Raw genomic sequence first — 144179 nt, forward strand, 5'->3', positions numbered from 1 at the left:
TTTAAGTGGGACACTAATTTATCCTAATAGTGAATGGATTGTCATGTGTTTGACTCCTTGTTTGTACAAGTGAAATGTTGTTATGGTATTAAAGCTAGAATACAATAGAATACCAAACATCTACTTTGTGGTTTAAAAGGAGTATTGGAAAATGAAAAAATAAAAGTATCTTTATTAAATATTTTTGTCATCTTTTATAAATAGAAAAATATATATATATCATTAGAAATAATATAATATGAATATATATACATAATTCAAAAATACCTTTATTTAATTAAGTAGAATTATCCTTTCAAATAACTATTAAAATTAAATTTAAATAACATTCAATATTTTCAAAACAATTTTAAATTTAAAGAATCTCCTCGAGATAGAATATAAAGGTGAGCTCAAATATCCATCAACTCTTATTCTCCTAAAATTATATTCTACCACATTTTGAAATCGAAGTTTGAAGGAAACAAAAGAACAAAACTGAGAGGAAAAACATCGTATCTTTTTGACCAATATCTTAAGGACGAACAATGGAAAGGTGGAAACAATAAAAGGAATAAAGAGATTTATCTAATTATAGAGAAAAAAGAAAAGATCGGATTCCATTGTAGATATTGTTTTAAAGCGTATAGTATTTGGTGACGTAATTCCAATAACGTAATTCCTATACCTCACAAAAGGTTCCCATTAAAATAAATGCTCGAAGATGATTCCTCTTTTTTAAAACCACTTAAAAAACCAGTGGACGGTGACGATACTTATTCACTTCCAACACAATCCACAATATTTGGTGCTTGAGTCATTTCTGTGGCTTTCAATTTTTTTATTAAATATTTTTCTAAAAGCTTAAAATACTATTGATAAAACTGGAAATGTGCCTGGCAAGTCAGTAGGCCCATGGCCTCTTATCTTCAAGAGAAAAAATTAAGAATCTTCCTTTTTCTCTTCCTATCGCGATGAATGGCAGGAAACACGTCATATGTTTAAGTAATGTACGAATGTCTGTGTAGAGATAAGATTTCATTAGATGGCTAAGGATTCTTTGATTGTAAGTAGATGCATTGTAGATTGACATTTTTGTTGTCTATGTAAGTTACAAGTCGAAAAGAAGTAGATAAGGCAATTGGTCTCAGCATCAGAAGTGTAATGGGTGATTGCAGGGAAGATCCGGTGCACAGGAGATGCATAGCTTCAAGCCTGGTGAATGTTGTATACCTCCTTGAAACCAACGAAAACCAGGCTAAAGAATTTTGGTACTTGCTTCAATTTGAAGTGAAGCAAACTGTAATTGACGACCATGACAACTCTATATATGGGACTGTTTTTCAGTGGCGTGGAAGAATGAAAGCACGTCCAGGTGGGCCTCCTTCTGAAGTAGTTGCGTTCAGAGGTACGCTTCTTCGACCAAGAAATATTTTTCATAACTTGGTCGAAGAGTTTAGGGTAGCCATTGCACACTATGATTGCATATCCAGGGTCGAAAAGGGCTTACAATTCCTAAGAGTGAGCCTTTATGATAATGGGTACAACAATGTTTGGCTTGCAGGGCATTCATTGGGAGCTGCTATTGCATTGGGTATAGCAATGAATCTGCAGAGGGATGCACGTCATATTCTTGAAGCACATCTTTTCAATCCTCCATTTATTTGCCCTACAGTTCCACAGTTGAAAGTAATTGAAAAGAGTAGAAGTTGTTCAGCGTTGAATAAGGTATTGGAAACAATCAGAGATCGCTTGAGTTGTACGCTAAATTCGTTGGTATTAGCGATTGGGTACCCAACATCTATGTGAACCAAAAGGATCCCATTTGTCAGAATTACGTTCACTATTTTGAGGTGTTAATGGGTATATATAGACATAGAAGTCATCTGCTTTATGAGAGTATGAGCCCTTGGCATTTAGTTCCCTCAGCTATGGTGATTGTGGCAACTAAACATTTCTTTCACAACCATCACACTATTCGTCAATGGTGACATAAGGATCTTCGTTTCAATAGTATTGAATATATCCCTCCAGATGAAGTTATTCAAAGTGTTAAATATAACCTTCCAGTTGAAATGATTGAGTAAAAATTCCAACACCTTCACAAAAGACTGCAGCTTCTCATCTTTTATTGACGGAAAAGAAGGGTATAATACAATAGTGATAGCACTACTCTCTTTCACATATGCATTTGTATATTTGAATAGTTAGTGTATCGATATCTTTCTCTTTCACATATTTAATGTTGGTTAACAGATTTGTTTTTTTCTTAATTTTTATATATGTTTTTAAATAATGATTTGTGCATACCTTTTATGAAAAAACAAATAAACTAATAGTTGGGTGAACCGAGTTTAGGTTTACCCTGAGTGCAACTTCTCGTAAGATGTTTTAAAAAATTTTATGCAGATTACTCAAAAACAAACACACTCTTCACCAGAAAGTGAGAAAGGCTTTCACATTCATTTGTCACCACAAAAAGAATGCTACAAGATATTTATTAACAAGTGTAAAGCTCACAACCTTTACTCTTGCACATATCCATACAATATAAAACTTATTCCACCCAAAATACTCAAAGCAGTGTAAATGTTGATCGATTCTCGCTCATGCCTCAAAGGACAAGGGGGATCAGAGCCATTTAAACAACAATAAAGCACCTTTTAAACAAAAGAAAATCAATGAATTCACAGACTAAGAAAGAATTGGTAATAAAATAGCATATTTTGCACATAAGAATACATCCCAACAGAGATTGCTATATATTTCAAACACACAGATTTGAAGATCGTATCAAAATATTATTTCATTCGAGTACCAAAAATGTCTACACTGAAAATCCATAGAAAAATTAGTTTGTTCCTTTCAATCAAAAAATTTTTGGACCTTTAAAAAGACTTTCAGAACCATATAAATAGCCGCCAGGCTATGATAGTCTATTACAAATAAAACAAGAGTTAAATGATTAACTCTATCCCATAGTTAAAGAAGTTTAGTTTCTTAAAACTGAAAAAGCAATAAGTAAACTAGAAAAGCAGCATGAGCCACGAGCAAAAGAGGCACGATCAGACTTCAGCAGATGGCTTCAACCTATTTGCGTTGTGATGTGGAAGTACTTTGAATATTCTGCCATTCCAGGTGAGCTGAAGAGAAGCTCAAAATGAGCTGATAATGTGGGAGGCCTATATGTAAGATTCATTTCTTCCATACCTCTTTCCTTTTTCTTACCTGTAGGACCTTACCCTTATGCATTTCCAAATGATCGAAGCAGACAACCAACATGGATTCAATTCTTGCAACCTTTGAGGAATCTTCAATTGTCAAGGACTTTGCTTCCTAAATCTGTTGTACTTGATCTCTGAAAACTTGGATCATGTCAGATGAATTCTCAAATGTTTGATTAAGGAATTCAAACGGTTCAATCCTGACCGTTGAGCACACTAAATTAAATGCAGCAAATCTTGATCCAAACTCAAGACTTTCTCCATCATCCATTTCCATCGATTTTATGGCGGCTGATAACCTATCACATGTTATCACCATTTTACAGACTTCACACATTCCCGAGGTAGATGGGAACAATCTCCTTCATGCAAGACCCTTCACACACACAAGCTTACGTGGCAACACGATCTGTTCTTCATTACAATGCTAACTCATCACACAATGTCACCAGTTGAGCCATACAGGCTTGAAGCACATCAACCGGAAACCCTGAAGTTGAGACTACCAACCAGTAGTCATACAACACTTCTATGTGTTGGTTCCCATAACCATATGCCGGTTCACCTTGAACAAGCACACCGCTTCACTTTGGCACAAATGTCGGTTCACAGTGTTATACCGGTTCTCGCATATGCCGGTTCACACCTCTTCAACATATTGACATCAATGACAACATATAATGTCATTATGTCCACATACCGGTTCACATAATGCCAACAATCTCCCCCTTTGGCATTGATGGCAATATACAAAGATATCTCTCTGCTTCACATCTTCTCCCCCAATGTCTGCAGATATCTTCTCCGCATCACATCTTCTCCCCCTTTGACAACAATGCCAAAGTGGAGGCACAAGTTTCCCTGTTCCATTATGCTGCTCCCCCTGAGGAGTAGCATCCTTCACACATCAATCCTAAAGAAAGATTTGACTATGCAATACATAACTGATGTGGAGCATATACCTTTAGTTCACCTCCGAAAGGGGCAATACCCCTAATCCACCTCTTAAGTATATGAATGTAGTCTTTGGGAGAGGCTTGGTGAATATGTCTGCTAACTGCTCCTTACTGGAAACATGCCCCAGTGCAATCTCTTTGTTCTGAACCTTTTCCCTCAAGAAATGATACTTAAGCTCAAAGTGTTTGGTTCTAGAATGTAAAACCGGATTCTTGGAGATATTAATTGCACTAGTATTGTCACAAAATATACTTACCGGTTCAGATACAAGAACTTTGAAGCCATTCAATACATGCTTCATCCAAATTGTCTAAGTACAATTCATGAAAGCTGCAACATACTTTGCTTCCACTGTAGACTGAGAGATACAACTCTGCTTCTTACTCATCCATGAGACTAGTCTACCACCGAGGAAGAATGCACCACCCGTTGTGCTCTTCCGGTCATCTACATTACCAGCCCAATCAGCATCTGTGAACACTTTCAAGTTGAAATCCTTGTTGTATGGATACCACAATCCATAGTCAACAGTTCCCTTCAGATACCTAAGAATCCCCTTGACTGCAACCAAGTGGGATTCTCTTGGACTTTTCTGGAACCTTGCAGTAATGCCAATTGCATGTGCAATATCCGGTCTGCTATGCACTACATAATGCAATTTACCAATCATTGATCGGTATTCCTTTTCATCAACCAATGCTGAGTCATCCTCTTTGGATAGTTTACAACTGGTCACCATCGGTGTCCCAACCGGTTTGCTATCTTCCATGCCAAAATTCTTCAACACTTCTTTGACATATTTGGACTGAGTGATAAAGATTCCATCCTTCATCTGTTGGATCTGCAATCTAATGAAGAACTTAATCTCCCCTATGAGTGACATTTCAAACTCTTTCTTCATCTCATCTGCAAATTCATGACTCATCTTGTCATCTCCACCAAAGATAATGTCATCAACAAATACCTCACAGATCAGGATCTGATCTCCTTCAGACTTCAAGTAGATATTGTTATCTTCACTTGTTCTTTCAAATCCAATCTTCACAAGATGGGAATGCAAATGTTCATACCATGCCCTAGGTGCCTGCTTTAGTCCATATAGGGCTTTATGTAGCCTACATACCATGTCACTGTCTTCAGATAGGGCAAACCCATCTAGTTGCTCAATATACACCTCCTCTTCAAGTACACCATTTAGGAATGCAGATTTTACATCCATTTGATATACTTTGAAACCTTTAAAAGCTGCATATGCAAGAAGCATACGGACCCCTTCCAATCTGGCTATAGGAGCAAAGGTTTCTCCATAGTCTTCTCCTTCTTCTTGAGCATATCCGTTGCACACCAATCTGGCTTTGTTTCTAATCACTGTGCCATCCTCATTTAGCTTATTTATGAAGACCCATCTGGTACCAATGACATTTTTATGCTCTGGTCTGGTTACCAAAGACCATGTACCATTTTTCTCTATCTGGTCAAGTTCCTCTTCCATTGCCTTGATCCAGTCTTCATCTTTATGTGTCTCTTTGAATGATTTAGGCTCAAATTCAGAGATCATATATGAGTTTTCTCAGACCTTTCTTCTTGTAAGGATTCCTGCATCCTCATCACCTATGATCTGATTAGGATCATGATTCAACTTGACATACCGAGGAATGGTCTTGATGGATTCCTCTTGCTTTTCTTCTTCATCCTCATCTCCATCAGTATCAGCATCTACATTTGTCGGTGTAGGAATATTGTTAGTGGTACTCGGTTGACTAACAACCAATTCCCAAAAGGTTGCAACCGGTTCGTTTACCACTTGCTCACTGCTAGTTTCCTCAGTTTTCTCAGAGGTTTCATCAACTCTTACATTGATGCTTTCCATAATTCTCTGAGTCCTATTGTTGAAACACTTGAGAGCTTTGCTCTTGGTGGAATATCCTAGGAATATTCCCTCATCACATTTCGCATCAAATTTGCTCTGGTGTTCACTCCTCTTGATGTAACATTTGCTACCAAACACTCTAAAGTAGCTAACCATAGGTGTCTTACCGGTCCAATACTCATAAGGAGTTTTATCCTTACCTTTCTTGATGAGTACCTGGTTCATTGTGTAGACTGCAGTGCTCACCGCTTCTCTCCAAAAGGTGTGAGCTACCTTTCCTTGAATCAACATGGTTCTAGCTGCTTCAACCACAGTCCAATTATTCCTCTCTTCTAGGCCATTCTGTTGTGGAGTCTGGGGGGCAGACAATTGCCTCTTGATGCCATGTTCTTCACAGTACTTGTTGAATTCACCGGAAGTGAATTCCCCTCCTTGATCAGTTCTCAGGCACTTGATCCTTTTATCGCTTTCCTTCTCCACTAATGCTCTGAAAGCTTTGAACTTTACAAAGGCTTCAGACTTGTCTTTCAAGAATGTGACTCACATCATTCTTGAGCAGTCATCAGTGAGAATCATGAAGTACCTATCACCCTGCACACTTCTAGTTTTCATAGGACCACACAAATCAGTATGCACAAGATCAAGCAAGTTGTCAGTAGTAAAAGATTTGCCTTTAAAGGTTGAGGAAGACATTTTCCCCAATTGACACTCTCTGCACAAGGTATTATCTGGTTTGCTTAGCACCCGCAACCCTCTGACTGCCTTGATCTTACTAGCCTTCACAATGTTATCAAAGTTTACATGGCAGAGTCTCCTATGCCATATCTAGCTATCATCAAATTTAGCCATAAGACATGTACTTATATTTGCATTCAGATGAAATAGGTTACCTTTGGTCTACATGTCGGTGGCCACCAAGTCACCACTCTTTTCTTTGATTTTGCAAACTCCATTCTTGAATTTCAGAGTGAGACCACTATCATTTAGCTGGGCAACACTTAGGAGGTTGTGTCTAAGACCATCAACCCAATACACATTGTCAGCACTACTCTTTCCATTCAGAGAGATGGACCCTTTTCCTTTGACCATGCATGGTGCATCATTTCCAAAGCGAACCATAGCACCATCATACTCCTCCAAGTATAGAAACTTGCTCTGGTCACCAGTCATATGGTGAGAATAGCCATTGTCAATGATCCACTCATTGGAATTATCAAACCGGGAGACAAGAGCCTTCTTGTCAGACACATCTTCTTTGACAGCAACAAACACAATATCTTCATTTTCTTCATCCTCTGATTCTTCATCTGTGACACCTTCATCAACTGCCACAAAACAGTTTCTCCGGTTTCCTCCTTTGAATTTCTTGAACCTTTCCGGTTTGTCCTTGTTGTCGCCATTAGGATAGTTTACAGCAATATGTCCTATCCGATTGCAAGAAAAGCATTTCAAAGGTAGCTTACCTTTGTATTTGTCGGTTCCTTTTGGAAGTTTCCTGGAAAGGAGAGCTTTGAATGCCATCAGAATCTCCTCATCATCCATTTCTCTGCTCTGTCTTGGTTCACCACTAGTGCTAGCTTCTTTTCCTTTTCTGGATGGTGCAGCAGAAGCTTTAAAAGTTGATTCAGTCTTTTGAACACTGCTATCAAAACTATTTAGCTCATAGGTTGTCAACTTTGCTATGATGGAGTCTAAGGATACCTTAGTCTTGTCTATTGATCTCAGCTCCTGAATAGCAGCAACCCTTATTGCATAGACCGGCAATAGGGATCTTAGGACTTTGCTTACCACAGTGGAGTCTTCTATTTTACCACCTGCACTCTTGATATCTCCAACAACGGTTTTGATTCTTATTCCATACTATTGAATGGTCTCACCTTCAACCATCCGCATATCTTCAAACTTCCCTCTCAGGATTTCTTCCTTCGCCTGTTTTACATGCTCATCACTGCCATAGATATTTTCAAGGGTATCCCATACCTCTTTGGGATTTACCTTGTCCTAAACATCAATAAACTCAATGTCAGATAAACTACTAATTAGGGCTTCCATGACTTGCCCATTCTCCCGCATCTCTCTCTTTTGGTCATCGGTAAGGGTACCAGTAGGAGCAACATAGGCAGTCTCAACATAGCTCCAATGTTGAGCACCCATGCTTCTGATGAATATTTTCATTCTGTCTTTCCATATACTAAAATTTTCCCTGTTAAACTTTGGACCTTCCCTCTTCATCATTTGATTGGGATCTTTACCTCAAGCGGTTAAGCTTATAACACAGAGGACCTGGAGGATGCTCTGATACCAATTGATAACTCAATGATGAGTGAATAGTACCAAACTGGTACTCAGAGGGGGGGTGAATCAATACAGGCAAAAAATAGTCCTAAACCAGTTTGACAGTAGACACTTCAAATGACTAGCAAACAGTAACACCAGTTTGAAACAGAGTGCAACCAGTAAAGCTAAGAACGTCTGAGACAAGCATTAACCGGTTACTCACTTAGCTTTTCACTCAACTCAAGACTACACTACCATTTCACCCTTATGCATAAATAGGTAATCTATCATCAGATCATAATAACAGCTAGTTCAACATGTTTTATTGACAGGCATAAAATACAGAACCATCATATGCTTGACAGACAATAGCAAAGCATCACACATGACACACATATTTTTCACGTGGAAACCCAAATGGGAAAAACCATGATGGGGATGAATACCCACAAGCTATTTTTGAACTCTTTAGAAGTCCGCTCTGTTAGAAGCCTTGTCCAGTTAGAGACATTACAATAGGTTCTGCTAGGAACCGATCTTGTTAAAGATCACCCGATTAAGGGATGGCTACAATACCCGGTTAAGGGTTAAACCCTGTTAAAGGTTACCTTGTTAGAGGATTTCAAGAACTCGATAGCTAAAGGATTCCAAACTCAGTAGCTTTGAATTACCTTGTTAAAGGATTTTCAGCAAGCCGGTTAAGGCTACCCTGTGAAAGGATTTTCCAACTGTTGAGGTGGTTAGAGATCAACAGGTATTACAATATCTGGTAACAGCACTCAATGCCAATGCAGATCCGCTTAAGCTCCTCTTCACCTTCTGCACTTACACTCTACAGGTATCACTTCTCTCCTTTTGGTCTGGCAAGAATCACGTATCCCTTCTCTTGGATACACACACACAACTTTTTCCAACAACCCCAGAAAGAGACACAACATCGACCTTATAGGAAAACAGATAGGTCGATAGCATAAACCCTAAACCTGTTAGGTTAAGGAATTCAAATGGTTCAATCCTAACCGTTGAGCACACTGCATTAAATGCAGCAGATCTTGATCCAAACTCAAGACTTTCTCCATCGTCCATTTCCACCAATTTTATGGCGGTTGATAACCCATCACATGTTATCACCATTTTACAAACTTTGTACATTCTCGAGGTAGATAGGAACAATCTCCTTCATGCAAGATCCTTCACGCACACAAGCTTACGTGGCAACACGATCTGTTCTTCATTACAATGCTAACTCATCACACAATGTCACTGTTTGAGCCATACAGGCTTGAAGCACATCAACAAGAAACCCTGAAGTTGAGACTACCAACCGGTAGTCATACAACGCTTCCATGTGCCGATTCCCATAACCATATGTCGGTTCACCTTGAACAAGCACACCACTTCACTTTGGCACAAATGTCGGTTCATAGTGTTATACCGGTTCTCACATATGCCGGTTCACACCTCTTCAACATATTGACATCAATGACAACATACAATGTCATTATGTCCACATACCAATTCACATAATGCCAACATCTAACTCTTTCCCAACAGGCACTGCGTTCTCTAACACCTTGACTAAATCAGAAATATAGCTCCTTCCCTGCTGTGCAATTGATTCAAGCCATTCGCTAAAGACATATATAATCATTCGGCTCCTTTTAACCTAATCAAGTAACTTCTGGTTCATGGGTGATTTTGGATCGAATGATAAAGAAACTTGGGAAAGTGGGTGAGGATTTGGATTTTGGATAGCATTGATATATCGAGCCATATGTATTATAATCTGCTTCATCTCATTCTTGTCTTATTCATCCTTCCAAGTTCTTGTGAGGCTCCTTTTGGTTGAAGACTCCAAATGTTTAGCATCAACAGCACAAGAAGTTGCCCCTAGAGTTGCCCCTAAATCAATCTTTTCAATGATAAAATCTTTCTCAGTGATATTCTTAATCTCCTTATCAGTCGGGGTCTAGCCACTTCTGCAACCCAGTGTCTCATTTGCCCATCCACATCGATCATGGTTTTTGTTTTGAGTCTTTTGGACTTTGAAGTCCTTCCTAGGCACTTCCTAACCATATCCTCCATTGGAATTGAAATAGGAATTACATTCCTCTTCTTAGAAAGTGAAGCATGCAGCCACTTAGGAGTGGTGGATGTTTCCCTTGGTGACGATGATTGTTGGTTAATGGTGATAACGGCCATGGTATCCCCGAAATCCTTAGGTTGTTTGATTTCCTTTCCTTTATCTGCAACATCTGTGATGAGTTGATCCTGCATCTAAGTATCCATTACTTCTTGAATTTCTTCCTCAGGATCCAAGTCTAATACCAATGAACTTGCAAGGGTCTTTTGATAGCCTTTCCTACTGAGTGATCTGGTAACACGGGCAGAGGCGGAACCCAAAGAAGACTCTCCTAAATTTGCAATATTGGCCTTTTGCGTCCTTTGTTTTTCATCACCTACAATATCAACAGTAACATTAGAAGAAAGAAGAGATATTTGGGAAGTCGCTTGGGTTCGACCAACTCTCTTATCCTTAGGTGCTAGTATAAGATTTTTTTTTAAATGACGATCTTTCAACCATTTCTCTTTTCTTCTGATCACATTAAAGGTTCTGGCCTGAATGCTACCATCTCCCTTCCTATTCCAATCAATTTATGGGATAGGGTGTCCCTATATCCTTTCATCGAACTCAGGGTCAACTACTTCCTCATCTCCATCTTCTTGCACCCCAGAAACATTCATGGATAAGCCCATTGTTACAATTTGCTAAATTGTGAACCTTGACCACAACCTCCTTCTAACTTCAAACTCATCAGCACAGTTCTCCCAATAATCCTCCAATTGAGGTTCATGCTGAAAACCATTATCAACATCTAAATTATCCATAGCAAATCCATGACTATCAAATTTGTATCTGGCAACATACAACTCCAACTTGAACTTCTTGAGTTCAAGTTCAAGATTCAATTCGTCTTAAATAGATGCACAGCTATAGTGTCCAAGTTCTACAGGAAATACCACTTTGGACTCCCCTCCACTCTTTTTGTCAATATATGCTAGTTGACGACAGACTTCGATTAAAACATAACTATCCTAAACAAACCGAGGTAACCTGAAAGGTTAACCCTAAAAACCGCCAACTTGAATATAAGTGAACTGGGAGAATTGGATAAAGTAACTACCATAAATGTTGACGAATTCCATGGCCTCCGTTGTCAACCTCTTATTTGTGTTTCCCTGCAATTAGTAGACCAATCTCCCTACAAAAATGTCATTCCATCTCATAAAATTCTCTACTATTCCTACAAGTGAGGGTAATATTCATATACCCTTATTCCATCAATCCAAGGTTCATGATACAGGCTATTCCAATCCTGGGTACATGTAAGCATATAAAACAAATATGAAGACATAAAGAAACCACTCATTCCTGCAAACCTGTTCAGACTTTCGTGCAATCTTTCTGCAATTACCTGCCCCCAATCCAGGTAGGCGCTTCCGTTCAGCATGACTTGGACATAAAACTACATCTAGTTTTCCCAGTAGAAGATATGGGAATTCCCTTTTAACTTATTCAACAGAATGACAATGTCTCGCACCTCTGTTATGAATTTTTTTCTAGTAAGCGGCCTTGGCAACCTGGACCCTCCCTTTTGAATCTTCAATAACCAATTCCTGGCAATCACGCTTTTATAAGTACTCTTCTTCTCAAAAAAGAAAGAGTATGATGTGCCAATAGTCTAGTCCTCATATGGCTCCTTATGAGGTATACCCATGGCTTCCATTACGGTCTCCCTATCAATTTTAATAGCACTTTGCCATTGATGCTCCTGATACACCTGTGCTCTGCATCATACCTATTCATACATTTCAATAGTAACTTCGGGCATGGTGCAGCAATGGAAAATGGGACGGCCTCAATCAAACCACTCTTCACTATTCTCTCCATCATTGAATTCTGAATTGTGTTTTTGGCTCTCTCAATAAAATCGGAGAGATCCGCCAGGGCTAATGAAGTATCTCCCATCTCTGGGAGTGAACTAAATAGGCAAGAAGTGTGGCCTAATAATGGCCCCTCTCATTTTAAACAAACAATTATAGGAATGTAATGAAATTTTATACACAACAAAGGGGAATGAACAACAGCTAGCTCGAATTCTTGGAAAACTTTTGCGTGCAGATACAATACCTCCAATTTTCCTCGCTTGCATTGCTACTGAGAAAATTCTAGAAATAATTGTTTTCACAACAAAGATAGACAAAATCACACTTAAGACTTAGTCGGTTGTACTAATTAAGTTCGTGTGAGTTATCACCTGATTTGATGTATACTCAGCATGCATTTAATTTCAGATCACTCCATCACACGACTCATGAATTATCATGATTGCTTGTCATAATTTTAGAAACTAACATTTTGAATCCCCGAAATATTCTCTTTTCCCGCTACCACATTCACTTTATGATGCATGTATCAATTTTAAATAGAACTTCGATCTTTAAGAATTCAAACTTTGAAACTTGAACCAAGAACCAAGAGGTTCAAAGGTTCAATTTCAAAATTGAGAAATAACACAGAGCAATACAAAACACTGACTACGCGACAAAATAAATAACAGTTAACGAGCAAAAAGAGAACCAGCTTTGAACCTTGAACCTTCAACCAAAAAGGTTCTACGGTTCAAGTCCAATATGAATTGCAACAAAGCGCTCGCTTTACCATAAAACAAAGCCGCGAAGAAAAATCTTTAAAGCGCGTTTTGAACTTTGAACCTTGAACTTTGAAAAGGTTCAATGACTCGGGTTCAAAAAGAGGAAATAAATGACTGAAAGAGAAAATAAACACCATTTAGGTGACCTCCGAGTTTGAAATTTGCAAAGAAAATAGGGGAGGCTAACACTTATATTATTGAAATATAGACACAAATTTGAAAGGAGAGATAGAGAAGAGTGTGTGAGTGTAGGGCTTATCATCATAATGTAGCGTATATTATGTGCAAGCATTTATAATTAATAATTCTAGTTTTAATTTTATATTATTGTCTAAAAATAATTATTTAATTCAATATTTGAATATAAATATATCATTTAAAATTTGTATGTTGTTCTTATGTTTCAATAATCAAAGAAGAAAAATGACATCTAAAAATATCTAGCACACGTATTTATGAACCTCTTTCAATTTTGTTTCTTTCTACATAGTTTTGAATATCATATCATTCTAGGAAAAGTCTATGGTTGTGGTGGTAACCATGGGAATGTGAACTTGTCCCCTTCTAACTTAAAATTAAAACTTGAAATTGAACAATATTTTCTTTCTTAATCCTCCTATTTTAATAGAAATTGATTTTTTTTCATATAATAGATGTTACGTAATAGTAGTAAAATATATTCAATCCTCTCAATATCATGATCAAGAACACACATGTCCTCTATCACACCAAAGAATTAGAGAAATTTACAAAATAACATTCCAATTTGATGAAATGTAAGGATTTACAAATAAGTATTCATGGTTCCTTGCCTAGTAATTTTGGTCTTGATCAATTTCTAGGAATTAATTAGGAAGAACTTTTCTTCCTATGATCAATCAATATTGTTTAAGATATTATAAATATTATGAGTCTAATTATTTGAGAAAATTATAGTAGAATGTTATATATCAAGATAAGTTGTAGTAAAAAGCATTTTTGTATGCATGGATAAATAAAACATAGAGCATATATTCAAAACATATCTCCATCTAAGATCCATAAACTTTTCCTGTGATAAATATGAGAGCCAACATGAAGTTCTAGATAGTTCACTAACTAAAAATATTTTTTTCTAGATTTAACATTAGATAATATTTAAAATATTATGTATTTCATATTTATTATTTAATTAGTAAACTAAGTATCATCACTTAGTCCATTTACATTCTAAAAATATATATAAATTTATCAAAAAAATTAATAATTATTTAATTAAATTCAACAATGAAAGAAAATTCATCTTCCTTTAAAATAATGTTAAAGAATAGATAGAAGCACAAAAGAACATCCCAAAATATTACTCTTTATTAAAACCCAAAAAAAAGTAATGCTTATCGTGTTGGAGTCCTCTCATATGTCTAATGCTTACTTTTGTCTAAAAGTAATTGTCCCATATATATATATATATATATATATATATAGAGAGAGAGAGAGAGAGAGAGAGAGAGAGAGTGAGTGAGTAAATTACATTTAGATGTATTTATCTTATATTTTCAAAATATATAATACCTTTTACAAATATTGATTTTTGCCCAACATCTTAGTAAGGTTACTATTCTTAATATTAAAGCATCACATTAATTAAATAAATTGAATATTTTATAATTCTTTCTTTCATAAGTCCTCACTCTTCTATTAACGTTTTTGCCAGTAGATTAAAATAGGAAGCAATACGAGAGTAAAAGTGACATAGTTAAGTAATCTAAACATTAAGTTTATAATATATGTTTAAAACAATTACTTTTCTTAGTTCATTTTTTTATGACAAGGATGTAAGCTAGACACCCACAAAAGAGACCAAGATAGACCTAGACAAGGTTTTTAATAAAGAAGAGGAATATGTAGACCATTTTTCCAATAGATACAAAATATAACATCACAAGGGGAACAAGAATCATTTTCCTCCAAGTTTGTACATGGTAAAGCAATGAGAGAGGAATAATCAAATTATTTCGAATAGAGATGATAAAGGATATTATCATGAACATAGAAAATAAAAAGATAAAATATTCATCAAAATAATAATAATAAAAAAATTCCCAAAAAGGAAGGACAAAGGAATGGACAACAACCCACAAAATTAGTAGAAAAAAAAATGCAACAAATCACAAAAAACCTATAAAGAAAAACAAAATTGATAAAAATAAATAAAAAGGATGTGATTGAAACCACATCAAAATATATAGATGAGTTAATTCGAATAATAATAGCTAAATGGTGCAAGTTTTCCCTATGGCACTACTTATCTATCAAAAAATTAATAGTCATATGGTAAGTAAAGATGGATCATCATCCTCCATGTCACAATCATGGAATGGGGTAGAAACGAAGACAAATAAACAAAAGTGGAAAACAAAATGAAGTATAAAAATCATAAATAAGGAAAAACAATAATCAAAATAAGGATAAAAAGGAACAAAAGAAAAAACACAATAAAGTGGCAAGGAGTTGAAACAAAAAGAAGAGGATAAAAATGGGAAACATAAAGGAAAACAAAAAATTAATCTCTTTTTAATAATAAAAATATTTTTAAGTACATCATTGAGGTGAAAACATATATTAATGGGTTACAATAGTATGATACCAAGCTTATCTATCAATCAAAAAAATGATTTTTACTTCCACCTTTCATATGCAACTTGTAGTGTCAAGTGGAAACTAGTAAAGAGTATCCATCATTGAAATTTGTATGGTATTTTTATTATTTTAAATATTATAAGTGTCAATATGTGAAAGAACAAAAAATGATTTTGTGGTATACGATATTTTTGTCACTTCTTTTAAATGATTTTGTGGTGGAGATCAAATTAAATAAGAAATAAATTCACACTATAAAAACATCAAAAAAATAGGATGATGTTTGCTAGTGCACTTTGGATCTTACTAGCTCAAAGTTTTCTTTTAGGAATCTAGTCAAAATATCTTGATTATACATTATAATCTATTCTCCCTTTATTTTTAGATAAATGTGTTTTAATATTACATAACATATCTATCCTTAATTATATTTCTTTTTTTTATATAAGACTTTATAATTATATTTCTTATAGTCTAATCTTTGTACCACTCATCCAATCCTCTATGTCCTTACCATCTTCTCACTTGAATAATGCATACTAATATTTTATTTAATGTAGACATATGAAAAAAATATTAATACACTTTATTCTCTGAGATTGTTTATTCAAAAATATTTACATATACAAAACAAACACATAGTAAGTTGTCATTGGTACGCCACATTTTAATAACTCGAATGATTAGCATCATCACCATCTTTGTTATGGAGAACTACACTCTTTTGCAAGCGATTGAAATTGCAATGAGTGACTTCATCTGGAGGGATGTATTCAATGCTCTTAACTTGAAGATTCTTAGACCACCATTGACATATGCCATGATGATTACTGAAAAAATGTCTACCTACCCTAAATACCTTTGCAGATGGAACTATATGCCAAGGGGTTTTCTTTGTAGCCACTTCAAAACAAAAGAAGTACTTCATGCTTTCGTGGACCAAATGACTTTTCTGCTCATATATACCCTTCCATACCTCAAAATAGTGAAGGTAAGTAGCACAAATGAGATCCTTTTCATTCACATATAAATTGGGAATCCAATCACTATAATGAAGGAAATCACCATACAACTCAAGTAGTTTGCTCTCATCTTTCAAACCCATCTGAAATGCCAAAGCCTCGGAAGGGCCTTGAATATGTTTGCAAATTTCCTGCGATTGACTGCACTGAAAGGAAGGGGCACATTTACGTGTGCCAACTAAAATCTTCGCAATCCTCTCAAACACTTTCAATTGAGGAAATGTAGGAGATAAAAATGGAGGATTGAAAAGATGTGCTTCAAGTTCACGACGTTCTTTTTGCTCCAATTTTCTTGCTGCAGCCAGTGCAATGGCAGCACCCAATGAATGCCCTGTTATCCAAATATTCTGGCATCCATTCCTATGAAGACTATTTCTTAGGAAGGGTAAGCCCTTATCAATCCTTTCTATGGAATTGAAGTGTGCAATGGCTACCTTGAAATCCAGGATCAAGTCTTCTAAAATATTTCTGGGTCGAAGAAGCGTACCTCTAAATGCAACCACTTCTGAGGGAGGTCCACCTGGACCTGCTTTTTCTTTTCCACGCCACTCAAAAACAGCCCCATATACAGATTTGTCATGCTCGTCGATTGCAGTTTCCTTCACTTCAAATTGAAGCAAGCAACACAATTCCTTAGCCTGATTTGGGTTGGTTTCAAGCACGTACACAATATTCACCAGGCCCGCAGCAATACATCTTCTGTGTATTGGATCTTCCCTGCAAACACTCCATTCATGCCATTATACATAAATTTGTGGGCATTTCTATAAAAATATAGCAGGTCAATCTATACGGTCTAATAAAATTTTGTGTTGTCATATACTATTTAAAATTAAAAAATTGTTATATAGACCATCAAATTTCAGACCCCAGCTTTAAAGATATAATCTGTTGTCATTATTTCTTGATAATTAGTCATCTGTTGAGACCAAAAATTTATGTTTGTAATTCTTCTGGATTCGACTCTGTAGATTTTTACGTTGTCAATATGTCAGATCAAACACCATGATCCAACATCATGATGTTTGATCCGAAACGTTGACAACTTAAAATTCTACACAATCGAATCGAAAAGAATTACAAACATATCAATATATATTGTAGAAACTTCATGAATTCAACCAAAAATTTAATTCACATTTACACACCCAAATTTCGAAAAAAAACAATCATTCCAATTTTTATTGTATTGTAAAAGTATGCTAACAATAACATTTGGAAATAGCAGCTAGAAATATGACAAAGTCTATGGTACACAGCATCTGTAACCAAGAAATATTTTTCAATTGGAGACAAGAACTACACATCATGCATAAAGTAAAGGTTATGTATTGTATTGTAAAAGTATGCTAACAATAACATTTGGAAATACCAGGTAAAACTAACAATTGGAAATAGCAGCTAGAAATATGACAAAGTCTATGGTACACAGCATCTGTAACTATGTGTGTGAAAAGTGGACTAAGAATCTGTGTCTGTAAGACATAATTTAGAGTATTACAGTAACCAAGAAATATTTTTCAATGGAAAACAAGAACTACACATCATACATAAAGTAAAGGTTATGTTTCAACATTTTCTCTCGAATTTAGAATTCCTGCCTCTTTTGATTTATATTAAATGTAAAAGATAAAAAAGTAGTAGGAGATATCTAAGTAGTTTGATAATCCAAATTCAAACAACAGTAAGAATATTGAACGCTTCCCTTCTAAATTTAAACCCAGCTGTATCCATGGCTAAATATCTGTGTTAATGCAAAAGGTAATAAAACTTACAAAATATAAAATAATCAGGTGGTAGTAGTATGATAGACAAGTAAATAAATATAATTTCATAAAACATAAAATAGTCTATCGTTATTCAAAAGTTGAACACCACAAGAACAAAATCACATAGCTGAAAGAGTGAAATTTACCAGTTTGGAAGTGCGAGGTGTAAAAGCTCTGTTACATCTATGCCATTGTTATTAGCCATTGCAATTCTGATACTCACAAAGCTGAGACCAATTGTATTATCTTCGTCCCTCTGACGTATAACTTTAATAGGCAACAAAAGCCTCTATCTACAAAACATGGATTCCTTACCCATCTTATGAAATCTTATCTACACAGATAAAATAATGGCTAACTCAACAAAAGGAACATTTTTTTGTCACATCAGAAAGAGCATATGACGTATTTCCAACTAAGCACAGCAAAAAAAAAGGAGATTCTTAGTTTTTAATATTCTTAATGTTTCATAGGGTATGACGCATTATTAAGATCATTAACTTGAGTTACTGTTATAAAAATTTCTACTAGATGGTTTTACTAGCCAAAGGTGGCTTAATTAATCAATATTGAGGACTCTGTAAATCATCCAGAGAGGTCGAAGTGAATCAGTACGGTCACCGTCCAGACGATTTGGAGGGGCCTTAAAATAAGAAGAATCTTCTTTAAGCATCATTTAAGAACACCTGTCAAGAGAATCCATTGACCGCCGCCCTCCCTGCCTGCCCCACATCTTATATTATCAGTCTTACCTTTGTTCGTAGAGTTGATTCATTGCTTGTAAAAGGTTTTGTGTGTACATGTTTCTGAATCTAAGATCGTAGATAATTAAGTATTATAAATAGGAGGGACGTTAAAGAAAATAAAAGTGATAAATCAAATATGAATTAGTAATTATAGTTTGGGTAAAATAATAATTTAAATTTAATCTTGATATAGTTAAATTATTGGTTTTATAAATTAACGATAAAAGAGTGATGATCATGATGTCTCCAATTAATTCATCATCATTATGAAAACTATGTCTTCGTTTAATGACTATTTAAGAATTCTGAAATATTTTGAAAAACACGTGATTCAATTTTGAACATTGTAGATTTAGTGTCAATTGTCATGAATTTGATTGTTCATGTGGATCTAATATGTGCTTTCTAAGAAAAGTTTGATAGAATATGCACCTTAATGTAATTTCTTGTCTTTGCCTCCAATTTTTTTTAATTTTTCAATGTTGAGCCTCAAGAAATTGTTAAGGAGTTTGTCAACTTGATACATGAATAGGTTCTATTAGCTAAAACTTCTTAGTATCCTATACCAATAGAAAGTGATACTAAAGATAACATATGTAAATATATGCATATACCCTAGATGATGATAATATAGATCTAATTCTTTATTTATATTTTGAAAGTAATATATGGCATGATTGTTCTTCCATATGAAAATATGTGCATGTTGAATGTTTTTAAATGTGGTAATCTAATAATGTTGCATATTTTTTTGTTAAGTCAGCTCATAACAACTTGTAGAAAGGAGTGGGGATGTTAGAATTTGGAACATTTAAATTATATGGCTATTCTTGTGTTGCTTGGGATTGAATAAAGTTAATCTTGCAACACTCAAAAATAAACTAGAGAAATAAATTGATAATCTTGAGGTAAGGAGTGAATATATAAAAACTACATTTCCATAATCTTTGGAGAGTAGAACTAGATCCTAGGCACCAACATGTCAAGCTAAGATAAATGAGTTAAAAATTTTGATTAAATAATTGATAGTTAAGGACCAACTCATAAGCTAGGGTAGCTATTCTTCTTATGTAGGCTTTTCTAAACTAAGGAGGATAATTCTTGAGGTTGATTATGGAATAATTAAAGAGAAATAAATTAGCACATTTTCCCTTTATTAAACCATCCCCTACATATGAGGAGGATAATTCTTGAGGTTGGTTATGGAATAAGTAAAGAGAAATAAATTAGCACATTTTCCCTTTAGTAAACCATACCCTACACATATGAGGATTCTAATAACTTATTTGTTGGAATCCCACTATGTTGGTTTACCCATAGTATGACCTACTTCTTGTAAGAGTAGATAGCATGTATCTATCATGTTTGCAACAAAATGTGAGAAGTGTATATGCTTGATGATATATGAAATCTAATAATGTACTTCGTATATAAATGTGAGGATAAATAATATCTAATCTTATAGTACTTTCTAAATATTGGATTCTATGATGCCATAAAGGAAATATATATATATATATATATATATATATATATATTTTATTTATTCTTTGAATTATACATGCTACATGGAATGGCTACAAGTACTTAGTTTATTGGTCATATCTTGGTGAAAAATTAAAGATTAAAATCCCATGTAACTATAGATGTGTAAACCCTATGCACTTTTTCAACCAACCCTAGGTGAGAAGTTATTTTAGAGCTTCAAGTTTAGTGAATAGCCTATAGAGGAAGGTTTTAAAATTATCAACTTCAGATTTTGATTCGAGTATTTTTCTTGAAAAGTTACTTCCATAATATCTATTTACTATAATTATTCTTAGTATGTGTGGGTTCAAGCTTGGACAAATAGAAGTTGCATTGAGAGGCTTGGTGTTTCAAAAGTATTCATTGTAACTCTGTAAGTGCATGAATCAAATTGTCTATCCAGGTAGCAAAACAATGCCTAACAAGACATTTTTTTATTTATTAAATAAATTAAAAATAAGTCTTGCCAGGGGTTATTTTGCTAGCTACATAGATGTTGCCTGCATGTATTGTTGATTAATAAGATGGAATATGGATGTTTTTAGGGGCTGAGCCTTTCCCTCTTGAGGGTTTTTATAGAGTGTATCTTGTTTTATCTCGTGGCTTGTCTATTTCATCTATGCACTTGGTTATTCTATAAGCTTGTATGCATCCTTTTCTCTTGTGAGGTTTTGTAAGAAAGGGATTAAATGAATTGGATATCGATGCATTATTTCTTAACAAGTGGTATCCGAGTTTTCATGGTTATGGGAGATTTGAGCTCTCGAGCTTTTGTTATAACATAGGTTGAGTAGATCTAGTGCAAAGTTAAATCCATGGTTATGCAAGAAAGATCTGATATTACACCTGGTAAGGAACACATTTGCAAGTTATTAATTTGTAGATCTAGGATTTTTGGGTTTGTTATTTTATTAGGTTGATTTTTCAATTTGGGAATGAATACTTTGAGTTTGATTTCCTTGGTTACAGAGGCTTATATCCATGTTGGTATTACACATGATACATATGTTTTGTTTGATCTAAGAGATTGAACAATTGGGTCTTGTTAAGGCTTTTCACTTGGGGTTATAAGAAGATCCTACTTGACACAACATAGATCTTTGAGGTGTTGGTAGAAGGACATGTTTGATTTATAGGTTTTCTCTCTCCGTTCTTGTGTGTCATCCCAAAGGTTCATGTTTAATGATTTGGGAGGATTGTGGTTACATGTTGGGAGATAGTATGAAGCTATTTGGGTTTTATATACATGGATCATTATGAGTTTCCTTGGTACTTTATTTTTTATCATTTATCACACCTTAATATGAGTGTTGATTAATAGAATTGATATGCCTTGTTCTATTTTTAGATTTGGCATTACTCATGGAGTGGGAGTTCCTAGATTTGTATGTTCTTCATTGATGGGTTTGATACAGGGAGATTGTGATTGCAATTTTTGGGTTGGACGTATTGTTGACATGAGTTACTAATGTTCTTGATACCTAAGAGGTATGGATGCTTGGATGCATTAGCATGTGGATGCTATTTCTAATCATGTGAGTTTTTGTCTTAAATATCAGAATGAAGCTTTTATCACTTGGATTTGATGCATGTGTTCTTGAATTGGTGTGTCTTCATCTTGTCCTATTAATTTTCTTTCTTAGGTGGCATGTTGGAGGATGAGAGGAGTTCTTTCTTGAGATAATGGTCACTTTGGTTTTATTGCACGTATCTTGATGGACCATGAGAGCATGTTGAAGATTCATGTAGTTTCATGTATGACTATGATGATCATGTATTTCATTGATTGGTCATATACAACAACTGGAAGAATGTCAAGATAAGGTGTTGTACACCTTACATAAAATAATTTATTACGATGTAGTTAAATAATTATTTAGTTGTGGTACATATGGTAGATGTGGTTAGCCACATTAGGTAATTATTTGAGGACCACTTGTAAAGTTGTATTTAGCATTGGATTAGTTATTTTTTGTGTGGGAGACATAGAATAATTAATTGGGAAAAAATATTCAATGCTTGTATCAAAAAGTAAATGTTGCGTCAATGATTTTGTGTTATCATGGTTTGATCTTACCACTCAATTGTATTTGTGTGAGTTTGAGTTTATATAAGAAAGCATTTGTTTAGTGGTTAAGGTTGGCTAATTGAGAGGGTTATCATATTATTGAGTCTTTTTTAGTATGTATGTGAAGCGTGGCATGGGACATGTTGATTCAAGATTGAATATATGGAGGATGCATTGGAAAGGCTCGATGTTTTAGAAATATCCATGATGAATGTAAATGCACTTATTGTTTATTATTGATTAATAAGATGGAGTATGGATGCTTTTGGAGGATGAATATTTCCCTCTTAAGGATTTTTCCATGGTATATTTTGTGTTATCATGTGGCTTGTCTGTTTGATATATGCATTTGATTATTCCGGAAGCCTGTGTGCATGTTTTTCTCTTATGGATTTATATAGAAAATGGATTAAATGAACTATGTATTGATGCATTATTTCTAATAGACATGAGTGTCATAATTTCACAACAATAAAAAAACATACAAATTAATTTTAAAATTTGTATCATCGTATGATATGGTAGCTATGCGTGTGATTTTAGGACCATGTTTGACATGTGTTTAGATTCATTATTTAGTCTACTTGAAATCTAGCTTTGTATAATTGAAAAAGTTTTGTAATGGCACTTGAATTATGGGTGGAAAGTGAATGGATGGAGACATTAAGAGGCATTGTATAGAGGCCAAGGCCAAAGAAAAATACATTTTTAGTGTTGTTCGAATAAGCATCAGCACAGTGGTAGATTACTTTGCTTACTATATATCAAGGGAATTGTTGAACCCTAAGTGCATCATATTTGGATGTTAAAACTCTAGTGTCTAGCCAAAATTTTAACAATAAGGACATCATAACAATCTAGGATGCTATAGTGAACATGATTGCAGCTAACCTTGGACAATCTATTGGTTGAGGAAATTTCCAATCACTACCATGTGCAACCATGCCATATCTAGTAGCTAGGGCTTCCATGTTGCAAAAGGATTATAAGAGCCTAGATAATCAATAAAAAGCTATATTTGATTTCTAGCTAAGTGATGCTCTATGTGTTAGGTTCCTAGAAAATGCAAAGGTGTAAGAAGTCTAGTGTTATGAAGATGGGGATCTCGAAATGCTTGAAATTATCATTTAAACACTCTAGTTTGATGATGTGTTTTTCTTTCAATATGTTAAGTTTGAATTATGTTTAATAGTAAGAAATATCATTACTTGGCTTCTTCTCCTTTGTCAAAACTTTTAGTTGGTAGAAAAAATTTAAATGTGGTATGTTATAGGCTACAATGTATACAATATGGAATTGCTACATAAATTTCTTAGATACCATTATAAATGTTTATGTTTTATATTCAAATTATCTTCTGTTTGTATAGAAAATTGATCCAGTGATTTGTTATTTTTGGATAGATCTAATAAACTTATGAAAATCTAAGTTTTAATGTTCTTTTTTGTAACTTCTCAGTGCCCAACCTACATTTATTTACAAAAATATATGATATTATATTATACTATATGCACATTATTATATTTTATAATAATAAATTAGATTATAATATATTATAATATAATATTATTATTTTACACATTTTTTAAATATACCTACATGTATGGAGCAAGTTAGTCAAAATACTGTTTGAGAGGTGCTTCAATCAACTAAGGTGGGATCAAATAGGTTTTGATTGTCTTTATATATGCCAAGAAAATGTTCAAACTACTAAAACTTGATCAAATAACTCATTGTCATGTTCTAGCTAATGATTTTTTTCTAGATTTGACTATGTAGATATTTTTATGTCCAACATTTTGGATCACAGTCTATGTCTAGCATCAGGGAGTGATCCATCTTCATTTTCAAGTGTCGAAGTGAAAATTTTCATTCAATGGGAGTCAATCAAACATTACTTGATTAAATCCTTGCACATTTGTTGTGAATATCATTAATTTTCCATGTGACTTGGCAATGTAATACATCATTAGGCTTTGATCCTATTAGGTATGAACAATTTTTTAATACTATTGAAATTACAATAATATGTTTTTAACATGCTAACATTATGAACCATTCCTAGATATGTTTATGTACAAGTCTTCTCTATAAGAAAATAATTATTTTATTCTTAAGATTTAATTTATGACCCATTCTAAGTGGGGGAATGATGTGAAGAACTTACATTACTAAATGTCTAAAAGCTAGTTTATCAAATTTCCTATGATTTTTAATTTTATCCATTTCAAAATTAATCCAAACTTAACAATATGTATGGTTGTTGATAAGAAAAAAAAACATCACCTAAAAATGGGAATGTGAAATGGTGTCAAAGACCCAAGTTCAACTCTAGGCCCTATGACTCAACTTGGGCTAATGTGACAAACAATGCAAATATGAAAAATCTAATATTCAAAATGCTTTAGGAATCTTGTAGGAACAAAATGCTACCAAGGAAATGGAATAGTCAACCCAAAGAGTTTCCAAATAGCCAATAAGTAAGTGGCCAACCCAATGTGTATGCTAGATTAGTATATTGACAACAACACACTTTAGATGATTAATGGAACAAAGAGACAAGATGAACATGCTAAAACAAAACTTGAACGACTTGCAAATGCAGTTATCCATGATAGATACATCTAAACAAGGGACCTAATTTTGAGGAAACAAATGTACCTATTAGATGTGACACATTGAACCAACACAATCCTCTAATGAGGGGAATGAAGCAATGAGGGATAGAAATGACAAATGAATTGTTTAGTAATCCTATGGAGGTTCTTCCATTAAAAAAGGAACTGGACCAAACAAGAGTATAGAAGCCTAAGAAGTATAGAAAAATACTTCAAGTTAGAAATTAAAGGCACTAGAAAGCCCAATAGCTTACCAAAGATGCAATTTCTTGGTGGTAAAACCAAGAACATGGAATCAAGCATGAGGATGCTATTGCGATATCTTTACATTTCACTTTGACCTTTTGTTGGACCAATTGTTCTACTATCAAAAGATGTCATGTTGTCAAACTCTTAAGTGATGGGACTGTAATGGTTATTCAAAATTAGAAAAAAATTGCATGCTTGCTGAAATATAGTCCAATACCATGACTAGTGGTTTCAAATACACTTTTAGTTTAGGTCTCAATATCCAAATAGGAACAAATGTAGATCTACATAACTTGGCTTCGTTGATAGAGGTGTTGAAGATGTCATTAAAACACAAACGTAAGCTCCAGTTTAAGCCAGTTGAGGGAAAGCAAAAAAGGATTAGCATTCAAGAAACCTAAAACCAACACTGAAAAAAATTGATGAATTTAAAAGGAAAAAAAAAAGATGTTTAAATATGATAAAACCAATCAAATTTAGAAATAAAATAAAATCACATACAAATGGTATCAAAACACCTCATGGAGGAGGATCAAGGAAAAATGTCAAAGTTGTTTGTTTGACAACAAATATTGCAAAAGGACAAACAAACAAGTTAATCCCAATGACAAGTAAAAAGGCAATCTACTCTAAATTAGCCATCGCCTCCCTTACATCACATCCACATAATAGTACTCAATAAGCAAGGCAAACATTGATTTCCACCTATGGAAATGTGAAATAAAGAAACTAATAATAATGACAATGAAACCTCTAAAAGTGCTCAACCATAAAGAAGTGCATCTACATAAAAACATTATTAATCAAATGTAAGTCCCAATATAGCCAATAATCTATAGTGCGAGTTAGGGTACATAAGAGGGGCGAGTTAGAGGGTACATAAGAGAGGGGAAAATGAATGTCTATTGTTTTAATTTTGTTTGGGAAAGTTTATTGGTTATGTTTTAATGGTAATGTTATGATTTGTTGAATTATGTTAGTAATGATTCTTGACCTTGGAAATGCTTTGTTAAAGTATTATTGTCTTGATTTTTACTTACATTTTCCCTTCACGTGGTCCCGTGATGTGAGTTAACTGTGACATTAGTTGTAACACCTCTTATTGGTTATACCCTTGTTAGAGGTTGTATTTAACCAATATTTTTATCAAATGAGCTTGAAATCCTTAATGTTGCCGACCTAAGTTCTTTTTCTTTCCTTGGAGTTCTTTGGAGGTTGTGTAGTTTCATAAGGGAGAGTGGCTTCCAAGTGGGGGCCAGGACCCAAAGTGGTTGGTAGGATAACCCCTCAGAAGTTGGATAACCCCTCAAAAGTTTGATAATTAAGATAACCTAATAATTTACTATGGTTTTGGGTAGCTAAAAGACTAATCAAGATTAATTATGGCCCACTCATGGTTGAGTGCTCGTACAGACTCAGGATGTAGTGGGAAGGCCTGGAATAGCAAAACCAACTACCTTGTCCTCACGAAAGGTTTGTTGGGTCCGCATGAGTGTTTAGATGGGGGTTGGGGGTTCGGGAGAGGATGCCACGATAACCTAGAATGGGGGTCGGGGCCTATGGAGGCCTGCTAGGATAACCCATTCCAGACCATGCAATGACACTCTTCCCTTATGTTCACTAATATATAAACTTGTTGGTAATACCTAGAGCATTCTTATTGGAGTCATATCTATATGTTTATGGCTTATGTGGATACCCAATGAAATGTTTAGACCATGTGTTGTATCCTTTGTGGTTTTCTTGAGGACCTTATTTCTATCTCCTAGCATGGAGGGGTGGTTCCCTTTTGGGCCACATGGTCAAGTGGTAGCGCCTTTTTTTATCAGGTGTTTTGTTCCAGTCTTGCAAGCGGTAGCTTCGCATATGATCCATCTTCCTCTCTTGGATTTTCTCATCTCCGTGTACTAGTTGGATTCTCTTTGTTCCTTTGGATCATTCTTGTATCTCTTGTACCTTAGGTGGTTGAATGTATCCTATGGTTATGTGTGCCTTCATTGACAAGATGTTATTATGATGAAAAAATGAAGTATTATTATGAGGTCTTGTGATGAAAATGCAATTTAATTGTGATGAGACTTAGATGGTAGACTTTTATTTAATTAAATGTAGCTATTGATTCAATGTGATGGAATGTATTGTTATAAATGTGGCTTTAGGAATGTTTATGTTATTAAGTGCAGATGTATGATTCAATCATTTCTTTGTTTGTCTAAGTTCATGAATGTTACTGATATCGTATGTGAATTAATTGACCTTAACTATTTAATAGTGTGATTAAGTAATCCACGCTGGGAAATCCTTTAGGATTTATAGTTTAAGTCTTCCGCTTGTGCAATTAAATGCAATCTTTTATCTTAATGAAATTGTATGTTAATTATTGTTTTCAAAAAAAAAAATCACTATTTTTTGAGTGTTTTAGTTTAATCCTTTAGGGTTTCTTGGCAGGGCATTATATAAGGGGAGATAGATAGAGAAATAGAGATGAAGATATGGAGTAAGAGAGATGGAGGGAGAGATGAAGTTGATGAGAGAGACAAACTGATATAGATAGAAATAGATGGAGATAGATAGAGTGAGGTAGATATACATAGAGAGGTGTGGATAGAAAGAGATAGAGAGGAGTGAGGGAGGGAGAGATATGAGAGAGAACCAAAGATATAAAAAGATGGAGTGATAGTGAGAGAGAGAGGAAAATAAAAGGATATATAGGGATAAAAAAGAGGGAGAGATAGGGATAGAGAGATTGATATAAGTTGGGAGTAAGAAAATAAAAATATTTTTAAAAAAAAAAATTTGACTTAATATTATATTCTATTATATTTATAGATAATACAAATATATATTTCAATATTTGTTGTTTAATTTTATTTAATTATATTATAATTATTTTTATTATCTTATTTTATGTATGACAATTTGTTAAATCTAATTTTAAAATCATTTGAAATTATATATTTAGTTTATACAAAATTTATATTATAGTTAAATTTATTGTTATATATCACTTATAATTATTTATATAATGTAAATATTAGTATATTCTAAAATAAGATAATAATTTATATTTATATTTAATGTTATAATGTAACATATATAAATAATAAATATAATTTATAAATAGTTAATTATACATTGATAAATTTTAAATATTATTTTAGTTTTCACAATTTTAATTGATTTTATATTATGATATATAACAAATTAATTGTTCCTTTATTAAAATTCGAACAAGAATGTCCTCATTAAAAATAAATGTTAGTTTTATTTAACTGATACAATATTATTTTCAAACATTTCAATCACAAAAATCATTTTATAGAACTTAAATTTTTTCTAGAAATTTAAATAATTATAATAGATTTCATTAAGAAATATAAATAAAAAATATTTTAAATTTAATTAATAATATTATATTATCAATTAGTATAATTTGTATAGTAATAAAGACTAATATATACTTAAAAAGTATAATTTAAAATAATTACCAATGAAAAGAATGAATACATTATTATGAAAACATATTTAACTCAATTAGTAATGCATTGTTTTTTAATGGGAACTAAAAATTGAGTTTGGTGACTAGGTAGGTATATGGGATGCTTCATGTTTCACACTTCTATAGTCTTTTCTCCTTAATCTCTTACCCCTTGAATCAAACTTAACTAGCAATTGCGCCTTGGTGTGCAATGGGTACACTGAATAGGTGTGGAAGGCCAGTTCAAAAAAAAAAAGGTCTACTTTTTGCATACATTCAAGTGCAATGCATGATAAAAATTGGTTGGCCATTTTAAAAAAGTCTTAATAGAAAACTAATAAATTTAAATAAATTATACATCCACTTACATGGATCCAAACATGATTGAAACAAAACATTTGAATTGGGAACATAATCAAAATCATAATAGGCTCATGTTACATTTTTAATAAGGAGAGAGGGAGATACGCAGGGGTAACAAGATAGAGATAGAGAGGAGCATAGAGACAGAAATTGAGATTGAGATAAAGGAGATGGATATGGAGAGAATATGGAGAGATAAAGGGAGAGAGGATAGTGATATATATCGAGATGGAAGAGATAAATATATAGAGGGGGAGAGGGAGAGAATAAGAGAGGGAGAGATAGAAAGATAGAGATAGATATAGGAAGTGATGTATATAGAAAGGGGGATATATAGGGGCAAAGAGATATGGAGAGATAATGAGATATAGATAGAAGGAGAGATGGAAGAAATAAATGAAGAGATAGAGATAGAGAAATGAATAGATATGGTGGGATAGGAGGAGAGATAGAAAGAGAGATATTGTGATATAGAGTGATAATGAGTTAGAGAGAGAGAGAGAGAGAGAGAGAGAGATGACATTCAAATCTTGGAAGTATATGAGAACATAATGTCAAGATGCATGGACTGATTTATAACTAAATAATTATAAATATAGGTAATTAAATATATAACAGTTATAAATTTATAATGACAAAATTTTATTATTTGACTCGTCAAAAAAAATCTTAATTTTAATAGTATAAATACACATGATTAAATATATAGTAAATATGTAACTGTAAATTTTTAATGATTAAATATTATTTCTTATAATTTTCATGTTAAAGAAAAGCTAGTTTTAAAATATATTAGACTTTTTAAAATTTAAAATATATCTAAAAAAATATAAATTGATATTATTAACAAATGCAAAATAAATTTTTATCACAATTTAATTACTTATAAAAATTTAAAAAATAAATAATAAATTTTATAAATTAATAAATAATTAAATAAAGAATAAACTATTTTTCAAAATTTAATAAAGATGTTATATATAAATTAACCCTTTAATTTCTTCTTCTATAATAATAGTATTCCTAGAACAAAATGAGATGATTATCTAGCTTAGAATATGTAGCCATTTTTCAATTTTAACATAAGAATATGTGATGCTTTAAAGAGTTATGTGAAGTTCAATTAATCATTGTATAAATCTCTCTCTCTCTCTCTCTCTCTCTCTCTCTCTCTCTCTCTCTCTCTCTCTCTCTCTATATATATATATATATATATATATATATATATTCCTCTCTCTATCTCTCCCTCTATTTATCACTTCCTCCATCTTTACCTTTCTACCTCCTCATCTTCCCCTCGCATTGTCCCCCTCTTTTTATCTCTATTCAACTCCCTCTCCATCTTCATCTCTCCTTCCATCTCTCACTCTTTATATATTTCTCTCTCACACCCCTATATCTTTCCCAAGTTACATCTCTTTCTATCTCTCCTTTTTATCCCCATCTCTCTCTCTCTCTCTCTCTCTCTCTCTCTCTCTCTCTCTCTCTCTCTCTCTCTCTCTCTCCTCCTATCACTCCTTTTTATACCTATCTACTTATTTTTCCTCCCTCTCTATCTATTCTTATATATTTGTCTTCCTCTTTATCCCTCTCGCCACATCTCTTTAACTTTCCCCTCTCTATCTCTCCCTATATACCTCCCTTCATTACTTATCTTTGTAACGTTGATTCTCTCTGACTCCTGTCGAGCCTCTATCTCTATCTCCCTATATCTGCCTCCCTCTCTTTATCTATATCTAATGATATCTACCTTTCTTATTTTAACTCTCTATTTCTCTCCATCTTCACTCTCTTTCTATCTACATCTCTCTACTTCTATATCACTGTCTCCATATCTCTCTTTGTGTTCCTCTATCTATTTGTATCCATATCTCTCTACTTCTATCTCCCTATCTCTTTTTGTGTTCCTCTCTATCTATTTCTATATCACTCCCTCTCTCTTTTACCTCCAACTCCATCTATATATTCCTCTTTATCTCTGCCTCCTTAACACTCTCTCTTCTATCCTATCTCTTACAAACACACACACACACTCCATGTTTTTCCCTCCCTAAGTCTATTTCTATATCTCTCTCACTCTCTCTCACACACACACTTCCTATTTCTCCCTTGCTATCTCTGACTATCTTTCCCCTCTCTATCTCTCTCTTTTCTCTATATGTCTATGTTTCCCCCTCTCTATCTACCTAATCTATCGCTCACACACACACTTTGTGTTTATCCTTCCCTAATTCTACTTTTATAACTCTTTCTCACTCACACCTCTATTTATTTATTTTCGTATATATGCATCCCACTCTCTTCTCTCTCTCTCTCTCTCTCTCTCTCTCTCTCTCTCTCTCTCTCTCTCTCTCTCTCTCTCTCTCTCTCTCTCTCTCATCTCTCCCTCTCCTCTCCATGTACCTCTCCATCTTCATCTTTATCTCAATCTCTATTCCTATCCCTATCTATGTCTCTATCTCTATCTCCTTACCCATTTATCTCACACTCTGCCCCCCTATCTCTATGTATTTTCATCCATATATTTCCCCCTTCCCTATTGAAAACATAATATGAAACTCTTCGTAATGGAGCCTTATTATCTTCCTAATTTAGAGGTTTTTTTAAGTCATGTTTGGATCCTTATAAGTGGATTCATAGTTGGTTTGAATCTATCACTTATTCATTGAGACCTATTTTACACAAACAATTTCATTTGGTAAATGGTCTACCATTTCACCTAATGCACTACAGAAATGTATGCAAACAATAGGCTATAATCGTCCCTCACTCTATCAATCCACATCTCTCCATCTCTCACACCCTTTCCATCTTTATCTATATCTCTTCACCTCTCTATCTCCATCTGTCCATACTTCTTTCATCTCTCTCGTTATGTCTAGCTTGTTATCTCTCTACCTATCTAAACACCAATATCTATCCCTCTCCCTTCATCTCTCTATATATCACTTTCCATCTCTATCTTTATCTTTCTATCTCCCCCTCTCTATATATGTATCTTTGTCTCCATCTCCATTCATATCCTCCTCTCAATCTCTATCTCCTTACTCTCTCTCACTCACTCTTTCCCCCTCCATCTCCCCCTCTTTCTATTCTCTCTCCCTCTCTCTCACTCCCTCTTGCAAATGTAACATGAGTTTGTTGGCAGTGAAGCCTGATTATCTTCCTAATTTAGATGTTTAATTTAAATCATGTTTTGATCCCTCTAAGTGGATACATAGCTGATTTGAAGCTATCACTTCTCAATTGAGACCATTGTTACACAAAAAAAAATATTTTTCAAAGGACCTACCAATGGATCTCATGTATTAGACAAATGTATGCAAAAAATAGACAAAAAAAATTAAATTGACCTTCCACACCTTTTTTGGTGTACCCATTGTACACCAAGGGTCAATTATGAAAAATTTTGTTCTATATTTTGCATGTATTTGTGCAATATGTGAGGTCAATTGGCAGGTCATTTAGAAAATCTGCTATGCACCCACTTGGTGGGATCTAAACACAACAATAATGAAACCTCTAAATGGAGAAGATAATCAAGCTCCATTACCAAAATGCTCATATTATGTTTGTAATAGGGAGAGATAAAGGTTATGAGATACAAATAGAGAGCAAGGCGGAGAGAACATTTAAAAAATATCCTTATATTATAAGTAAATAGCATGGAGAGCACAAAAACATGTAAATTAGGGAGACAAATGACAACAATGTTCAATCTAACATATTGCAAATAGTAATTGTTAATAAGTTTCACAAATAAAATAACTATCCATATAGAGATCATTGATTTATCAATTTGAAATCATTTCTATCAACATTGGTATCACAACCTCCCTTGGGGTGATTTACATTTCAGTATTTCATTTACATGTACTTGCAAGTACTTTCCTTCATTACTTGGTTAATTCCAAAACTGGGGTTTGACATAAAGGGAAAACCCCAATCCCAACTCATTTTCCTCTCTTTTCTATGTGTAGGTTTCAAGTGCACAACTGTACTTTCAGATTTGGGCTCCATTTGCAGAGGCAGAAAAACCCTTTTCATTTCATGGATTTTTCGAAGGATCATGTACATTTCTCCCACAATCCAAGCAAAATTTCCTCAAATTTGCAAGGCAGCTTCGTCTTGACATATTAGTGCAAAATCTAGGAGCACAACCTCATCCCATATTCTAATCTTAAATTATAATCAGTTCTTTGTCACTTTTGCACTACATAATTCAATCAATTCCTTTCCATTTCAAATAGGAAGAGGGGATCAACTTATCATTCCCATTTCACTCAAAATTCTATTTTCTATCTTTGGAGATTGAATCTAGTGGATTTTCCTCTCCTCTTCCAATGTAATTGGGTGAAAAGTGTTTGAAGGGAAATCCGTAGTGAAACTCTCATCTCTCCTTGGAGGGAAAGGGTAGTTTTCCTCTTGATCTTCCATTCACACATTCTTCACCCGCCAATACACATTGGCTCCATTACATTTTGGTGAACCCGACATCTTGCATGCTTTCTTTTTAACAAAATTGTATATTTTTCATTTGCAAGTTTTAATTTTCTATGAACTTAGTGGTTAAATCCCTTAAAAACCCTAGTTTTTAAAATTAAAATTGAACTTGTGATTTATAAAAATTGCTTGTGGTTATCTTAGATCTGAAAATTGTTTTGTTTATAAAATTCAATTTCCTCATTGTCTTGTTCAATTTGCAATTCAAATTTACAAAAAATAAGAGGTTACTTGTTAAAACCCTAATTTTCAAAAATCATCTTGAACTTGTGCAAAATTTGATTTCCATTTAAGTTTTAGATTTTTAATTATTCTCAAACTTATTTTCATTCCTACAATTCACATTTTCAATTTCCCTCCTTTTTCCCAAAATTCAAATTTCAAAATTAAGTGGTTAGGTCATAAAACCCTAATTTTCAAATTTAATTAGATTTTATGCAAATTTCAATTAATTTCATTCAAATTCATATTCTTAAACATTTTCCAAGGTGTACATATCCATTAGGTTTGACCTTTTTCAAAATTGCAATTCAATTCCTCTTTTTCTTCAAAAATCTAATGGGGTCCTATTTTTACATTTGAACCTTCATTTCACCCATCTAGAAATCGTAAAATTCACCAATTTTTTGGGGTTAGCTTTGAAATCATCTTAATATTCATCCTTGAAAATTTTTTAAAAATTTGGTCGGACCATGTGTGTTCTCGTCACGATCCTCGGCTTTTTTCCCAAAATTTCGGGAGACTGTTTTGTATTTACTAGCCTAAATCCAGAAGACTGGCTGATTTTATCGATTTTTTATCCCTCTAGAATTGGAAATACCTCCAAAATTTAACATTTCAAATTTCAAGAAATTTTTTAAAATTAAGACATAAATTATAGTCTACCCTGATTTTAAAATTAAGTGGTATCCCCTTGGCCCTAATTTTGAAATTTCAATTTCCTTTCATTTTTGGAAATTATGTCATCCTCTTCCTCCAACAAAGTTCAAATTGTGTAATCATTATTTTCTTACATTTTGCATTACTTAATTTTGTAATCTTTGTTCCAAAATTTAAAATTCAAATTTTCCCTTTAGTGCATGAGTTTTTCCACTATTAGTTCTACCTATCCTGTCCCCATTAGACGAAACATTAGAACTAAGGCCTCCAAAGGTTTAATTACTGAGTAAATGGAGCCTAATTTGGGTGACTTCTTTAATGAGGGTCATACTAATTCTTCCCATCCTAATCATATGCATATTCACCCCATTGATGAATCCCATGATGAAGAAGAAGCTTTAACTAGAGTCTCTATAGATCAACTTTCCACATTTGACAATCAATTTGATAACTTTCAATAATGGATGTCCCAAGAATACCCTAATAGTGAAGCTCTTCCATTAATTGAAGGCCTTAAGCGCATGATTCAAAGTGATAAGAATGGAATTGATATATTGTGTGGTATTGCACATATTGTTGATTCTAATGTCATGCCTATCAAGAGTTCTGCCAAAACCCTAGGTTATTCACAACCTTCAACACAAGTCAATCCTTCTATTCCTTTGACTACTCTTATGACTAGTATTCCTACTTCTACCCCCAACATCATGGCTACATCAACTCAAAATGTCATTCCTACAACCATTGGTCATGGGGGCAATCCCTCTTCTTCATTTAATCCTTCATCTTTACCTATGTCTTCCATATGTATTCTTATTATTCCTCAGCCAATCAATGTGACACAAGGGGGAAATTCCTTTAACAACTTTGTTCCTCCTTTAAGTGTCCCTTTTCCTACCCAATCATCACCTATGCCTACTTATCATAATGTCCCACCACCTTATTCTCAATCCATTCCTTCCTTCAATAACATCACACCACCTTCTCAATCAACTATGTCTAACATCCATTCTTCTACCGAAGTGACAATTAACAATCTTGCTCAAATCGTGTCTTCCCTACAACAAAAAATTGCCTCTATGAGTCAATCCAAGTTTAGTGTTCCCGCCTTTGATGTTGTGAGCCCACTTTCTCTTGATATTGTTAAATTCATGCCACCTAAACATGTTGAGATCCCTCAATTAGAACTCTATAACTAAAAAGGTGATCCTCTTATGCATGTCAAAACATTTCAAACCTTGTGTACCGATTTTGCTTATGATAAAAGATTACCTGCAAAATTGTTTACAAGAACACTAAGAGATAAGGATTTGCAATGGTATTTCTCTTTGTCTTCTTGTAGCGTCCTAAAATTGTGACACTTGCAATTTTGACTGCATTTCGGTCTTCACGATGGCGATGCAACACTGAACCTGAATGGAGACCCCGAAACTTGTCCACGACACCAAAAACTGCATTTTCTAGCACCCTGGCCTGAACCTCCTTTGCACCCTATTGTCCCGGGAGGTGGGACCAGAGCGCCCAGCGCCCTGGTCCTTCAGGACCAGGGCACCCAGCGCCCTGGTCCCCCAGGACCATGGCGCCCAGCACCCTGGTCCCTGGCCCTATTTTGGGCCCGGTCTCCTATGGGACTTCGGGTCTTTTTGTTTGCAAAATGGAAAATAACATTTCCTAGTCGGCCTAAGGTCGGGAAAATCAGTCTATTAACCCTAATTGGCAAGTATATAAACTACATTTTCCTCTCCCATTTGGGTAGAAAGAAAGAAAAAAAGAAGATGAACATATGTGGAAACGATACTCAAGCATTCAAGCATTCAAGCATTCCTTCAAGCAATTGATCATTCCAAGTCTCCATTCAAGGCTTAGTGTTGCATTCAAGACAAGGATTCAACCATTGAAGAGGAGATCACATACTACTACTACAACATACAACAAACAACAACATCTATACCTTTGCACATAAGGATACAAACATCCTTACAACAAGGTATTAGTACTTGTTTTACATTACAGACATTTACATTTACAGCATTTCTCATTTCTTGGTTAATTCCAAAACCGGGGTTTGACCTAAAGGCAAACCCCTAATCCCTAACCCCCCAATCGTCTTCGCTTTTCTGTGTGTAGGTTGTAGGTACGCGGCTGAAATTGAAGATCTGGAATCCTTGTGCAGAGACGAACAAATCCCCCTTCATTTCGCGGATTTTTCGGAGGACCGTGTGCACGCCGGGGGCCATCGTCCCATCAACTTTCGCTCAAATTTGCAGGACAGCGCTGTATCGACATTTTACTGCTAATTCCAGGTCCGCAGCTTCATCCTATATCCATATCTCAGTTTATAAGCGAATCTTTCTCACTTTCTATGCATTCCTAGCTTAATTCCTCTATCAACATTCTTTACAAAAGAGGGTAGCCTTGCTGTCTTAACCCTTGAAACTCATTTAGCATCCAATCTTGCATTGTGTGGGATTGGATCTTGTGGGTTTCAACCCCTCTTTTGAATGTAAAGTCTCCCTAAGTGAAAACTGTCAACCCTAGCAACCTCCCTTCTCTCTCCTTGGAGTTGGAAGAGGGGAGAGCAACTAGGGTTCGATCATTTTTCCGCTTTACACTTCTTATTATATCACTTCCTTTCAACAACTAGCAATTTTATCCAACAATTTCAAAACAACATTGGTCCTAAAATCACTTTGACTGATTTAATGCATTGTAAACAAGATGTTAAAGAAAAAGTGATTGATTTCATTGGTAGATATAAGCATTTGTGTGCTCAAATTTTTTTTCATGTACCTGATAATGATATTCAAAGAATTTTCATTTTTAATTTACAAAAAGATATCAGGGAAAAGCTTATTTTGTCTGAGTTTAATTACTTTCCACAGTTGTGTGCAACACTCCACAATTATCAATTGGTTGTGAGTCAAATAGAGCAATCCACTCCTATGGCTTCGAGTGATAAGGGGGGGAGTGTTCAACATCCATTTGTGAAGTTCAAACCAACAAAAATCTTCATCAAGTTCAATGATACAATCAACAACCACAATGTGAATGCTACAAAAGGTGTGCCTTCTATTTCTAAATCTTTCCAAAGAGAAAGATAATTTACTTCTTTGAATGAATATTTACATAGTATTATGTCTCAATTATTGCACAAAAATGTTATCAAACTTCCTCCTATAAAACAAGTTGATCCTTCTAAACTTGCATCCCCTTATTTTGATAACAATTCATTTTGTCAATTTCATCGTCAGCCTGGTCATGATACTGAGAAACGTTTCGTATTGAAGAATAAAATTCAAGATTTGATTGATAATAATACTATATCTAGATCCTTGTATTACATTTGACCCTAGCGAGACCATTAGAGCACCTGATGGCCCTTTCTACATAGTTACAAAGGTTAAGGATATCCCTTGTCGTGGTGCCATTATTGATCCCTCTTGCATGGTTAATGTCATAAATGAAGAGTATCTTTTCACTTTACAATTGCATAAACCAATATATGATGCTTATAATGTGATTTTGAAGTTATTTGATGGCTTGTCTTGTCCTACCATTGGCTCTATCACCCTTCATGTTGAAGTTCATACTAAATCCATGGATGTTGACTTTGTTATCATACCCTCTTATGAGAAATTTCATGTGAAGTTGGGCTATCCTTGGCTATCTTCCATGAGGCTATTGCTTCTCCAATCCACAAGTGTCTAAAATTTCCTCACAATGGAGAAATCATAACCGTGAACCATATCTTATTTCCTCCATCCAAAAGAAGCCTCAGTGTTCCTATTGATTTTTTTTGGCCTAAACAATTTTAATCTCTTCCATCAAGAAGCGATGCTATTTTTCAATCTTATCAAAAATGGAAGAAAGATATGATCTTATCCTTAAGTCAACCTAGATCCCCAACAATTGACATTCCTAATATTCTTCAAGATGAGGTTCTTCCCCTCACGGATAGAACTAATCTCCCTCCTAAGAAATATCATCAACCTATTTCTATGGATGTGACTATACCTTCTCCTAAGGAGAACAACAATATTCCTCCTAAGGTTAGATCTATACCTCTTCCTCATGATGGACATGGTCTTCTTCCTACACCTACCATTCCTCCTTTCTATGGTGCAGTTCCACCTCCTTCCTCTTATCGAGAGAAGAGGCCTGCTTCTCCTCTTATTCAACCTAAAAGACCTCAACCTAAAATTTCAACTATCAAGGAGAGAAAGATTCCTACTTTTTTAAGTTTTCCTTCTCCTTCTCAGCCTTCCACTAAGACTCAATGAAATTGTTGTGCAAGAGAACACCGACAAAGACGTTGTGTTTGATCTTGTCAAGCTATCCCTCAAAATACTCAATCTCCTCAAACTCCAACAGTTGACATGATTCCCTTTTCTCTTAAGCAAGATGTTCAACCTACATCTCCAAATCATAAGTTGCACAAAACATGTGATGGTTTTACTCCTATTCACGTTCTTTCTCCTCCTTCTCTAAAATTTGATGAAGAAATGGGTGAAAATGTTATTCATCATGGCAATACAACTCCTAATTCTTCTGATAGTGAGTATGCATATGTTGATGTGGACAAGCATTTATCAACTAAATTTTCACAAACCCTAATCCTAGCTCCTAGAATCGAACAAAGTGACTTACCACATGACCATAGTCCTTGTTTGGATCTTGTGATAGCTACATCTGGTATGCTTGATGTCGTTCCTTTGGCGTGTTTCTTGCCTTACCAAAATAGTGATCAACAAGATCGAGAGGTGGATATCGTTCTAGATTAGCAATATTAGCAGTGTAGATCTTCTCTCTCTCTCTTTCTCTTTTGTGACCATTGTTCTATGTGTATCCTTGTTCTTCTATTGTTCCCTTAATGTCTACTTGGGGATGATGCAAAGCATTGAGATATTTTCTTGGTCTCTTTCACGTTGACTCAAAAGACATCCTCTATTCCCTTTCTTCCAAGCTTGTGTCCTTCTTTGGGGAATGACAATAATTATATGTACATGCATACATGATATATATGAGTTATCATACAACATACTGACACTGAGGAAAGTGAAACTACCTCATGTTTTGTGTTCATTATCCTTGGATTTATTCCTTGATTGGGGGCTAAATCCTTGTGATAATGTGCTCCCTCCCTTCTCTATCTCTTGGGTGTATCCTACCTTAAAGAAATCTCTCCCAATAAGAAGCATGTGATCGCTTTAACATAGGGGCATACACTCCATTCATATTTTCCTTCTTGATACTTAGAATTACTTAGTGAACATTCTTTTGCTTTGTAATCTTTAGTATCCTTGCTTTCATGACTCATAGTGAGGGCAACTTTGCTACTTGCAATCATGGTTATTTCCTTATTGATCTTCCCTTTTACTTTGTCAATTGAAGTCCTAAGATCCTAAGTCCATTTGGGGCTAGGTGCATCTTGCCTCCCTAATGTGGTAAAAGTCTTTCAATCCTGTTTCCTTGTACTTTACCAGCACTATTGGCATACACTCATACTCCTGCTAAAGTGGGGGCTAAATGTAGTATTGTAAAATTGTGAACCTATAAATTTTTCATCACATTAGGGTCCTCACGCACATGAGATTGAATCCTCTAACCTAATCAGAGATCGGAGACTGTTCAACCCTCATAATTAGCTTCTTTCTTGGCCTCCACACCACCCTATCTAAACTTTGCCCTGTAGAAATGGGTAGGATAGGGGTGTGGTGCCCTTGTCCCCCCTAGGATAGGGGTGTGGCGCCCCTATCGATTCCCTATTTTGGGACAGGACCCTTCCTAGGGTTGCATAGAAGGTTGTGCAGTGAGTGGGAAAAACTCTTGATGTCAGCCTATGACGAAAATCAAATTCATTGACATGTATTTAAGGGGTATTTGTCCTCTCATTTTCATAAGTGGAAGTTCAATTTGGTCAAGTTGCATAAGCAATCAAGCATTCAAGAGAATTCAAGAATTCCTTACAATCATTGAGCATCTCAAGTCTCCCTTCAAGGCTAGGTGTTGCATTCAAGTCAAGGACTCAACCATTGAAGAGGCGATTGATTTCAACATTCAATTCCACACAATAATTTCTATCAATGTTGCTATCACAACCTCCCTTGATTGATTTACATTTCAATCTTTCATTTACATCTACTTGCAAGTACTTTGTTTCATTACTTGGTTAATTCCAAAATTGGGGTTTGACCTAAAGGAAAACCCCCAATCCCAAACCCATTTTCCATTCTTTTATGTATGTAGGTTGTAGGTGCACAACTATAATTTCAGATTCAGGCTCCATTTCCAAAGGCAAATAAACCCTTTTTGTTTCATGGATTTTTCGAAGGACCGTGTACATTCCCGCCACGGTCCGGGCAACTTTTCCTCAAATTTGTAGGGCCACTTCGTCTAGACATATTACTACTAGATCCAGGTGCACAACTTCATCCCATATTCTAATCTTAAGTTATAATCACTTCTTTGTCACTTTTGCACTACATAATTCATTAAATTCCTTTCCATTTCAAATAGGAAGAAAGGATCAACTTATCATTCCCATTTCTCTTAGAATTCCATCTTCTAACTTTGGAGATTGAATCTAGTGTATTTTCCTCTCCTCTTCCAATCTAATTGGGTTGAAAGTGTTTGAAGGGAAATCTGTAGTGAAACTCTCATCTCTCCTTGGAGGGAAAGGGTAGTTTTCCTCTTGATCTCTCATTCACACATTCTTCACCCGCCAACACACATTGGTCCTATTACAAGATGCTTTGCCCCACTGGATCCACTCTCAGCACTCACTTCTCTGGGGTAGTCAAGAACCAGTCCCCATGGCGAAATTTGTATCTTTACTAAGAACTATAAGAATGTGAGTCCCTTCAGAGGTTTGACCTCCTGCGCCAACAACTAGAAGGTGTTTGGCTTCTAACACAAAAGGTATCTAGTAAGGGCATCTGTTCGGGTGGCTATAATCAGCAGCATGTTACACTCTATTAAATAAAAGGCCTCCCATCCTATATAGGTTGCACTCTATAGGGTTTATGGGGAGTTATAATGTCACTATAGCAACATGTAACACCAGTTGCTTGAAACTTTCATCACAAAAACTTTTATTTATAGTGGCTTGGAAGATCTTGGCTTTAGCCCATTACCACTTGGGTCGTTCCCTCTCACTTGGCCTTATGGACTACTCAGGAGGAAGGCCCTCTAAAAGGAAAAACACAAAGAGCCTATTGCTCAAGACACAAAAGACCTTGTTGATTTTAAAGCACCAATTGAAGTGTTTGCTAAACTAAAGAAGACAAAGAAATCAATTTCAAAATTAAATCTTTGCCAAAGATCCTGCACCAAACTTGTTAGTAGTTTTGAAATGATACTCCTCCTGCAAGCACACAAGTTTGGTAAATTTAAAGATCCAAAAGACTTTGTGAAATAGGGGCCTTCGAGAAACATCTTTCTCCTTTTTGAACAGCTGCACCACTTTGTTAGTTGGATTAAAAGAGGTTATCCCTAAGAACCAAATATCAAAACCCTAAACAAAAGCCAAAAAATAAAAGTTGAAAACACAGACGCAGATGCAGGAATAGATCACAAATGCAGAAAGACGAGACACAAACGCAATTTTCAAATTTGAGACCTGCAAAACAAACAAAAAAACACAAACGCGACAGAAACTTCCATAGATGTAAGATCTAGACACAGACGTGATAAGAAAATAAAAATGTGATAAGAAGTTTCACAAACACAACTTCAGGGTGACAAATTTGCAAAATCAACAGAAAATAAGAAACGCAAAAATAATAGTCGTAGACGCTAAAACAAAACGCAAACATGATCAGATCTGTCACAGACGCAAAAAAATGTAGAATCGTTGCAATGTCGTAACTTTCAAAAACACAAAATCTACAAACAAGATGTCAAAATAAAAGGGACAAGAGTCCCATCGAGCGTGCCAAAATGTATATGGTGAAAAGTGGATCGTAAAAACAATAATTTTGAAAGACTAACAAGGATCCAACCACAAAACCTTAGCCTAACAATGAAAGCAATCCACCATACACAAATGAAGATACCTAAGACTGTACAAATAAACCAAACAACCAAATATACCATTCACATGTCTAGTAGGGTTTCGTTCTTCATCTCTTCCTATCTCCATTGCTTGTTTGATATATTTTCTCTCATATTTTATGTGTGCACAAGAGCTCAAAAAAGAACGAAAATTTGGTTGATAGCTTGATCGCAAGAAGGCTTGATTGTGTAATTAGTATGCTCATTAGGGTTGATAATGAATAAGAGCATCCTCTTATATAGAAGACATTGTAAAAAATGGAGGGATGAGATTGAGAGGTTTAAAGATAAATGGTTGGCTAGGATTAAAGGGTGGGTAAAGGGAATAATTAAATGATAAAGGGGGTAGGTAAGAGAAGAATTAAGAGGTGAGTGACATGTGTCATGGGTAGAAAAGGATAATGAATTAATTAAATAAATAAAAATTTATTTAATTAATAGATAAAGTGGGATCAATTAAATAAATAAAAAAATTATTTAATTTAGGAAAAGGACAATTTAAATATATAAAAGTATTTATTTAAATGAGGAAAGACTTAGAAGAGGATTAATGAATTAATTAAATAAATAAAGATTTATTTAATTAATAGAAGAATTAGGATAAAATAATTAAATAAATTAAAATATTTATTTAATTAGATAGGACAATTTTAGGTGTCTACACTATCTATGTGGACCTAGATATATATTGCTTATGGAGTGAGGAAATGAATTTTTTTATTTAGATGGACTCCCCTACAAGAATATCCTTGAGGTGAAAATTACCAACTCCCATTTAGCTCCACATTTCATTGACCTCATCGCAAATGAGCTAACTCTAAAAAAATGACTATTTATTAGATGGTGTAGGCATCTTGGGACTTTTAAGAATTTTTAGGAGTGATGGTGGATGGTATTTGGCCAACCACCACATGCTAATTCTAAGCTCCCTCTTTATTTTTTGATAAAATTATATGAAGAGTTTGTGTTGGGTTTGAGAGTCAATTATTTTGACTTTAGATCATTCCAGGGTGTTTTTGGTTGCATACCATAATAGAGGTTAGGGGCATGGGTTGAACTTGATCGATCCATGCCTTCTCATTATCATGTGGATCCTCCTCCTATTTTTATTCATGAACCCATTCAATAATGTGCAATGGATTTAGGATTAGGAGAATTAAAGTGTGCTCTTTGTTAGCCTTGGTGATCATACTACTGAGATAACAGTTGATGTTAGTGGTCATGATCATGGGGGAATATCAACTGGATTCAGTTCTAGTGCCACTCCATGTCTATCAAGATCTAATTTTTGTATGAGTTGTAATCAATTATGTTATGGATTTGATCATGGTGAATCCACTTCAAGTGCATGTGGAGCATCTGATGAGATTGCTTCATATGTATATTATCTATGTGTTGTGATCATGTCGTGGATCATCCTAAATAGGTATATATGTATGTTGAATTTATATAAATTTTATGAATGGTTTTTTAATGAACATAAATAAAAGTCTTTAACTCATATTGTTGATAGTTGTTGTCATTGGTGACTAATTTTTTTCATTGATCTATCAAATCTCATCTTATGTGTTTGCATTGATGATATGCTAACAATGAGCTTGATGGAAGTATCTGTTATTGATGTGTTATGTTGTGTATGTTGGAGAATGATGTCTTGGGTGTTGGTAAGGTGTTGTCATTGACAGATAGTGCAGATGGTTGATGGTTGAAAATATTCTTCATTGTGGACACCTACCTTCTTGGTGTTGATGTATGCACTTAGTATGTTGTGATAATAATTGTATGATGATGCTAATGCATTGAAAAATGGTGATTATGTTGATTCTCATGATTGGATGGTAAAGATACTATTATAATGATATCATATTTATATGAGGATTAAAATCATTAATTTGAGTATTATAATTAAGATGAGGATTAGAAGCATGATGATAAAGCAAATATGTTGATGATGGTGTTGATAGTCTTGTACTTGATATAAGTTATTATGATGTCTCTCCTATATCTCTTTAGTAAGAAATGTTGCTACATAGAGATTATAATCATTTAATATTGATAACGTGTGAAAGTGTAGGAAGTGTGCGGAATTTTGTCTAGAGAATGGTCTAGGTATGTGTAGGATCATGAGGGGCCAAAAAGTGGCGATATCTTGACGAAAGTCCTGATTGGTAGGCCAATTGAAAAATATCTATAAATTTCAAACGATATCACATTTTTTCAATCTGAAACATGTGTCACATTCTATGCTTGGTATACTATAGGATTAAAATAAATATTGAATTTCATAATTTTTTGACCAAGTTATGGTGGTCGAATATAGTAGTTTTTATATTTTTAAAAAGTTGTAGTAAAAAATCATAAATAATTATTTATTTTAAAAAAAAATTAAAAAAAATGTGTCACATATAGACATGAGTCTTCTACTTATATATAAAATCATATAAAAAAAAATATTATGATTTGATTGTGGCTAGGGTGGTCAGACAAACGCTCGCTTCTTATCTTTTTCTTGAAATTTTAGTCACACTGTAATGAAATATAAAATTTTCATCAAATAGAATTTTTTTTCTTCACAAAATAACTAGTAGCATAGAAACTACATTCATTTTTTTACAAATTATATTCTTACATATTTTTGAAATAATGTTGGTAACTTATTAAAAAAAATTACGTCAAGTTGCCTAACTCTATTTTTCTGATTTTCATTGCCACTTAAGGGCCTATTTGGCCCACCATGATCCTACACATACCCATCCATATTCCTCAATATTTAATGATGTGGTATTGTAGTTTGGATCTTAACGTGTATGTTTGTGGATATTCCACTCCTATCTTTTCAAGTCCTTGGTGTTGTAGAAGATGTGTTTGGTAATTATTGTATATTGGTAGGTTGATGTTTTTTAAGGATTGATATAGAAAATGCTTCACGTTTCTCAGCATTGTTATCTTTGTCGATGCATCTTGGGGGGTATTCTTATAGTGTTTGTGTTGTGTTTTACTTTTACTTCCTGGTGATGATGGGTACTGCAATTATGATTTTTGATGTTTTATTTCATGATTATGTTGTCTGGGCATCCGAGTATGAGCAACTCTATATCACTATACTTGTGCTAGCTTGTCTTTAAATGAATGTGGAATAATTATATGGGATTTTTGTTGGATTCTCGATGGATATCTCTATGTGATCATATTTTTGGTGTTGCATATTATCTAGATTATTTGTAGTTATCTTGCTGACAAGGCTTGATCTTTTTCTTATGTTGAGCCTTTAGGGACTTGTACCAACATTTAAGGTCGGTTGAGTTGTATTTGGGTCCTACTATGCCTTGTGGAAATCTTCATTGAGTAGATTCATTTAGAATATTTGTCTACACATTTCATCTACATATTACCTTGTTGCCAAATTGAACAAATATACATTTAAGCCTATGATATATGAGGCTACATAGGCATATGTATCAAGTTTTTTGAGGCTACTCTATGTCTTGGTTTGGACAACTTTCACTGCAATATTTTTTTGTGGAAAACTTTTCGAGATCATTCTTTGCCCTTATTCTAGTCGAGATAATTATAGTTTTGAGATGTTGATGAGGATAAATTTAGAGGATCATTTCATTTGCAAGTAGTATGGAGTGTGGAATATACAAGTAGTTTAGTGTGTGGTTGAAGTTTTGGTGTTGAATTAGCAATTCAAATGGTTGCTTAAGGTAGTGTGTCAAGAGTAGTTGCATTCTAGGGAGATGGATGGATGTAGTGATGTTGAAGGCTTACTCATCATAACTCATATATTGATGTATATTTCTTAGAGATGGTGTACTTCCTTAGTGTGTCCATTGTATCTTTCCTTGAGGTAGTGAACCTCAACTGCAAGTTATTTCTTTGAGAAGTTAGCTTCCTTAGGTAGTGAACCTTAAAAAAATTTATAATATTTTTCATATAGTGTAATTTAAATCTAATTTTAGTTTTTCTCTTCTTGGATTTTCCACATAAATCTAGTGTTTCATTGTGCATGTGTGTTCATTTTTTTTTATTTCATTGGTGTTGATTGAATTTGAATTGTTCCATAAAGTTAAGTTTTGTTCAAGATTGATTCCCTCCCCTCCTCTTAATGTTGGGGCATGTTCAACAATTGGTACATTAGATCCAAATTCTTCTTAAGTAATCTTAACCAGTTGAGGAAGGTCTAGGATGGCACAAGATTGGTCTAGAAGATATCTAACTTTAATGGTTCAAACTACATAATTTGGAAAGTAAGAATCGAAGCATGCTTGTCCTCTTTAGGGTTTGGAGTTTGGAATGTAGTTAGAGATGGTTATACTCCTCCTACTCACCTATTAGATGCATAGAGATTAGACTATATGAAAACAATGGAAAATCAAGGAATACAAATATTGAGTGAATTGGATGACTCTGAATCGGTGAAGGTGATTAATTGGAATGCTACTAAAGATGTTTGGGATAAGCTTTATTAGAATATATGAAGGAGATTATAATGTACAAGGTAGATCAAGATCCATAACTTCAAGTACAAATTTGAGAACTTGAGGATGTCAAAAGATGAAGACATTGCTAGCTATATGTTCTTGATGACTAAAGTTGTAAATGGAATCAAAGGTATTGGTAGAGAATTGAAAGAAGATGAGGTTGTGGAAAAGGTACTTCTATCTCTTCCTAAATATTATATTTGTAAAGTTTCTCCTATTGAAGATAGTAAAGACTTGGATAAATATTCAATGGTTCAACTATATCATGCTCTCACTACTTTTGAGATGAGACAGTTTGACAAAGATGCCCTTAAAAGGGAAGTTGCATTCAAAGCTAGTAAGAAGGTAGAAGATGAAGATGCTAATCATTTTGATGATAAAATTGCAGCAAACTTTGTGAGGAGATTGAAGAAGGACAATGACAAGTACAAAGGTAACGTACCTTGCAAATATTTTAATTATAGAAGAATTGGTCATTTTTCCTCTAAATGTACTTTTAGAGAAGATAACAATAAAAGAGGAGAAGATATAAATAAAAGAGAAAAACTTCAAAAGAATTAATTATTCCAAAGAAATACGCTATTCATCTGAAAATGAGGATTGTGATGATCCAAATAATGAAATACTATTTATCAATGTGAAAGTTGATGACAAAAGGAATAATGTTGAAAATTATAAAAAGTCCAGTACCTTCTAAATAGAGAGAAGTTTAATAAAACATCAACAATTGTATGGAATTCCTTTCATGATAAATAAGATCCAAATGCTTGGGTGATTGATAGTGGTTGCTCCAATCACATGGCTAGTGATAAGAAAGTTCCTCAATCTTAACAAGTGGAATGGAGGATATATCAAGTTTGGTGATGAAGGGTTTGCATAAATTTGTGGAAAAGGCATCGTAACTATTGATGGAAAGAACAAGAAAAAGGATGTTATTTATGTTAAAGGACTAAAACATAATATTCTCAATGTTAATCAAATGTGCAACAAAGGATATAAACTCATATTTCATGAAATATGTTGTGAAATCAGAAAGAAAAACTTTATGAGACTAGTTGCAAAAGAAACAAAAACTTATGGAAATGTTTATCATCTAAATGAGGCTAAAGGAAGAAGTTGTCTGATGGATCACAACAACATCGACAACATGGTGAAGTTAAGCTCTACACATGTAGTATGAGACATGCTAGAGGTCATCAAGACTACAAACACCCTATGCAATGAATTTCAAATGGAAAAGCAAACTAAGACAAGGTTCAAGAATAGGGAGTATTCTACTACAAGACCTTTGAATATTATACATATTGATCTATGTAAGCCTACAAGGATATGTTGATTAGATTGAAAGGACTGGAATACTGAGAGGGGGGGTTGATTTAGTATTCCCATAGATATAAAAACTTTTCTCAGATTTTAGTCTTGCATAGAGATATCAATCTTCATCAAACAAACTTAACAAATATAAAACAATAAATGAAGAATAAACATGAAGAACACAACCACAAGACAAACATCGGATTTTATGTGTGGATAACCCAAATGGGAAAAACCATGGAGAGTGTCAAATCTAAGGAGAATATAACTAGTTATATGGTGTTTACAAAAGGGGTGGATCACTGCCGAGTGACTCACTTCTAGATTACAAAAGTGGCTCACTGCCAGACTACTCAATACAAAGATACAAAGAAATGACTTACTATCGAAATTCTCACTGCAATAGAAAAGGTTCAATTGAAAAGGATTGCATCTCCAAATGCATATATATGATTAGTTCAAAGATTAAGCTCAAATTACAATTTACAAACTCTTATAGTAGATTTTATTAAAGATCTTTGTAGAACTATCATGCAGTAGATCCGGTGAAGGACTACTTTAGTACGCAAAATTGTATGTCTTCGCTATCAACAACTCAAACTTCACACACTACTACCTTCGCTACTAGCTCTCTTTCACATATCTCATGAACTTTCTTAATCTCTTTCTCAAACACATATTCATACCATTCCATGTCATTCCTCATGCTACAATATATATATATATATATATATATATATATATATATATATATATATATATATATATATATATATATATATACTAGAGGGAACATACCAAATAGTTTGTCGGTCAAGCCCAACATGTTAGCAAGACACTCATGTTTGCCTCAACCTTCTCAAAATAGGTCACAATGTCTTCTCCTTCCTCCATCCTCAGATATTGTATCTTCTCTTAGTTGTTAGCCTCTTTGTCAGCTTGAATCTTTCATTCCCTTCATAGATGTCTTTCAACTTTTGTCAAACCTCATAAGTAGTATTCAAAGAGAACTTTAGTTAATTCAGCTTTTGATAATGCATTAAAAAATAGCATACCTTGCCTTTCATTTTCTTCATAATCTTGAATCGCATCCGGAGTGTTGAGACCATTCACTGGTAGAACATACTTAGTTTCCACAACCTTCTAAGTATTGTAACCCAAAGAAACCAAATTACCTCTCATCTTCAATTTCCAAAAACTATAATCAAATCCTTCAAAGATAGGAATGGATAGCTTGTGTGCCATCGGATCAGGATCTACCTCAAGTAGTTAAGCTTTATAACAAGGAACAATAGCTCTGATACCAGTTGTTGAATATACAAGCGACTGAGATGATGGGTGAATCAGTTGACAATAATTTTTTCTTTTAACCTTAATGCATAGATCCAAAATATGTAAATAGATTTAACAGAATTTGAAAATGCATGCAAGAATCTAATCAGACATGAGAAACACCTGAATTTACGTGGAAAACCCAAGAAGGGAAAAACCACATAGAATGGTAATTTTTTATATTTAAACAATAGTTAAGGTGATTTTTACAAAGTGTGGCTCATTGGCAATGTGCTCATTGTTGGTGGGCTCACTACCCTAAAAGGATCACTACCAATATGCTCATTATCGAAGAAGAAAGAAAGACATTTAGAGAATCCATCACAAAAAAATGCAATCTACACTATTGGAACTGCTTCTGGTAGTAATCCACAACATTATACTCACACAATCACTGGATTTTTTTAATCTCACATGTCTTCAACACAAAAATCCATATCCCAAGTCATCAAATCAAACTCCTATATATACTATCTTCGAAAAACATAATTCTCAATGTTGGTTGAGATAGAGATCAAAAATAGGTCTCCACTAAACATTCCAGTGGTGGTAAGAAATGAGAAGTGGACCATATCACACTGTTCATCTTCAAACATATCAACGCGCTACATACATCACCAAAGTTGGACCTAAAATGCATCTGCACGCTATACAACCTCAATAAGTAGTCTAAGGCCTCAAGCTCCAAACCAATCTAGACCCAAAGATAATGCATAGAAACATCTTCCAAGATACCAAAATGCATCTGGTGAAATCGGGAAACCTCCAACCACACAACGTACTTAGATCAAATAATCTTGCTCACTATACCACATCTAGACTTAATCTGGACCAAAGGATTTGACATCAATGACAACACATAATGCAATGCTCACAAATGTTACATCAAAAGAGATGAAGAAGACTTGAGAAAATTTGATTCAAGAAGTGATAAAGGCATCCTCCTTTCGTACTCAACAAGAAGAAAGGCCTATAGACACTACAAAAGGAAACTGAGATATCTTAAGATTTATGAATGATAAATTATCTCTTTATATAGAGTTCTCAAGGTATTTCCTAATTTAAGTCAACTTCCAACTATTAAATAAATATATCAAATTATATCAAAAATAGAAGGAGCTAACACTTGTACACATTCAATTTTGGGCCCCTTTTGGCACCCTAGTCCCCTAGGACTGGGTCACTAGGTGCCTGTAGTCCACTCAAAAAGGGACTATAAAGGGTAGTGGCAAAGTGCTAGGGCCCAAGACATAAAATTTTGTCCCAATTTCGTACATGAAAATAAAAGGATGTGATAATGCCCAAAAAGACTTGAAATGACCCAGGAGGAGACACACTAAAACAAGGACCCAAAATAGAGTGTGAAATTTTACGGGGATACAATTTACAACACTACAACAGTCAAAAAGCCACTAGGGGGAAGGAGTGTAGGGATTGTTGTTGGTTTGTATGACTATAATCCAAAAATCCAAATCAGTCCCAAGGAGAAAGCAATAAGTATTTATTTTCATGTAGTGATCAATGGAAATCAATTATCTATTTTGCCTCTTTCTAAATATGTTCATTGTAACATTGTTAGTATTATCAACTATTTGTTCATGTCTATCTATGCATCTACAACATTTGACAAATCCATTTTTGTGCATATCCTACAATAATGGCATCCAATGCATTTGTGTTTCCACATTTTGCATGAATTCTTATGAGACATAATGAGTTGATTCACCTACCAATTGCATTTGCATGAAAGTTTCTAAAGCCTTATTCAACAAATCTATTTTGATCATATTTATTAATTAATTAAAAATTACAATATAATAATTTTTTTATTTCTAATTAATAAACAAATTTAATAAAAGATGCACTGTACATGCTACATAGACATTTTGATTTATGCCTAACCCAGCATAGCATGATATGAGAAGTTTCTATAACCTTTTATACGAATCCATTTTTGCATGTTCAGTAAAAATTCCATTCCTGAGATGACATCTCTTAGAGGATTTCTGCCACGCATCTGCCTTTTACTTTTACTCGAAGGTTTCTAATACTTATAAATGAATATATATAATTTGTACTTTTGAGACCATATATCAACTAGGCATTCAGTGAAACAGTCCACGAGCCTCATCTTGGTCTTTAGAGTGTAGGACCCAGTATAAGAGCGTAAAGCTATGTAGGATTATGATATGTAGTGTGTTTGTGAGAAAAGATGTACTAAGTTTAACCTTTGCAGATACCTCTGGCTACCATTATCAACTCCCTCAGGCCTTTTTGTCAAGCGAATCGCATACCGTGTCTGAGATTACATAATCTGCATGAATTTTTAATTACATGGAGGGTTGAACTCATCAAGAATATCATACTATTATATTGTGTTTTTTCTCTTTTCGGAGGGGTAATTCACAATCGATCTTAAATCACACATATTAAACGTAAAAAATGTCAATCAATTCTAAATGATTAACATTTTAAATCTAAAAAATCTTCAACCCATTCAGTGATTCCACATATATTAAGTAGTCGGTTCTTTAAATCTGCATGGGGACGAATTCTTTGTTTGTTGATATCCTTCCATATTAGCGTCTCATCATGTGCTTATCTTGGCATCCTCGTTTTGCATGCATTTCATTCTCAGACTCTGCAACCACATTATCTGACAAAGTTTTCTTTTCTTTCCATTTTACTTATGCCATGATGGGTAAAAACTCTTGCATGACCTGATAAATGCATTTCCTGATTTATGCATGTCTATGGCAACTTGTATTTGTATGCTCCTTTCCTCGCTATTTCCTATGTATGCTCGCTTTTTCTTGGAAGAATTTTGTTAGAGCCTATTGCATAGTTCTATTTTAAGAGACCTCATAATTTTTAAATCCCATGCGATTAAATATTTGCTTTGAGGCATTCTATTTAGCAAATTGTGAGCCATTTCTATGGATGTTGACCTGTGTATATGTAATATGATGGAAATGAATGCAGAATATGATTTACACCTAATATTTATTTTACTTGAGATAAATGTTTTATTTGAAGGGAATACTACTGTCACTGAGAGGGGGTTGAATCAGTGATAGAATTAAATAAGAATTTTCAACCTTTCAAAGTTTATGATCAGTCTTTATTTGAATAATATAAGATTTGAATCTTTTAGTTATACAGACTTGAGAAACTATCAAATAATGAATATAATAAGCACCACAAATAACACAAAAGATTTATGAGTGGAAATCCTTCTGGGGTATAAAAACCACTCTCAAAGAATGCCTCACTAGCTTACTCAAAATATCTCACTGTCGGGTACAATGTATCTCACTGATATCACAAGAGTTCAATGCCTCACTAGCAATAGTCAAATTATCTATAAAGTAGAAGAGAATATAAAGAGATGACCCTCTATTTTCTATACAAATCATAGTACATCTATTGCAGAGTAAACCTCTTATAAATCTGCAATTATCTTTGTTCATGACATAGAATTATTCCTCAAAGGCTAGTTTAAAAAGATACTATCTTTGTTTCACCGAGCTTCTGTTATAATCAAATTGTTTATTCACCTTTCAGAGATCAGACATTTAGAAAAAAACAAAAAATTAACCCATATCAATTCCCCTATTCTTCTTATAACAAAATAGACTTGTAACCAAATAACTATCTTCGACCAGTTGTATAGAAGTTCATTAAGCAAAATGAACTATAATGAAAAGCAATTGACTGTTAAGAAAATTAATCATGTGTGTCGACATGAACAATTGCATGAGAAAAATGTCAATCATACTGCCATCAGAATGTCAATCAATCTGCTCAAGAGATGTCGACTACTCTACCATTATAGTTGACTGTATGCTGAAGGAACCAGAACCGACTAATCTTAAAACTGAATTGGGTTACAGGAAAAAGCCAAGAAGATGAACATTCACTAAGTCTGAGAAGATGTTCTTAGCAAAGAGAAAAGACATTCATCCGAATACAAAGAGAGAGCAAATTATATAATCCAAAATACATTGCATATTTGTTCAAAGGAATCATATACAAAGAGTAGATTAACTCCAAATAGCTTCACCATTTTGTTGACTAACTCTGTAGTGTCGACAACAGAAGCATCTTTATCATATCCACATAACACAACACATCCAAACACACAACCAGTTTATATATTCCAAAATACATTGTATATTTGTTCAAAGGAATCATATACAAAGAGCAGATTAGCTCCAACTAGTCTTCACCATTTTGTTGACTAACTCTGTAGTGTCGACAACAGAAGCATCTTTACCATATCCACATAACACAATTATTGGATATTGTCATGCAATGCTGCTGCTAGGATATGTTGTTGTCATTGATGTCAACATACTCCTGTGATTTATTACGATGTGTTTGGGAAGATTTTTTGATCCGGTTTTGCTAATGTTGCTTTGCTAATCACTGTTTTGTTGAGTTTGGTATATCCTCTAGTATATTCTGGTGTGATCAGATCTAGTGCTAATATTTTGGGATATTGTTTGGAATGGTCTTGTGTATCTTCATTTCAAATGGTTCATAATTTGGTGCTTCGCAAGTTATCTTTCTTTGTGACAGTTGTTGAGCTTTCAGACATTGACCTATGAAGATTTGAAAAGTGGTGGTGGTGGTGGAGCTATTTTTGATGATTCTAACGTGCTTGCTAGTGTTTCTTAGTCGTTTCCTATTCACTTTGATGATCTAGTTTTGCTGATGTTGCTTTGCTGATCACTGTTTTGCTAAGTTCGGTAACTACTCTGGTATATTCCAGTGTGATCAGATCTGGTGCTAATATTTTGGGATATTGTTTGGGATGGTCTTATGTATCTTCATTTAAAATGGTTCATGATTTGGTGCTTTGCAAGTTGTCTTTCTTTGTGACAGTCGTTGGTTGGTTGTGTTGTTGAACTTTCAGACATTGACCTGTGAAGATTTGAAAAGTGGTGGTGGTGGTGCAGCTATTTTTTATGATTCTAACATGCTTGTTAGTGTTTCTTAGTCGTTTCCTATTCACTTTGATGATCCACATCAATCGTTGAGTATTTTTTTGGTGGTTTTCATCAACTAGTATTGATCTGTGTGTTATACGGTTTTTCTTGGTGGTGTAGCGTGTTGTGATTGATCTTGGCATGATTTCCAATGGAGTTGTGCATTTAGGGATTTGATTTAGGACCATGTTATGCTATGTAAACCATTATATTGGTCCAGTGGTCGATCTTTGTATCATGTGATGTAATTTTGTAATTGAAGATTGAGGGTTTAGCTGATCTTGTTGTCAAGGTTGATGAATTGTATATATAAGTGATATAGTCATATAATTTGGGTGTCGTTGTTGTGTCTGCACTATCAGAGAGAGGTTTTTGTGCGAACAAGTGATTTATCCTTCGGTGTTGAGTTTAAGGAGAGATTGGTGTTGCAGAGTAGAAATTTGTGCTTAACTAGAACTGTAATCAGGCATTTGGAGATGCTATCTTTTCAGTTCATTTCTTCTAGATTGTAGTCTAAATCTTATTGTAAGTCGGTGAGACTTCCCTGAGGGTTGTAGCCTTCTGAGCCATTATATTTGAGCAATGAGCTCTAGGAAGTATGTCTGAATGCATGTGCATTCCCCATTGTAATATTTTCACATACTACTACAGAGTATCATCTTACTATGGATAGGTTCCCACCGTGGTTTTTCCCTTAATCGGATTTTCCACGTCAAAATCTTGGTGTTGTGTGTTTTTCTTTCAATTTGCCTATCTGTCATATTGCTATAGTTTATTAGATCTATTTTTGGTGGTTAAGTTTTTTATTTCGGTGAAGATTGATTCACCCCCCCTCTCAATCTTCCTTCTTGATTGTTGCTAACAATTGGTATCAGAGCTAGATCCTCCGGTAGAAGCTTAATAACTTGAGGAGATCCAGAATGGTAGCTCAAGGTGTTGTCTTTAAGAAGGACAGTCTGAGGTTTGATGGAAGCAATTATACTATATGGAAGAGCCTAATGGAAGTGCACTTGAAATGTCTTGGTGAAGATTATTGGAAGATTACAAAGAATAGTTATGTTGTTCCTTAGAATGGACCGTATACTCTTGATGAGATCAAGGAAGCAGAACATAATATTAAAATGAAGGAAGCATTGCTTAGTGCCTTGACTGATTCTGAGATGACAAATGTAATGGGACTTCAAATCGCACATGAGATATGGGAGAAGCTTGAGATCCAGTATGAAGGTGATAAACAAGTGAAGGTTGCTAAGTTGCAGAGTTTGAAAGGAAAATATGAGACATTGAAGATGGGAGATGATGAGAACATACACTCTTTTATGGCTAAGGTGAATGATCTTGTCCTAGGTATCAGATGTGTCAGTGGAACCATTGAGGAAGATGAAATTGTTGCTAAGGTGTTGAGATCCTTGCCTCCTTCTTATAAACATAAAGTTGCTACTATTGATGAGATCCAAAGTGCGACTGCAGTGACAAGAGATGTGTTGGTTGGAAAGCTTGCTACATTTGAGCTGAGTGGATTTAGAGAATCACATGGAAAGTCTGAGACGGCATTTAGAGTGTTTGCATCTATATCCAGTAAGCATAAATATGATCCTAATGAGTGCAGAATATCTAGATATGTGAGAGAGAGAGAGAGAGAGAGAGAGAGAAGAGATGGAAGAGCAAGAAAGGGAGCTAGATGAACTTGAAGCATTGATTGCCAAAATATTTCCCAAAGGTGTCGGTAAGTATGATGGAAAGTTGCATTTGAAATGTTTCTCTTGTAATAAGATAGGACATTTTGCTTCTAGATGCCCAAAGAGAATGGCTAAGTATGAAAGGCATGATAAGTTTGATAAGCATGATAGGAATGATAGATATGACAAGCATGAGAATTATGATAAGTCTTACAAGTCTAATCAGAAGTTTAGAAATCAGAAGAAGAGTTATTATGTTGTTGATGAAGGTGTTATAGATGAAAAATCAGAAGGAGATGAAGTTGTGTTTATTGCTATTAAAGAAGATGGACCCTTACCTGTTGATTCCACTGTTGTACTGTTGAGGAGAAGGCTTTAGCTGCTAAGATTGAAGAGAAAGATGAATGGGTAATTGAAAGCAGTTGTTCACATCATATGACCAGTGATAAAAGCAATTTTGTGAGAATGGAAAGATATGATGGTGGAATAGTTATATCTGGAGATGACAAAGCCTGTGTAATTTGTGGGAAAGGTTCTATTTCTTTTGATGGTAAGCATAACACTGATGATGTCTTGTATGTTGAAGGTTTGAAGCATAATTTTTGAGTGTTGGATAGATGGTTGATAAAGGTTATGATCTACAATTCAAGGATGGTAAATGCAAGATCTTGAATGCCTATGGTATAGAGATTGCATCTGGAACTAAGACTGAAGGTAACATTTTTTATTTGAATGCTAGTGAGAAAAGTTGTTTGATTGCTCAAATAGATGAGAGTTGGTTATGGCGTAGGAGAATGTGTCATGTGAATTTTGATTAAATGATTAAGACTAGTTCTGCACATGTTGTTAGATATTAGCCTAAGATTGTTAAGCTTGCTAATCTAGTATGTAAGGAATGTCATTTGGGTAAGCAAACAAGGATTTCTTTCAAAAGAAAATAGTGTACATAAGAAAGATTGCTAGATCTTGTACATACTAACCTGTGTGGACCTACAAATGTTAGAAGTGTGCAGGGTGATAGATATTTTATGCTACTAATTGATGATTATCCTAGGATGATGTGGGTTGTCTTTTTGAAGGAGAGATCAGAAGCATTTGATGAATTCAAGATATTCAAAGCTAACGTGGGGACTGAGTCTGGATTGAAGGTGAATTTTTTGAGATCTGATAGAGGTGGAGAATTATGTTCTGGTGAGTTCAATTCATTCTGTGAGAAGCATGGGATTAGAAAACAATTATCTGCTCCTAGAACCCCTTAGCAGAATGGAGTTGTTGAGAGAAAGAACATAACTATTTTGGATGTTGCAAGAACTATGCAGATTGAAGGAAATGTTTCGAAGATTTACTGGAGAGAAGCTATTAGCACTGTTGTTTATACATTCAACAGAGTTCATATCAAAGGTGATACCGGTAAGACCCCTTATGAGTTATGGTTTTGTCTTTTTCCGACTATGATATATTTCAGAGTATTTGGTAGAAAATGTTATATCAAGAGAGATGAGGACATAGGAAAGTTTGATGCTAGAAGTGATGAGGGAATTTTCTTGGGGTATTCTACAAAGAGAAAAGCCTACAGGTGCTAGAATAAGAGACTGAGAAAGATTGTAGAAAGTGCAAATGTGAAGGTGGATGAGAACCTTGGGAAAGAGATTAGAGCATGTGGTTATGATGATGATCAACATATTATTTTAACGCCTATTCAGCCTGAAGATCCTAAGCAAAATGACCTGGTAGAGACTATTGACCCAGATGTTGATGTTGTTGGTGAAGGATTGTAGGAACCTGATAATCAAAATAATCAGAAGACTCTGAGGTATGTGAGACTAAATCATTCTGAAAATAAAATCATTGGTGATAAGAATAAAGGTGTAATGACTAGAAAAAGGTTAGCTACTGAAGAAGTATGCTTGATTTCTAAAGTTGAACCTAATGATGTTTTTGAAGCTTGTAAAGATGAAATTTGGACGAGAGATATGGAAGAAGAACTAGATCAAATTGAAAATAATAATACATGGGAACTTGTGCCTAGCCATAAGGATAAGAATGTTATTGGTACTAAATGGGTATTCGAGAATAAATTGAATGAAGCTGGTGAAGTTGTTAGAAATAAAGCTAGACTAGTTTGCAAAGGATACTCACAACGGGAAGGAATTGATTATGAGGAGACTTTTGCCCCGGTTTCTAGACTTTAAGCTGTGAGATTGTTGCTTGCTTATACTTCTTATAAAGATTTCAAGGTATATCAAATGGATGTCAAATCTGCCTTTTTGAATGGTGATCTTGAGGAAGAAGTGTACATTAAATGCCTGATTGATTTTCACTGTCAGATGATGGAGACATGGTTTGTAAGTTGATGAAAGCTCTTTATGGATTGAAACAAGCCCCTAGAGCCTGGTATGCTAGACTAGATAAATACTTGTTGAAATTAGGATTTACTAAAGGTGTTGTTGATAGTAATTTGTATGTCAAGATTGAAAATGATAACATCCTAATTGTTGAAGTCTTTGTTGATGATATTATCTTTGGTGGTGATGATAACTTGAGTATGAAGTTTGTCGGTGATATGTAGAAGGAATTTGAGATGTCTATGATTGGTGAGATAAAAAATTTCTTAGGTTTGCAAATTGCACAGACTGGAAAAGGTATATTCATATCTCAAACCAATTATGTGAAGGAATTGTTGAAGAAGTTTGGGTTAGATGACTCCAAACCGGTTGGAATTCCTATGGTGACTGGTTGTAAACTGTCTAAAAATGATGAATCCCTAAAAGCTAATCAGAGTTTGTATATGTCTATGATCGGTGGACTGGTATATCTTACACTGACTAGATTGGACATTATGTATGCTATGTGTATGGCTGCTAGATATCAAGTTGATCTGAAAGAGAGTCATGTCACTGTTATTAAGAGGATATTCAGATACTTAAAGGGAACTATGGAATATGGTATCCGAGGAATGATGATTTCATGATATGTGCTTACACTGATGCTGATTGGGCTGGTGGTGTTGATGACTGGAAGAGCACTACCAGTGGAGCATTCTAGCAAGAAACAAGATTCAGTGTCCTTATGTATTGCTGAAGCTGAGTACATTGTTGTTGCTAGTAATTGCACTTAGGTAGTTTGGATGAAGCAAATGTTGAAAGATATCAAAGTTATTTATGATGAGCTTACTATTATTTACTATGATAATTCAAGTGCTATTAACAGTCAAAGAATCTAGTGCAACATTCAAAGAATAAACATGTGTCAATAAAATATCATTACTTGAGAAAGCAAGTCAGTGAAGAGAAGGTGATGTTGGAGTATGTATCTACAAAGGAACAAATTGCTGATATTTTCACTAAGCCTTTGCCTGCAGATACATTTTTCTATTTGAGAGACAAGTTAGGGGTATCCACCCCTCCAAATGAGAAATATATGCATTAAGTTGCATCAATCCGGTGGAAGTCAAAGCCTTATCTTTTTATCCGGATTTGTGTGTTGGTGTTGCTCCTCTATTGGAGTAGTCTGTGTTCTGGGGAGAGAGATTCATGTTTCTGTTTTGGAGAGTTTTTTTTTCTAATTTGTGAGATTTGGCATTTTTGTCAAAGGGGGAGAGAGATCATGTGAAAAAATTCTTTCTAAGTCCTGATCTTAGGGGGATTTTGCTGGAGTTTGCTGGTGATATCTTCTTTCTTTGCACTGACTATTTTTCACATTCATATGTTGCCATCAATGCCAAAGGGGGAGATTGTTGGATATTGGCATGCATTTTTGCTGCTAGGATATGTTGTTGTCATTTATGTCAACATATTCCTATGATTTATTCTAGTGTGTTTGGTAAGATTTTTTGATTTGGTTTTGCTATTGTTGCTTTGCTGATCACTGTTTTGCTGAGTTCGGTATGTCCTCTGGTATATTCCGGTGTGATCAAATCTGGTGCTGATATTTTGGGATATTGTTTGGGATGGCCTTTTGTATCTTCATTTCAAATGGTTCATGATTTGGTAATCCGCAAGTTATCTTTCTTCGTGACAGTTGTTGATTGGTTGTGTTCTTAAGCTTTCAAATGTTGACTGATGAAGATTTGAAAAGTGGTGTTGGTGCAGTTGTTCCTGATGATTATAATATGCTTTCTGGCGTTTCTTAGTCATTTCCTATTCACTTTGTCAATTTGTAGTGATCATTGTGTGATTTTTTGGCTATTTTTATCAACCAGTAATGATTTGTGTGTTATACAGTTTTTCTTGGTGGTGTAGCGTGTTGCAGTTGATCTTGGCGTGATTTCTGGTGGAGTTGTGCATTTGGGAATTTGATTTAGGACCATGTTATCTTATGTAAACTATTATATTGGTCTGGTGGTCGATCTTTGTATCGTGCGATACAATTTTTTAATTGAGGGTTGAGGGTTTAGTCGACCTTGTTATCAAGGTTGATGAATTGTATATATAGGTGATATAGTTATGTAATTTGGGTGTCATTGTTGTGTCTACATTATCAGAGAGAGTTTTTTCTATGAACAAGTGATTTATCCTTCGGTGTTGAGTTTGAGGAGGGATTAGTGTTGCAAGGTAGACATCTGTGCTTAACCAGAACTGTAATCAAACATTTAGAGATGTTATCCTTTCAATTCATTTCTTATAAATTGTAGTCTGAATCTTATTGTAAGTCGGTGAGACTTCCTTGAGGGTTGTAGCCTTTTGGGTCATTATATTTGAGCAGTGAGCTCTAGGCAGTATGCCTAAATGCATGTGCATTCCCCATTGTAATATTTTCACATACTACTGCAAAGTATCATCTTACTGTGGGTAGGTTCCCACCATGGTTTTCCCCTTAACCGGGTTTTCCACATTAAAATCTTGGTGTTGTGTGTTGTGCTTTCAATTTGCCTATCTGTCTTATTGTTGTAGTTTATTAGATTTGTTTGGTAGTTAATTTTGTTATTTTGGTGAAGACGGATTCACCCCCCCCCCCCCCCCTCTCAGTCTTCCTTCTTGATTGTTGCTAACAACAAACATCCCCATGATTAATATCATTATCATAACATAAGAGAGTCATCTACACTTCATCAAAACAAAACGTGTAGAATGTTGTAGTCATCAAAATCATTTTTGCCATCAAAATGCCCAAAAGTACAACATTTTTTCCTTTGCCATTCTTGTCCATCATTTGGTTCATAGTTAAATAGTTTGTACCCATGTTCTCACAATTTTAATTAGTATTGCTTTCAAATTAATGTTTATTAGTTTAGATAGTTAAAGTTCGATGATTATTCACAAGCAATATATTTTTAATTGCTATTGATATATCTTCTCATTTTAATCAAGATCCTTTCATATGTCATTATACGATGATACTTAACATAAGGTCTCATTAATCCTACATCCAACTAATGAATCTAGGCTTCTTGGTTCACATTAGTTCTCCCATTGAAAACACATCTCTTCTCCATGTTACTACTTATCAAATTGCCATTAGTTTCATATCCAAAGTCATACTATATTCTAGTCGGTTAGTATTACCGAATCATGCAGTCAGTACACACAGAGAAGTCGGTATGAACAGTCTAGTCGTTATAGAAGAAAGCAGTCACAGAACATAGTATTCACTGAACTATTTACCGAGTAAAGTTTCATGGCTACCAAGAGATAAAGTTAACTCATTGAGTTGATATTCACCGAGTGAAACATTTTACCAGATACATTGAACCTGGACATGCACATGAAAATAAGTTACAAGATCGAGGCACATCTAACCGTTTTTGCATTGGAAATTGCACTATGAGATTGTGTATGATTACAAGGTCAATCTAACCTATGAGATATTTTGTTTAGTTATTCATTCGAAGAATCTTTTTGTAAGATCGAAGCAATGAATCAGATCACCGCTGTAAGAGATCTATTTATACAGCATGATTCTAGGGTTAGAAATATGAGATGCAATAAGAGATAATAGTATGTATGCATGAAGGAAGACTGTTACAGAGACACAGAGAGGTCACCGAGAAGTTATCAGTGAACAGTCGAAGAACAGAGTAAACAGAAGGGTTTACCGAGTTTCATTATGGGTTACCAAGGTATGCTACAAGCTAGGTAATCTTATTCAGAGCACATAGAATCTGCTTTAGCATTTCAGATGTAAAGTTGCAGATATTTGTAATGATTTTATTGTAACATTTTGAAGTTGTAATAGAAACCTTTAACAGGGTAAAAGACTCTAACCAAGTCTATAAACTGTAAATCCTTTAACCAGATGCTACACTTATATAGTGTTGTAAAAATCCTTTAGTAAGGTAGATCTAACTGATCTTGATACTCCTAACAGGGTAAGCTATCAGAAATAGCCAAATGTGTCTCTAACCGAGCATTCTTTATTATTGCAGTAGTGAAGTTGTGGGTGCTATCCCCACCGCAGTTTTTCTTTCTAACCAAGAGTTTCTGTGTGACAAAAATATATGTGTTATGGAGTGAATCATGTATGATTGTTATCTGTTGATTATAGTTTTATTTTATGTTACTGCACTATTCTATTTATGCATAACAGTAAGGTTATTATCAAGGAAAAGTTTTGGAGTATTGATTCACCCCTCCCCTCTCAGTACATTAGCTTTCTATATTGGGCCTAACACTCCATGTTAATAGATTTTTATGATGTTCCTTTGTTTCCTTATCTTTTCCTGAGGAATCTTCTAATGCAAATAATTACCTTCACCTAAAGTTACTACTTTTTTTAACCTTTCTTTCATAGCTTATTTAAGCTTTATTCAGTAAAGAACATAGTTGCTAATTGATAGTTATCAAGTAGGTATTCATTACTATATATCTCTTATCCTTAAAATTTATTTATAAGGTGATTTAAATCAATAATAGATTATTTAATTTAACCATAAAAATACCAATTAAACTATCTTTAATATTTACTCAAAACATCAAATTTATATTTACTAATATTGAATAACAAGGAAGAACTTCCTGGTATCTGAAATGAGGTGGCCCTCTTATTCATGAAGTACTTCACCCTAGACAAAAGGAAAAGATGGTTTCATCTGTAGATCTTCCCCATGTTGAATCATCTTGGCCACGGAGTAAGAATGAATTTTCCTTAATGGGTTTTGTCCTCTTTATCCCAATCTTTCTCTAAAGCTATTGTCAAGGATAAACCACCTCTCTATTAGGGCATCATTCATAGGTTGTATAATATCCACTAGGCATTAATCCCCTCTGGTGGGATCCCCTCAGTTGATATCAAGTCCACTTATGACCCCGATTTATATGTTGATCTTATTGTCACTCCCTCTAATTTTGGTGAAGTTTTTCATTCGGGTTCAAAAATGCGCATGAGAAAAAAACCTGCACACATGGCTAAATTTAAGGCCATTGTCACCACTAAAAAAGATTCAAATGTTAATACCTAGCCTAAGTCGCATAAGAATGTGGAGAATGTGAAGATTGTTGAGGACTCGAGCTCTAATTCTTTCTCCTCAGATGAGTCAGAATCTTCAGAAACCACTAGGTCGGATTGGTCCCTTGCTAATACTACCAATGTTGATGCTAACTCGAGCCTCTCCCCCTCAAACCCCCCCTCCCCTGTTGGGTACGGTTGTCATTGCACTAGATGTTTGACCTATCAATGACCGCTACAACCACCAGACACACAGAATCCATGGGAGGCGGTTAAGTCATTTCACAAACCCACTGCTTGTGCTGCACAGAGACCAAGGGCGCACACCTTGCAACAATCCCCCCATCAACACAATCAGGGTTTGAACCCATGACCAAGCTCTGATACCATTTGTTGGGTATGGTTGTCATTGCACCAAAACGTCGATCTGTCAATGCCTGCTACAACCACCAGAAACATAGAATCCATAGGAGGTGGTTAAGCCATGTCGCAAACCCATCACTTTTGTTGCATAGAGACCAAGGGTGCACACCTTGTAGTTCATCACCTCTCCCCCCCCCCCCCCCCTTCTCTGCTAATACCAAGCCCTTGAGTTCTATTTCAGTGCTTACTAAAATTGCGAAGGACCTTTAGTAGAGGTAGAAGCCAAGGCTAACACCTAGGTGGATGATTTAGAAAAGGAAAAAGTGTGGAAAATTGCCAATGACCTTGTTGGCCTTATGGGGCAATGCCAGGATAAGGTGGGAGGGAAGATTGATTATATGGATGCTAAGATTAAAAGGGCAGGGACCAAAATTGAGTCAAATAAAGTAAATAAATCATAAGAGGGCCTCAAAAAGAAAGTGAGGAGGTTACCCTTGCATGCAGGAATGTGGCCAATATGCAAAATGCCTCCCTTCAACCATCTAGGATGAGATGTAAAATAAAAGAGTGAAGAAGAGAAAATGCATGGAGTCTCTGGCTATGGGTTCTATCCCTATTGCATCCCTGGTTAAAGCCACCCCCGATTCGATGTTGGTCTCCTTTGGCTTTGGGATCGAGTCAAGAAAAAAAGTGTCATCTTTTGATAAAGTGTTAATTTTATGCCAAGATTGGCAATAAAAGGTACCCCCATGTAGTAGACCATTTCTTTGTGTCTGTACTGGGTGGTTGTTCTATTTTTTCTAGGTCTCAGTTTGTCTTTGTTTTTTTGGTTTTTTAGTTTAGTTGACGGCTTTCAGGTTACCCTAATAGGTTTTTTCTGTGTTTAGTGGGGTTTTTCTGCTAGTTGTACATCCCTCATGTGCTCTTGGTGTCGCTTTGTGGATATGCAATGGTATAGGCCTTATTAATCAAAACAATGAATAAATGTCTATTAATATTCACAGTCTAATGTTATAAATCAATAATTATTTTACTTATAATATTGGTATTAATAAATTTTCAATTTAGAACTTGATAAAAGATTTTGTATTGATCAAATTCCCTTCATAAAATAAAATATAGATTTCTAGTGATGGTCCTTTAGGAAAAGCATGAGCCATATTATTACGAGGATGTGAATCATTAGCAACATGAGTAGAATTATCAAAAATATCTCTCCCTGTGAGGGATCTCTCCTTGAGAATGTTGTAAATCTTCCAACTAATCCCAGAAACACCTTTGGTCGCCTCAATGATCAGCTTAGAATCTCCTTCAATGACCAATATTTTAGAGTCAATAGTGAGAGCCAATTTAAGACCCTGGAAGAGCATTAAGGCTTCGGCTAGGTTACTCAAGGATGAACCAAAATTGCCAGCATAGGCCAAAACCAAATTACCCAAATTGTCTCTTATAATTTCACCTCCCGCCGCAACCCCATTGCGGGTGGCGCCATCAAAGTTGAGTTTAAACCATGAGGGGGAAGGGGCCGACCATCTAGTGTTGAATCTCTCCAACCTTTTAGTATTGTCATAGTGGAGGAAGTTGTTAGGGAATTCCCATTTCCTAACCCAACTGCAATCCATCTCCAAATGGGCGTTTTGTGGGCTTTTCCATTTGCAGACCAAAGCATTTCATCTTATGTTTGTAATTGATAGGAAGAGAACATTAATTAAATTTATCACTAATAAATTGGATTTGAAATTTTTAATAAGAGGTTTTATGTAAATGTTATATTCTTCAGAGAGAAAATTAAGATGAGTTATTTGAAATGTAAATTGATTGATCATCAAATCGGACATTATTTTAGTGGTAGAGCATCGTAATAGTGAATGAGTGGTCATGTGTTGCTCCTCGTTTGTCCAAGTGAAATATTGTAATGGTATTAGAGCTAGAATATAGTAGCCTCTCAAACATCTACTTTGTGATTTAAAAGAATATTGCAAAATGAATATAACTATTCAAAAAGACAATTATTTAATTAACTAAAATTATTCTTCTATACAACTATTATAGTTAATTTTACTAAAAATAACATTCAAAAATTTTAATCTATTCAAAAAATTCAATTTTTAAAAATATTTTAAATTAAAAAAATCATAAAAATGAAATATAGGATTTAAAGTCTGAAGGAAACAGGGGGGAGGGTGGGGGAAATGAGAGGAAAATCAGCATACCTTTTTCACCAATATCTTAATAAACAATAAAAGGAATAATTATATTTGATTAATTATAGAGAAGAAAAAAAGGATTCCATTATACATATTGTTGTAAAGCGTAGAATATTTGGTGACGTAATTCCAATTACGTAATTCCTATGTAGGTGCTTGCAATTTACGCTGAAAATACCAGTGGACGGTGACGATACTTATTCACTTCCAACAAAGTCCACAATTTTTATTCACTTTCAAATTTTTATTAAAAATATTTCCAAAAACAAAAACTGAACTGTGGCTGGCAAGTCAGTAGGCCCATCGCCTCTTATCTTCAAGGGGAAAAATTAAGAATCTTCTTTTTTCTCCTTTTCGCTATGTTTGGCAGGAAACACGTCATATGTTTAAGGAATGATCCAATCTCTCTGTAGAGATAAGATTTCATTAGATGGCTAAGGAATCTATGTTTTTTGAGTAGATCCATTGTAGATGGACATTTTTGTTGTCTATTTAAGTTACAAGTCGAAAAGAAGTAGATAAGGAAATTGGTCTCAAAATTGTGAGCATCAGAAGTGCAATGGCTAACAAGAATGGCATAGATGTAACAGAGTTTGCCCATTTTGCAAATCCCGACTGCTAAGATTTTTTTCTTTCGTTGAAATTTGATTTTGCTCTTTTTTTTTAACTTGTTTTGAATGGTGTGTTCTCTATCTTATGCTTTTTCAATTATTTTTAATGGAGAAATCTGAAACCTTTTCAACTTAAAAACCTAATCTTCTATTTTGATTGTTATAACTACCTAGAATGTACTCATCTATTAATGTTAATTGTACTGTTATTAGCATTACTTTATGTTTAGAGTAATTCTAAACTTCCCCTAAACAGCACCTGATTTTTAAATTGGAGGATTATATATAAATCCTAATTACTACAAGGTTGTTGTTGTTATGTATATTGATATGATGTAATGGGCGATTGCAGGGAAGATCCGGTGCACAGGAGATGCATCGCTGGAAGCCTAGTGAATGTTTTATACCTCCTTGAAGCCCAGGGCATAGTACGATAGTGATAGCACTACTCTCACTAGAGTGATGCAAGTGCATGTTTCACATATGCATATGTATATTTGAACAGTAATGTATCAATATCTTTTTCTTTCACATACTTATATTATAGAATTATAGGCACGTGTGAACGTGGAGGTGCAGAGTAGTGTGTGATTGGAAGGTTTGTTATCTTATGTGCAAGCATTTATAAGTAAATTGTTAGACACAATGCACCACTGAGAGGGGGAGGGGGTGAATCAATGGTTCTCAAATCTCTTTCTCTTTTGTAGTCTTATGTGAGCATACCGGTTGATAGATTTAACTCAATGTAGACTTACCGGTTAAGAAGGAGACTAACTTAAATGCAAACACACTCACAAGGGGACATCACATAACACCAGTATATACGAGGAAAACCCAAGATGGGAAAAACCTCAGTGAGCAATGTTGCTGGAGTCTACTACTCCAATCCAACCTCACAATAAACACAGTTACAAAGTTTAGGGTACCAACCCAAGGAGCACCAACCCCTACCTGATTTATGGGCTACAACCCAAAGGAGCACCAACCCCTGACTTTAGGGCACCAACCCAAGGAGATACAACCCCTGCACCGAGCTACAACTCGGTGTACGCAATATAAACATCAAATACATAAGTAGTTATCTTGTTACAAGTGAATCTTGCAACCATTATATATATCTTTATCTGTCGGTGAAATACCTTCTTTGCTTCACCGACTCACTTCTCTGTTGCTTCTTTGCTGGTACACCCTACCAGTTTATCTCTCTTCTGAATTGCTCTCACTGCTCTGCTCTTCACCAATCCAACTCTCTGTCGGTTCTTTGTCTATCTTCTCTGCAGTCTTCTTCACCTCTATTCTGTCGGTATGAGTACTACCAATTCTTCTCTCCAACCAATTGAATGCTTCAACCAAGTTCTCTCTCACTCCCACTCTCTTCACAGATGCTCGATGAGCACTTGGCTGATTTGCTCTTACTTGCAGAAGTCTTTTACTTCGCAATCACACCATCTTCTTCTCTTCAGTAGCAGCAACCATTCTCTTCGGCCCCCACACTTATAGCAAGGTTTTCCCTCCATAAACCAATTCAAAATCCAGGCGGTTAGCATTTCCTCACCTTCCTCAAGGAAAACCAAATCCAAGCACAATCTGATCTTTCTGACATCTAATTGCATAGCTCCGCCATTTTCGCATCTCCTAGATCACACCTTTATCTTTGGCGACTTGCTTTTTTACCCTCATAGTTGATCCCTCAATCAATCACAAAATTTTGGTCGTTTTGTTTTCTCCACCGCCTTGATCTTCTGAATCACTCTTAGCTAACTCGTAGTTGTCTTCCATACCTCGAGCCTCAAACCCCTACAATAGCTCTGCAACTTGTCCCGTGATTTGAGTGACATGTCATTAAAGTTGACCAACCCTGCAACAACCCTATCGATGTACATTCCATCTTTATCCAAACACGTGTTCGCCACGTTGACTTCATGTGACATCCATATCGACTAACTGCCAGCTTGGCACTTCATGTTGGTTCAAATGGGATCACCGATCAGCTACTCAACCGGTTCCTTTTTCTTGCCGATTTGTTAACCTCGTCGATGTCACACATTGTACTGGTAACCTTATCATATCTGCATTTTGCACCTTGCTCATATTACAAGTGAGCTTTACATACCAGTCATCACTCTTGATGATATCAGTCATCATCCTTCACTAGACTCCTTCATCGGTCAAACCATTCTTCTAAGACTATATCTTCTCAGCCTGCCTTCTCTGTCGGTCTAGTGCATAACCCTGATCTCATGCACTTAAGGCATTCCCTCAGTTCACCGATGGATCTAGAGTGATCCTTCAAGTACTTTCCTTTACCTATTTACTCTTATCCACCAAACTATAATGTACTTAATGCATATAGGGGATAAGCTTTACTTACTTGGTGGAGGAACACCTTGTCATCTGCTCATGTGGGTTCCCTGTTTGTGCAGCATATTCTCAAACAGACATATGTGAACCAGTGTTAGCACATACACTGTCAGTCATTGCTTCTCATGATGACTCCTGTGGGAGTCCTTGTTGTTCAGCAACCTCACAGCATACCGGTGACCTGTTCAATCTTCTCTTTTGGTATGGATGTGATTCAAATAACATTCTGCCTCTTCATCATAAACAACTGCTCAAACACCTCTCTTATCTCATCACACAAGCCGGGCATTATCTTGTGTGCAGGTGACTCCTGAGGTCATATTTCTTATATTACCGGTGTTCTACAACACAAGGTGATATCCAAGATATCACATCTTGTACTCCTCCATTGCAATGTTGCACGTACATCTCATCTACCAGTGGTCATCCCATACCGGTTGACATCAATGACAACACAATGCCAACATAAATTTTATTTTTAATTTTATATTACTATCTAAAAATAATAATATAATAAATGTTTGGATACATGCATTTCATTTAAAATTTGTATTTGTATTTTTTATGATTTTAAATATTATATGTTTCAATATTTGAAAGAAGAAAAATAGCATATAAAAATATCTTAATATATAAACATAGTTATTAGTGAAAAACAATATAAATTTGTACAAAAACAAATGAACATATTTTATTTTATCACTTTGAGAATGCATATATTTCTATACAATTAGCTCTACATCATTGCTTTTATACCAATTCGTATATGCCTACCTTTCTCCTATTTATCACACCTACTTATGCACCTCTCTCAATTTTGTTTCTTTCTACCTAGATTTGACCATCATATTATTCTTAAATAAGTCTATGTTTACGGTGATAATCGTGTGAGTGTGAACTTGTTCCCTTCCGACTTGAAATTAAAGCTCGAAATTGAACAATATTGACACTCTTAATCCTTCTATTTTAAAAGTAAATTGATATTTATTTTGTTACAATATATATTATGTAGTAGAAGTGAAGTATATTCAATTATGTCATTATCATCATCGAGAATACACATGTCCTCTCTTTCATACTAGAAAATTAGAGAAATTAACAAAAACAAAAATTAAATTTGGTGTAATGTAAAGACTGAAATACATGTATTTATAGTTCCTTGCCTATTATTTTTTAACTTGATCAATTTCAAGGAGTTTATTTGGAAGAAATTTTCTCCCTATGATGAATCATATTGCTTAAAATATTTAGAAATATCATATTAGTCCTAATCATTTGAGAAAATTAGAGTAGAATGTTATATATCACAATAAGTTTTAGTAAAAATTATCATTATTTGCATTGGTGAATACAAACATAGAGCATAGATTCCATAATTGCCTCATATGTTTAGAACATATATACATGCATATTCATTTCATATTTATCTACTCTCTTTAATCATTTACAAAAAAAATCAAATTTTTTATTTAAAAACACTATTAAATATTTGATTAAATCTAGATGTATTTATCTTATACTTAATTCAAAATTTATAATACCTTTTTATATCTAGTGATTTTTACCCAGAATCTTAATAAAATTATTATTATTATTTTGGCTCAGTAAAAGGTCAAGGCTAGATAAAATTAAAGTAAGACCGATTCGAAACATTAGAGTCATGATTTTCAGAGAGACTATAAAAGTCATAACCAAAAAGGACCAAAATTGTCCCATCAACAAGAGATAAAAGCTACTGCAATGAGTATAATAGGTCACAAAATTAAAAACCACAAAACTGAAACTTCTACAGACAAGAAGCTAAACCAACTAAGGGTCTAGATAGTATAAAACATGCTATAAAAACACTATCATAAAGCCTATGAAGAGAGGGATTTGTATCATGTGATTAACAAAAAGAAACAGGGGCACCTTTGAACTTGTTAATCCAATGCATCTTGATGGGAAGAGGAAGGTTGGGCATGTCTAGAGGATGGTCCAAGAGAGAAGGCCATAGAACAATAAAATTACTATTCTTAATAATAAAGCATTATGTTAATAAAATAAATTGAATATTTTATAATTCTATCTTTCATAAATAATTACTCTTATATTAATTTTTTTCTCTAATATATGGGTAGGAGAAGAAATACAAGAGCATAAGTGGCATCCTATATAATATAATTATATTAGTTAAGAAATCAAAACATTAAATCTATAATATGTATATTGAACTATTTTGTTTAGTTTATTTTTTACACTACGAGAAATTTATAGGTATGTAGATTTCTTGCTAATTGGAATTATAATTTATGATTGGATATTAAAAGTATAAGCTTCCACTAGAGCATAACCAAAATTAATTATTCCAAATCACCATAACTTTAACCCCTGAACTTTGTAGCAAGTGACCACTAGAGAAACAATGACAACTGCACCAAGATTTAAGATCTTAAAATATTAATGCCTACTTGAAAATATGCAAGACACAACAAAGTTAGAAAGAGCGTAATACAGACACATGCTCCATGTTCAACATAAAGAGATAACACTTAGGAGCTTAACTTTAAAGAAATCATTACTATTTAATTTAAAATACTCTACAATTCTTGGGAGATTCATAAAACCCTTGACTGACAGTATCTGATCACCTTGATCCAACTCTACCCCCACATTAGCCAAATGATCTCCTATAAAATGTGTTTCTCTATAGCAATGAACCACTACATAATCATCAAATTTGTCAAGATGTTTCAAAATATCCGAGAAAATATATCTAAGCCTCCAATTCAAAACTTGTTTAGAGTTAAGGGTGTTGATTATAACTTGAGAATCCCCTTCAATGTGAGACTTATCAATATGAAAGGACAAAGCTAACTATAAACCTTTATATAAGGCAATAGCTTTTGCAATGTTGTTTGTATCTGGATGCAGTCTTAAAGCCAAAGTTGTGATGAAATACTCTTTTCTATTTCTAATGATGCAACCAGCTCTTGAAGGACCTAGATTTCCTCTAGCTTCCCCATCAAAATTTACCTTTAAAAGCCCTAACTAAGGAGGTTTCAACTTAATATCCTTCCTTACTGATTTGGATGGAGCATTTTGTATAAGGATCCCTTTGAAAGGAAGAGAAATGTGCAACCAAATATTTAAGACATTGGAATCTACAGAAGTGAACACATAACTAAGATTATTTGATCTTGAAGTATATGCTTTAACATATTCTAAAATTGAGGCCTCAATCTAAAGATTAACTTGATGAATTGACTGCTTTTGTTTCCTAAAAATTCTCTTATTACATTCCCAGCATAAATTTCAAACAATAATTGGAGGAGAAACCCTCCAAATTACAAAGAAAGATTCTTTGTGAAGGATGGGCCAACCTTCAAACAAGTCAAGCAAAGTATTAGACATGGGAGATGACCAATTCAATTTTTGACAAAGCCGACTCCAACAAGATTATGCAAATGGGCAATTTAGAAGTAGATGATCTCTACTCTCAAGTTGAGAATTATAAAAGACACAGTTAAATTCTTGTGCAATCCCCAAATCAACTAGTCTAGAACTAGTCAAGATCTTATTATTTAGAGCCAACCATGTGAAAGCTCCTGCTTTGGGAAGAACTATTTCATGTCAGCAAAATGAGAAGGCACGATGATTTTTTCAAATGTCTTGCCACCTTAAGGATAAGTAACCCTATTTAACTAAATATTGGTCGATTTTGTTTTGGGTCCAAACCAAAAAAGCAAAATCATTGCTTAAGAATTGTTGTCTTTCCTTCAAAATAATGGATAGGAGATATTTTTGGGTTTAAGGAAAGTTTAAGTGATTGAAATATTTCTATTTATAGATAACTAGACCATTTGTGAAATACTTTAATAAATAGTTTTGAACATGAGGACCCCAAGACCGTAACAACACTTGGTTGGCTTGAAAAATCTCTTTGTTTTGGTTTAATTTACAGGATCTATTCCAAGAATCATCCCAAAATTTGGCTTTATCACCAGCCTTGATAACCCAAGATAAATATGGTAGAATTACTTGTCTACACTTAACAATAAAACCCCACATATTTGATCCTTTTGGAGGATTTGCAACTGTAAAAAATCTCTCCGGCTGATTTGAATCCAAGTACTTAGTGTAGACACATAAAAAATTTCATTAAAATGTCCTCATAATTAAACTTAATTTTTCCCATTATCAGGTGGATCCTTATTATTATATTGTTGGTTAACGGATTTATCACCTAACTCTATATTCTCACACCCACAAAAGGTGACAAATGTAAAAACAGTTGAACTAGTCTAAACAAACTAATTACGGATTGGTTCTCTACTTATTTTACAAGGTGGCAGCTACCTTCTGATGATATTCAATGAATAGAAATTAACTAAAATTGTTTTAACCAGAAAGAAAATAAGGAAAAGAGCTTTTAACTAGAAAGCTTTGAAAAGGCATGCACAATATATAAATACTTTTTAGATTTTCCGAGATTCTGAAACAACTAGGTCACTACAAAATACCATTCAAAGATAAAATTTTAGCAGCAATGAAAAAACTAAAAACATTCACCACTTCAAATATAGATGCATCCACAAATAACTATTCAAAATAACAAAAGGCATTCACACACCATAATTCAAATATTACGAATATCTGAAGCCTCCAACAAATTTTATATATTCAAAACAAGAAATAGAAATATGTTTAAAGAAGTTTTTGTTCTTAAGAAAAAAACAAAGTTTGCCCAAAAAGATCCTAAAATGAAAATAAGTCCAGCTATTTAAAACATTTAGAAAAAATGGTTTCTTGAAGACAACCGTTATTTTTAAAATAAGTATTTTTGGATTCCAAGCCAATATTCAAGAAAAGCAATTAAAATAGAAAAACTATGAAACTGCCCCTGTCTATTCAACTTCCGATTCATTATCACCAACGATCTCCACCTCCTAGTCAGAACGTGCCACCTCTTGAGCTTTAAACCTTTGTTTGTACTCACAATACCTGTTCACAATCAACTCTAGGTTTGGATCTTCTGGTATTGTTGTGATGCATGATCGTGTTCTCCATTTTGAGGTCAACCAGTCAGTGGTGGCAATGTTTTTGTGCATCTCATCCATCTCAGTTTCAAAGGTTCTGGTGTGCATCTGCAAGTGACACAATCCCTTGAAGGATTTTAAAGAAATATTTTGAGGATCCCTGATGTTATTTTGGTAATTCTCTTTGAACTAGCCCATCATTTCACCAAGTTCCCATACACTCTCCTAAAATCTATCCATAAGATCAACATCCAAAGCACAAAGATTATTTTTTATTTTTAGCATATCATTCAAATACCGCTTTAGGGCATCATCAATGTCACTGATATAGTCATGGTAGATCCTTTATTTCCACTCCAAGGCTTCTCACCAGATAAGATCAATTTCTTTAGGATGTGCTACTAAATTTTTGATCATCAGAATGGCAAGGTTTAATGTGGTGATCTTAGTAACTTCTTTCGAAAGAACAAATATGCTCCCATGTTCTTTTCTAACCTATTGTAGCTCAGCTAACAATTCCTTTCTTTAATTCCAAATATTAACATATAACACCTTGAACTTGTTAATATAACTAACACCAATCCTATACATTTCATCTATCCATTCAATAACAGCATTAGCATATCCTAAATTACCTTTGACTTTTTTTACAATATCTGGATCAAGCCCCTACACATGTGAACTTGAAGCCTCCCCAATTGCATGATTTATAATAGATGAAATGAAATCCTTCAATGACTGCACTTGGGATTGTAGCTCTAGATTCTTCTTCTTCTTCTCTTGAGCCCTTTTAACAATGCATGGATTGAAATAGGATCAGCGATCTCTAAGAGCTGGTGACTAGATACAGGATCAGAAATGATTTCAGACATTATCTTGTCCTTTTCAGGCTTACGAGAACTCTGTAACAGCAGTACAACCGCATCTATCTCACTGGAAACATGAGTGGACACTTTCCTTTTCTTCTCTGCCTCCGTCTTTAGCCATGCTAGAGAGGTTCTTTAAAGTCCTAACTCTTTATTTACAATGTTGGGGGTATCTTGCACAGGAGAGGAGGGCATTTCAACAAAATTTGAAAAAAGAATGATCATCAATTATCTGTTGGTAAATACCTTCAGAATCAACAAGAGGAGAATTCCCTCTAGATAGTGTAGCTTTGTCATCCCACTCACAAGTTGATTTTAGCCTAGCACCAATTTCTTCAGGCTTCTCCTGATCGCCGCCTGACTGAGAACCTCGAGTTGGTAACCTATCTGCAGATTTGGTTGTTGATGTTGTAACAGGGGAAGAGGAAACTACTCTTATCTCCCTATGAGATGATGACCTTTGGCTTTGTGAGGAGATGACATGTTCTTTCCACTTGCCACTTAACCAGTCAGATGTTCTTCTCAATATTGGAGTAGTACAAACCATTAGGTCTGAGACCTCCTCTTTGGACCAATCAACTTTTGTGGGGGCCACATTGACAAGAGTATGATACTCTGGGTCCAAAATGACATCATCTTGTATCATGTCATCAGGGACATTGAAAGAGACACCAAGAGTATGAATTTTCTCCAAAGAAAGTCTCATAAAACTTCTTTTGAACACGTCAACATCATCTAAACAATCTTTCTAGAAATCCTCGAGTTCAGGTTGATGCATATAACCCTTGGCTTCATACAAATTATTCTTCACATATCCCTTGTCATCAAAATTATTTCTAAATGGTAGAGGTTGAAAATGAAACTTCTCTAGAATGCTTTCCACAGCCTTAGGGGCGCCATTTGTTTTGCAAGAGAAATGAGGTGTGGAGAATGGGAAGGAGTGTGTTTTATTTCTCATGTTAAGATACTTAACACTCACCACAACCATCTAGTGGCAAACTTCCAAGAAAACAATATAATCAGATGGTTAACAAGGAAATTTCAACAGGGTCTTTTCAAAACCCCCAATCCTAAGGTATGTGAACCTATCAAATTGGGTGAAGAAACTTCCAAACTACATTACAAAGGTTGTAGAGTCACGATAAATCCATAAACTAGGGTTTCCTTCTATTTTTATAACCATACCCATCAAGAATACATCATTGACATAGGAAAAAGCCTGCATACCCTTATGCATAGTGAGCTGGGGAAATTTCTGATAGACGAGTGTATATGCAAGGAGAGGATGATGCAATTCCAACCCCGACCAAGCAGACTCTTGACTAGCTAGTATGAAAATCAAGTACGAACACATATGAAAGGAAAGGGATTGGTAGAAATTCCACAATTGTTCATGCAAATGAGAGCTAATGATGGAAACCCAGTCAATAAAACTCCCGGGAGCACAAATCACTAGGATAAAATGGCACATCTAGAATTTAAAAGAATCAGTGCAAGCACTCCCTACAACACAATGTAGAAGAACTATAATGTCTGCAACTTCATCCTTAAAATGAATTCTTTTCAATTTGGTGGGCAATTGAAACTTACCTCCTTTTTCAGACTTCAACCATTTTTTAGCAATGTAGTTCATACATCAAAATCCATGCATTCTGAAATACTCTTCACCAACTAGAATGGACATGTCTTTAGAGGCTTTCCTCTCATGTAGGTACAAAGCGTGAGAGATGCTTTCAACATTAATTTGTGCTAAAACCCTACCCCTGTCTTCTCGGATTTCTTGTGTCTCTAGGTTGTATCTTTTGAAGCATGCAATAATTAAATCTACACAAGCCACGATAGTTGGAAAACTAGCTGCAAAAGCCAAGCCACACTGAAGAATTATTTCCTGCAATAGAGCTCCCCTATCTCCTTCAAGCTCTTATAGGAAAGTCTCTAGGTTCAATAGTTCAACCTATGTGTCTCACACACTTGGCCAGTGGTTTTGTATCACACTTTACATGGAAACAAGCTAGATAATGCACTTTTTTAAATTCAAAAATGAGAGTTGGTTCAAAACTTATTTTCCACCTCGTCTTTGTTCTTGAGTGATGTGACATGCCTTAAATGTTCCTTTTACTTCACCATTTAAAACGGTCTTTTATTTCAGCTTGTTCCCACTGAGAAGGAAAACAACATTAGTTTGTACAACAACTTGACGCAAAGGCAATGCCCCAAGACCTAGGTGATACTTACAAGTTGCTCTGTTGGGGAAAATATGAGCTTATGAACCTACGGTCGGGACTTACAAACTTTCCACAACTCCCGCTAGAGTTACTAAAGCACAAGACAATGGGAGATCGGGCGATCGGATACTTTCAGAAATTTCTAACCTCGTGACAAGACTTCAAAAAGAGACACCTCACGCGAAAAGACTTTGAAAAGAGACACATCGCGCGACAAGACTTTGAAAACTCATAAAGCTCGCGAGAAGGAGCTTGAAACATGAAGCGATAAAGAAACACTTAGAAAAATTTAGATGGCGGTTCCAAAAATTAAAAGGGGGGCTAGTTCATATATAATAATATTATTATTAATTATTTCATTCTTCATTATATTATAATATTCATATACATTATTATTCTTCATTCATAATTATTCATCAAATCTATTCAATATTTATTATTCTTCATTATCTCATAATATTTATATTATATTATTCCTCATCTAATCCATTAATATATTATATTATTAAAACCATTTTCCAAACCTCCTACATATCAACTTCATCTTCTATTTATCATCTCCCACTCCTCTCTATTTCACTCACCTATTGAGTATGGAATAAATACTTACACCCCAAAACCAATATGTTTATCCCACATTCATCCTATAGCTTGGATCCACCCTAAGAATATCTATAAAAATGCAGCCCCCTCTCTCATTTGAGGCTATCTAGCAATCTAGCAATTAGTTCACTTTTGCATTCTTCTTATCTTGCATTTTGCTTTCTTTAGCTTTCTTTGCATTCATAATCTCAAATCTCTAATAAACCATAGCTTATTGTGTGTTCTTCTGAGAGACATATTATCTAAATAAGATCTTGATTTAAGGAGTTCAATGGAGTATCCATGTGTGTTTCTAGTTTAGATTTCAATTCGCATGTGTGTTTTGGTAGGAAAAGTTCATTGTTGGATGTTGGAAACAAGTTTGAATCTTTGATTCAAACACCCCATTTCCTCCATCTACACTTAGCTTTAATGACTTGGGCCCATTTCGAAGTAGACTTTGAATATAAACTCCATACTAATGTTTCCCCAAGATAATATTTTTGTCCTCTAAATGATGAATACTTGATCCTCCCTCCCATTTAGATCTACAAATGTTTTGCCAAGAAACCAAAGGTATTTTTGACTTGTTGTCAATATTTCCCTTCCATTAAAAGCTTCTCAAATCTTTTTTAATTGTATGAAGAACTCATTTAGGTCTTGAAGAATTGACAAGATGAGATTGGGGATTGTACTTAACACTGATTTGATCATGAGAAGGCAACCTACTAAAGATAACCATCAATATTTCTAGGAAGAAACTTTATTGAGAATAGTTGACTAAATATGCTTCCAATAACTAGCCTTGTTTGGCCCATGAAAGAAGGGAACTCCTAAATATTTGCATGGAAAAGAATCTTGTTTAAAGCCCAAGAATTTCTGAAGAACTTTGCAAACTTGAGAAGATGTATTGAAAAAGAAAATGTTGGACTTACCAACATTAATTGTCTGTCTTGAGAATAAATAGTACATCTCTAAGGTTGTTTTAATAGTGGAGGCCTCTAACATAGATGCCTCACCAAATAAAAAAAGTGTCATCTACAAAAATAATATGAGTTGTTATCAAATATGTTTCAAGAATCTACACCCATTTCCATCTGTTGATAATGTGTTGATTGTGGATCGACCTACTTAAACCCTCTACTAGGATAATAAATAAGAAAGGAGAAGTAGGATCTCCTTGACGAACTCCCTAGGAGGCGGAGAAGAAACTACAGGGGGAACCATTCATTAGAACCAAAAAAAATTCCCCTGAAAGATAAGAAAGGATCCATTTACACCATTTACCTTTGAAATCTATTTTCAATAGAACTTGAACAAGGAAATCCTAGTTTAACCTATCATATGCCTTCAACATGTCTAGTTTTATAATCATAGAGGATAAACTATGAGTGAAAATAAAATGGAGTATTTAATGAGCTATCAGATATCCTTCCACTGTGTCCCTACCTAGAACAAAACCACCCTTCTCTTGTGAAACAATCTTCGGGATAATAGTGGCTAGTCTTAATGAGATGGCCTTTGTGAAAATTTTATACACAGTATTACATAAAGATGTTGATTTGAAATTAGCAAAAATTTTAGGATTATTTACTTTTGGAATTAGTGCAATGAAATTTGTCTTGGATTGTTTGAGGATGGAAGCACTTCTCCTAGATTCCTCCAAGGCATTCAAAATATCTCCACCTATGAACTCCCAACACTTCTAAAAATAAATTTAGTTGTAAAGCCATTTGGGCTAGGAGCCTTATCCAGAGACAATAAGAAGACTATTTTCTGAAATTCTTGAAGAGAGAAGGACTAGCTTGGAAAAAAAATATCCTAATTTGTGAGCATTCATGGGATTCCATCAAGAATTGTAGATTGAATTTGGCAGTTGAGTTGAGGTCTATTATTAGAAAGAAGATGAGATAAAAAGTTAAATACTTCAATTTGAATAATACTCTCATCAAAAATAGTATTTCCATTGCTATCCTGAATCTGAAAGATTGACTTGTTATGATTTTTCACCTTTGCTAAAATATGAAAAAAAAATTGTGTTACGATCACCCTCCTTAAGCCACATATCTCTAGATCTTAGCCTCCAATAAATTTCTTCTCTTTTTAAAACTTCATCAAGATTGTTTCACAAGTTATTTTGAAGATCATATGTTTGACCTGAGAGACCATAGTGGATGATTGTATCATTAATATCATTCAATTGAACATCAAATTTGCTTTTTCTTAAAAAATATTCTTGAAATAACAACAGTTCTACTCCTTAATTTTTTTTTAGCAAATTTCAATTTTTGTGAAAGCTAATACTTCCTAGTTCCAAGAAAAAAAGGAGATTGACTCCACCAAATTTTAAGGAGAGGAAGAAAATAAGGATCTCTAAGACAAATATGCTCAAATTTAAAGTGAGGCTTTGGTCTTTTAAAATTACCCTGAGAAGGGATGGATAGGTAGACTAGGAAGTGACCTGAGCCTAAAATTTTAAAATCTGGGAAATGAAATGTCCCTTGTCAACAATCCATTTTGGATTAATGAAGAACCTGTCTATTTTTTTTGCTATATGAAGGAAGCCTTTTCTTTTGTTAGTCCAGGGGATAGAACCATTAAAAGGGCGGCAATCATAAAAGACCATTTTGAGATGTACAAACTCTCTGAAGTCATCCATTGTTTTTAAACTAGGGGAAATGGAACCCTTTTCATCATCCAAGGACAGTATGGCATTAAAAACCCTACTACTATGATCACTTCAATCCTCATGGAGTATGGGACTTGAGATAAAGATGTCCAAATATTTTTCTTACTTACAATAGAGCTATGTCCATCAACATTTATTAGCAAAAAGGAGAGATAAAAAAAGGACACTTTCACCAAAAGCTAGTTTGCATTTGAGTTGACTAGAGATACCTACACCCTTGATTTCCTCACCAAGATAGCCATGCCTTCAAAAGCACCAATTGAAGGAGATTGGGCGGCTGACCAAAGATGCTAGTTTTTGAAATAATCATTTGAATGCTTAGATGAAATCTTTGCTTCCTAAATTAAAACCACATTCACCTCACAATTATCGAAATTAATTTTTAAGAGGAATCCTTTGTTAGGGGCATTGATGCCCCTAACATTCTAGGTTAGAAGTTCTATTGTATCCTTAGAGAGAGATATGCCCTCCTAGACCCTGAATACTACTTCATGATGAAGATTGAAGCCACTTAATTTGATTTACTTGGCTTGAAAGTGAAATAAAGCATAGTCTAAATACTAACAACAATTTCATTTTTAGTTTTCTTCCTCTTAGGAGGTTATCCTCTATCTCTTTTGATTTAGAAAGGTGAATCTTTTGGTTTCTCATATTCGCATTCTCATATTTGCACTAGGAAATAGACATTTTTTTAGCAAACAATGAGAGATCATCTTGAGATGTAGTCAAGAAAGAACCTTGGGTATTCTCATTCTCGTGGAATTCCTCAACAACTAATTCTAAAATTTTGTTTTCTATTACTTGCAGCATCCTAAAATTGTACCCCTTGTAATTTTTTATTGCATTTGGGTCTTCGACTTAGTGTTTGCACACCTTGGCCTAATCGGAGACCTAATTATGCTCATACATGTCATAAATACCATCTAGCTCAAAGATGTACCTCATTGCCACCTTGATCCTACCCCAAAATAGGACAAGACCAAGGCATGGTGCCCTAGTCCTCACCAGGACTAGGGCATGGTGCCTTGGTCCTCCCTAATGGGGACCTATTTTGGACCCCCTGTCCTATCTCAAATTTGAGTGAGAAAACATCCCTCCATTTTGGGTCATGTTAGAAAATTAAATCATTTTCCCTTCAAGAAAATATATAAGAGGGATTTTCCCTCTCATTTGATGATCATCAAGAATCCACAAGCACACACAAGAGGTCTTCAAGCATCCAAGAGATCAAGCATTCAAGCACTCAAGAGAAATTGAGAATTTTTGGTCTTCCTTCAAGCATTGGAGTCGCATTAGAGTCAAGATTTCAAGTATTTAAGAGGCGATCACTATCCTAATTCTTGAAGTCCTAATTCCATGTGGAGGCAAGAAAAAATTCACAAGGTATAAGCATTTCATTTTCAGTCAATTCAACACCCCCTCAAAGAGGAGGATTTCTACTTTTAGTCATTTCAATTACATTATTTCAACCACTTGGTTAATTCCAAAATCAAGGTTTGACCTAAAGTCAAGCCCATATCACCAACACATTTCCCTTTCCTTCTATGTGCAAAAAAATAGGTGTGCATCTCTCAGGATAAGCTTCAAACACAAAGACGAAAAAACCCTTTTCGAAGATCGAAAATTTCAAAGGACCAAGAGTGGGCATCCTGGTCCCTACACACGATCCCTGCTACTTTTGGTAGTTTTCATAGAGCAGCTCTGAATCATCTCAGACTTCTCAAATCCAGGTACATGAAAAAATCCTGAATTTACAACTCACCGTTTTCTCATATTTGTCTTCATTTCTTGCACTTAGTCTTAATTCAACTAGTCAACTTACAAAAGAGGTTCAAACACATTCCATCTAAATTAATTTTCTTAATATTCAATCCTAATCTGGTTAGTGACTGAATCTAGTGTATTTTCCCCCTCTCTTGAATGTAAAGGCATCTCCCCATCCAAGCAAAAATAAGTGATTTGGTGATTTCTCCTTCTATCTTGCAAATTGTCAAGTCACCTAATTTTCCCCTTTACACTACTTGAAGAAGGAGCATTCCAACCAAGTTCTCATAGTTATCTTCTTGAGAGAAATTATTGAAATCCTCTCTTGTCATACCGAAAGGAAGTTTCCTTTTGAAACACCAATACTTTAATTTTGAGTCAATAGATCTTCCCACCCCCTAGGAAAATAAAGATGAAGGTGTATGCAAGAAGAGCTTGGAATCTAAAAAGAAACCTATCTTTATGACCAAATGGAAAGAGAGAGGGAGACCTCAAAAAATCACAAGGGAGTGAAAAACCAGAAAGTGTGAGGGATTTTATAATCCATCAACAACGCCAATGAAGAAGGAGAGTCATTTATCCTCGTAGGAAGAAAAACTTCTTAATTTCCAAAACTCCTTATAGGAGTGGAAAAAATTACACAATATTCTATATCTTCCTATCTAATATCGGAAGGGAGAGTGTATTTTGCGCCCCTCATAATTTTAATATCAAGAATTTGATAAGCCTAATTTTGAGATGAGATGCCATGATCACTAGCAAGAGTTGTGTAGTTTATCTCAAGTAAAGAAGGGGTATCTTGAGAAAAAATTTCACCCATTAGAGACTGGAATTGATTCCCATTAAAATAGAAAATCGATCTCTTAAGATGATCTGAAGTGTCTGAATGGTTAATTTCTACTGGTTGGGGATTGTTCCCATCATTCTTTGACAAATCCTGAGAGGTATCCCTTGTCAAATGCATGTTTTCTGAAGACTTCCCAATATCTAAAACCACTTTCTTAGAAGGTTAATTAAGCTAGGTATCAGCAATAACCTTGAGGGCCATTGGTAGTATCATTGTCATAGGAACAGGAGAGGGTATTTTAAGAGCACAAGACTCAGCCTTAGTAGAGGGATCTTTGCAGACTCGAATATATTCTCCAACATAATTGTCATGTAGAAGAAATTAAAACACCCCAAAGAATCCAATCTAGAGGCAACTAAATTAGGGGCATCAATGACCATGCTCTATTCCCATAAGCCATATGGGAAAAAGAACAATGTTGTGTCACACTTTTACGAAGGAAGTGGCCAACACAACTAAAACTATTTAACTTAAACTACATAAAAGTGACATTTCAAAATTAAATTTCAAAATGATGTAAACTAATCAAATATAGAAATATCAGTAAAATTTATGTCTATTATTTTTTAATTTTTTTAGAAAAAAATTGACATTTGTTTTATATATTCAAAGACAGGTTTTTTATTGCTAAAAAATGTTTAAAATTAGGGGTTCTAGTCGACGTCACTAAACAAAATGAAAATAAACTTTTTTTTTCTAATTTTCATTTTCCAAATAGAGGGCATATATATGCAGTTTTAAAAAAAAATAAAAAATTGATATATGTTTTTCTCGTAATAATATTTTAAAGTCCAACATAGCTGAATTTGGTAGTTTTCATTTAACGTCACCTTTTGTATACTAAATTTATGATTATCAAAAAATAAATTATACCCTTTTGGAGAAGATTCTGTCATCTAGTGAAAAATATATTTTTAAAATTTTTTAAATATCATTTAATATTTTTTTAATTTCTAATCAACTTCTTTTTTAACTAAAAAAAACGTACTCACAATGTTTAACTAATAAAAAATTACTAAAATTAATCATAATATTGAAAAAATTATATTTCTAGATTCATGACTTCGAGCTCTACAAAAAGGTATTTTTAGGTTTTTGTAAAAAAATATTCTTCCTGAAGAAAAATTGAGTAGAAGTGAAAATTTTCAAAAATACAAACAAAATAGGTGATTTCACTGACACATCACTTGCCACATAGGTGAGTCCGAGTTCGGTCGAACTGACTTTGACCAAACTAAGTTCAGCTTAACTATTTTGAATTGTTTTAAAAAATTCTAAGCTCAAGCGCTCACAAAAATTGAGATAATGTAGCCATTAGTCTGGTCGAACTAAATTATGTCGAACTCTTGGTGCCATTTAGGCACCACGCCAATGACACGAGATGCCACGTGGCTAGGAGGTATTTTGGGCGGACTCAATCTGACTAAACTTAGTCTAGCCGGACTACCCCCAGTTAGCCCTAAGTGCGACACAGCTTCATCCTTTTGCCCATATTTGGATTGGAAGTGCAAATGAATTGGAAATGGCTTAGAAATATCAAACAAAACATAGAAATAGATAGTGAATCAAGATTTATCAAAAGAGTACAGATCATGCCCTAAAAAAATTCCCATTTGATTGGACATAATATCAATCAAGTCCAACTCACGTTATTCTAATGATATAGAGAGAAGATTGACCCAGAATAGAAAGAATCTAGGGGAGCAAGAGGACAGGAAAAAATTTGGGGTCTAATTCTGAGTGTATACGCCAACACCATCCATAAACCAGGACTTTTTTTCAATAATAGCATCTCTATCGCCATAACAAGAGAAAATGACAATAAAGAAACCATTCCCCTTGTCTATGTTGAAAACTTCATTTAGGCCTTTCCAAATTTTAAAAACCTAATTAGATAATGCATCTTGAGAAGGAGAACTCCTTACCTCAATATTATCAGTTTATTTCTCTACTTCATTTTTTACTATGGCAATATTGACCTAATTCAATCCCAAGACACACAAAAATAGTCATATAATTTAAATGTTTCAAATTCTAACATCTGCACTGATTTCTACAAGTTGTTATCAGTTGACATGATAAAAATTTATTAAATATTATTAGGTTAACACATTTAAAAATATTCAATGCGCACACAATTTTATATAGAAGAACAATCATGTCCTATATTTCTTTTGAAATATAAATATAGGATTAGATCTTTATTATCATCATCTAGGGTATATGCATGTATGTGCATATGTTATCTTCAATATCACTTTCTATTAGTATAAGATGCTTAGTAGTTTGAGCTAATAGAATAGGTATTCATGTATCAAGCTAACAAACTACTAATGAATTTCTTTAGACTCAATCTTGAAAGATTTTTAAAAATTTGGAGGTGAAGGAAAGCAATTCTAAAGGTGAACTTTCACAAAATCATTCTTAGAAGAAACATATTACATCCACATGGTGAATTAAGTTCATGACAATTGAAATTGAACCTACAAAGCTCAAAATTGAACAACATGGTCTTTGAAATATCTCAAATATAATTAAAATAGTCATTAAACCAAGACATCATTTTCTTAATGGTGATGATTTAACTTGAAACATCATCGGACCTTAGATAAGTTATAAATCAAAATAATAATACTATACACATGATAATAGATCAAACTATGTTGTGAGTTTCCCCATGTGCACCTATTTGACAGTTATGTATCAGTAATGGGCCTATCCCATCTTTATTTAATCATAACATAATAGATCAAATTCAAAAATATTTATATTCATTGTGACCATCACTCTTTCATCATTAATTGTAAAACTAATAATTTTACTACATCGATACCCACAGTATGATTAATAATTCATATTTGATTTATTATGTTTTATTTCCATTTAAGCCCTTTTTATATAATTGTTAATTCTCTACAATCTTAGATCCATAAGCAAAGGGAAAGACCAATAATGTAAGATGTTTTTAAAAGAAAAATGGTTAGGAATTGAAGAAAATAAATAGCTTGGATATCAATTGAAGAAAATTTAAAAAACACATAAATTGTTACATAACAATAAACAAGCACAAATTGTTCAATAGCAGGTTTTCTCTTAATTCAAATGAATTACAAAACTTCATCATCATATGATCAATGATCTAATGATGAGAGATAAAGATTTCGTTACAATCTGTTTCTTTATATAAAGGTCTTTGGTACATGAATGTCTCGTAAAAATAGAAAAACAAACATGCATATTCATGCACAAGCATATTTAACTTTTTTATGCAAATTATAATTTTAGAAAAGCATATGCTTAATTGTAGCACATGAGAGAAATTAATAAAATTCTATTTTTATCTTGTATAATAGATCGGAATTCAAACTGTAGTTGATCCATGCATGTGAGAAAATTAACATGCCAATGCGAATAAAGATCGGGGATTGGGGCAGGCAGTGAGGGGGCTGGCAGTGGCATACCTTTGTGAATGAAGAAATTTGTGAACTTCGATAAACATTCCAGGTAAAAAAACAAAGTTCATTCCAAAAGATATTATTTTGAGTGCAAGGATATAAGGTGACATAAATCGAAGGTGATGTATATGCAGATGCTTCCATTTGAGGACGAAACGCTTAAACTTTAGAACATCCTCATGAAAGGCATTCATAAATGATGTTTAAGAAGATTTTACTTGTTTTAAGGCGACTATCAATCATCTTGACGGTGTTCATACTGATTCACTTCAATCTCTCTGGATGATTTACGCAGTCATCAATATTGATGGATCAAGCCACCTTTTACTAATAAAACCTTCTTGTAGAAACTTTTATAACAGAAAAACAAATTAATGACATTAATACACGTCATATGCTCTTTCTGATTTGACCAAGGAAGGTTCCTTCTATTGAGTTAGCCATTATTTATCTGTAAAGATAAAGATTTCATAATATAGGTAAGGAATCCATGTTTTGTAGATGGAAGCTTTTGTTGCCTATTTAAGTTACATGTCAAAAGGACCTAGATATCATAATAAGATTGGTCTCAGCTTTGTGAGCATCAGAAGTGCAGTGGTTAATAAGAATGGCATAGATGTAACAAAGCTTACCCACCTCGCACTTCCAAACTGGTAAAATTCAGTCATTCAGCAATGTGATTTTGTTCTTTTGGTCTTCAACTGTTGAATAACGAAAGACTATTTTATGTTTACTGAAATTATATTATTTAGTTGTCTATCATACTATTACCACCTGATTATTTTGCATTTTGTAAGTTTTATTGTCTTTTGCATTAACATGGATATTTAGCCATGGATCCAGGTGGGTTTAAATTTAGGAGGGAAGCATTCAATATTCTTATTCTTGTTTGAAGTTGGATTATCAAATTACTATTTTTTAACATTTTGCATTTAATATAAATCAAATGAGGATGGAATTCTAAACTATAGAGAAAATGTAGAAATCTAAAATGCAACTCTTGTCTCCAACTGAAAACTATTTCTTGATTATAGATATTGTATACCATAGCCTTAATAAGAGGTTTTAAGTGGGACACTAATTTATCCTAATAGTGAATGGATTGTCATGTGTTTGACTCCTTGTTTGTACAAGTGAAATGTTGTTATGGTATTAAAGCTAGAATACAATAGAATACCAAACATCTACTTTGTGGTTTAAAAGGAGTATTGGAAAATGAAAAAATAAAAGTATCTTTATTAAATATTTTTGTCATCTTTTATAAATAGAAAAATATATATATATCATTAGAAATAATATAATATGAATATATATACATAATTCAAAAATACCTTTATTTAATTAAGTAGAATTATCCTTTCAAATAACTATTAAAATTAAATTTAAATAACATTCAATATTTTCAAAACAATTTTAAATTTAAAGAATCTCCTCGAGATAGAATATAAAGGTGAGCTCAAATATCCATCAACTCTTATTCTCCTAAAATTATATTCTACCACATTTTGAAATCGAAGTTTGAAGGAAACAAAAGAACAAAACTGAGAGGAAAAACATCGTATCTTTTTGACCAATATCTTAAGGACGAACAATGGAAAGGTGGAAACAATAAAAGGAATAAAGAGATTTATCTAATTATAGAGAAAAAAGAAAAGATCGGATTCCATTGTAGATATTGTTTTAAAGCGTATAGTATTTGGTGACGTAATTCCAATAACGTAATTCCTATACCTCACAAAAGGTTCCCATTAAAATAAATGCTCGAAGATGATTCCTCTTTTTTAAAACCACTTAAAAAACCAGTGGACGGTGACGATACTTATTCACTTCCAACACAATCCACAATATTTGGTGCTTGAGTCATTTCTGTGGCTTTCAATTTTTTTATTAAATATTTTTCTAAAAGCTTAAAATACTATTGATAAAACTGGAAATGTGCCTGGCAAGTCAGTAGGCCCATGGCCTCTTATCTTCAAGAGAAAAAATTAAGAATCTTCCTTTTTCTCTTCCTATCGCGATGAATGGCAGGAAACACGTCATATGTTTAAGTAATGTACGAATGTCTGTGTAGAGATAAGATTTCATTAGATGGCTAAGGATTCTTTGATTGTAAGTAGATGCATTGTAGATTGACATTTTTGTTGTCTATGTAAGTTACAAGTCGAAAAGAAGTAGATAAGGCAATTGGTCTCAGCATCAGAAGTGTAATGGGTGATTGCAGGGAAGATCCGGTGCACAGGAGATGCATAGCTTCAAGCCTGGTGAATGTTGTATACCTCCTTGAAACCAACGAAAACCAGGCTAAAGAATTTTGGTACTTGCTTCAATTTGAAGTGAAGCAAACTGTAATTGACGACCATGACAACTCTATATATGGGACTGTTTTTCAGTGGCGTGGAAGAATGAAAGCACGTCCAGGTGGGCCTCCTTCTGAAGTAGTTGCGTTCAGAGGTACGCTTCTTCGACCAAGAAATATTTTTCATAACTTGGTCGAAGAGTTTAGGGTAGCCATTGCACACTATGATTGCATATCCAGGGTCGAAAAGGGCTTACAATTCCTAAGAGTGAGCCTTTATGATAATGGGTACAACAATGTTTGGCTTGCAGGGCATTCATTGGGAGCTGCTATTGCATTGGGTATAGCAATGAATCTGCAGAGGGATGCACGTCATATTCTTGAAGCACATCTTTTCAATCCTCCATTTATTTGCCCTACAGTTCCACAGTTGAAAGTAATTGAAAAGAGTAGAAGTTGTTCAGCGTTGAATAAGGTATTGGAAACAATCAGAGATCGCTTGAGTTGTACGCTAAATTCGTTGGTATTAGCGATTGGGTACCCAACATCTATGTGAACCAAAAGGATCCCATTTGTCAGAATTACGTTCACTATTTTGAGGTGTTAATGGGTATATATAGACATAGAAGTCATCTGCTTTATGAGAGTATGAGCCCTTGGCATTTAGTTCCCTCAGCTATGGTGATTGTGGCAACTAAACATTTCTTTCACAACCATCACACTATTCGTCAATGGTGACATAAGGATCTTCGTTTCAATAGTATTGAATATATCCCTCCAGATGAAGTTATTCAAAGTGTTAAATATAACCTTCCAGTTGAAATGATTGAGTAAAAATTCCAACACCTTCACAAAAGACTGCAGCTTCTCATCTTTTATTGACGGAAAAGAAGGGTATAATACAATAGTGATAGCACTACTCTCTTTCACATATGCATTTGTATATTTGAATAGTTAGTGTATCGATATCTTTCTCTTTCACATATTTAATGTTGGTTAACAGATTTGTTTTTTTCTTAATTTTTATATATGTTTTTAAATAATGATTTGTGCATACCTTTTATGAAAAAACAAATAAACTAATAGTTGGGTGAACCGAGTTTAGGTTTACCCTGAGTGCAACTTCTCGTAAGATGTTTTAAAAAATTTTATGCAGATTACTCAAAAACAAACACACTCTTCACCAGAAAGTGAGAAAGGCTTTCACATTCATTTGTCACCACAAAAAGAATGCTACAAGATATTTATTAACAAGTGTAAAGCTCACAACCTTTACTCTTGCACATATCCATACAATATAAAACTTATTCCACCCAAAATACTCAAAGCAGTGTAAATGTTGATCGATTCTCGCTCATGCCTCAAAGGACAAGGGGGATCAGAGCCATTTAAACAACAATAAAGCACCTTTTAAACAAAAGAAAATCAATGAATTCACAGACTAAGAAAGAATTGGTAATAAAATAGCATATTTTGCACATAAGAATACATCCCAACAGAGATTGCTATATATTTCAAACACACAGATTTGAAGATCGTATCAAAATATTATTTCATTCGAGTACCAAAAATGTCTACACTGAAAATCCATAGAAAAATTAGTTTGTTCCTTTCAATCAAAAAATTTTTGGACCTTTAAAAAGACTTTCAGAACCATATAAATAGCCGCCAGGCTATGATAGTCTATTACAAATAAAACAAGAGTTAAATGATTAACTCTATCCCATAGTTAAAGAAGTTTAGTTTCTTAAAACTGAAAAAGCAATAAGTAAACTAGAAAAGCAGCATGAGCCACGAGCAAAAGAGGCACGATCAGACTTCAGCAGATGGCTTCAACCTATTTGCGTTGTGATGTGGAAGTACTTTGAATATTCTGCCATTCCAGGTGAGCTGAAGAGAAGCTCAAAATGAGCTGATAATGTGGGAGGCCTATATGTAAGATTCATTTCTTCCATACCTCTTTCCTTTTTCTTACCTGTAGGACCTTACCCTTATGCATTTCCAAATGATCGAAGCAGACAACCAACATGGATTCAATTCTTGCAACCTTTGAGGAATCTTCAATTGTCAAGGACTTTGCTTCCTAAATCTGTTGTACTTGATCTCTGAAAACTTGGATCATGTCAGATGAATTCTCAAATGTTTGATTAAGGAATTCAAACGGTTCAATCCTGACCGTTGAGCACACTAAATTAAATGCAGCAAATCTTGATCCAAACTCAAGACTTTCTCCATCATCCATTTCCATCGATTTTATGGCGGCTGATAACCTATCACATGTTATCACCATTTTACAGACTTCACACATTCCCGAGGTAGATGGGAACAATCTCCTTCATGCAAGACCCTTCACACACACAAGCTTACGTGGCAACACGATCTGTTCTTCATTACAATGCTAACTCATCACACAATGTCACCAGTTGAGCCATACAGGCTTGAAGCACATCAACCGGAAACCCTGAAGTTGAGACTACCAACCAGTAGTCATACAACACTTCTATGTGTTGGTTCCCATAACCATATGCCGGTTCACCTTGAACAAGCACACCGCTTCACTTTGGCACAAATGTCGGTTCACAGTGTTATACCGGTTCTCGCATATGCCGGTTCACACCTCTTCAACATATTGACATCAATGACAACATATAATGTCATTATGTCCACATACCGGTTCACATAATGCCAACAATCTCCCCCTTTGGCATTGATGGCAATATACAAAGATATCTCTCTGCTTCACATCTTCTCCCCCAATGTCTGCAGATATCTTCTCCGCATCACATCTTCTCCCCCTTTGACAACAATGCCAAAGTGGAGGCACAAGTTTCCCTGTTCCATTATGCTGCTCCCCCTGAGGAGTAGCATCCTTCACACATCAATCCTAAAGAAAGATTTGACTATGCAATACATGACTGATGTGGAGCATATACCTTTAGTTCACCTTCGAAAGGGGCAATACCCCTAATCCACCTCTTAAGTATATGAATGTAGTCTTTGGGAGAGGCTTGGTGAATATGTCTGCTAACTGCTCCTTACTGGAAACATGCCCCAGTGCAATCTCTTTGTTCTGAACCTTTTCCCTCAAGAAATGATACTTAAGCTCAAAGTGTTTGGTTCTAGAATGTAAAACCGGATTCTTGGAGATATTAATTGCACTAGTATTGTCACAAAATATACTTACCGGTTCAGATACAGGAACTTTGAAGCCATTCAATACATGCTTCATCCAAATTGTCTAAGTACAATTCATGAAAGCTGCAACATACTTTGCTTCCACTGTAGACTGAGAGATACAACTCTGCTTCTTACTCATCCATGAGACTAGTCTACCACCGAGGAAGAATGCACCACCGGTTGTGCTCTTCCGGTCATCTACATTACCAGCCCAATCAGCATCTGTGAACACTTTCAAGTTGAAATCCTTGTTGTATGGATACCACAATCCATAGTCAACAGTTCCCTTCAGATACCTAAGAATCCCCTTGACTGCAACCAAGTGGGATTCTCTTGGACTTTTCTGGAACCTTGCAATAATGCCAATTGCATGTGCAATATCCGGTCTGCTATGCACTACATAATGCAATTTACCAATCATTGATCGGTATTCCTTTTCATCAACCAATGCTGAGTCATCCTCTTTGGATAGTTTACAACTGGTCACCATCGGTGTCCCAACCGGTTTGCTATCTTCCATGCCAAAATTCTTCAACACTTCTTTGACATATTTGGACTGAGTGATAAAGATTCCATCCTTCATCTGTTGGATCTGCAATCTAATGAAGAACTTAATCTCCCCTATGAGTGACATTTCAAACTCTTTCTTCATCTCATCTGCAAATTCATGACTCATCTTGTCATCTCCACCAAAGATAATGTCATCAACAAATACCTCACAGATCAGGATCTGATCTCCTTCAGACTTCAAGTAGATATTGTTATCTTCACTTGTTCTTTCAAATCCAATCTTCACAAGATGGGAATGCAAACGTTCATACCATGCCCTAGGTGCCTGCTTTAGTCCATATAGGGCTTTATGTAGCCTACATACCATGTCACTGTCTTCAGATAGGGCAAACCCATCTAGTTGCTCAATATACACCTCCTCTTCAAGTACACCATTTAGGAATGCAGATTTTACATCCATTTGATATACTTTGAAACCTTTAAAAGCTGCATATGCAAGAAGCATACGGACCCCTTCCAATCTGGCTACAGGAGCAAAGGTTTCTCCATAGTCTTCTCCTTCTTCTTGAGCATATCCGTTGCACACCAATCTGGCTTTGTTTCTAATCACTGTGCCATCCTCATTTAGCTTATTTATGAAGACCCATCTGGTACCAATGACATTTTTATGCTCTGGTCTGGTTACCAAAGACCATGTACCATTTTTCTCTATCTGGTCAAGTTCCTCTTCCATTGCCTTGATCCAGTCTTCATCTTTATGTGTCTCTTTGAATGATTTAGGCTCAAATTCAGAGATCATATATGAGTTTTCTTAGACCTTTCTTCTTGTAAGGATTCCTGCATCCTCATCACCTATGATCTGATTAGGATCATGATTCAACTTGACATACCGAGGAATGGTCTTGATGGATTCCTCTTGCTTTTCTTCTTCATCCTCATCTCCATCAGTATCAGCATCTACATTTGTCGGTGTAGGAATATTGTTAGTGGTACTCGGTTGACTAACAACCAATTCCCAAAAGGTTGCAACCGGTTCGTTTACCACTTGCTCACTGCTAGTTTCCTCAGTTTTCTCAGAGGTTTCATCAACTCTTACATTGATGCTTTCCATAATTCTCTGAGTCCTATTGTTGAAACACTTGAGAGCTTTGCTCTTGGTGGAATATCCTAGGAATATTCCCTCATCACATTTCGCATCAAATTTGCTCTGGTGTTCACTCCTCTTGATGTAACATTTGCTACCAAACACTCTAAAGTAGCTAACCATGGGTGTCTTACTGGTCCAATACTCATAAGGAGTTTTATCCTTACCTTTCTTGATGAGTACCTGGTTCATTGTGTAGACTGCAGTGCTCACCGCTTCTCTCCAAAAGGTGTGAGCTACCTTTCCTTGAATCAACATGGTTCTAGCTGCTTCAACCACAGTCCAATTATTCCTCTCTTCTAGGCCATTCTGTTGTGGAGTCTGGGGGGCAGACAATTGCCTCTTGATGCCATGTTCTTCACAGTACTTGTTGAATTCACCGGAAGTGAATTCCCCTCCTTGATCAGTTCTCAGGCACTTGATCCTTTTATCGCTTTCCTTCTCCACTAATGCTCTGAAAGCTTTGAACTTTACAAAGGCTTCAGACTTGTCTTTCAAGAATGTGACTCACATCATTCTTGAGCAGTCATCAGTGAGAATCATGAAGTACCTATCACCCTGCACACTTCTAGTTTTCATAGGACCACACAAATCAGTATGCACAAGATCAAGCAAGTTGTCAGTAGTAAAAGATTTGCCTTTAAAGGTTGAGGAAGACATTTTCCCTAATTGACACTCTCTGCACAAGGTATTATCTGGTTTGCTTAGCACCCGCAACCCTCTGACTGCCTTGATCTTACTAGCCTTCACAATGTTATCAAAGTTTACATGGCAGAGTCTCCTATGCCATATCTAGCTATCATCAAATTTAGCCATAAGACATGTACTTATATTTGCATTCAGATGAAATAGGTTACCTTTGGTCTACATGTCGGTGGCCACCAAGTCACCACTCTTTTCTTTGATTTTGCAAACTCCATTCTTGAATTTCAGAGTGAGACCACTATCATTTAGCTGGGCAACACTTAGGAGGTTGTGTCTAAGACCATCAACCCAATACACATTGTCAGCACTACTCTTTCCATTCAGAGAGATGGACCCTTTGCCTTTGACCATGCATGGTGCATCATTTCCAAAGCGAACCATAGCACCATCATACTCCTCCAAGTATAGAAACTTGCTCTGGTCACCAGTCATATGGTGAGAATAGCCACTGTCAATGATCCACTCATTGGAATTATCAAACCGGGAGACAAGAGCCTTCTTGTCAGACACATCTTCTTTGACAGCAACAAACACAATATCTTCATTTTCTTCATCCTCTGATTCTTCATCTGTGACACCTTCATCAACTGCCACAAAACAGTTTCTCCGGTTTCCTCCTTTGAATTTCTTGAACGTTTCCGGTTTGTCCTTGTTGTCGCCATTAGGATAGTTTACAGCAATATGTCCTATCCGATTGCAAGAAAAGCATTTCAAAGGTAGCTTACCTTTGTATTTGTCGGTTCCTTTTGGAAGTTTCCTGGAAAGGAGAGCTTTGAATGCCATCAGAATCTCCTCATCATCCATTTCTCTACTCTGTCTTGGTTCACCACTAGTGCTAGCTTCTTTTCCTTTTCTGGATGGTGCAGCAGAAGCTTTAAAAGTTGATTCAGTCTTTTGAACACTGCTATCAAAACTATTTAGCTCATAGGTTGTCAACTTTGCTATGATGGAGTCTAAGGATACCTTAGTCTTGTCTATTGATCTCAGCTCCTGAATAGCAGCAACCCTTATTGCATAGACCGGCAATAGGGATCTTAGGACTTTGCTTACCACAGTGGAGTCTTCTATTTTACCACCTGCACTCTTGATATCTCCAACAACGGTTTTGATTCTTATTCCATACTATTGAATGGTCTCACCTTCAACCATCCGCATATCTTCAAACTTCCCTCTCAGGATTTCTTCCTTCGCCTGTTTTACATGCTCATCACTGCCATAGATATTTTCAAGGGTATCCCATACCTCTTTGGGATTTACCTTGTCCTAAACATCAATAAACTCAATGTCAGATAAACTACTAATTAGGGCTTCCATGACTTGCCCATTCTCCCGCATCTCTCTCTTTTGGTTATCGGTAAGGGTACCAGTAGGAGCAACATAGGCAGTCTCAACATAGCTCCAATGTTGAGCACCCATGCTTCTGATGAATATTTTCATTCTGTCTTTCCATATACTAAAATTTTCCCTGTTAAACTTTGGACCTTCCCTCTTCATCATTTGATTGGGATCTTTACCTCAAGCGGTTAAGCTTATAACACAGAGGACCTGGAGGATGCTCTGATACCAATTGATAACTCAATGATGAGTGAATAGTACCAAACTGGTACTCAGAGGGGGGGTGAATCAATACAGGCAAAAAATAGTCCTAAACCAGTTTGACAGTAGACACTTCAAATGACTAGCAAACAGTAACACCGGTTTGAAACAGAGTGCAACCAGTAAAGCTAAGAACGTCTGAGACAAGCATTAACCGGTTACTCACTTAGCTTTTCACTCAACTCAAGACTACACTACCATTTCACCCTTATGCATAAATAGGTAATCTATCATCAGATCATAATAACAGCTAGTTCAACATGTTTTATTGACAGGCATAAAATACAGAACCATCATATGCTTGACAGACAATAGCAAAGCATCACACATGACACACATATTTTTCACGTGGAAACCCAAATGGGAAAAACCATGATGGGGATGAATACCCACAAGCTATTTTTGAACTCTTTAGAAGTCCGCTCTGTTAGAAGCCTTGTCCAGTTAGAGACATTACAATAGGTTCTGCTAGGAACCGATCTTGTTAAAGATCACCCGATTAAGGGATGGCTACAATACCCGGTTAAGGGTTAAACCCTGTTAAAGGTTACCTTGTTAGAGGATTTCAAGAACTCGATAGCTAAAGGATTCCAAACTCAGTAGCTTTGAATTACCTTGTTAAAGGATTTTCAGCAAGCCGGTTAAGGCTACCCTGTGAAAGGATTTTCCAACTGTTGAGGTGGTTAGAGATCAACAGGTATTACAATATCTGGTAACAGCACTCAATGCCAATGCAGATCCGCTTAAGCTCCTCTTCACCTTCTGCACTTACACTCTACAGGTATCACTTCTCTCCTTTTGGTCTGGCAAGAATCACGTATCCCTTCTCTTGGATACACACACACAACTTTTTCCAACAACCCCAGAAAGAGACACAACATCGACCTTATAGGAAAACAGATAGGTCGATAGCATAAACCCTAAACCTGTTAGGTTAAGGAATTCAAATGGTTCAATCCTAACCGTTGAGCACACTGCATTAAATGCAGCAGATCTTGATCCAAACTCAAGACTTTCTCCATCGTCCATTTCCACCAATTTTATGGCGGTTGATAACCCATCACATGTTATCACCATTTTACAAACTTCGTACATTCTCGAGGTAGATAGGAACAATCTCCTTCATGCAAGATCCTTCACGCACACAAGCTTACGTGGCAACACGATCTGTTCTTCATTACAATGCTAACTCATCACACAATGTCACTGTTTGAGCCATACAGGCTTGAAGCACATCAACAAGAAACCCTGAAGTTGAGACTACCAACCGGTAGTCATACAACGCTTCCATGTGCCGATTCCCATAACCATATGTCGGTTCACCTTGAACAAGCACACCACTTCACTTTGGCACAAATGTCAGTTCATAGTGTTATACCGGTTCTCACATATGCCGGTTCACACCTCTTCAACATATTGACATCAATGACAACATACAATGTCATTATGTCCACATACCAATTCACATAATGCCAACATCTAACTCTTTCCCAACAGGCACTGCGTTCTCTAACACCTTGACTAAATCAGAAATATAGCTCCTTCCCTACTGTGCAATTGATTCAAGCCATTCGCTAAAGACATATATAATCATTCGGCTCCTTTTAACCTAATCAAGTAACTTCTGGTTCATGGGTGATTTTGGATCGAATGATAAAGAAACTTGGGAAAGTGGGTGAGGATTTGGATTTTGGATAGCATTGATATATCGAGCCATATGTATTATAATCTGCTTCATCTCATTCTTTTCTTATTCATCCTTCCAAGTTCTTGTGAGGCTCCTTTTGGTTGAAGACTCCAAATGTTTAGCATCAACAGCACAAGAAGTTGCCCCTAGAGTTGCCCCTAAATCAATCTTTTCAATGATAAAATCTTTCTCAGTGATATTCTTAATCTCCTTATCAGTCGGGGTCTAGCCACTTCTGCAACCCAGTGTCTCATTTGCCCATCCACATCGATCATGGTTTTTGTTTTGAGTCTTTTGGACTTTGAAGTCCTTCCTAGGCACTTCCTAACCATATCCTCCATTGGAATTGAAATAGGAATTACATTCCTCTTCTTAGAAAGTGAAGCACGCAGCCACTTAGGAGTGGTGGATGTTTCCCTTGGTGACGATGATTGTTGGTTAATGGTGATAACGGCCATGGTATCCCCGAAATCCTTAGGTTGTTTGATTTCCTTTCCTTTATCTGCAACATCTGTGATGAGTTGATCCTGCATCTAAGTATCCATTACTTCTTGAATTTCTTCCTCAGGATCCAAGTCTAATACCAATGAACTTGCAAGGGTCTTTTGATAGCCTTTCCTACTGAGTGATCTGGTAACACGGGCAGAGGCGGAACCCAAAGAAGACTCTCCTAAATTTGCAATATTGGCCTTTTGCGTCCTTTGTTTTTCATCACCTACAATATCAACAGTAACATTAGAAGAAAGAAGAGATATTTGGGAAGTCGCTTGGGTTCGACCAACTCTCTTATCCTTAGGTGCTAGTATAAGATTTTTTTTTAAATGACGATCTTTCAACCATTTCTCTTTTCTTCTGATCACATTAAAGGTTCTGGCCTGAATGCTACCATCTCCCTTCCTATTCCAATCAATTTATGGGATAGGGTGTCCCTATATCCTTTCATCGAACTCAGGGTCAACTACTTCCTCATCTCCATCTTCTTGCACCCCAGAAACATTCATGGATAAGCCCATTGTTACAATTTGCTAAATTGTGAACCTTGACCACAACCTCCTTCTAACTTCAAACTCATCAGCACAGTTCTCCCAATAATCCTCCAATTGAGGTTCATGCTGAAAACCATTATCAACATCTAAATTATCCATAGCAAATCCATGACTATCAAATTTGTATCTGGCAACATACAACTCCAACTTGAACTTCTTGAGTTCAAGTTCAAGATTCAATTCGTCTTAAATAGATGCACAGCTATAGTGTCCAAGTTCTACAGGAAATACCACTTTGGACTCCCCTCCACTCTTTTTGTCAATATATGCTAGTTGACGACAGACTTCGATTAAAACATAACTATCCTAAACAAACCGAGGTAACCTGAAAGGTTAACCCTAAAAACCGCCAACTTGAATATAAGTGAACTGGGAGAATTGGATAAAGTAACTACCATAAATGTTGACGAATTCCATGGCCTCCGTTGTCAACCTCTTATTTGTGTTTCCCTGCAATTAGTAGACCAATCTCCCTACAAAAATGTCATTCCATCTCATAAAATTCTCTACTATTCCTACAAGTGAGGGTAATATTCATATACCCTTATTCCATCAATCCAAGGTTCATGATACAGGCTATTCCAATCCTGGGTACATGTAAGCATATAAAACAAATATGAAGACATAAAGAAACCACTCATTCCTGCAAACCTGTTCAGACTCTCGTGCAATCTTTCTGCAATTACCTGCCCCCAATCCAGGTAGGCGCTTCCGTTCAGCATGACTTGGACATAAAACTACATCTAGTTTTCCCAGTAGAAGATATGGGAATTCCCTTTTAACTTATTCAACAGAATGACAATGTCTCGCACCTCTGTTATGAATTTTTTTCTAGTAAGCGGCCTTGGCAACCTGGACCCTCCCTTTTGAATCTTCAATAACCAATTCCTGGCAATCACGCTTTTATAAGTACTCTTCTTCTCAAAAAAGAAAGAGTATGATGTGCCAATAGTCTAGTCCTCATATGGCTCCTTATGAGGTATACCCATGGCTTCCATTACGGTCTCCCTATCAATTTTAATAGCACTTTGCCATTGATGCTCCTGATACACCTGTGCTCTGCATCATACCTATTCATACATTTCAATAGTAACTTCGGGCATGGTGCAGCAATGGAAAATGGGACGGCCTCAATCAAACCACTCTTCACTATTCTCTCCATCATTGAATTCTGAATTGTGTTTTTGGCTCTCTCAATAAAATCGGAGAGATCCGCCAGGGCTAATGAAGTATCTCCCATCTCTGGGAGTGAACTAAATAGGCAAGAAGTGTGGCCTAATAATGGCCCCTCTCATTTTAAACAAACAATTATAGGAATGTAATGAAATTTTATACACAACAAAGGCGAATGAACAACAGCTAGCTCGAATTCTTGGAAAACTTTTGCGTGCAGATACAATACCTCCAATTTTCCTCGCTTGCATTGCTACTGAGAAAATTCTAGAAATAATTGTTTTCACAACAAAGATAGACAAAATCACACTTAAGACTTAGTCGGTTCTACTAATTAAGTTCGTGTGAGTTATCACCTGATTTGATGTATACTCAGCATGCATTTAATTTCAGATCACTCCATCACACGACTCATGAATTATCATGATTGCTTGTCATAATTTTAGAAACTAACATTTTGAATCCCCGAAATATTCTCTTTTCCCGCTACCACATTCACTTTATGATGCATGTATCAATTTTACATAGAACTTCGATCTTTAAGAATTCAAACTTTGAAACTTGAACCAAGAACCAAGAGGTTCAAAGGTTCAATTTCAAAATTGAGAAATAACACAGAGCAATACGAAACACTGACTACGCGACAAAATAAATAACAGTTAACGAGCAAAAAGAGAACCAGCTTTGAACCTTGAACCTTCAACCAAAAAGGTTCTACGGTTCAAGTCCAATATGAATTGCAACAAAGCGCTCGCTTTACCATAAAACAAAGCCGCGAAGAAAAATCTTTAAAGCGCGTTTTGAACTTTGAACCTTGAACTTTGAAAAGGTTCAATGACTCGGGTTCAAAAAGAGGAAATAAATGACTGAAAGAGAAAATAAACACCATTTAGGTGACCTCCGAGTTTGAAATTTGCAAAGAAAATAGGGGAGGCTAACACTTATATTATTGAAATATAGACACAAATTTGAAAGGAGAGATAGAGAAGAGTGTGTGAGTGTAGGGCTTATCATCATAATGTAGCGTATATTATGTGCAAGCATTTATAATTAATAATTCTAGTTTTAATTTTATATTATTGTCTAAAAATAATTATTTAATTCAATATTTGAATATAAATATATCATTTAAAATTTGTATGTTGTTCTTATGTTTCAATAATCAAAGAAGAAAAATGACATCTAAAAATATCTAGCACACGTATTTATGAACCTCTTTCAATTTTGTTTCTTTCTACATAGTTTTGAATATCATATCATTCTAGGAAAAGTCTATGGTTGTGGTGGTAACCATGGGAATGTGAACTTGTCCCCTTCTAACTTAAAATTAAAACTTGAAATTGAACAATATTTTCTTTCTTAATCCTCCTATTTTAATAGAAATTGATTTTTTTTCATATAATAGATGTTACGTAATAGTAGTAAAATATATTCAATCCTCTCAATATCATGATCAAGAACACACATGTCCTCTATCACACCAAAGAATTAGAGAAATTTACAAAATAACATTCCAATTTGATGAAATGTAAGGATTTACAAATAAGTATTCATGGTTCCTTGCCTAGTAATTTTGGTCTTGATCAATTTCTAGGAATTAATTAGGAAGAACTTTTCTTCCTATGATCAATCAATATTGTTTAAGATATTATAAATATTATGAGTCTAATTATTTGAGAAAATTATAGTAGAATGTTATATATCAAGATAAGTTGTAGTAAAAAGCATTTTTGTATGCATGGATAAATAAAACATAGAGCATATATTCAAAACATATCTCCATCTAAGATCCATAAACTTTTCCTGTGATAAATATGAGAGCCAACATGAAGTTCTAGATAGTTCACTAACTAAAAATATTTTTTTCTAGATTTAACATTAGATAATATTTAAAATATTATGTATTTCATATTTATTATTTAATTAGTAAACTAAGTATCATCACTTAGTCCATTTACATTCTAAAAATATATATAAATTTATCAAAAAAATTAATAATTATTTAATTAAATTTAACAATGAAAGAAAATTCATCTTCCTTTAAAATAATGTTAAAGAATAGATAGAAGCACAAAAGAACATCCCAAAATATTACTCTTTATTAAAACCCAAAAAAAAGTAATGCTTATCGTGTTGGAGTCCTCTCATATGTCTAATGCTTACTTTTGTCTAAAAGTAATTGTCCCATATATATATATATATATATATATATATAGAGAGAGAGAGAGAGAGAGAGAGAGAGAGAGTGAGTGAGTAAATTACATTTAGATGTATTTATCTTATATTTTCAAAATATATAATACCTTTTACAAATATTGATTTTTGCCCAACATCTTAGTAAGGTTACTATTCTTAATATTAAAGCATCACATTAATTAAATAAATTGAATATTTTATAATTCTTTCTTTCATAAGTCCTCACTCTTCTATTAACGTTTTTGCCAGTAGATTAAAATAGGAAGCAATACGAGAGTAAAAGTGACATAGTTAAGTAATCTAAACATTAAGTTTATAATATATGTTTAAAACAATTACTTTTCTTAGTTCATTTTTTTATGACAAGGATGTAAGCTAGACACCCACAAAAGAGACCAAGATAGACCTAGACAAGGTTTTTAATAAAGAAGAGGAATATGTAGACCATTTTTCCAATAGATACAAAATATAACATCACAAGGGGAACAAGAATCATTTTCCTCCAAGTTTGTACATGGTAAAGCAATGAGAGAGGAATAATCAAATTATTTCGAATAGAGATGATAAAGGATATTATCATGAACATAGAAAATAAAAAGATAAAATATTCATCAAAATAATAATAATAAAAAAATTCCCAAAAAGGAAGGACAAAGGAATGGACAACAACCCACAAAATTAGTAGAAAAAAAAATGCAACAAATCACAAAAAACCTATAAAGAAAAACAAAATTGATAAAAATAAATAAAAAGGATGTGATTGAAACCACATCAAAATATATAGATGAGTTAATTCGAATAATAATAGCTAAATGGTGCAAGTTTTCCCTATGGCACTACTTATCTATCAAAAAATTAATAGTCATATGGTAAGTAAAGATGGATCATCATCCTCCATGTCACAATCATGGAATGGGGTAGAAACGAAGACAAATAAACAAAAGTGGAAAACAAAATGAAGTATAAAAATCACAAATAAGGAAAAACAATAATCAAAATAAGGATAAAAAGGAACAAAAGAAAAAACACAATAAAGTGGCAAGGAGTTGAAACAAAAAGAAGAGGATAAAAATGGGAAACATAAAGGAAAACAAAAAATTAATCTCTTTTTAATAATAAAAATATTTTTAAGTACATCATTGAGGTGAAAACATATATTAATGGGTTACAATAGTATGATACCAAGCTTATCTATCAATCAAAAAAATGATTTTTACTTCCACCTTTCATATGCAACTTGTAGTGTCAAGTGGAAACTAGTAAAGAGTATCCATCATTGAAATCTGTATGGTATTTTTATTATTTTAAATATTATAAGTGTCAATATGTGAAAGAACAAAAAATGATTTTGTGGTATACGATATTTTTGTCACTTCTTTTAAATGATTTTGTGGTGGAGATCAAATTAAATAAGAAATAAATTCACACTATAAAAACATCAAAAAAATAGAATGATGTTTGCTAGTGCACTTTGGATCTTACTAGCTCAAAGTTTTCTTTTAGGAATCTAGTCAAAATATCTTGATTATACATTATAATCTATTCTCCCTTTATTTTTAGATAAATGTGTTTTAATATTACATAACATATCTATCCTTAATTATATTTCTTTTTTTTATATAAGACTTTATAATTATATTTCTTATAGTCTAATCTTTGTACCACTCATCCAATCCTCTATGTCCTTACCATCTTCTCACTTGAATAATGCATACTAATATTTTATTTAATGTAGACATATGAAAAAAATATTAATACACTTTATTCTCTGAGATTGTTTATTCAAAAATATTTACATATACAAAACAAACACATAGTAAGTTGTCATTGGTACGCCACATTTTAATAACTCGAATGATTAGCATCATCACCATCTTTGTTATGGAGAACTACACTCTTTTGCAAGCGATTGAAATTGCAATGAGTGACTTCATCTGGAGGGATGTATTCAATGCTCTTAACTTGAAGATTCTTAGACCACCATTGACATATGCCATGATGATTACTGAAAAAATGTCTACCTACCCTAAATACCTTTGCAGATGGAACTATATGCCAAGGGGTTTTCTTTGTAGCCACTTCAAAACAAAAGAAGTACTTCATGCTTTCGTGGACCAAATGACTTTTCTGCTCATATATACCCTTCCATACCTCAAAATAGTGAAGGTAAGTAGCACAAATGAGATCCTTTTCATTCACATATAAATTGGGAATCCAATCACTATAACGAAGGAAATCACCATACAACTCAAGTAGTTTGCTCTCATCTTTCAAACCCATCTGAAATGCCAAAGCCTCGGAAGGGCCTTGAATATGTTTGCAAATTTCCTGCGATTGACTGCACTGAAAGGAAGGGGCACATTTACGTGTGCCAACTAAAATCTTCGCAATCCTCTCAAACACTTTCAATTGAGGAAATGTAGGAGATAAAAATGGAGGATTGAAAAGATGTGCTTCAAGTTCACGACGTTCTTTCTGCTCCAATTTTCTTGCTGCAGCCAGTGCAATGGCAGCACCCAATGAATGCCCTGTTATCCAAATATTCTGGCATCCATTCCTATGAAGACTATTTCTTAGGAAGGGTAAGCCCTTATCAATCCTTTCTATGGAATTGAAGTGTGCAATGGCTACCTTGAAATCCAGGATCAAGTCTTCTAAAATATTTCTGGGTCGAAGAAGCGTACCTCTAAATGCAACCACTTCTGAGGGAGGTCCACCTGGACCTGCTTTTTCTTTTCCACGCCACTCAAAAACAGCCCCATATACAGATTTGTCATGCTCGTCGATTGCAGTTTCCTTCACTTCAAATTGAAGCAAGCAACACAATTCCTTAGCCTGATTTGGGTTGGTTTCAAGCACGTACACAATATTCACCAGGCCCGCAGCAATACATCTTCTGTGTATTGGATCTTCCCTGCAAACACTCCATTCATGCCATTATACATAAATTTGTGGGCATTTCTATAAAAATATAGCAGGTCAATCTATACGGTCTAATAAAATTTTGTGTTGTCATATACTATTTAAAATTAAAAAATTGTTATATAGACCATCAAATTTCAGACCCCAGCTTTAAAGATATAATCTGTTGTCATTATTTCTTGATAATTAGTCATCTGTTGAGACCAAAAATTTATGTTTGTAATTCTTCTGGATTCGACTCTGTAGATTTTTACGTTGTCAATATGTCAGATCAAACACCATGATCCAACATCATGATGTTTGATCCGAAACGTTGACAACTTAAAATTCTACACAATCGAATCGAAAAGAATTACAAACATATCAATATATATTGTAGAAACTTCATGAATTCAACCAAAAATTTAATTCACATTTACACACCCAAATTTCGAAAAAAAACAATCATTCCAATTTTTATTGTATTGTAAAAGTATGCTAACAATAACATTTGGAAATAGCAGCTAGAAATATGACAAAGTCTATGGTACACAGCATCTGTAACCAAGAAATATTTTTCAATTGGAGACAAGAACTACACATCATGCATAAAGTAAAGGTTATGTATTGTATTGTAAAAGTATGCTAACAATAACATTTGGAAATACCAGGTAAAACTAACAATTGGAAATAGCAGCTAGAAATATGACAAAGTCTATGGTACACAGCATCTGTAACTATGTGTGTGAAAAGTGGACTAAGAATCTGTGTCTGTAAGACATAATTTAGAGTATTACAGTAACCAAGAAATATTTTTCAATGGAAAACAAGAACTACACATCATACATAAAGTAAAGGTTATGTTTCAACATTTTCTCTCGAATTTAGAATTCCTGCCTCTTTTGATTTATATTAAATGTAAAAGATAAAAAAGTAGTAGGAGATATCTAAGTAGTTTGATAATCCAAATTCAAACAACAGTAAGAATATTGAACGCTTCCCTTCTAAATTTAAACCCAGCTGTATCCATGGCTAAATATCTGTGTTAATGCAAAAGGTAATAAAACTTACAAAATATAAAATAATCAGGTGGTAGTAGTATGATAGACAAGTAAATAAATATAATTTCATAAAACATAAAATAGTCTATCGTTATTCAAAAGTTGAACACCACAAGAACAAAATCACATTGCTGAAAGAGTGAAATTTACCAGTTTGGAAGTGCGAGGTGTAAAAGCTCTGTTACATCTATGCCATTGTTATTAGCCATTGCAATTCTGATACTCACAAAGCTGAGACCAATTGTATTATCTTCGTCCCTCTGACGTATAACTTTAATAGGCAACAAAAGCCTCTATCTACAAAACATGGATTCCTTACCCATCTTATGAAATCTTATCTACACAGATAAAATAATGGCTAACTCAACAAAAGGAACATTTTTTTGTCACATCAGAAAGAGCATATGACGTATTTCCAACTAAGCACAGCAAAAAAAAAGGAGATTCTTAGTTTTTAATATTCTTAATGTTTCATAGGGTATGACGCATTATTAAGATCATTAACTTGAGTTACTGTTATAAAAATTTCTACTAGATGGTTTTACTAGCCAAAGGTGGCTTAATTAATCAATATTGAGGACTCTGTAAATCATCCAGAGAGGTCGAAGTGAATCAGTACGGTCACCGTCCAGACGATTTGGAGGGGCCTTAAAATAAGAAGAATCTTCTTTAAGCATCATTTAAGAACACCTGTCAAGAGAATCCATTGACCGCCGCCCTCGCTGCCTGCCCCACATCTTATATTATCAGTCTTACCTTTGTTCGTAGAGTTGATTCATTGCTTGTAAAAGGTTTTGTGTGTACATGTTTCTGAATCTAAGATCGTAGATAATTAAGTATTATAAATAGGAGGGACGTTAAAGAAAATAAAAGTGATAAATCAAATATGAATTAGTAATTATAGTTTGGGTAAAATAATAATTTAAATTTAATCTTGATATAGTTAAATTATTGGTTTTATAAATTAACGATAAAAGAGTGATGATCATGATGTCTCCAATTAATTCATCATCATTATGAAAACTATGTCTTCGTTTAATGACTATTTAAGAATTCTGAAATATTTTGAAAAACACGTGATTCAATTTTGAACATTGTAGATTTAGTGTCAATTGTCATGAATTTGATTGTTCATGTGGATCTAATATGTGCTTTCTAAGAAAAGTTTGATAGAATATGCACCTTAATGTAATTTCTTGTCTTTGCCTCCAATTTTTTTTAATTTTTCAATGTTGAGCCTCAAGAAATTGTTAAGGAGTTTGTCAACTTGATACATGAATAGGTTCTATTAGCTAAAACTTCTTAGTATCCTATACCAATAGAAAGTGATACTAAAGATAACATATGTAAATATATGCATATACCCTAGATGATGATAATATAGATCTAATTCTTTATTTATATTTTGAAAGTAATATATGGCATGATTGTTCTTCCATATGAAAATATGTGCATGTTGAATGTTTTTAAATGTGGTAATCTAATAATGTTGCATATTTTTTTGTTAAGTCAGCTCATAACAACTTGTAGAAAGGAGTGGGGATGTTAGAATTTGGAACATTTAAATTATATGGCTATTCTTGTGTCGCTTGGGATTGAATAAAGTTAATCTTGCAACACTCAAAAATAAACTAGAGAAATAAATTGATAATCTTGAGGTAAGGAGTGAATATATAAAAACTACATTTCCATAATCTTTGGAGAGTAGAACTAGATCCTAGGCACCAACATGTCAAGCTAAGATAAATGAGTTAAAAATTTTGATTAAATAATTGATAGTTAAGGACCAACTCATAAGCTAGGGTAGCTATTCTTCTTATGTAGGCTTTTCTAAACTAAGGAGGATAATTCTTGAGGTTGATTATGGAATAATTAAAGAGAAATAAATTAGCACATTTTCCCTTTATTAAACCATCCCCTACATATGAGGAGGATAATTCTTGAGGTTGGTTATGGAATAAGTAAAGAGAAATAAATTAGCACATTTTCCCTTTAGTAAACCATACCCTACACATATGAGGATTCTAATAACTTATTTGTTGGAATCCCACTATGTTGGTTTACCCATAGTATGACCTACTTCTTGTAAGAGTAGATAGCATGTATCTATCATGTTTGCAACAAAATGTGAGAAGTGTATATGCTTGATGATATATGAAATCTAATAATGTACTTCGTATATAAATGTGAGGATAAATAATATCTAATCTTATAGTACTTTCTAAATATTGGATTCTATGATGCCATAAAGGAAAAAAAAAAAATATATATATATATATATATATATATATATATATATATATATATATTTTATTTATTCTTTGAATTATACATGCTACATGGAATGGCTACAAGTACTTAGTTTATTGGTCATATCTTGGTGAAAAATTAAAGATTAAAATCCCATGTAACTATAGATGTGTAAACCCTATGCACTTTTTCAACCAACCCTAGGTGAGAAGTTATTTGAGAGCTTCAAGTTTAGTGAATAGCCTATAGAGGAGGGTTTTAAAATTATCAACTTCAGATTTTGATTCGAGTATTTTTCTTGAAAAGTTACTTCCATAATATCTATTTACTATAATTATTCTTAGTATGTGTGGGTTCAAGCTTGGACAAATAGAAGTTGCATTGAGAGGCTTGGTGTTTCAAAAGTATTCATTGTAACTCTGTAAGTGCATGAATCAAATTGTCTATCCAGGTAGCAAAACAATGCCTAACAAGACATTTTTTTATTTATTAAATAAATTAAAAATAAGTCTTGCCAGGGGTTATTTTGCTAGCTACATAGATGTTGCCTGCATGTATTGTTGATTAATAAGATGGAATATGGATGTTTTTAGGGGCTGAGCCTTTCCCTCTTGAGGGTTTTTATAGAGTGTATCTTGTTTTATCTCGTGGCTTGTCTATTTCATCTATGCACTTGGTTATTCTATAAGCTTGTATGCATCCTTTTCTCTTGTGAGGTTTTGTAAGAAAGGGATTAAATGAATTGGATATCGATGCATTATTTCTTAACAAGTGGTATCTGAGTTTTCATGGTTATGGGAGATTTGAGCTCTCGAGCTTTTGTTATAACATAGGTTGAGTAGATCTAGTGCAAAGTTAAATCCATGGTTATGCAAGAAAGATCTGATATTACACCTGGTAAGGAACACATTTGCAAGTTATTAATTTGTAGATCTAGGATTTTTGGGTTTGTTATTTTATTAGGTTGATTTTTCAATTTGGGAATGAATACTTTGAGTTTGATTTCCTTGGTTACAGAGGCTTATATCCATGTTGGTATTACACATGATACATATGTTTTGTTTGATCTAAGAGATTGAACAATTGGGTCTTGTTAAGGCTTTTCACTTGGGGTTATAAGAAGATCCTACTTGACACAACATAGATCTTTGAGGTGTTGGTAGAAGGACATGTTTGATTTATAGGTTTTCTCTCTCCGTTCTTGTGTGTCATCCCAAAGGTTCATGTTTAATGATTTGGGAGGATTGTGGTTACATGTTGGGAGATAGTATGAAGCTATTTGGGTTTTATATACATGGATCATTATGAGTTTCCTTGGTACTTTATTTTTTATCATTTATCACACCTTAATATGAGTGTTGATTAATAGAATTGATATGCCTTGTTCTATTTTTAGATTTGGCATTACTCATGGAGTGGGAGTTCCTAGATTTGTATGTTCTTCATTGATGGGTTCGATACAGGGAGATTGTGATTGCAATTTTTGGGTTGGATATATTGTTGACATGAGTTACTAATGTTCTTGATACCTAAGAGGTATGGATGCTTGGATGCATTAGCATGTGGATGCTATTTCTAATCATGTGAGTTTTTGTCTTAAATATCAGAATGAAGCTTTTATCACTTGGATTTGATGCATGTGTTCTTGAATTGGTGTATCTTCATCTTGTCCTATTAATTTTCTTTCTTAGGTGGCATGTTGGAGGATGAGAGGAGTTCTTTCTTGAGATAATGGTCACTTTGGTTTTATTGCACGTATCTTGATGGACCATGAGAGCATGTTGAAGATTCATGTAGTTTCATGTATGACTATGATGATCATGTATTTCATTGATTGGTCATATACAACAACTGGAAGAATGTCAAGATAAGGTGTTGTACACCTTACATAAAATAATTTATTATGATGTAGTTAAATAATTATTTAGTTGTGGTACATATGGTAGATGTGGTTAGCCACATTAGGTAATTATTTGAGGACCACTTGTAAAGTTGTATTTAGCATTGGATTAGTTATTTTTTGTGTGGGAGACATAGAATAATTAATTGGGAAAAAATATTCAATGCTTGTATCAAAAAGTAAATGTTGCGTCAATGATTTTGTGTTATCATGGTTTGATCTTACCACTCAATTGTATTTGTGTGAGTTTGAGTTTATATAAGAAAGCATTTGTTTAGTGGTTAAGGTTGGCTAATTGAGAGGGTTATCATATTATTGAGTCTTTTTTAGTATGTATGTGAAGCGTGGCATGGGACATGTTGATTCAAGATTGAATATATGGAGGATGCATTGGAAAGGCTCGATGTTTTAGAAATATCCATGATGAATGTAAATGCACTTATTGTTTATTATTGATTAATAAGATGGAGTATGGATGCTTTTGGAGGATGAATATTTCCCTCTTAAGGATTTTTCCATGGTATATTTTGTGTTATCATGTGGCTTGTCTGTTTGATATATGCATTTGATTATTCCGGAAGCCTGTGTGCATGTTTTTCTCTTATGGATTTATATAGAAAATGGATTAAATGAACTATGTATTGATGCATTATTTCTAATAGACATGAGTGTCATAATTTCACAACAATAAAAAAACATACAAATTAATTTTAAAATTTGTATCATCGTATGATATGGTAGCTATGCGTGTGATTTTAGGACCATGTTTGACATGTGTTTAGATTCATTATTTAGTCTACTTGAAATCTAGCTTTGTATAATTGAAAAAGTTTTGTAATGGCACTTGAATTATGGGTGGAAAGTGAATGGATGGAGACATTAAGAGGCATTGTATAGAGGCCAAGGCCAAAGAAAAATACATTTTTAGTGTTGTTCGAATAAGCATCAGCACAGTGGTAGATTACTTTGCTTACTATATATCAAGGGAATTGTTGAACCCTAAGTGCATCATATTTGGATGTTAAAACTCTAGTGTCTAGCCAAAATTTTAACAATAAGGACATCATAACAATCTAGGATGCTATAGTGAACATGATTGCAGCTAACCTTGGACAATCTATTGGTTGAGGAAATTTCCAATCACTACCATGTGCAACCATGCCATATCTAGTAGCTAGGGCTTCCATGTTGCAAAAGGATTATAAGAGCCTAGATAATCAATAAAAAGCTATATTTGATTTCTAGCTAAGTGATGCTCTATGTGTTAGGTTCCTAGAAAATGCAAAGGTGTAAGAAGTCTAGTGTTATGAAGATGGGGATCTCGAAATGCTTGAAATTATCATTTAAACACTCTAGTTTGATGATGTGTTTTTCTTTCAATATGTTAAGTTTGAATTATGTTTAATAGTAAGAAATATCATTACTTGGCTTCTTCTCCTTTGTCAAAACTTTTAGTTGGTAGAAAAAATTTAAATGTGGTATGTTATAGGCTACAATGTATACAATATGGAATTGCTACATAAATTTCTTAGATACCATTATAAATGTTTATGTTTTATATTCAAATTATCTTCTGTTTGTATAGAAAATTGATCCAGTGATTTGTTATTTTTGGATAGATCTAATAAACTTATGAAAATCTAAGTTTTAATGTTCTTTTTTGTAACTTCTCAGTGCCCAACCTACATTTATTTACAAAAATATATGATATTATATTATACTATATGCACATTATTATATTTTATAATAATAAATTAGATTATAATATATTATAATATAATATTATTATTTTACACATTTTTTAAATATACCTACATGTATGGAGCAAGTTAGTCAAAATACTGTTTGAGAGGTACTTCAATCAACTAAGGTGGGATCAAATAGGTTTTGATTGTCTTTATATATGCCAAGAAAATGTTCAAACTACTAAAACTTGATCAAATAACTCATTGTCATGTTCTAGCTAATGATTTTTTTCTAGATTTGACTATGTAGATATTTTTATGTCCAACATTTTGGATCACAGTCTATGTCTAGCATCAGGGAGTGATCCATCTTCATTTTCAAGTGTCGAAGTGAAAATTTTCATTCAATGGGAGTCAATCAAACATTACTTGATTAAATCCTTGCACATTTGTTGTGAATATCATTAATTTTCCATGTGACTTGGCAATGTAATACATCATTAGGCTTTGATCCTATTAGGTATGAACAATTTTTTAATACTATTGAAATTACAATAATATGTTTTTAACATGCTAACATTATGAACCATTCCTAGATATGTTTATGTACAAGTCTTCTCTATAAGAAAATAATTATTTTATTCTTAAGATTTAATTTATGACCCATTCTAAGTGGGGGAATGATGTGAAGAACTTACATTACTAAATGTCTAAAAGCTAGTTTATCAAATTTCCTATGATTTTTAATTTTATCCATTTCAAAATTAATCCAAACTTAACAATATGTATGGTTGTTGATAAGAAAAAAAAACATCACCTAAAAATGGGAATGTGAAATGGTGTCAAAGACCCAAGTTCAACTCTAGGCCCTATGACTCAACTTGGGCTAATGTGACAAACAATGCAAATATGAAAAATCTAATATTCAAAATGCTTTAGGAATCTTGTAGGAACAAAATGCTACCAAGGAAATGGAATAGTCAACCCAAAGAGTTTCCAAATAGCCAATAAGTAAGTGGCCAACCCAATGTGTATGCTAGATTAGTATATTGACAACAACACACTTTAGATGATTAATGGAACAAAGAGACAAGATGAACATGCTAAAACAAAACTTGAACGACTTGCAAATGCAGTTATCCATGATAGATACATCTAAACAAGGGACCTAATTTTGAGGAAACAAATGTACCTATTAGATGTGACACATTGAACCAACACAATCCTCTAATGAGGGGAATGAAGCAATGAGGGATAGAAATGACAAATGAATTGTTTAGTAATCCTATGGAGGTTCTTCCATTAAAAAAGGAACTGGACCAAACAAGAGTATAGAAGCCTAAGAAGTATAGAAAAATACTTCAAGTTAGAAATTAAAGGCACTAGAAAGCCCAATAGCTTACCAAAGATGCAATTTCTTGGTGGTAAAACCAAGAACATGGAATCAAGCATGAGGATGCTATTGCGATATCTTTACATTTCACTTTGACCTTTTGTTGGACCAATTGTTCTACTATCAAAAGATGTCATGTTGTCAAACTCTTAAGTGATGGGACTGTAATGGTTATTCAAAATTAGAAAAAAATTGCATGCTTGCTGAAATATAGTCCAATACCATGACTAGTGGTTTCAAATACACTTTTAGTTTAGGTCTCAATATCCAAATAGGAACAAATGTAGATCTACATAACTTGGCTTCGTTGATAGAGGTGTTGAAGATGTCATTAAAACACAAACGTAAGCTCCAGTTTAAGCCAGTTGAGGGAAAGCAAAAAAGGATTAGCATTCAAGAAACCTAAAACCAACACTGAAAAAAATTGATGAATTTAAAAGGAAAAAAAAAAGATGTTTAAATATGATAAAACCAATCAAATTTAGAAATAAAATAAAATCACATACAAATGGTATCAAAACACCTCATGGAGGAGGATCAAGGAAAAATGTCAAAGTTGTTTGTTTGACAACAAATATTGCAAAAGGACAAACAAACAAGTTAATCCCAATGACAAGTAAAAAGGCAATCTACTCTAAATTAGCCATCGCCTCCCTTACATCACATCCACATAATAGTACTCAATAAGCAAGGCAAACATTGATTTCCACCTATGGAAATGTGAAATAAAGAAACTAATAATAATGACAATGAAACCTCTAAAAGTGCTCAACCATAAAGAAGTGCATCTACATAAAAACATTATTAATCAAATGTAAGTCCCAATATAGCCAATAATCTATAGTGCGAGTTAGGGTACATAAGAGGGGCGAGTTAGAGGGTACATAAGAGAGGGGAAAATGAATGTCTATTGTTTTAATTTTGTTTGGGAAAGTTTATTGGTTATGTTTTAATGGTAATGTTATGATTTGTTGAATTATGTTAGTAATGATTCTTGACCTTGGAAATGCTTTGTTAAAGTATTATTGTCTTGATTTTTACTTACATTTTCCCTTCACGTGGTCCCGTGATGTGAGTTAACTGTGACATTAGTTGTAACACCTCTTATTGGTTATACCCTTGTTAGAGGTTGTATTTAACCAATATTTTTATCAAATGAGCTTGAAATCCTTAATGTTGCCGACCTAAGTTCTTTTTCTTTCCTTGGAGTTCTTTGGAGGTTGTGTAGTTTCATAAGGGAGAGTGGCTTCCAAGTGGGGGCCAGGACCCAAAGTGGTTGGTAGGATAACCCCTCAGAAGTTGGATAACCCCTCAAAAGTTTGATAATTAAGATAACCTAATAATTTACTATGGTTTTGGGTAGCTAAAAGACTAATCAAGATTAATTATGGCCCACTCATGGTTGAGTGCTCGTACAGACTCAGGATGTAGTGGGAAGGCCTGGAATAGCAAAACCAACTACCTTGTCCTCACGAAAGGTTTGTTGGGTCCGCATGAGTGTTTAGATGGGGGTTGGGGGTTCGGGAGAGGATGCCACGATAACCTAGAATGGGGGTCGGGGCCTATGGAGGCCTGCTAGGATAACCCATTCCAGACCATGCAATGACACTCTTCCCTTATGTTCACTAATATATAAACTTGTTGGTAATACCTAGAGCATTCTTATTGGAGTCATATCTATATGTTTATGGCTTATGTGGATACCCAATGAAATGTTTAGACCATGTGTTGTATCCTTTGTGGTTTTCTTGAGGACCTTATTTCTATCTCCTAGCATGGAGGGGTGGTTCCCTTTTGGGCCACATGGTCAAGTGGTAGCGCCTTTTTTTATCAGGTGTTTTGTTCCAGTCTTGCAAGCGGTAGCTTCGCATATGATCCATCTTGCTCTCTTGGATTTTCTCATCTCCGTGTACTAGTTGGATTCTCTTTGTTCCTTTGGATCATTCTTGTATCTCTTGTACCTTAGGTGGTTGAATGTATCCTATGGTTATGTGTGCCTTCATTGACAAGATGTTATTATGATGAAAAAATGAAGTATTATTATGAGGTCTTGTGATGAAAATGCAATTTAATTGTGATGAGACTTAGATGGTAGACTTTTATTTAATTAAATGTAGCTATTGATTCAATGTGATGGAATGTATTGTTATAAATGTGGCTTTAGGAATGTTTATGTTATTAAGTGCAGATGTATGATTCAATCATTTCTTTGTTTGTCTAAGTTCATGAATGTTACTGATATCGTATGTGAATTAATTGACCTTAACTATTTAATAGTGTGATTAAGTAATCCACGCTGGGAAATCCTTTAGGATTTATAGTTTAAGTCTTCCGCTTGTGCAATTAAATGCAATCTTTTATCTTAATGAAATTGTATGTTAATTATTGTTTTCAAAAAAAAAAATCACTATTTTTTGAGTGTTTTAGTTTAATCCTTTAGGGTTTCTTGGCAGGGCATTATATAAGGGGAGATAGATAGAGAAATAGAGATGAAGATATGGAGTAAGAGAGATGGAGGGAGAGATGAAGTTGATGAGAGAGACAAACTGATATAGATAGAAATAGATGGAGATAGATAGAGTGAGGTAGATATACATAGAGAGGTGTGGATAGAAAGAGATAGAGAGGAGTGAGGGAGGGAGAGATATGAGAGAGAACCAAAGATATAAAAAGATGGAGTGATAGTGAGAGAGAGAGGAAAATAAAAGGATATATAGGGATAAAAAAGAGGGAGAGATAGGGATAGAGAGATTGATATAAGTTGGGAGTAAGAAAATAAAAATATTTTTAAAAAAAAAAATTTGACTTAATATTATATTCTATTATATTTATAGATAATACAAATATATATTTCAATATTTGTTGTTTAATTTTATTTAATTATATTATAATTATTTTTATTATCTTATTTTATGTATGACAATTTGTTAAATCTAATTTTAAAATCATTTGAAATTATATATTTAGTTTATACAAAATTTATATTATAGTTAAATTTATTGTTATATATCACTTATAATTATTTATATAATGTAAATATTAGTATATTCTAAAATAAGATAATAATTTATATTTATATTTAATGTTATAATGTAACATATATAAATAATAAATATAATTTATAAATAGTTAATTATACATTGATAAATTTTAAATATTATTTTAGTTTTCACAATTTTAATTGATTTTATATTATGATATATAACAAATTAATTGTTCCTTTATTAAAATACGAACAAGAATGTCCTCATTAAAAATAAATGTTAGTTTTATTTAACTGATACAATATTATTTTCAAACATTTCAATCACAAAAATCATTTTATAGAACTTAAATTTTTTCTAGAAATTTAAATAATTATAATAGATTTCATTAAGAAATATAAATAAAAAATATTTTAAATTTAATTAATAATATTATATTATCAATTAGTATAATTTGTATAGTAATAAAGACTAATATATACTTAAAAAGTATAATTTAAAATAATTACCAATGAAAAGAATGAATACATTATTATGAAAACATATTTAACTCAATTAGTAATGCATTGTTTTTTAATGGGAACTAAAAATTGAGTTTGGTGACTAGGTAGGTATATGGGATGCTTCATGTTTCACACTTCTATAGTCTTTTCTCCTTAATCTCTTACCCCTTGAATCAAACTTAACTAGCAATTGCGCCTTGGTGTGCAATGGGTACACTGAATAGGTGTGGAAGGCCAGTTCAAAAAAAAAAAGGTCTACTTTTTGCATACATTCAAGTGCAATGCATGATAAAAATTGGTTGGCCATTTTAAAAAAGTCTTAATAGAAAACTAATAAATTTAAATAAATTATACATCCACTTACATGGATCCAAACATGATTGAAACAAAACATTTGAATTGGGAACATAATCAAAATCATAATAGGCTCATGTTACATTTTTAATAAGGAGAGAGGGAGATACGCAGGGGTAACAAGATAGAGATAGAGAGGAGCATAGAGACAGAAATTGAGATTGAGATAAAGGAGATGGATATGGAGAGAATATGGAGAGATAAAGGGAGAGAGGATAGTGATATATATCGAGATGGAAGAGATAAATATATAGAGGGGGAGAGGGAGAGAATAAGAGAGGGAGAGATAGAAAGATAGAGATAGATATAGGAAGTGATGTATATAGAAAGGGGGATATATAGGGGCAAAGAGATATGGAGAGATAATGAGATATAGATAGAAGGAGAGATGGAAGAAATAAATGAAGAGATAGAGATAGAGAAATGAATAGATATGGTGGGATAGGAGGAGAGATAGAAAGAGAGATATTGTGATATAGAGTGATAATGAGTTAGAGAGAGAGAGAGAGAGAGAGAGAGAGAGAGAGAGAGATGACATTCAAATCTTGGAAGTATATGAGAACATAATGTCAAGATGCATGGACTGATTTATAACTAAATAATTATAAATATAGGTAATTAAATATATAACAGTTATAAATTTATAATGACAAAATTTTATTATTTGACTCGTCAAAAAAAATCTTAATTTTAATAGTATAAATACACATGATTAAATATATAGTAAATATGTAACTGTAAATTTTTAATGATTAAATATTATTTCTTATAATTTTCATGTTAAAGAAAAGCTAGTTTTAAAATATATTAGACTTTTTAAAATTTAAAATATATCTAAAAAAATATAAATTGATATTATTAACAAATGCAAAATAAATTTTTATCACAATTTAATTACTTATAAAAATTTAAAAAATAAATAATAAATTTTATAAATTAATAAATAATTAAATAAAGAATAAACTATTTTTCAAAATTTAATAAAGATGTTATATATAAATTAACCCTTTAATTTCTTCTTCTATAATAATAGTATTCCTAGAACAAAATGAGATGATTATCTAGCTTAGAATATGTAGCCATTTTTCAATTTTAACATAAGAATATGTGATGCTTTAAAGAGTTATGTGAAGTTCAATTAATCATTGTATAAATCTCTCTCTCTCTCTCTCTCTCTCTCTCTCTCTCTCTCTCTCTCTCTCTCTCTATATATATATATATATATATATATATATATATATATATTCCTCTCTCTATCTCTCCCTCTATTTATCACTTCCTCCATCTTTACCTTTCTACCTCCTCATCTTCCCCTCGCATTGTCCCCCTCTTTTTATCTCTATTCAACTCCCTCTCCATCTTCATCTCTCCTTCCATCTCTCACTCTTTATATATTTCTCTCTCACACCCTTATATCTTTCCCAAGTTACATCTCTTTCTATCTCTCCTTTTTATCCCCATCTCTCTCTCTCTCTCTCTCTCTCTCTCTCTCTCTCTCTCTCTCTCTCTCTCTCTCTCTCTCTCTCTCTCTCTCTCTCTCTCTCTCTCTTCCTATCACTCCTTTTTATACCTATCTACTTATTTTTCCTCCCTCTCTATCTATTCTTATATATTTGTCTTCCTCTTTATCCCTCTCGCCACATCTCTTTAACTTTCCCCTCTCTATCTCTCCCTATATACCTCCCTTCATTACTTATCTTTGTAACGTTGATTCTCTCTGACTCCTGTCGAGCCTCTATCTCTATCTCCCTATATCTGCCTCCCTCTCTTTATCTATATCTAATGATATCTACCTTTCTTATTTTAACTCTCTATTTCTCTCCATCTTCACTCTCTTTCTATCTACATCTCTCTACTTCTATATCACTGTCTCCATATCTCTCTTTGTGTTCCTCTATCTATTTGTATCCATATCTCTCTACTTCTATCTCCCTATCTCTTTTTGTGTTCCTCTCTATCTATTTCTATATCACTCCCTCTCTCTTTTACCTCCAACTCCATCTATATATTCCTCTTTATCTCTGCCTCCTTAACACTCTCTCTTCTATCCTATCTCTTACAAACACACGCACACACTCCATGTTTTTCCCTCCCTAAGTCTATTTCTATATCTCTCTCACTCTCTCTCACACACACACTTCCTATTTCTCCCTTGCTATCTCTAACTATCTTTCCCCTCTCTATCTCTCTCTTTTCTCTATATGTCTATGTTTCCCCCTCTCTATCTACCTAATCTATCGCTCACACACACACTTTGTGTTTATCCTTCCCTAATTCTACTTTTATAACTCTTTCTCACTCACACCTCTATTTATTTATTTTCGTATATATGCATCCCACTCTCTTCTCTCTCTCTCTCTCTCTCTCTCTCTCTCTCTCTCTCTCTCTCTCTCTCTCTCTCTCTCTCTCTCTCTCATCTCTCCCTCTCCTCTCCATGTACCTCTCCATCTTCATCTTTATCTCAATCTCTATTCCTATCCCTATCTATGTCTCTATCTCTATCTCCTTACCCATTTATCTCACACTCTGCCCCCCTATCTCTATGTATTTTCATCCATATATTTCCCCCTTCCCTATTGAAAACATAATATGAAACTCTTCGTAATGGAGCCTTATTATCTTCCTAATTTAGAGGTTTTTTTAAGTCATGTTTGGATCCTTATAAGTGGATTCATAGTTGGTTTGAATCTATCACTTATTCATTGAGACCTATTTTACACAAACAATTTCATTTGGTAAATGGTCTACCATTTCACCTAATGCACTACAGAAATGTATGCAAACAATAGGTTATAATCGTCCCTCACTCTATCAATCCACATCTCTCCATCTCTCACACCCTTTCCATCTTTATCTATATCTCTTCACCTCTCTATCTCCATCTGTCCATACTTCTTTCATCTCTCTCGTTATGTCTAGCTTGTTATCTCTCTACCTATCTAAACACCAATATCTATCCCTCTCCCTTCATCTCTCTATATATCACTTTCCATCTCTATCTTTATCTTTCTATCTCCCCCTCTCTATATATGTATCTTTGTCTCCATCTCCATTCATATCCTCCTCTCAATCTCTATCTCCTTACTCTCTCTCACTCACTCTTTCCCCCTCCATCTCCCCCTCTTTCTATTCTCTCTCCCTCTCTCTCACTCCCTCTTGCAAATGTAACATGAGTTTGTTGGCAGTGAAGCCTGATTATCTTCCTAATTTAGATGTTTAATTTAAATCATGTTTTGATCCCTCTAAGTGGATACATAGCTGATTTGAAGCTATCACTTCTCAATTGAGACCATTGTTACACAAAAAAAAATATTTTTCAAAGGACCTACCAATGGATCTCATGTATTAGACAAATGTATGCAAAAAATAGACAAAAAAAATTAAATTGACCTTCCACACCTTTTTTGGTGTACCCATTGTACACCAAGGGTCAATTATGAAAAATTTTGTTCTATATTTTGCATGTATTTGTGCAATATGTGAGGTCAATTGGCAGGTCATTTAGAAAATCTGCTATGCACCCACTTGGTGGGATCTAAACACAACAATAATGAAACCTCTAAATGGAGAAGATAATCAAGCTCCATTACCAAAATGCTCATATTATGTTTGTAATAGGGAGAGATAAAGGTTATGAGATACAAATAGAGAGCAAGGCGGAGAGAACATTTAAAAAATATCCTTATATTATAAGTAAATAGCATGGAGGGCACAAAAACATGTAAATTAGGGAGACAAATGACAACAATGTTCAATCTAACATATTGCAAATAGTAATTGTTAATAAGTTTCACAAATAAAATAACTATCCATATAGAGATCATTGATTTATCAATTTGAAATCATTTCTATCAACATTGGTATCACAACCTCCCTTGGGGTGATTTACATTTCAGTATTTCATTTACATGTACTTGCAAGTACTTTCCTTCATTACTTGGTTAATTCCAAAACTGGGGTTTGACATAAAGGGAAAACCCCAATCCCAACTCATTTTCCTCTCTTTTCTATGTGTAGGTTTCAAGTGCACAACTGTACTTTCAGATTTGGGCTCCATTTGCAGAGGCAGAAAAACCCTTTTCATTTCATGGATTTTTCGAAGGATCATGTACATTTCTCCCACAATCCAAGCAAAATTTCCTCAAATTTGCAAGGCAGCTTCGTCTTGACATATTAGTGCAAAATCTAGGAGCACAACCTCATCCCATATTCTAATCTTAAATTATAATCAGTTCTTTGTCACTTTTGCACTACATAATTCAATCAATTCCTTTCCATTTCAAATAGGAAGAGGGGATCAACTTATCATTCCCATTTCACTCAAAATTCTATTTTCTATCTTTGGAGATTGAATCTAGTGGATTTTCCTCTCCTCTTCCAATGTAATTGGGTGAAAAGTGTTTGAAGGGAAATCCGTAGTGAAACTCTCATCTCTCCTTGGAGGGAAAGGGTAGTTTTCCTCTTGATCTTCCATTCACACATTCTTCACCCGCCAATACACATTGGCTCCATTACATTTTGGTGAACCCGACATCTTGCATGCTTTCTTTTTAACAAAATTGTATATTTTTCATTTGCAAGTTTTAATTTTCTATGAACTTAGTGGTTAAATCCCTTAAAAACCCTAGTTTTTAAAATTAAAATTGAACTTGTGATTTATAAAAATTGCTTGTGGTTATCTTAGATCTGAAAATTGTTTTGTTTATAAAATTCAATTTCCTCATTGTCTTGTTCAATTTGCAATTCAAATTTACAAAAAATAAGAGGTTACTTGTTAAAACCCTAATTTTCAAAAATCATCTTGAACTTGTGCAAAATTTGATTTCCATTTAAGTTTTAGATTTTTAATTATTCTCAAACTTATTTTCATTCCTACAATTCACATTTTCAATTTCCCTCCTTTTTCCCAAAATTCAAATTTCAAAATTAAGTGGTTAGGTCATAAAACCCTAATTTTCAAATTTAATTAGATTTTATGCAAATTTCAATTAATTTCATTCAAATTCATATTCTTAAACATTTTCCAAGGTGTACATATCCATTAGGTTTGACCTTTTTCAAAATTGCAATTCAATTCCTCTTTTTCTTCAAAAATCTAATGGGGTCCTATTTTTACATTTGAACCTTCATTTCACCCATCTAGAAATCGTAAAATTCACCAATTTTTTGGGGTTAGCTTTGAAATCATCTTAATATTCATCCTTGAAAATTTTTTAAAAATTTGGTCGGACCATGTGTGTTCTCGTCACGATCCTCGGCTTTTTTCCCAAAATTTCGGGAGACTGTTTTGTATTTACTAGCCTAAATCCAGAAGACTGGCTGATTTTATCGATTTTTTATCCCTCTAGAATTGGAAATACCTCCAAAATTTAACATTTCAAATTTCAAGAAATTTTTTAAAATTAAGACATAAATTATAGTCTACCCTGATTTTAAAATTAAGTGGTATCCCCTTGGCCCTAATTTTGAAATTTCAATTTCCTTTCATTTTTGGAAATTATGTCATCCTCTTCCTCCAACAAAGTTCAAATTGTGTAATCATTATTTTCTTACATTTTGCATTACTTAATTTTGTAATCTTTGTTCCAAAATTTAAAATTCAAATTTTCCCTTTAGTGCATGAGTTTTTCCACTATTAGTTCTACCTATCCTGTCCCCATTAGACGAAACATTAGAACTAAGGCCTCCAAAGGTTTAATTACTGAGTAAATGGAGCCTAATTTGGGTGACTTCTTTAATGAGGGTCATACTAATTCTTCCCATCCTAATCATATGCATATTCACCCCATTGATGAATCCCATGATGAAGAAGAAGCTTTAACTAGAGTCTCTATAGATCAACTTTCCACATTTGACAATCAATTTGATAACTTTCAATAATGGATGTCCCAAGAATACCCTAATAGTGAAGCTCTTCCATTAATTGAAGGCCTTAAGCGCATGATTCAAAGTGATAAGAATGGAATTGATATATTGTGTGGTATTGCACATATTGTTGATTCTAATGTCATGCCTATCAAGAGTTCTGCCAAAACCCTAGGTTATTCACAACCTTCAACACAAGTCAATCCTTCTATTCCTTTGACTACTCTTATGACTAGTATTCCTACTTCTACCCCCAACATCATGGCTACATCAACTCAAAATGTCATTCCTACAACCATTGGTCATGGGGGCAATCCCTCTTCTTCATTTAATCCTTCATCTTTACCTATGTCTTCCATATGTATTCTTATTATTCCTCAGCCAATCAATGTGACACAAGGGGGAAATTCCTTTAACAACTTTGTTCCTCCTTTAAGTGTCCCTTTTCCTACCCAATCATCACCTATGCCTACTTATCATAATGTCCCACCACCTTATTCTCAATCCATTCCTTCCTTCAATAACATCACACCACCTTCTCAATCAACTATGTCTAACATCCATTCTTCTACCGAAGTGACAATTAACAATCTTGCTCAAATCGTGTCTTCCCTACAACAAAAAATTGCCTCTATGAGTCAATCCAAGTTTAGTGTTCCCGCCTTTGATGTTGTGAGCCCACTTTCTCTTGATATTGTTAAATTCATGCCACCTAAACATGTTGAGATCCCTCAATTAGAACTCTATAACTAAAAAGGTGATCCTCTTATGCATGTCAAAACATTTCAAACCTTGTGTACCGATTTTGCTTATGATAAAAGATTACCTGCAAAATTGTTTACAAGAACACTAAGAGATAAGGATTTGCAATGGTATTTCTCTTTGTCTTCTTGTAGCGTCCTAAAATTGTGACACTTGCAATTTCGACTGCATTTCGGTCTTCACGATGGCGATGCAACACTGAACCTGAATGGAGACCCCGAAACTTGTCCACGACACCAAAAACTGCATTTTCTAGCACCCTGGCCTGAACCTCCTTTGCACCCTATTGTCCTGGGAGGTGGGACCAGAGCGCCCAGCGCCCTGGTCCCCCAGGACCATGGCGCCCAGCACCCTGGTCCCTGGCCCTATTTTGGGCCCGGTCTCCTATGGGACTTCGGGTCTTTTTGTTTGCAAAATGGAAAATAACATTTCCTAGTCGGCCTAAGGTCGGGAAAATCAGTCTATTAACCCTAATTGGCAAGTATATAAACTACATTTTCCTCTCCCATTTGGGTAGAAAGAAAGAAAAAAAGAAGATGAACATATGTGGAAACGATACTCAAGCATTCAAGCATTCAAGCATTCCTTCAAGCAATTGATCATTCCAAGTCTCCATTCAAGGCTAAGTGTTGCATTCAAGACAAGGATTCAACCATTGAAGAGGAGATCACATACTACTACTACAACATACAACAAACAACAACATCTATACCTTTGCACATAAGGATACAAACATCCTTACAACAAGGTATTAGTACTTGTTTTACATTACAGACATTTACATTTACAGCATTTCTCATTTCTTGGTTAATTCCAAAACCGGGGTTTGACCTAAAGGCAAACCCCTAATCCCTAACCCCCCAATCGTCTTCGCTTTTCTGTGTGTAGGTTGTAGGTACGCGGCTGAAATTGAAGATCTGGAATCCTTGTGCAGAGACGAACAAATCCCCCTTCATTTCGCGGATTTTTCGGAGGACCGTGTGCACGCTGGGGGCCATCGTCCCATCAACTTTCGCTCAAATTTGCAGGACAGCGCTGTATCGACATTTTACTGCTAATTCCAGGTCCGCAGCTTCATCCTATATCCATATCTCAGTTTATAAGCGAATCTTTCTCACTTTCTATGCATTCCTAGCTTAATTCCTCTATCAACATTCTTTACAAAAGAGGGTAGCCTTGCTGTCTTAACCCTTGAAACTCATTTAGCATCCAATCTTGCATTGTGTGGGATTGGATCTTGTGGGTTTCAACCCCTCTTTTGAATGTAAAGTCTCCCTAAGTGAAAACTGTCAACCCTAGCAACCTCCCTTCTCTCTCCTTGGAGTTGGAAGAGGGGAGAGCAACTAGGGTTCGATCATTTTTCCGCTTTACACTTCTTATTATATCACTTCCTTTCAACAACTAGCAATTTTATCCAACAATTTCAAAACAACATTGGTCCTAAAATCACTTTGACTGATTTAATGCATTGTAAACAAGATGTTAAAGAAAAAGTGATTGATTTCATTGGTAGATATAAGCATTTGTGTGCTCAAATTTTTTTTCATGTACCTGATAATGATATTCAAAGAATTTTCATTTTTAATTTACAAAAAGATATCAGGGAAAAGCTTATTTTGTCTGAGTTTAATTACTTTCCACAGTTGTGTGCAACACTCCACAATTATCAATTGGTTGTGAGTCAAATAGAGCAATCCACTCCTATGGCTTCGAGTGATAAGGGGGGGAGTGTTCAACATCCATTTGTGAAGTTCAAACCAACAAAAATCTTCATCAAGTTCAATGATACAATCAACAACCACAATGTGAATGCTACAAAAGGTGTGCCTTCTATTTCTAAATCTTTCCAAAGAGAAAGATAATTTACTTCTTTGAATGAATATTTACATAGTATTATGTCTCAATTATTGCACAAAAATGTTATCAAACTTCCTCCTATAAAACAAGTTGATCCTTCTAAACTTGCATCCCCTTATTTTGATAACAATTCATTTTGTCAATTTCATCGTCAGCCTGGTCATGATACTGAGAAACGTTTCGTATTGAAGAATAAAATTCAAGATTTGATTGATAATAATACTATATCTAGATCCTTGTATTACATTTGACCCTAGCGAGACCATTAGAGCACCTGATGGCCCTTTCTACATAGTTACAAAGGTTAAGGATATCCCTTGTCGTGGTGCCATTATTGATCCCTCTTGCATGGTTAATGTCATAAATGAAGAGTATCTTTTCACTTTACAATTGCATAAACCAATATATGATGCTTATAATGTGATTTTGAAGTTATTTGATGGCTTGTCTTGTCCTACCATTGGCTCTATCACCCTTCATGTTGAAGTTCATACTAAATCCATGGATGTTGACTTTGTTATCATACCCTCTTATGAGAAATTTCATGTGAAGTTGGGCTATCCTTGGCTATCTTCCATGAGGCTATTGCTTCTCCAATCCACAAGTGTCTAAAATTTCCTCACAATGGAGAAATCATAACCGTGAACCATATCTTATTTCCTCCATCCAAAAGAAGCCTCAGTGTTCCTATTGATTTTTTTTGGCCTAAACAATTTTAATCTCTTCCATCAAGAAGCGATGCTATTTTTCAATCTTATCAAAAATGGAAGAAAGATATGATCTTATCCTTAAGTCAACCTAGATCCCCAACAATTGACATTCCTAATATTCTTCAAGATGAGGTTCTTCCCCTCACGGATAGAACTAATCTCCCTCCTAAGAAATATCATCAACCTATTTCTATGGATGTGACTATACCTTCTCCTAAGGAGAACAACAATATTCCTCCTAAGGTTAGATCTATACCTCTTCCTCATGATGGACATGGTCTTCTTCCTACACCTACCATTCCTCCTTTCTATGGTGCAGTTCCACCTCCTTCCTCTTATCGAGAGAAGAGGCCTGCTTCTCCTCTTATTCAACCTAAAAGACCTCAACCTAAAATTTCAACTATCAAGGAGAGAAAGATTCCTACTTTTTTAAGTTTTCCTTCTCCTTCTCAGCCTTCCACTAAGACTCAATGAAATTGTTGTGCAAGAGAACACCGACAAAGACGTTGTGTTTGATCTTGTCAAGCTATCCCTCAAAATACTCAATCTCCTCAAACTCCAACAGTTGACATGATTCCCTTTTCTCTTAAGCAAGATGTTCAACCTACATCTCCAAATCATAAGTTGCACAAAACATGTGATGGTTTTACTCCTATTCACGTTCTTTCTCCTCCTTCTCTAAAATTTGATGAAGAAATGGGTGAAAATGTTATTCATCATGGCAATACAACTCCTAATTCTTCTGATAGTGAGTATGCATATGTTGATGTGGACAAGCATTTATCAACTAAATTTTCACAAACCCTAATCCTAGCTCCTAGAATCGAACAAAGTGACTTACCACATGACCATAGTCCTTGTTTGGATCTTGTGATAGCTACATCTGGTATGCTTGATGTCGTTCCTTTGGCGTGTTTCTTGCCTTACCAAAATAGTGATCAACAAGATCGAGAGGTGGATATCGTTCTAGATTAGCAATATTAGCAGTGTAGATCTTCTCTCTCTCTCTTTCTCTTTTGTGACCATTGTTCTATGTGTATCCTTGTTCTTCTATTGTTCCCTTAATGTCTACTTGGGGATGATGCAAAGCATTGAGATATTTTCTTGGTCTCTTTCACGTTGACTCAAAAGACATCCTCTATTCCCTTTCTTCCAAGCTTGTGTCCTTCTTTGGGGAATGACAATAATTATATGTACATGCATACATGATATATATGAGTTATCATACAACATACTGACACTGAGGAAAGTGAAACTACCTCATGTTTTGTGTTCATTATCCTTGGATTTATTCCTTGATTGGGGGCTAAATCCTTGTGATAATGTGCTCCCTCCCTTCTCTATCTCTTGGGTGTATCCTACCTTAAAGAAATCTCTCCCAATAAGAAGCATGTGATCGCTTTAACATAGGGGCATACACTCCATTCATATTTTCCTTCTTGATACTTAGAATTACTTAGTGAACATTCTTTTGCTTTGTAATCTTTAGTATCCTTGCTTTCATGACTCATAGTGAGGGCAACTTTGCTACTTGCAATCATGGTTATTTCCTTATTGATCTTCCCTTTTACTTTGTCAATTGAAGTCCTAAGATCCTAAGTCCATTTGGGGCTAGGTGCATCTTGCCTCCCTAATGTGGTAAAAGTCTTTCAATCCTGTTTCCTTGTACTTTACCAGCACTATTGGCATACACTCATACTCCTGCTAAAGTGGGGGCTAAATGTAGTATTGTAAAATTGTGAACCTATAAATTTTTCATCACATTAGGGTCCTCACGCACATGAGATTGAATCCTCTAACCTAATCAGAGATCAGAGACTGTTCAACCCTCATAATTAGCTTCTTTCTTGGCCTCCACACCACCCTATCTAAACTTTGCCCTGTAGAAATGGGTAGGATAGGGGTGTGGTGCCCTTGTCCCCCCTAGGATAGGGGTGTGGCGCCCCTATCGATTCCCTATTTTGGGACAGGACCCTTCCTAGGGTTGCATAGAAGGTTGTGCAGTGAGTGGGAAAAACTCTTGATGTCAGCCTATGACGAAAATCAAATTCATTGACATGTATTTAAGGGGTATTTGTCCTCTCATTTTCATAAGTGGAAGTTCAATTTGGTCAAGTTGCATAAGCAATCAAGCATTCAAGAGAATTCAAGAATTCCTTACAATCATTGAGCATCTCAAGTCTCCCTTCAAGGCTAGGTGTTGCATTCAAGTCAAGGACTCAACCATTGAAGAGGCGATTGATTTCAACATTCAATTCCACACAATAATTTCTATCAATGTTGCTATCACAACCTCCCTTGATTGATTTACATTTCAATCTTTCATTTACATCTACTTGCAAGTACTTTCTTTCATTACTTGGTTAATTCCAAAATTGGGGTTTGACCTAAAGGAAAACCCCCAATCCCAAACCCATTTTCCATTCTTTTATGTATGTAGGTTGTAGGTGCACAACTATAATTTCAGATTCAGGCTCCATTTCCAAAGGCAAATAAACCCTTTTTGTTTCATGGATTTTTCGAAGGACCGTGTACATTCCCGCCACGGTCTGGGCAACTTTTCCTCAAATTTGTAGGGCCACTTCGTCTAGACATATTACTACTAGATCCAGGTGCACAACTTCATCCCATATTCTAATCTTAAGTTATAATCACTTCTTTGTCACTTTTGCACTACATAATTCATTAAATTCCTTTCCATTTCAAATAGGAAGAAAGGATCAACTTATCATTCCCATTTCTCTTAGAATTCCATCTTCTAACTTTGGAGATTGAATCTAGTGTATTTTCCTCTCCTCTTCCAATCTAATTGGGTTGAAAGTGTTTGAAGGGAAATCTGTAGTGAAACTCTCATCTCTCCTTGGAGGGAAAGGGTAGTTTTCCTCTTGATCTCTCATTCACACATTCTTCACCCGCCAACACACATTGGTCCTATTACAAGATGCTTTGCCCCACTGGATCCACTCTCAGCACTCACTTCTCTGGGGTAGTCAAGAACCAGTCCCCATGGCGAAATTTGTATCTTTACTAAGAACTATAAGAATGTGAGTCGCTTCAGAGGTTTGACCTCATGCGCCAACAACTAGAAGGTGTTTGGCTTCTAACACAAAAGGTATCTAGTAAGGGCATCTGTTCGGGTGGCTATAATCAGCAGCATGTTACACTCTATTAAATAAAAGGCCTCCCATCCTATATAGGTTGCACTCTATAGGGTTTATGGGGAGTTATAATGTCACTATAGCAACATGTAACACCAGTTGCTTGAAACTTTCATCACAAAAACTTTTATTTATAGTGGCTTGGAAGATCTTGGCTTTAGCCCATTACCACTTGGGTCGTTCCCTCTCACTTGGCCTTATGGACTACTCAGGAGGAAGGCCCTCTAAAAGGAAAAACACAAAGAGCCTATTGCTCAAGACACAAAAGACCTTGTTGATTTTAAAGCACCAATTGAAGTGTTTGCTAAACTAAAGAAGACAAAGAAATCAATTTCAAAATTAAATCTTTGCCAAAGATCCTGCACCAAACTTGTTAGTAGTTTTGAAATGATACTCCTCCTGCAAGCACACAAGTTTGGTAAATTTAAAGATCCAAAAGACTTTGTGAAATAGGGGCCTTCGAGAAACATCTTTCTCCTTTTTGAACAGCTGCACCACTTTGTTAGTTGGATTAAAAGAGGTTATCCCTAAGAACCAAATATCAAAACCCTAAACAAAAGCCAAAAAATAAAAGTTGAAAACACAGACGCAGATGCAGGAATAGATCACAAATGCAGAAAGACGAGACACAAACGCAATTTTCAAATTTGAGACCTGCAAAACAGACAAAAAAAAACAAACGCGACAGAAACTTCCATAGATGTAAGATCTAGACACAGACGTGATAAGAAAATAAAAATGTGATAAGAAGTTTCACAAACACAACTTCAGGGTGACAAATTTGCAAAATCAACAGAAAATAAGAAACGCAAAAATAATAGTCGTAGACGCTAAAACAAAACGCAAACATGATCAAATCTGTCACAGACGCAAAAAAATGTAGAATCGTTGCAATGTCGTAACTTTCAAAAACACAAAATCTACAAACAAGATGTCAAAATAAAAGGGACAAGAGTCCCATCGAGCGTGCCAAAATGTATATGGTGAAAAGTGGATCGTAAAAACAATAATTTTGAAAGACTAACAAGGATCCAACCACAAAACCTTAGCCTAACAATGAAAGCAATCCACCATACACAAATGAAGATACCTAAGACTGTACAAATAAACCAAACAACCAAATATACCATTCACATGTCTAGTAGGGTTTCGTTCTTCATCTCTTCCTATCTCCATTGCTTGTTTGATATATTTTCTCTCATATTTTATGTGTGCACAAGAGCTCAAAAAAGAACGAAAATTTGGTTGATAGCTTGATCGCAAGAAGGCTTGATTGTGTAATTAGTATGCTCATTAGGGTTGATAATGAATAAGAGCATCCTCTTATATAGAAGACATTGTAAAAAATGGAGGGATGAGATTGAGAGGTTTAAAGATAAATGGTTGGCTAGGATTAAAGGGTGGGTAAAGGGAATAATTAAATGATAAAGGGGGTAGGTAAGAGAAGAATTAAGAGGTGAGTGACATGTGTCATGGGTAGAAAAGGATAATGAATTAATTAAATAAATAAAAATTTATTTAATTAATAGATAAAGTGGGATCAATTAAATAAATAAAAAAATTATTTAATTTAGGAAAAGGACAATTTAAATATATAAAAGTATTTATTTAAATGAGGAAAGACTTAGAAGAGGATTAATGAATTAATTAAATAAATAAAGATTTATTTAATTAATAGAAGAATTAGGATAAAATAATTAAATAAATTAAAATATTTATTTAATTAGATAGGACAATTTTAGGTGTCTACACTATCTATGTGGACCTAGATATATATTGCTTATGGAGTGAGGAAATGAATTTTTTTATTTAGATGGACTCCCCTACAAGAATATCCTTGAGGTGAAAATTACCAACTCCCATTTAGCTCCACATTTCATTGACCTCATCGCAAATGAGCTAACTCTAAAAAAATGACTATTTATTAGATGGTGTAGGCATCTTGGGACTTTTAAGAATTTTTAGGAGTGATGGTGGATGGTATTTGGCCAACCACCACATGCTAATTCTAAGCTCCCTCTTTATTTTTTGATAAAATTATATGAAGAGTTTGTGTTGGGTTTGAGAGTCAATTATTTTGACTTTAGATCATTCCAGGGTGTTTTTGGTTGCATACCATAATAGAGGTTAGGGGCATGGGTTGAACTTGATCGATCCATGCCTTCTCATTATCATGTGGATCCTCCTCCTATTTTTATTCATGAACCCATTCAATAATGTGCAATGGATTTAGGATTAGGAGAATTAAAGTGTGCTCTTTGTTAGCCTTGGTGATCATACTACTGAGATAACAGTTGATGTTAGTGGTCATGATCATGGGGGAATATCAACTGGATTCAGTTCTAGTGCCACTCCATGTCTATCAAGATCTAATTTTTGTATGAGTTGTAATCAATTATGTTATGGATTTGATCATGGTGAATCCACTTCAAGTGCATGTGGAGCATCTGATGAGATTGCTTCATATGTATATTATCTATGTGTTGTGATCATGTCGTGGATCATCCTAAATAGGTATATATGTATGTTGAATTTATATAAATTTTATGAATGGTTTTTTAATGAACATAAATAAAAGTCTTTAACTCATATTGTTGATAGTTGTTGTCATTGGTGACTAATTTTTTTCATTGATCTATCAAATCTCATCTTATGTGTTTGCATTGATGATATGCTAACAATGAGCTTGATGGAAGTATCTGTTATTGATGTGTTATGTTGTGTATGTTGGAGAATGATGTCTTGGGTGTTGGTAAGGTGTTGTCATTGACAGATAGTGCAGATGGTTGATGGTTGAAAATATTCTTCATTGTGGACACCTACCTTCTTGGTGTTGATGTATGCACTTAGTATGTTGTGATAATAATTGTATGATGATGCTAATGCATTGAAAAATGGTGATTATGTTGATTCTCATGATTGGATGGTAAAGATACTATTATAATGATATCATATTTATATGAGGATTAAAATCATTAATTTGAGTATTATAATTAAGATGAGGATTAGAAGCATGATGATAAAGCAAATATGTTGATGATGGTGTTGATAGTCTTGTACTTGATATAAGTTATTATGATGTCTCTCCTATATCTCTTTAGTAAGAAATGTTGCTACATAGAGATTATAATCATTTAATATTGATAACGTGTGAAAGTGTAGGAAGTGTGCGGAATTTTGTCTAGAGAATGGTCTAGGTATGTGTAGGATCATGAGGGGCCAAAAAGTGGCGATATCTTGACGAAAGTCCTGATTGGTAGGCCAATTGAAAAATATCTATAAATTTCAAACGATATCACATTTTTTCAATCTGAAACATGTGTCACATTCTATGCTTGGTATACTATAGGATTAAAATAAATATTGAATTTCATAATTTTTTGACCAAGTTATGGTGGTCGAATATAGTAGTTTTTATATTTTTAAAAAGTTGTAGTAAAAAATCATAAATAATTATTTATTTTAAAAAAAAATTAAAAAAAATGTGTCACATATAGACATGAGTCTTCTACTTATATATAAAATCATATAAAAAAAAATATTATGATTTGATTGTGGCTAGGGTGGTCAGACAAACGCTCGCTTCTTATCTTTTTCTTGAAATTTTAGTCACACTGTAATGAAATATAAAATTTTCATCAAATAGAATTTTTTTTCTTCACAAAATAACTAGTAGCATAGAAACTACATTCATTTTTTTACAAATTATATTCTTACATATTTTTGAAATAATGTTGGTAACTTATTAAAAAAAATTACGTCAAGTTGCCTAACTCTATTTTTCTGATTTTCATTGCCACTTAAGGGCCTATTTGGCCCACCATGATCCTACACATACCCATCCATATTCCTCAATATTTAATGATGTGGTATTGTAGTTTGGATCTTAACGTGTATGTTTGTGGATATTCCACTCCTATCTTTTCAAGTCCTTGGTGTTGTAGAAGATGTGTTTGGTAATTATTGTATATTGGTAGGTTGATGTTTTTTAAGGATTGATATAGAAAATGCTTCACGTTTCTCAGCATTGTTATCTTTGTCGATGCATCTTGGGGGGTATTCTTATAGTGTTTGTGTTGTGTTTTACTTTTACTTCCTGGTGATGATGGGTACTGCAATTATGATTTTTGATGTTTTATTTCATGATTATGTTGTCTGGGCATCCGAGTATGAGCAACTCTATATCACTATACTTGTGCTAGCTTGTCTTTAAATGAATGTGGAATAATTATATGGGATTTTTGTTGGATTCTCGATGGATATCTCTATGTGATCATATTTTTGGTGTTGCATATTATCTAGATTATTTGTAGTTATCTTGCTGACAAGGCTTGATCTTTTTCTTATGTTGAGCCTTTAGGGACTTGTACCAACATTTAAGGTCGGTTGAGTTGTATTTGGGTCCTACTATGCCTTGTGGAAATCTTCATTGAGTAGATTCATTTAGAATATTTGTCTACACATTTCATCTACATATTACCTTGTTGCCAAATTGAACAAATATACATTTAAGCCTATGATATATGAGGCTACATAGGCATATGTATCAAGTTTTTTGAGGCTACTCTATGTCTTGGTTTGGACAACTTTCACTGCAATATTTTTTTGTGGAAAACTTTTCGAGATCATTCTTTGCCCTTATTCTAGTCGAGATAATTATAGTTTTGAGATGTTGATGAGGATAAATTTAGAGGATCATTTCATTTGCAAGTAGTATGGAGTGTGGAATATACAAGTAGTTTAGTGTGTGGTTGAAGTTTTGGTGTTGAATTAGCAATTCAAATGGTTGCTTAAGGTAGTGTGTCAAGACTAGTTGCATTCTAGGGAGATGGATGGATGTAGTGATGTTGAAGGCTTACTCATCATAACTCATATATTGATGTATATTTCTTAGAGATGGTGTACTTCCTTAGTGTGTCCATTGTATCTTTCCTTGAGGTAGTGAACCTCAACTGCAAGTTATTTCTTTGAGAAGTTAGCTTCCTTAGGTAGTGAACCTTAAAAAAATTTATAATATTTTTCATATAGTGTAATTTAAATCTAATTTTAGTTTTTCTCTTCTTGGATTTTCCACATAAATCTAGTGTTTCATTGTGCATGTGTGTTCATTTTTTTTTATTTCATTGGTGTTGATTGAATTTGAATTGTTCCATAAAGTTAAGTTTTGTTCAAGATTGATTCCCTCCCCTCCTCTTAATGTTGGGGCATGTTCAACAATTGGTACATTAGATCCAAATTCTTCTTAAGTAATCTTAACCAGTTGAGGAAGGTCTAGGATGGCACAAGATGGGTCTAGAAGATATCTAACTTTAATGGTTCAAACTACATAATTTGGAAAGTAAGAATCGAAGCATGCTTGTCCTCTTTAGGGTTTGGAGTTTGGAATGTAGTTAGAGATGGTTATACTCCTCCTACTCACCTATTAGATGCATAGAGATTAGACTATATGAAAACAATGGAAAATCAAGGAATACAAATATTGAGTGAATTGGATGACTCTGAATCGGTGAAGGTGATTAATTGGAATGCTACTAAAGATGTTTGGGATAAGCTTTATTAGAATATATGAAGGAGATTATAATGTACAAGGTAGATCAAGATCCATAACTTCAAGTACAAATTTGAGAACTTGAGGATGTCAAAAGATGAAGACATTGCTAGCTATATGTTCTTGATGACTAAAGTTGTAAATGGAATCAAAGGTATTGGTAGAGAATTGAAAGAAGATGGGGTTGTGGAAAAGGTACTTCTATCTCTTCCTAAATATTATATTTGTAAAGTTTCTCCTATTGAAGATAGTAAAGACTTGGATAAATATTCAATGGTTCAACTATATCATGCTCTCACTACTTTTGAGATGAGACAGTTTGACAAAGATGCCCTTAAAAGGGAAGTTGCATTCAAAGCTAGTAAGAAGGTAGAAGATGAAGATGCTAATCATTTTGATGATAAAATTGCAGCAAACTTTGTGAGGAGATTGAAGAAGGACAATGACAAGTACAAAGGTAACGTACCTTGCAAATATTTTAATTATAGAAGAATTGGTCATTTTTCCTCTAAATGTACTTTTAGAGAAGATAACAATAAAAGAGGAGAAGATATAAATAAAAGAGAAAAACTTCAAAAGAATTAATTATTCCAAAGAAATACGCTATTCATCTGAAAATGAGGATTGTGATGATCCAAATAATGAAATACTATTTATCAATGTGAAAGTTGATGACAAAAGGAATAATGTTGAAAATTATAAAAAGTCCAGTACCTTCTAAATAGAGAGAAGTTTAATAAAACATCAACAATTGTATGGAATTCCTTTCATGATAAATAAGATCCAAATGCTTGGGTGATTGATAGTGGTTGCTCCAATCACATGGCTAGTGATAAGAAAGTTCCTCAATCTTAACAAGTGGAATGGAGGATATATCAAGTTTGGTGATGAAGGGTTTGCATAAATTTGTGGAAAAGGCATCGTAACTATTGATGGAAAGAACAAGAAAAAGGATGTTATTTATGTTAAAGGACTAAAACATAATATTCTCAATGTTAATCAAATGTGCAACAAAGGATATAAACTCATATTTCATGAAATATGTTGTGAAATCAGAAAGAAAAACTTTATGAGACTAGTTGCAAAAGAAACAAAAACTTATGGAAATGTTTATCATCTAAATGAGGCTAAAGGAAGAAGTTGTCTGATGGATCACAACAACATCGACAACATGGTGAAGTTAAGCTCTACACATGTAGTATGAGACATGCTAGAGGTCATCAAGACTACAAACACCCTATGCAATGAATTTCAAATGGAAAAGCAAACTAAGACAAGGTTCAAGAATAGGGAGTATTCTACTACAAGACCTTTGAATATTATACATATTGATCTATGTAAGCCTACAAGGATATGTTGATTAGATTGAAAGGACTGGAATACTGAGAGGGGGGGTTGATTTAGTATTCCCATAGATATAAAAACTTTTCTCAGATTTTAGTCTTGCATAGAGATATCAATCTTCATCAAACAAACTTAACAAATATAAAACAATAAATGAAGAATAAACATGAAGAACACAACCACAAGACAAACATCGGATTTTATGTGTGGATAACCCAAATGGGAAAAACCATGGAGAGTGTCAAATCTAAGGAGAATATAACTAGTTATATGGTGTTTACAAAAGGGGTGGATCACTGCCGAGTGACTCACTTCTAGATTACAAAAGTGGCTCACTGCCAGACTACTCAATACAAAGATACAAAGAAATGACTTACTATCGAAATTCTCACTGCAATAGAAAAGGTTCAATTGAAAAGGATTGCATCTCCAAATGCATATATATGATTAGTTCAAAGATTAAGCTCAAATTACAATTTACAAACTCTTATAGTAGATTTGATTAAAGATCTTTGTAGAACTATCATGCAGTAGATCCGGTGAAGGACTACTTTAGTACGCAAAATTGTATGTCTTCGCTATCAACAACTCAAACTTCACACACTACTACCTTCGCTACTAGCTCTCTTTCACATATCTCATGAACTTTCTTAATCTCTTTCTCAAACACATATTCATACCATTCCATGTCATTCCTCATGCTACAATATATATATATATATATATATATATATATATATATACTAGAGGGAACATACCAAATAGTTTGTCGGTCAAGCCCAACATGTTAGCAAGACACTCATGTTTGCCTCAACCTTCTCAAAATAGGTCACAATGTCTTCTCCTTCCTCCATCCTCAGATATTGTATCTTCTCTTAGTTGTTAGCCTCTTTGTCAGCTTGAATCTTTCATTCCCTTCATAGATGTCTTTCAACTTTTGTCAAACCTCATAAGTAGTATTCAAAGAGAACTTTAGTTAATTCAGCTTTTGATAATGCATTAAAAAATAGCATACCTTGCCTTTCATTTTCTTCATAATCTTGAATCGCATCCGGAGTGTTGAGACCATTCACTGGTAGAACATACTTAGTTTCCACAACCTTCTAAGTATTGTAACCCAAAGAAACCAAATTACCTCTCATCTTCAATTTCCAAAAACTATAATCAAATCCTTCAAAGATAGGAATGGATAGCTTGTGTGCCATCGGATCAGGATCTACCTCAAGTAGTTAAGCTTTATAACAAGGAACAATAGCTCTGATACCAGTTGTTGAATATACAAGCGACTGAGATGATGGGTGAATCAGTTGACAATAATTTTTTCTTTTAACCTTAATGCATAGATCCAAAATATGTAAATAGATTTAACAGAATTTGAAAATGCATGCAAGAATCTAATCAGACATGAGAAACACCTGAATTTACGTGGAAAACCCAAGAAGGGAAAAACCACATAGAATGGTAATTTTTTATATTTAAACAATAGTTAAGGTGATTTTTACAAAGTGTGGCTCATTGGCAATGTGCTCATTGTTGGTGGGCTCACTACCCTAAAAGGATCACTACCAATATGCTCATTATCGAAGAAGAAAGAAAGACATTTAGAGAATCCATCACAAAAAAATGCAATCTACACTATTGGAACTGCTTCTGGTAGTAATCCACAACATTATACTCACACAATCACTGGATTTTTTTAATCTCACATGTCTTCAACACAAAAATCCATATCCCAAGTCATCAAATCAAACTCCTATATATACTGTCTTCGAAAAACATAATTCTCAATGTTGGTTGAGATAGAGATCAAAAATAGGTCTCCACTAAACATTCCAGTGGTGGTAAGAAATGAGAAGTGGACCATATCACACTGTTCATCTTCCAACATATCAACGCGCTACATACATCACCAAAGTTGGACCTAAAATGCATCTGCACGCTATACAACCTCAATAAGTAGTCTAAGGCCTCAAGCTCCAAACCAATCTAGACCCAAAGATAATGCATAGAAACATCTTCCAAGATACCAAAATGCATCTGGTGAAATCGGGAAACCTCCAACCACACAACGTACTTAGATCAAATAATCTTGCTCACTATACCACATCTAGACTTAATCTGGACCAAAGGATTTGACATCAATGACAACACATAATGCAATGCTCACAAATGTTACATCAAAAGAGATGAAGAAGACTTGAGAAAATTTGATTCAAGAAGTGATAAAGGCATCCTCCTTTCGTACTCAACAAGAAGAAAGGCCTATAGACACTACAAAAGGAAACTGAGATATCTTAAGATTTATGAATGATAAATTATCTCTTTATATAGAGTTCTCAAGGTATTTCCTAATTTAAGTCAACTTCCAACTATTAAATAAATATATCAAATTATATCAAAAATAGAAGGAGCTAACACTTGTACACATTCAATTTTGGGCCCCTTTTGGCACCCTAGTCCCCTAGGACTGGGTCACTAGGTGCCTGTAGTCCACTCAAAAAGGGACTATAAAGGGTAGTGGCAAAGTGCTAGGGCCCAAGACATAAAATTTTGTCCCAATTTCGTACATGAAAATAAAAGGATGTGATAATGCCCAAAAAGACTTGAAATGACCCAGGAGGAGACACACTAAAACAAGGACCCAAAATAGAGTGTGAAATTTTACGGGGATACAATTTACAACACTACAACAGTCAAAAAGCCACTAGGGGGAAGGAGTGTAGGGATTGTTGTTGGTTTGTATGACTATAATCCAAAAATCCAAATCAGTCCCAAGGAGAAAGCAATAAGTATTTATTTTCATGTAGTGATCAATGGAAATCAATTATCTATTTTGCCTCTTTCTAAATATGTTCATTGTAACATTGTTAGTATTATCAACTATTTGTTCATGTCTATCTATGCATCTACAACATTTGACAAATCCATTTTTGTGCATATCCTACAATAATGGCATCCAATGCATTTGTGTTTCCACATTTTGCATGAATTCTTATGAGACATAATGAGTTGATTCACCTACCAATTGCATTTGCATGAAAGTTTCTAAAGCCTTATTCAACAAATCTATTTTGATCATATTTATTAATTAATTAAAAATTACAATATAATAATTTTTTTATTTCTAATTAATAAACAAATTTAATAAAAGATGCACTGTACATGCTACATAGACATTTTGATTTATGCCTAACCCAGCATAGCATGATATGAGAAGTTTCTATAACCTTTTATACGAATCCATTTTTGCATGTTCAGTAAAAATTCCATTCCTGAGATGACATCTCTTAGAGGATTTCTGCCACGCATCTGCCTTTTACTTTTACTCGAAGGTTTCTAATACTTATAAATGAATATATATAATTTGTACTTTTGAGACCATATATCAACTAGGCATTCAGTGAAACAGTCCACGAGCCTCATCTTGGTCTTTAGAGTGTAGGACCCAGTATAAGAGCGTAAAGCTATGTAGGATTATGATATGTAGTGTGTTTGTGAGAAAAGATGTACTAAGTTTAACCTTTGCAGATACCTCTGGCTACCATTATCAACTCCCTCAGGCCTTTTTGTCAAGCGAATCGCATACCGTGTCTGAGATTACATAATCTGCATGAATTTTTAATTACATGGAGGGTTGAACTCATCAAGAATATCATACTATTATATTGTGTTTTTTCTCTTTTCGGAGGGGTAATTCACAATCGATCTTAAATCACACATATTAAACGTAAAAAATGTCAATCAATTCTAAATGATTAACATTTTAAATCTAAAAAATCTTCAACCCATTCAGTGATTCCACATATATTAAGTAGTCGGTTCTTTAAATCTGCATGGGGACGAATTCTTTGTTTGTTGATATCCTTCCATATTAGCGTCTCATCATGTGCTTATCTTGGCATCCTCGTTTTGCATGCATTTCATTCTCAGACTCTGCAACCACATTATCTGACAAAGTTTTCTTTTCTTTCCATTTTACTTATGCCATGATGGGTAAAAACTCTTGCATGACCTGATAAATGCATTTCCTGATTTATGCATGTCTATGGCAACTTGTATTTGTATGCTCCTTTCCTCGCTATTTCCTATGTATGCTCGCTTTTTCTTGGAAGAATTTTGTTAGAGCCTATTGCATAGTTCTATTTTAAGAGACCTCATAATTTTTAAATCCCATGCGATTAAATATTTGCTTTGAGGCATTCTATTTAGCAAATTGTGAGCCATTTCTATGGATGTTGACCTGTGTATATGTAATATGATGGAAATGAATGCAGAATATGATTTACACCTAATATTTATTTTACTTGAGATAAATGTTTTATTTGAAGGGAATACTACTGTCACTGAGAGGGGGTTGAATCAGTGATAGAATTAAATAAGAATTTTCAACCTTTCAAAGTTTATGATCAGTCTTTATTTGAATAATATAAGATTTGAATCTTTTAGTTATACAGACTTGAGAAACTATCAAATAATGAATATAATAAGCACCACAAATAACACAAAAGATTTATGAGTGGAAATCCTTCTGGGGTATAAAAACCACTCTCAAAGAATGCCTCACTAGCTTACTCAAAATATCTCACTGTCGGGTACAATGTATCTCACTGATATCACAAGAGTTCAATGCCTCACTAGCAATAGTCAAATTATCTATAAAGTAGAAGAGAATATAAAGAGATGACCCTCTATTTTCTATACAAATCATAGTACATCTATTGCAGAGTAAACCTCTTATAAATCTGCAATTATCTTTGTTCATGACATAGAATTATTCCTCAAAGGCTAGTTTAAAAAGATACTATCTTTGTTTCACCGAGCTTCTGTTATAATCAAATTGTTTATTCACCTTTCAGAGATCAGACATTTAGAAAAAAACAAAAAATTAACCCATATCAATTCCCCTATTCTTCTTATAACAAAATAGACTTGTAACCAAATAACTATCTTCGACCAGTTGTATAGAAGTTCATTAAGCAAAATGAACTATAATGAAAAGCAATTGACTGTTAAGAAAATTAATCATGTGTGTCGACATGAACAATTGCATGAGAAAAATGTCAATCATACTGCCATCAGAATGTCAATCAATCTGCTCAAGAGATGTCGACTACTCTACCATTATAGTTGACTGTATGCTGAAGGAACCAGAACCGACTAATCTTAAAACTGAATTGGGTTACAGGAAAAAGCCAAGAAGATGAACATTCACTAAGTCTGAGAAGATGTTCTTAGCAAAGAGAAAAGACATTCATCCGAATACAAAGAGAGAGCAAATTATATAATCCAAAATACATTGCATATTTGTTCAAAGGAATCATATACAAAGAGTAGATTAACTCCAAATAGCTTCACCATTTTGTTGACTAACTCTGTAGTGTCGACAACAGAAGCATCTTTATCATATCCACATAACACAACACATCCAAACACACAACCAGTTTATATATTCCAAAATACATTGTATATTTGTTCAAAGGAATCATATACAAAGAGCAGATTAGCTCCAACTAGTCTTCACCATTTTGTTGACTAACTCTGTAGTGTCGACAACAGAAGCATCTTTACCATATCCACATAACACAATTATTGGATATTGTCATGCAATGCTGCTGCTAGGATATGTTGTTGTCATTGATGTCAACATACTCCTGTGATTTATTACGATGTGTTTGGGAAGATTTTTTGATCCGGTTTTGCTAATGTTGCTTTGCTAATCACTGTTTTGTTGAGTTTGGTATATCCTCTAGTATATTCTGGTGTGATCAGATCTAGTGCTAATATTTTGGGATATTGTTTGGAATGGTCTTGTGTATCTTCATTTCAAATGGTTCATAATTTGGTGCTTCGCAAGTTATCTTTCTTTGTGACAGTTGTTGAGCTTTCAGACATTGACCTATGAAGATTTGAAAAGTGGTGGTGGTGGTGGAGCTATTTTTGATGATTCTAACGTGCTTGCTAGTGTTTCTTAGTCGTTTCCTATTCACTTTGATGATCTAGTTTTGCTGATGTTGCTTTGCTGATCACTGTTTTGCTAAGTTCGGTAACTACTCTGGTATATTCCAGTGTGATCAGATCTGGTGCTAATATTTTGGGATATTGTTTGGGATGGTCTTATGTATCTTCATTTAAAATGGTTCATGATTTGGTGCTTTGCAAGTTGTCTTTCTTTGTGACAGTCGTTGGTTGGTTGTGTTGTTGAACTTTCAGACATTGACCTGTGAAGATTTGAAAAGTGGTGGTGGTGGTGCAGCTATTTTTTATGATTCTAACATGCTTGTTAGTGTTTCTTAGTCGTTTCCTATTCACTTTGATGATCCACATCGATCGTTGAGTATTTTTTTGGTGGTTTTCATCAACTAGTATTGATCTGTGTGTTATACGGTTTTTCTTGGTGGCGTAGCGTGTTGTGATTGATCTTGGCATGATTTCCAATGGAGTTGTGCATTTAGGGATTTGATTTAGGACCATGTTATGCTATGTAAACCATTATATTGGTCCAGTGGTCGATCTTTGTATCATGTGATGTAATTTTGTAATTGAAGATTGAGGGTTTAGCTGATCTTGTTGTCAAGGTTGATGAATTGTATATATAAGTGATATAGTCATATAATTTGGGTGTCGTTGTTGTGTCTGCACTATCAGAGAGAGGTTTTTGTGCGAACAAGTGATTTATCCTTCGGTGTTGAGTTTAAGGAGAGATTGGTGTTGCAGAGTAGAAATTTGTGCTTAACTAGAACTGTAATCAGGCATTTGGAGATGCTATCTTTTCAGTTCATTTCTTCTAGATTGTAGTCTAAATCTTATTGTAAGTCGGTGAGACTTCCCTGAGGGTTGTAGCCTTCTGAGCCATTATATTTGAGCAATGAGCTCTAGGAAGTATGTCTGAATGCATGTGCATTCCCCATTGTAATATTTTCACATACTACTACAGAGTATCATCTTACTATGGATAGGTTCCCACCGTGGTTTTTCCCTTAATCGGATTTTCCACGTCAAAATCTTGGTGTTGTGTGTTGTTCTTTCAATTTGCCTATCTGTCATATTGCTATAGTTTATTAGATCTATTTTTGGTGGTTAAGTTTTTTATTTCGGTGAAGATTGATTCACCCCCCCTCTCAATCTTCCTTCTTGATTGTTGCTAACAATTGGTATCAGAGCTAGATCCTCCGGTAGAAGCTTAATAACTTGAGGAGATCCAGAATGGTAGCTCAAGGTGTTGTCTTTAAGAAGGACAGTCTGAGGTTTGATGGAAGCAATTATACTATATGGAAGAGCCTAATGGAAG

The 144179-nt window shown here is 34.3% G+C and overlaps 1 protein-coding gene across 2 annotated transcripts; it reads right to left on the minus strand.

Annotated features, from left to right (window-relative positions):
* Positions 1-104356: 104356 nt before the first annotated feature.
* On the minus strand, positions 104357-106886 carry LOC131863300 (GDSL esterase/lipase At4g10955-like). 2 transcript variants are annotated; one of them, XM_059215103.1, is made up of 3 exons: positions 106729-106886; positions 105301-105530; positions 104357-105108 (listed from the first exon to the last, which is right to left on the minus strand). In XM_059215103.1, the coding sequence occupies exons 1-3, from the start codon at positions 106785-106787 to the stop codon at positions 104459-104461; spliced, it is 939 nt and encodes a 312-aa protein (XP_059071086.1). In that variant the 5' UTR covers positions 106788-106886; the 3' UTR covers positions 104357-104458. The 2 variants fall into 2 exon arrangements, with proteins under 2 accessions (XP_059071086.1, XP_059071085.1); XM_059215102.1 differs by having other exon boundaries at positions 104357-105530.
* Between the last annotated feature and the right edge of the window lie 37293 nt (positions 106887-144179).

Source organism: Cryptomeria japonica, unplaced genomic scaffold (genome assembly GCF_030272615.1).
Source record: "Cryptomeria japonica unplaced genomic scaffold, Sugi_1.0 HiC_scaffold_60, whole genome shotgun sequence".
Taxonomy (NCBI): Eukaryota; Viridiplantae; Streptophyta; class Pinopsida; order Cupressales; family Cupressaceae; genus Cryptomeria; species Cryptomeria japonica.

Coding starts and splice junctions, on each gene's coding strand:
- LOC131863300 (XM_059215102.1), bottom strand. CDS start 106,787: ATGGCTAATAACAATGGCATAGATGTAACAGAGCTTTTACACCTCGCA. Junction 105,531..106,728: donor CACCTCGCACTTCCAAACTG/GTAAATTTCACT, acceptor GAGTGTTTGCAG/GGAAGATCCAATACACAGAA.